Here is a 123,993-nt window from a genome sequence, read left to right on the forward strand (position 1 = left end):
CTCTGTATCTAATTTATTTAACTCAGGAAGGATATGTAGTAAAAGAGTATAAACCACACAGTTATACAGCTATGGGTTCAAATCCCAGCTCTGCTGCATGCCAATACATTGTAAGATTCATGAAGGTCAGAATGGCATCTGCAGCTGTATCCCGAGCCTAGCACATTGCCTGCCATATAGTAAATGCTCAATACAAATCAATGGGTAGATTCTGTGTGGTTCTGGGAAGCTTACTTGTTCCCACTGAACTTCACTTCTTCGTTTCTTTCTTTTTTTTTTTTTTTTTTTTTACTTTCATGCAAAATCTTTATTTGGAACATGTGTGTTACTGAGCAGGCCAGCCGCCATCCTGAAATAGCAAAGGTATTTACATTGTGCAGAGAAACATAACAGCTCCTTGAAGACATTCATCTGTGCTTGGCCGGTATTTTATCTGGTACTTTGCTCTGCTTCTCTCTTCCCTGTGCTCATTATTCTTCATGCACCCTCACCCCTTTTTACCTTAAGGCATCCTGTACCACCTGACCTGCGGGCAATGACCGAAGCCAACAATCAGCCACTACCAATTGTGTCTTTCTGGGACCCATTCTACCTGCCTTAGGTATTAATGGTGCCTAAAGAAAGAATAAACAGATGAAAGTTTCTGTGGTTAGCTGGCCGTGGTGGTGCACACCTGTAGTCCCAGCTACTTAGGAGGTTGAAGTGGGGACAGCACTTGAGCCCAGGAGCTCGAGGCTGCAGTCAGCCATGATCACACCACTGCACTCGAGCCTGGGCTATAGAGCCAGACTCTGTTTCAAGGGGAAAAAAGTTTCTTTGGTGTTGCCAAGCCTTGTCTTCACCAAATTTTAGAAGTTTTTTTTATTTAGTATTTCATTTTATTCTTCTACATATAAAATCAAATGGTCACTGGATTAGTAAATTTGAAAACTTTCTGTTTCTATTGACCATAATCTTAACTACTGTATCCTTGAAACATGGTATAAATTTTTGATTAAAAGTAATTCACTCTGATTTTTTAAAAAATCTACTTGTCAGCCAGGCATGGTGGCTCACACTTATAATCCCAGCACTTTGGGAGGCCGAGGTGGGTGGATCATGAGGTCAAGCGTTCAAGACCAGCCTGACCAACATAGTGAAACCCCATCTCTACCAAAATTACAAAAAATTAGCCGGGCGTGGTGGTGGGTGCCTGTAATCCCAGCTACTCAGGAGGCTAAGGCAGGATAATCGCTTGAACCTGAGAGGCAGAGGTTGCAGTGAGCCAAGATTGTGCCGCTGCACTCCAGCCCGGCCAATAGTGCAAGACTCTGTCTCAAAAAAAAAAAAAAAAAAAATCTACTTGTCAGGAGCTCATTGCTTTGCTAGTGTCCACTGCTCAGCCTGTCTGCATTTCTTGAAAGATTTCCATTCTGCTGCTCAACACAGGTTTTCCGCCTTCTTTAGAGACTGAGGTCCATCCTATGGTTTTCCTGATTCTGGAGAATGGCCTGCAGCCTCCCACTTAGGGCTTGACTGTGATCATCTAGTCCATTCCAGGGCTGGAAGGGACATCCCTTGTGGTCCACAAAGGAGACCCAGCAGTGCCTAAACTTTTGGAGGTCATGATGGAGATTTGGGTCCCAGTCCTCTGCAGTGTGCACAGCCCCTCATATCCTGGGAGATAATTACAGATGTGGGCAGCGAAGATGTGCAGGCTCACACGTCTGTTCTCCCAATGAAATGTAGCCACTTGCTGGGAACAGCTGAAGCAGGGACTCCAGGAGATGAACCAGGTGACCCTGTAGCACTGAGCCCGGTCCAGCCTGCCAAAGGAAATTAGGTACAGGAAGCACTGCTCTGCTTGGAAATCTTAATAGCAACTGAGATTATTCAAAGGCTGGTTGGGTAGGATGCCCTTGTGCTGGTCCAGAGGGACCCAGGTGTCATTGTTTTGGCACTCTACCTTGTAGCACAGGTAGGTATGGTGCTGCCCAGAGACTGAAGGGTCATTGGTAAAGTTGTAAGTGAATGTTCTTGGATCCACCAGGTGTCTGAGAATCTCCCCCAGCATGCTGGGCAGTAATGCGTAATTTGTATTCAGTTGCTTCCAAGGATCAAATAGCATTCTTTGGTTGTACACAAATTTGTCCCAACAGTGTTGAAATTCATCATAGTTCACGATCTTCATGCTGGCATGTGGACTGTTTTTTCTGACACCGTCTGTGAAGCTGCTCTTGGTAATCTGGTTCCCAGAAGTAGTAGAGGTGGCAACAAAGATGGTCAGGGTGACCTTGCCATCCTTGGCCAGGAACTCTGCCACATTCCCTGCATACTCTGGGCAGGGACTCCAGGAGACGTACCAGATGAGCAGGTAGTCCTGGTCACAATGCAGGCTCGAGTTGTAGAACCAAGCTACGAATCTCATCTCTGGGTGGTGTTCAGGCTTGGAATAGACCTGGCCTCCAAAGATCCTTGCATCCAAAGGGGGTTTTGAGGGGTCCTTCTTTGTTTTCATTTTGTAGCACAGCCAGGTGGTGTTCCAACCTGAGAGGATGGGTCTGTTTTCAAAGTTGTAGTAGAATGTGCCTGGGTACATCCACTCCATCAGGTTTCTGATCTGAGGCCTCATGCGCAGCCTTCTTGGCAGGCTTGCCCTGACCATGATCTTTGTCTGAAATTTGTCCCCTGTCCCTACCTCTAAGATGTTTCTGCTTAGCTTCTCTGACAGTGAGGGCTTGAATTTCAGCTGACCCAATATTTCTTCGTTTCTGAAGACAAGGTGGTTTTACCATTTAAGCTTCTGATAAGGATGAAATAGGTTGACCAATGTGGAGTTCTCTCTGGCTGCCTGTCACCATCTCTAAAATCCCATCACAAGTCAATCCTTCCCAGTAAGGCACTGGTGCCCAGGCAGTGGGCTAGGCATTGTAAACTGCCTGCCATCAACCAGGCTATCATCTGCCACCAGGCAAGGCTGAGAGCCTCCATTCCACCTCCCTGTATGTGCTCTTGCTCCACAACCACAGTCCCAACATCTGGAGGCAAACTGGAGACTTGTTCGTCATCCTGATGTTGCTCTGAAGGTGGAAAACGTCTGCATAGTGGAAACCAGGGCAAAGATACCCTGGATCTGCCTCTTTCTGTGTTAGGTGTCTGGGCCCCAGGTATTTGGCTGTGCGTTGGTGTCTTAGCGTCATCCAGTGTCCAGCACAGACCTTAATGCCCAGTTGACTATGATTTCTAAGTGAAGGGATAAACACAGGAAGTTTGTGGTCACAGTGGTACCAGCCAAAACCTTAACAGAACCCTGGTCCAGAAAAGAACTACAAAACAATACGAGGGGGAGGGAGGCATCTGGTTCCTTTATTTTCTGGCTGTAATAAATCAGACAACAGGGAAAAGAAAAGGCCAAGGGAGGTGGAAGCACTTAATGGAAACCTCCTTTGTCTGTGATTACTCTTTTTTTTTTTTTTTTCTGAGACAGGGTCTCACTCTGCTGCCCAGGCTGGAGTGCAGTAGTGCAATCTTGGCCCACTACAACCTACGCCTCCCAAGTTCAAGCGATTCTTGTGTCTCAGCCTCCCAAGTATCTGGGATTACAGGTATGTGCCACCATGCTCAGCTAAATTTTTTTTGTATTTTTAATAGAGACGGGGTTTCTCCATGTTGACCAGGCTGCCCTCAAACTCCTGGCCTCAAGAGATCTGCCTGTCTCAGCCTCCCAAAGTATGGGAATTGCAGGCTTGAGCCACCGCGCCCAGCCTGTGATTACTCTTAATGGCACAAGTAAAGAACTGTGGCTCCTCCACTTCTAAACTAAGTGACCTGCGACCTCAGTTTCCATGTTGGTGAAATGAGGAAAAATCCCATCCTCCCCAAGTTTCATTAAGATAGGAAAAAAATGTGAAAATGCTTTGGAAACGGTGTATTATAAAAGTGATTGTCATGAAACTCGATGATGATGACGGCAAAAATAATGTCAGCTTATGGTTATGTCTTCATTCATTCAAGCAGAAGTTATGAGCAGCTTTTCTGGGCTAAGCACTGCTGGGGATACAATAAGATGGCCAAAGTCCTTGCCATCTTGCTGTATCCAAGTAGGGGCCAGACTTAAGGCCACTAAATACACACATAATAACATGATTTCAGATGGCAGTAACTAATGTAAAGAAAACACTAATACAAAATAGGGATCTGATAGGCAGCGAGCAGGGATGGAGGCTACCTTAGCATGGCCTATCTGAGGAGATGGCATTTGGACTGAGACCAGAAGGAGGCAGACGAATCAGTCATGCAAAGGGAAGAGACAAGTGGGCCCAGGAACAGCAGGAATAGCAAGTGCAAGGGCCTGAGGTGGGACCAATCTTGGGTGTATTGTTGCTGTTGATCAGTTTGTTTAGTTTTGCTTGTGAGAGGCAGAAAGGATCACCTAGCTGGAAAGCAGCATGAGATGAACTTAGAGAAGGAGGCAGTAGCTGATCACATAGGGGTTTTGATGCCATAGTAAGGGCTCTGGATTACTGTATTCTGTGACAAAAGCTCACTCTGGCTGCTTCCTACAGTGTGGGTTGAGGGAGCAAAGACAGAAGTGGGGAGGCCAACAAGGAAGCCGATGCGTGTTCAGATGAAAAAGCCTGGCACCTGCTAAACGCTAAAGTGCAACAATCTCATTGAATCCTCACAGCAACCCTGAGAGCTGCAAACCTTTATCATGCGCTTTGTCATACAGAGGAGAAAACTGAGGCTTTGGAGGCATTGAATAGCTTGCCCAAGGTCATAGAGCCTAACTCTAACCCTGACCTTAGCTGACGTAAATAGCAGAGCTTGGATTCGAGCCCTCGCAGTCTGATTCCTGAGCCTACCTGACCCCGTGTCATAAACATCAAAGGCCCTTTGAGTCAGGTGGTGAGGCTGGGGAGGCCCCCAGGAGGGCTTAGTCCTTCCTGAGACTCTACCTCTTTGGATGCATGCTGCAGGAGCCACTGCCCTCTAAAATGCTCTCTTGAATCAGGGACAAACCCTCAGACCTGGTCTTGTCCTGCCACTAACTGTCCTGGGTACTAGTGGAGGTGGGAACTCATTTCTGCAGACCTCATGAATTATTTCATTTTTACAAAGACTTTTGCTGAGGCATAACTTACTGCAGTGAAGTGCGTTCATCTTTAATGTACAGAAAATTGGGTTTTTACAGATGAACCCCCACTCCCCACCCCTTACCCCATGTAACCACCATCTAGGTCAAGATAGGGAGCATCCCTCACTCATATTCAGGACAATCTTTAAGAGTAACATTTATGCCCCCAAAGAAAGCATGTCTGCCCTACAGCAGTTTTTGCCAAGATCTCCCGCCTCCCCTTCAGCCAGGATTCTGCTGGAAACTCCTCAGGGGAGCCCAGACCCTGGGCAGAAATTCTTTACAGCAGATTAGCACCAAAGTGCTTGTCAATAAACTAAGACGTGAAGCAGGGTGGCTTGGTGAATGCTCAGGTCTATGGGGTGATGGTGTTTTAAGAGTGACTCAGGTGAGCATTTTCACACACTTCTCATCTCCCAGCAGTCAGTGAGGCAGGTGGTCTCCGTCTTATTTGCAAAGAGGTCTCAGTTTCACCATCTGTGAAATGGGGGAACAGGAAGGGACAAACTTGAGGAAGTAGTCCTTTCCAAATGCAAAAACCCTAAGATTCTCAGGGTTATGAGAAAGTGACAAGCCCATTCAAATGCAATTTCCTCCTCTCAAGGAAAAAGCAATTCCTCAGACTCCCCGACTCCCACATCCTCAAAATTTGACATGGGAAAGAGAATATGTTCTTGTCCTCTTCTCTCCAGGGAAGGGTCTCTACAGAGGACATTTTCTATTTGCACATTTCTGGGGAAAACAGCAGGAGCTTTCAAGATAAACATACTGGGGTTTGAATCCCAGCTCTGTCACTTACCAGCTGTGTGGCATCGGGCAAAGTCACTTCACGTTTCCGAACCTCAATCTCTTCACCAGTGTATGGAGATAGCAATACCCCTACCATGGAATCCTTGTTGCAAGAACTCAATGAGACAATGAAACTGAAGAGCTTGCCCAAAACTTAGACAAGGCTGAATTAGTATTTGCTATTATTACTGCTGTTGCTGTTTCTGCATCTTTGAGCACAAGGGAAGTGTTGTATAGACCTGTGCTTCTTCCTCCCTCACCAACTCTCATCTTGCCCCCACCTGTCTATTGACTAGCTATCTAGAGCAGTAGCTGCCTGACTTGTCTGGGGGTATCCCCATATCCCAGGGGGAGAGAATTCTGGAAGATTCCCCAGGACAGAACTCAGGTGACCTCCAAAGTTAAACCCCAAGTCCAAGTGCTTGGCATTTCATCTGTATAAAGTCCCCACAGCACAACCTGCAATTGCAGCATTAATATGCCTGTTCCTCTTAGGTTAATATATGTATTATTTATAGGGCTTTATTATGTGTTCAGAGGGCTCCCCTGAGAAATATAATTGTGCATTGGGAGGTACATTTGAATAATATTTACAATTAATTTCAGACAATAAAGCAATGCACCGAGGCCTCTGTGTAGCAGAAATGGGCCCTGGGTTGGTTTCCCACTAACCACTCCCCTGAGAAAGCTTGGGTAGCTTTTAAATATCTTTCCAATAGTCCATTTCTCTCCAGCATCGCCTCTGTTTCCCCAGTCCAGATTCCACCATGGCTCATCTGAGGCTGCAGTAGCCTCCGGGCTTCCCACTCTGCCCGTCTCCAACCTGTCCTCCCCAGAGCAGCTAGGGGCAGATCTGAGCATGGCACTCCCCTGCACATGACTGCCGCATCTCAGGGTGAAGTTCTCCCCCACTGCCTGACCCTTCCACTCCACCCCCACCTGGTCTCGCTCATCCTACACCCTCCTTGCAGCCAGCCCCCGACCCCTGCCGCTTCCTGTCACTGTAAGCATTGCTCCCTCTTGCATCAATGCCGCTGCCCCTGCTGTCCCCTCCACCTGGAGCACCCTCCTCCTGCACCTCCTTACCACATCCGTGCCCACCCATCTTCCACGTGTCAGCTCAAGTATCCCCTCCCCAAGGAAGTTTCCTTAGTCTTTGGACAGGATCGGATCCCTCTGTAATGTGTGTGCAGGCCTGGCACCATGGCTCATGCCTGTAATCCCAGCACTTTGGACGCCTGAGGCAGGAGGATCACTTGAGCCCAGGAATTCAAGACCAGCCTGGGCAACACGGAGAAACCCTGTCTCTACAAAAAATAAAATAAAATAAAAAATACACAAATTAGCTGGGTGTGATGGCATGTGCTTGAGGTTCCAGCTACTCTGGAGGCTGAGACGGGAGGATCACCTGAGCCCAGGGAGGTCAACGCTAAAGTGATCGTGCCATAGCATTCCAGCCTGGGCAACAGAGAAAAACATTTCCTGGGGTTGTTTTCCATTGGGGGAAGTGTATAATTTTGATTATTGGCTGTCTCTCTCATAAGTCAATGAATGAGCTCAGGAGGACAGAGGCTGTGTACGTCTTGATCATCTCTCTGTGTATAGTGCCTACCACAGAATTAGCCAAAGAGTAGGTGTTAAATACATTTTAATGGAATGGATGAATGGGTGGATAGATAGATGGTTATGTAAGTGAATGGGTCAGTGGATGGATGGCTAGGCGAATGTTGAGATGAATGGCTGGGTGAGTGGATGTCGGAGTCAGTGGGTAAGTGGGTGGATGAGTGGATGTTGGGGTGGATGGGTGAGCTCATCTTGGGATAATGGGTGGGTGGATGGGTGAATGGATCTTGCGGTGAATGAGTGGGTGAATGGGTGGGTGGATGTGTGGGTGGATATTAAAGTGAATGGATGGTGGATGTGTGAGTGGATATTGGGGTGAATAGATGGGTGGATAGGTGGGTGGATCTTGGGGTGAATGAGTGGGTGAATGGGTGGGTGGATGCGTAGGTGAATCTTGGGGTGAATGGGAGGATGGGTAGATCTTGGAGTGAATGGGTGGGTGGATAGGTGAGTGGATGTTAGGGTGAATGGGTTGGTGAAAAGGCGAATGGATGAATGTGTCATAGGAGCATCTGTCCTTGGGCCACCTGATGCAGTGCCAAAGAGTATAGACCTGGCCATGAGGAGGCCTGGCTTTGTGTCCCTTGTCTGCTAGGGGTTACTATATTATCTTGGGTGAGTAACTACCTCTTTCACATCCTCAGTTGCTAGAAAAGTAAAATAAGTGAAAATAATTTTTTTCAAAACGCAAATTTCTTGGAGCTCAAAGGTTTGGGAATGGCAGGTTGGGGACTTCAGGGCTTCTCCTGCTGCCCACAACATAGCTCTGTGACTTTGCACTGGCCGCCTCAACTCTCTAAGCCTCAGCTGCTGTTCTGTGAAGTAAGTGGGGAAGGCAAAAGGGAGGTGATGGCAGGAACCTCCAGAACTGAGCCACACACTCTTGCTTCAGTCTCTTTATTCAAGAGAAACTTTGTCCTCAAAGGGAGGAAGTAAGCAGACCCCCTGCTGAAATATTTCACAGTAGAAATAGTAGATTCCTCTCTGGTCCTAAATACCACCCCCAGCAGCAATTTTCCAAACCCAGGATTTGGTAACCATGGGCCTAGGGCATCCCAGCCCCAGCAAGAGCATAACATGTTAGGGAGGAACGAGAGAGGGAGGCAGGGCAAGAGTTGAGGAATCACCCACCACTTCCATCCAAACCAAATACCACCTCGTTTTGCAGAGTCCTCAGGGGAAGCTCTCAAAACCTCAGTTCCCTCATCTGTGAAATGGGAGACATCTGGGCAAGATGAGTTTGAAGGTCCCTTATGGTTTTCATGATTGGATTCTATCTTCTCCCACCCATCCAGGCTCCCTATCCCACCAGAGCTGACTCTGGGGTCAAATTTGAGCCAATCCCCTCCCTTTGTCAGTGCCCAGTTTCCTCACCCCTTCTGAACCTTGCTGCCAGAATCTCTGTGCCTCTTCTCTGGAGAAGGACCCCGAGAACCTGCAGGGCTCTGTGTGCTCTGGGAATTATCTAAGGCTGGCAAAGGCATCCCGGTGCCTGAGGCCCTTCTTGTTCTTGCTCTTCCCTGCTCCCTGTCCTTGCTGGCTCAAGGGTCAGCTGGAGATGGTTCTGAAATCCAATTCCTCCTGCTCTTTGGACTTCCAGTCCTCTCCCCTTCTCTCTTCTTTCTTTCTTCCTCGTCCTCCTTTTCCTTCTTCTTCTCCCCACCCTCTCCTTCCAAGGACTGAAGAAGTTGGGCATTCAGGCAGCTGACCTGATTGAAAGCCCAGCTCCATACTCACTAGCTGTGCAACTCTGAACTAGTGAAGTCTGTTCTTGAAACAGAAACTCACTTTCTGCATCCCCCTCCCCCACCTTGCTATGATGGTCCCCTTCTGCCAGGGCCAATTTGAGGTTTCAGTGTTTGTACCTGAACCATCATAGGTGCTTCATGAATGCCAGATCCCTTTCCTTCATCATCATGCTCTGGGACCTTTCTGTCCCCTCTCCTGTCCCTCCCCTAACCTCAAACACCATCTTCTTTTCTTTTCCCTCTACCTCTTGGCCTCACAATCCCTCAGCTCCCCCACCCCACCCAGGAGGCAGGGCTAAGTAAGGCCCCATCACTGAGTCCTGGGCCCAGAGAGAAGGCTCTGGGCACTAAGTATGTTGGTTGCCTGTGCAGCAATGTAGGTGAGCACACTTTGCACACTGCAGGGATGATATATGCAGGACCCATGGAGATGCTCACATGAAGCTGTGGGGACAAGACTGTATGGGATGTTAAGTCTGCATTTAAATACTTCACAGGAACCTAAGTCAGAACAGGAAGACCCACAGAGTAGCCAGAAAGAGGGAGGCCAGATTCTAAGGAGGAAAACAGCCGGTTTGAATTGTGCTCCTGTTTATCAGCTTTTCCAATGACAACATGAATTCCTGGCTCCCCCATCCTGGCCTGGACTGCCAGAAGCCCAGGAAAAGCAGCATCCTACAAGCCAGGAAGGCCAAGTCGCTGATGACTGCTGCTGTGACCTGGGACAGGTCCCATCCCATCTTGTGCCTCAGTAAATGTGGGAAGAGGGGAGATGGGGGCCACTGAGCAATATTTAAAGCTCCCTTTTTTGCTCTCAAACCGTCTATATTCAAACTCTTTAAAGCATTCAGAGGCTCCAGCTTGCGGTCAATTCAGAGCTGCCTTGTCATAAGCATTAAGGCACAATAAGGGAAGGAACAGTTTGTCTCTTAATGAAGTGTGATTCCAAACAGCCCGTGGCCTCGGGAACTCGCCCAGCGCAGGGTAGACATTGCATCTGTTCGTTGCATCTTGTTGGAGAATCAGCTTAACAATGAAGGGACTTGGAAGAGAACAGAATGTGGACTCTTAGGAGCCAAAGGGCCTCAGGCCCACAAGGGACTGCCTCCTGCCAGCCTTCGCTCCCCATTGCCTTGATCTCTGGAGACACAGGAGGTGGGAGCCGTGGTAGGAGGCTGTTAATGGCTGTTAAGGGAGCTGGAAGCCAAGTGCATTTTCTCTGCCATGTTGCATCATTTTTGAAAACTATTTGCAAAGTTTCTTAAAGGCCATTAAGATGTTCATATTCATTTGCAGAAGAATCAATATTTACGGCAAAAATCTCCAAACTTTTTAGGTCCTTCCCGACTCTGCAGCCTCATTTGAGCCAGGCAAACTGAAGTTCAAATCCAAGCTCTGGCAGAGACTAGCTGGGTACCTTTGGGCAAGTTACTTAACCTCTCTAAGCCTCAGATTCCTCCTATGTAAAAGGGAAGTTATAATCATACCTAACTCAGGGTTGCTGTAATGATTAAATGAGAAAACATATGTAAAGTGCATAATATAAAAAGTGCTAAATAAATGTAGGCTATCAATATACTAGAATAATCTCCACAGATAAATTCCAAATAGAAGAACAGAGTTTCTGGAGCCAGACAGAGCCAGGATCAGATCTTAACTCTGCCACTGATTAGCTGTGTGATGTTGGGCAAGTTACTTTCCCCCTCTGGGCCTCAGCTATGTCATTTGTAAATGGGGCTATGACACTCTGTGGCCACAGGGACGTGTCAGTATTAGATGAGAAAAGCCATGCCAGGCACCTGTATCCAAGAGGTATTTGGTGTCTGCAGCTCAGAAACACAGTTCAAGGAGTCCAGCTCCAGATTCTGTCTCAAGTGACTGAGTCCTCAGACATACTCTTCTTCCCAGGGGACCCTCTGGAGTTGCTTCCCAAAGCTGCATTTTGGACCCGTCTCCAAAGGCATTGAGGAAATTAACCAGAATGAGAAGCCCCACCACCAGTGTTTTATTCTAAGCACCTCCAGCCAGAGCTGAGTGGATTAGGAAAGGCAGAAAAAAATCCCTGTGATGGGGTGAGGGCTGCTGGTGAAGATGCCTGCCACAACCCCACCCCCAGGTAAGAGGGGCAAGGTAAGATCAGGGGCTGGCACCACCCTGACCCCCCAAATAGCTCCAGCCTAAAGCACCATCAGCCTGCGATGTTCTAGGGTGAGCTGCTCCATGCCTGCATCCTTTGAAGATTCTTTTCTCCTTTCTCATTCCTTTGCCAAATCTCAAGTCCTTGTTGCATCCCTCACTTGTCTTGCTCTTGCAAAGAGCCCACAGGACCTCTCAGGACCAGTTCTCTGTCTTCCTAGCTGATCCGAAAGCCAAATTCATGGCCTATGGAGTTCATGGGCTGATATGTCACCTTCCTCTCCCAGATCACCTATGCATTTCCACATACTTTAACACAGAGCAGTGACTTTAAGGTAGGGTTTTCTGGCCAGCTACTGATAATAGATATACAAGGGCAAGTGTGATCTGCATCACACTGGGTTTGCTCTGACCCCCTCACTGCTTACACCAGGAATGGACCTTGAAGAGTGTCATTTCTGGGGCACACACAATAGGCAGCTTAATCCCACCGCCCTATGCCAATCCCAGTTCATGGCAATGCTTTTGAGAATTCTTCCTTTTTTGCTTTGAGTCAGTCAAGGCTGGCCTCCCAAGAAGCATAAATTGCTAGTCCAAGGCTGTGTGGAACACAGCATGTTCTGTCCACTAGGAGAAAGGGTTTCCAGGCCCTAGATTCCAGCATAAAACACTGTTCATCCCATGCAAAATGCAGTGGAAATTGGTGGATGCTAAAGAGGTTCTTGCCTTGATCTTCAGAAGACATATCCTTGGGTGTCCCTGGGTTGAGAGAGTCCATTGACGGGTTCCACAGTGAGGCTCAAAGCATGCTGGTCTCCCTCTCATTCACCGAAATCCTCTCATTCATTGATGACATCTTGGTAAAGCTTCTATGGCTGGCGTAGGAAGAGTGGCCTGTGTCTTCACTTAGAGCATTGACCAGGCGGGAGAAGAGGGCCACCTTGAACTTCTTGAAGTCCTGACCCATGAAAACGTACAGAATGGGGTTCATGCAGCTGTTGGCAATGGCGAGGGCAGTGGCCAGGGGCAAACCCAGGCTGAAGACAGAGCCAGGCATGGCAGTGTGGTGGAGCTCTAGGAGGTTGAGTGTGTGGTAGGGGCACCAGCAGAGGAAGAAGGTAATGATGATGGTCACAATAATCTTGAAGGGCTTCTTGGTCTTGGCCAGGTGGTTGCGCTGCAGTTTGCAGACGATGGTGAGGTAGCAAGCTGTGATGATGAGGACTGGGACCAGGAAGCCACAGAGGAAGCGGGTGACAGTCACCACCATGTGCCGGCTATACCCCACAGGGTCCATTTGGGAGTGAGCGGGCCACGAGGAAGACCCAAGTGTGGACAGGCTGAAGTTGTTGAAGCAGGATATTTTCCCATGCAGGTTGGCTGTGTCCCGGAAGACGAGAGATGGGGAACTCAAGAAGAAAGCCAGGACCCAGATGACCATGCAGGCCATGTAAGCCAGGCGAATGCTGCGGTGGTTCTGGGACCAGACAGGGAGGAGCACAGAGATGCAGCGGTCAAAGCTGATGATGGTCAGCAGGAAGACGCTGGTGAACATGTTGTGGATGAGAAGGAAGTTGCTGATCTTGCACATGGCTGTCCCAAAAACCCAGTGGTAGTCCATGGCGGCATAGGTGATATGGATCGGGAGGAAGACATTGAACAGGAAATCTGCCACTGCCAGGTTGAGGAACCAGACCGTGTTCACTGTCTTCTTCATCTTGAAGGTGGCAATGATGATTACCAGACCATTGCCCAGAATCCCGAGGAAGCAGACGATGCTGTAGATCACCACCAGGAAGATCCTGGTCACCCTGGCTTCCAAGGGGGATAACTCCTCCAAAACCACAATGGAGTCTAAATAATCAGGGTATTCATCACCGTAACTGATGGAAGTGTTGTAATCTTCATCCTCCATTCTCTGCAAGAGAAGACAGGGACCATTAGAGGAACCCTAGAGTTGGCTTTAAGAGGTTGACCAATACCAGCAAGACCAACAATGTTCTCCCTGACTCTGAGCAAGTCCAGTTTTGTGATTTAACCTTTCCTTCTTTGCTATTTTATTTATTGAACAAATGCCTCTCCAGTACCTTCTACATGCCAGGCACTATTGCATTCTACACTTTCTTAATCTTCACAACAACCCAATGAGGTCGGTAGGTTATGAGCCTCATCTTACAAATGAGGAAACCGAGTCACAGAGAGCTTATGTCACTTGCCTGAAGTCCTACAGCTAGGAAAAGGCAGACCTGTGATTCGAATCCAAGCTTCAGAGTCTATCCTTTTGACAACCACATTTTCTGTCTGCTTGGGGCCCTCTCTTCCTGTAGAGCCTAGTGGGGGAGACAATTGTTCATCAAAAAGTCCCTCAAATAATGGGAACATTGCAATAATGCTAAGTGCAATGAAGAAGAGGTACATGATGCTGTGAACTTGATTCCAACATGCTTCTAAAACCAAATGGACAGCCTTGTTATGATCCCCCTGTGCACCCAATCTGTCAGTGGTCACTGGTCCCCTTTGGAGTTCAGACCACAAGACTTCCTCACCATTCACCGTTATGTTATCTGCAGCTCTCCAATGTCAGTCCTCAGACAATCAGTCCCTGTACACAGCTAGAAACACCTGTAGGGAAGAAAAAAAAAAAGCAGCAATTGGATCCAGGTCTAAGAACCAGAGGGTTGAGTGGACCCAGCCAGAAATAAGATCTGTTGTTCTTATTCCCATTTTACAGAGAAGGAAGCAGAAGTTCAGAAAGGCTGTTACTCAGCCAAGGTTATGCAGCCAGGAAGGGATGGAGCCCCTTGAACCTAGGTCAACTGACTCTACCCAGGTCAAGTGCTGGACCCTTCATTCTAACCACTCCCCTCCCCCAGCACATCCCTAGCTGACAGCTGGAGTCGGGCATGAGTAAAGGAAGACACAGAGGAGGCACAAGGATGGCTCAATCCACTACCAGATCGGGACCCAACTCCATTTCCAGGGCAGGACCCAGAAAATACTGTTTTAGGCAGTGTGAGCACAGAGAAAACAGAAGAAGACCCACACAGAATACCTGCTATGTGCCAAGAACTTTTATTCTTTCTTGTTATTTAGTCTTCCTTGGGACTTTTCCAGGCAGGTGTTATTCCTTTTGTGTTAAGAAATAGGGAGACTGACGCTCAGAGAAAGAAGCATCATTCTTGCTGGATATTCTCTGGGCCCTATGGGAACCATGAATGAGACGCAGGCTCTGAGGCCACAGCAGTCTGGTGTGAAGACAGACACAAATATATCCACTGAGCCTCCGTTGTGCAGACAACTTAAGTGGCACTTTAAACAAGCCCCATAACAATCTTGCTGAGCATTTTTCCAATCTATGGAAGAACAAACATATTCTGAGGAGTTTACAAGTTTGCAAGATCTTGGAGGCAGTGAACACACGCAGGGTTCATACCTAACCCCGGACACTTACTAGCTGTGTGGCTTTGGGCAAGTGATTTCTCTTCCCTGAATCTCAGTTTTCTTATCAATAAATGGGAATTCTCACTTCGCAGAGTGGATATAAGAACTAGAGGCATCAGGAATGTGGAGCATTTAGCTTGGTATTGGCACATAGTAAGCCCTCAATAAATACTAGTGATTGCGTTATTGCCTAGAGGTGCACAGCTGATGAGCAGGATTTAAAACCAGGGCTCTGATACCCCAGAGCCCATGAACTTTTTTCTGCTGCTCAAGATCTCCCCATCTTGTCGAATGGTCTCCAAACCAGATATTTCAGCTTGGCGAGACTGCTAATCAATGCTTTATTATAAATAACTCCAACCTTCCTGCACATAAATTCATTACTGATCCTTATAGGCTTAAGGTTATATTTTATTACATAAAAGTCATCTTTTGCTTTTATTAAATAAAAGCCACTTGGAAAATTCCATTGAGGGCTTTGTACTCAAAGGGCTCACAATCAAAGCTTCGGTGTCATCCCACTCTATGCTGGGACAATATTTCAGAAGTGCCCACCAAGGGGTCCCCAAGGGTTTCCTATGGCACTGGAATGCAGAGAGAAGATGGGGACACTGGAGCTGGCCTCCCATGACTGGAGGAAACCTGACAGGTGTGCATGACGGTAGTGGGGAATGCACATTAAGCTCTTGTGTATGCCAGGGACCATGCTGAGCCCTCAGTCCAGATGGTCTCACTTTAAACCCATGAGGGGCTACAGCAGGGCTCAGAGAGATCACGACCCATGCCCAAGCATGCAGGCAGGGGCTGGAAGAGCTGGGATTTGAACCACATCTGCAAAGCGTGGGATCTTAACCGTCACTCCACACTGCCCCTGAGACCATGATCTGCTCAGATTGATGACCATCACCAACCTTCCTTTTGGAAGAAATTACCAAGTTGACATTCCCTGTGCCAGACTGTGCAGGCACCAGGGATGAGGACATGGCCTTACTAGGGTCCCTTCCCAAAAGGAGCTCACAGGTACAAGACAAAGAGACAATGTTGAGGCTGGGGCAAGACTAGAATGCCCCAGGAAGCCCAGAGGAGGGGCTGTTACCCAGCCTGGGAGTCTGAAGCTTCCTGGGGCCAATGGCATCTGAGTTGAGTTTTAAGGACAAGTATGAGTTAAGAAGGGGGAAGGCAGAGAAAGGAGGAAGGGCATGCCGGGCATCTCCCCATCTCTGACCTTCCCCTCCCTCATTGACAGTGGGCTGGGTGTGTGAGTCCTGAGAGGAGGTCGAGGAAGATCTGGGTCTCAGGACTGAGTGCTTCGCACAGCATCTGCAGAGATGCAGCCTGAAGCAGATGACATCATGTTGGGCTCTCTGGCTGGGCTGGGAGCAGCTTGGGGTCAGAGGCCATGTTTTTTCATCTTAGAGCTGGGGCCAGGCTGGGCTGGCACAGAATGGCGCTGACATCCTCCGGGCATGTCTCTCCTTCCACCCCTAACTCCTCATCCTTCCAGGAATTGAGTGGATTCGTGTTCCCTGTTGGTGCATCCCCCCCACCCCAAGACTCCTCTCTCTCTGGAAGCGTAAGGGAGGCACAAGTCACAGGTTTGCTTTGAGCCTCTGCTCTGTCCTAACACACATCCCTCCTATCCTGAGCACATTTCTGCTACCAAACCAAGTGGAAGAGCAGACTCTGGGGCCCAGCCAGACTGCCTGCATCCACATCCTGGATCTGCAGGAACTCTTCTGTGACCTTGGGCAAGTCAGTTACCTTCTTGGCAACTCAGTTGTCTTATCTATAAAATGGGTTTGGTAATAATAGCTCCTGCCTCATAAGAAGATGGTTGTGAGGATTAAGCACTTGGAACAGGTCCCCTTATGGGGTAAGCACTATATTGTTGTTATTGTCGTTGTTATTATTTCTCAGGCTTCCACTCTTAACTCCCTTCTAAAATGGTCTTTGCCTGGGAAGGTGGGATGAGGCTAGGAAGCCAGAGGACCAGTGAGTTCCTGCCCACTTGTCTCTCCAGCTGTGGGATGAAGGGCAGGTCAGAAAGGGACACAGAGGCCACGCACGGTGGCTCATGCCTGTAATCCCAGCACTTCAGGTGGCTGAGGTGGGAGGATCACTTGAGGCCAGGAGTTTGAGACCAGCCTGGGCAACGTGGTGAAACCCCGTCTCTACTAAAAATACAAAAATTAGCCAGGCATGGTGACACGTGCCTGTAATCCCAGCTACTCAGGAGGCTGAGGCAGGGGAATTGCTTGAACCCAGGAGCAGAGGTTGCAGTGAGCCGAGATCGTGCCACTGCACTCCAGCCTAGGCCACAGAGTGAGACTATCTCAAAAAAAAAAAAAAAAAAAGAGGGACACAGGTAAGGATTTTGCTTCTCTAAGCTCCAATGTCCTCACCTCTCAAGTGTGGGTAAGAACACCTCCCTCGTGTTGTTGGGAGAATCATGTGAAATGACAATGAAGCCTTTGCCAATTGTGAATTGTAAAGAGCTGTAAAATTCTAGTTACCCAAATTCCTTAAATCCTCCACAACCAGGAAGCTTATGAAAAAAATATGTGTCACTACATATACCACTGACCCTTGAACAATACAGGTTTTAACTATGTGGGTCCACTTATTTGCGAATTTTCTTCTGCCTCAGCCACCCCGAGACAGCAAAAGCAACCCCTCCTCTTCCTGTTCCTCAGCCTACTCAACTTGAAAACAATGAGGATGAAGACCTTTGTGGTGACCCACTTCCACTTAATAAATAGTAAATATATTCTCTCTTCCTTATGATTTTCTTAATAACATTTTCTTTTTCTCTAGCTTACTTGATTGTATGAGTACAGTATATAATACATATAACATAAAAATACATGTCAATTGGCTGCATATGTTATTAACAAGACTTCTGGTCAACAGGAGGCTGTCAGTAGTTAAGTTTTGGGGGAGTCAAAAGTTATATGTGGATTTTTGACTGTACAGTGAGTTGGCTCCCCTAACCCCTGACTTGTTCAAGGGTCCAGTGTACATAATATGTACATACATATAGTTAACGTTTGCTTGATCTCTCACTGTATGTGCTTTGCAAGACTCCATAATAGCTCTGTAAAAATAACTCCTATTTGCAGATGAGAAAACTGAGGTTCAGAGAGGTGAATACACTTGCCTGAGGCCACACAGCAGGGAGCTCTGACTCCAGAATCTGACTTCCAAGGATCCCAAGTGAAAAGGCTTTTAGGTTCCTCCTGTTTCCCTGAGGAATTATCAGCTCTCATCCCAACCACTCTGACCTCTCTAAGCCTCAACCTTCAATCCTGATAGCCCAAACCTTTGTCACATTCCTGGTCCTGCCACAGAGCTGCCTTCTCTGAGCCACCTTCATAGATTTCCCTTCATCTCCTCCTCAAGGCCTCTGCAGTCAGTTATGACATGAAAATCACACCTGCAATGCTGTGTAATTCCTAGTCAATGATGTTGCTCCCTGACTCCCTTGGGATACCCTTTATAAAGCTCTCTGCCCAGTGAGAAATACTCTGGAGGATTCAGGGTAAGGAACAATGTTGCTTCTCTTGAGGAACTGGGTTGCTTTCTCGTTCTTGATCATCCATGTTCTACAACTGATCACATTTCCCTTTTTGATATGACCACAAGGAAGCTCAGAGTCATGTTTGTTGGTCAAAGGCACAAAAACCTCTAGTCTGCAGGTTTCTGCACTGGTTTTGGTTGGTCCTTATGTCTACATCAAATTATACTTTATATTGGTTTTACTCCCTTGTAATAACTAATAATTGATTGGGTGCACATAAGAGTCCAAACACTGTATCAAGCAGTTTCATTGCATCAGCTCATGCATCTCCAACAACCTCCAGGAGTGGTACTGCTATCATTCCTATTGTAAAGGGAGGAAGTGATGCTAATGTCACAGAGTTCAGCCAGTGACAGATCCACATCTGGGTTCACTCAGACTGTGAGTCTTGCTCTTCACCACACTGCTTACTGGAAAGGAGAACACATTTACCGATGTCTGTTCACACCTTTCCTGATGCACCAGGCCGTCCAGCTCCACCCTAAGGGGACACCCTCCTTGTTGCTCCACTTTTCCTAGCCCCTCAGGGAATTTACCCTCCCAGTTTTCAGGACAATCTAGCTGAGGTCTGGGACACACACACGGGAGTTACTCACCAGAGACCACATCATTCATCAAAGCCCAGGGAGGCAGGCCAGCCTGACACCAGTCTGCCTCCCTTTCCACCCTCAGCTGCCTAGAGAACACAGGGGGAGCCCATTCTCCAGGCCCAGCACCAAGATTCTGCCTGAGACCCTGAACTCACACTGGATTTGGCCCCAGGGCAAAAGCCACCCCACTCTTCGCCCCCTGAGTCAGAATTCCCTAAGCCAGTCATACTGGGCCATTCCCTGGGACGGTCCCAGAATGGCTCCAGAAGGGAATGCCAGGGAGGAGATGGCAGCACAAGGCCCATGTGTGGGTGGCAGACCTGCTGTGTCACCTGAGCAGGTTGCTTCTCCTCTCAGGGCCTCAGATGTGCAATCTGCAAAATGAGGATGATAACAATACCCACCCCACATGCTGTGCGGGACTAGAATGAGCTAAAGTGACCGGAATTTGTTTTTGGAGTCAGGACTGGGCAGCAGACAGTCTTGAGAACACTTTCGGCTCTGGGGTGCCCTGCATATGCCTGCACCAGGTGCTCCTCCCAGCTCATCAGTCTTGGCAAGAATGTCAGAGAAAGACCCAGAAGGTCAAGGCCCCAGAGGTCTGAGAGCTGTGCTTTGTGGGAGAGGCATGAACTGGAACAACTGAAACTTTTCTTGACCAACACATTTGCTAGGTGGCAGTCTCTAAAAATCAAAATCACTTTTTTTTTCAGTGTAGGAGTTTCTACTCCCTTTTAAATTCCTTCTCTAAGCTCAACCTCATCCCTAGCAACCAGGTTCAGGCATCCTCTCTAGGAAGCATCCCCTCTCCTCCCTGTAGTAAGTGGAAGGATGCCCTCTACATTCCACCCCCCGCCCCCAATGGTGCATCCACTAGAACCTGTCAGTGTGACTTTGTTTGGGAAAAGGGTCTTTGCAGCTGAGACTAAGGTAAGGATCTCATGATGAGATCATCCTGGATTAGAGTGGGCCCCAGATTATAGTCACCGTATAAGAGGAAAAGCAGGGGGAAGATTTCACATGGACACAGAGCAGAAGGCCATGTGGGGATGCAGGCAGAGATGGGAGGGATGCTGCCCCAAGCCAAAGAACATCTGAAGCCACCAGAAGCTGGCAGAGTCGAGGAAGTATCCTCCCCTGGAGCCTTCAGAGGGAGCACGGCCCTTGACTTCAGAGTTCTGGCCTCTAGAACCATGAGTTAATAAATTCCTGTTGTTTTAAGCCACTCAGTTTGTGACAGTTTGTTATGGCAGCACTGAAAAACAAATACACGCCCCATTCTGGCTCCTACAGGGTCCTGCTCACCCTTGTGGGGCACATGGCATTTATGTGATTATTGCTGGCTTATGCATCTGATTAGATAACAAGTTATCTGAGGACAAGAATTGGGTGTTATTCAGCTCCATTTCCTCAGACTGGAGCAGAATCCAGGCACCAGACAGGTCCTCTGGATATTGGGCTTTGTTTGGTTTTGTTTTGTTTCTCTGACACTACAGACCAGGGCACCATGTGGCTTGAGCTTACTCACAGCATGGCAGCTTCAGGGGAGTGGGCTTGTTGCCTGGCAGCCCTGGGCTCCAGGAGCAGGTGCATCAGGGAACACGGCCTTTTACAACCTAACCTTGGGGGTTAGTGCTTAGAAATCACATAGGGGTCACTTCTGCCTTACTCCTTTTATAACTCTGTTTTGAAACAATTACAGACTCACAAGCAATTGCAAAAGTAGTACAGAGAAGTTCCATGTACCTATCACCTAATTTCCCCAATAGTAATACCTTATGTAACTCCAGGGCATTACCCAGAATATTGTTTGATGAATGAATGAATGAATGAATGAATGAATGAATGAATGCTTGTTTTTCTATCTCACTGGATCTGTCTGGATATTAGAAATAGTAGCAGTGACGTTGTTGATGCCATAGAACATAGAACAACACAACAAAGGGATTAAGGGCCCAGGATATTGCTTCCTATCCATCAGGGCCGGACTCTTGCTCCATGACCTGTGAGCTGTGTGACCCTGGGCACATTACTTAGCCCTCTCTACAGCCTCCATTTCAATATTGGTGCAATGGGGATAATCCAAGGACCCACCTCCTAGGGCTGTTGTGAGAATTGAATAAGCGGCATTGGTGAAGCATTTGCAGCACTGCCTAGCATAAGAAAGTTCACCATTAATCATTAATAAAGTACTTCCTTTGTGCTGGACAATGAGCCAAGGAGTTTATCCCATCTCACCCAATCTTTATGATCACCCTACAGGGTCGGGACACAATTATACGCATTTTCAGACAGGGAGGGACACGGAGGCTCAGGGGGATGAAATAAGCCCTATGAAGCACGTTGCATCACTGTACAGCAGAAAGCCAATGTTGTTATTGTTGTTAGTGGTGGCTCTGACCACAATCAGCATCCACCCAAGTCTTTTTTTTTTGAGACAAAGTCTCACTCTGTTGCCCAGGCTGGAGTGCAGTGGTGCGATCTCGGCTTACTGCAGCCTCTGCCTCTCGGGTTCAAGTGATTCTCCTGCCTCAGCCTCCCGAGTAGCTGGGACTACAGGCACATCCCACCGTGCCCAGCTAACTTTTTGTATTTTTTGTAGAGATGGAGTTTCACCATGTTAGCCAGGATGGTCTCAATCTCCTGACCTTATAGATCTGCCCACTTTGGCCTCCCAAAGTGCTGAGATAACAGGCATAAGCCACCATGTTTGGCCGCGTCCACCCAAGTTTTCTATCAGTACCTGGTTCTGACTCTCACTCTGTCCAGTTCCCCAGGCCTCTCCCTCCACTGCAGACCATGTCTTACCTGACAACGCCACCCAGGCCACCCACACAAAAAAAGCCCTACTATGTATCATGTGCTCATCCTCCACCAGCCCCCAGCTCAGTGCCTGGCACATAGTGGGCACATAATAAGCACATGCTTTACTATTGCTGACATCATAATTTATTAAGCACCTACTATGTGGCAGGAGCCAAGCCCATTAGAAATGTTGTCACAGACTTTTTCCAAAACAACCTTGCAAAGGGGGTGTATCCTTCCCCATTTTACAGACGAGGAGACTGAGGCTTTGGAAACATATAGAGCTTAATGCCCATGTTGTTGTTGTTGTGTTATTGTTATTAGTGTTGCTATTTGTGGCTCCACTCAATTGCTCATCTTGTGTTTGGGAATCCAACCTCCATCTCTCTGCTCTGAAACTTAGCTCATGCGGGAGCCCAGATCCCACCCTTATAATGGGCTACACACACATACACACACAGGCATGTGTGCTCACACAGACACACACATTCAAATGCACACACACACACTTCCTGCCTCCAATGGAGGAAGATATTTACAATCTCCAAACCCAAAAAGGATTGCTATCTAGCGTACTCAAGGAGCCCCTTCCTGCAAATCCAAAAAACAGCGACCCTGACAGGACAATGGGCAAATGATAGGAACACGCAATTGACAGGAGGGAAACCCCCAAACCCGGGCATATGACAAATTGAAGATCAAAGAAATGCACATGAAAACCACAACCAGATGACATTCTACACCTTCTAGACTGTGACAACAACTAGAAAGCTGGACGCTTCCCAGGTTGGCTGGGTGGGAGCACAGGCACCTCATGCCATGCTGCAGGTACCTGCGAACCCCCTGTGATGGCTCCTGAGTGAATATCCAGGCAGTGCCCCACCTCCCTGCAAGGAAACACACAGGGAGGTGTCCATGTGCATTGTTTTTGGATATGTCTTCTTTCCCCAGAAGCAAATTCTCAACTGACAATTCTGGCAAAAGTGATTTATTAAGGAAGCATTTCAGGAAAAACTGGTGAGGGAGTGAGGAAGTGGGAGGAGGCCAGGCAGGGGTGCAGCATCCCACAGAGTCCTACAGAGGGTGGCCTTGGCTCACACCCATCAAGGACCCTGGGAACAGTGCAGGTCACATTCCAGGAGTATTTGCATGCCTCCGCCCTGTCCTGGAGTGCGCATTCCCAGCCACTCCCAGCCTCTGAGATCAGGTCAACAAAGAGCCACAGGTGCTGGCTATCAGGACCCTAATTGTGCTGTGGTACATTGAGAACATGTCTGCAAAGCGGCAACACACGTTTTGCAAGAATCCAGCCAAATAGCAAGACGCACATTGGACACATTAGAATGGCTCCGTGGGAGAGAGTGTGGGAGGGGTCACAGGACTAGAAAATAGGGCTACTGGAAAATGAGCACAGTGAAGAAAGAAAATACAAGTGCAGGGATTCTGGGGGCCCCTGATGGAGAAGTGGAGGGATGGAGGGGTATAATTATGTCAACCCTCCCTCCTCTCCTGAGGTCCAGAAAACCCCAAAACAAACAAACAAACACTCCAATCCATGCCTGGGGCTCATGCTTGGGTGGTGCCCAGCTCAGAGTCTTGGTTACTGAATCCCTGACCAAGCCACAATGGCCAGGCAGGGGGCCAAACATGCAGCCCTCAGAGCTCCACCCGTTTTCCCCGTTAGGCGGGAATGAACTTGGACCAGCCAACGGAAGTAACAACGTCAGCCCAGCCAGGAGAGGCTGTGCAAAGAGTCCTGGGCCCTAGTCCTTCCTTGTCGAGCCCAGCCCCTGCTGGGGGTGGGATGGTCACCAGGCAGATGGTCGTGTCCTGCCCACACCCCCGCTGCCGGACCCTTGCTGGGAAAGGGACAGGGCCTCAAGGTCACATCTGGCTCCATCTGCCATGCAGAACAAAAGCCTCCAATGGACATTATTGGCTTAAGTTTTATTAAACAAATACATATACAGTCCTCACTACAGTCCAGCCACTGTTCTAAGCACTGCTACTCAAGAGAAAACAGGCACAGAGAAGGTAACTAACGTGTCCAAGGTCACACAGAGAGCTCAGGTAAGTAAGGTAGGTCCAATTCGCCATTCTGAAGGAATGCTCAGAGACAGGCTTCAAACCCAAACCCTGCTGAATTGACAAGTTCACTCTCTTTGTCCACTGCTTCGCCTCCTTGGAACATTCCAGAAAACTCTAGCTTTTGCCCCAGTGGAACCTCCCAAGGGCCCCCAAAAAATCAGTCTGGCAAGATTCAGGGTGTGCATTTTACAGACGGAGCAGGGCAAGGCTCCAGGTCCCCTGCAATTTTCTCCCCCAGGTCCCTCTGCCTCTGGTTAATAGCCTGAATGCAAAATGCCTCCAATCTCGGTTACAGGAGAAGCCCTTTGGAGGCGGGGATCATTCATTTATTCATCCATCCTCCAAGGACATGTGGAGCCTTCTGCACCCCAGTGCTGGTGTGGCTGCTGGGATGCAGCACACCGTGGATGAGAGCACACCTTTTCTCTCTGCAGCCTCCCCCTAACCCTGCAAGGTCACTGGTATCAGTCCCACTTTACCAACGAGGATGTCTGAAGCCGAGGCAGGGGAGCGAGTGGCTTGCCTCACACCTGCCTGGTTGGTTGATCGATGACAGTGTTAAGCAGGGATTGCAGGGCTGGAGGAGAGCAAGGTTGGGTGTTTACCCTCCAGCTCCTTCCCTGTAGGGTCTCCATGGGTCGAGTTGGCCACAGCTACACTCTCCAGGCACCAAGAACCACTGCTCCCTCTTGCCCCTCAGCCTAGGGACAGTGAGTTCTCCTTGCCATTACTAGGACTGGTATTCAAAACCCGAGTTCATATGGATCCAGGGCCTCACCTCCTCTGGCTGTTCCCCTGCTGGTGTGTGTCCTATGGGCTCAGTGTACAGCAGGGCCGGGGACCATCTGGGCAGCAGATATTTACTTTCTGCTTCCTTGATTAAACCCCTTTGCCCAATGGGTTCCTTACGTTGCAAAGCACTGGCTCCGTTTCTGCCCTGGTCTGTCTGTCCTTTGTCTCTTTCCCTGCTTCCACCTCTATCCTGTTCTTACTCTCCTCTGCCTCATATCTGACTTGTTCTTTCTGCCTCTCTCTCGCCCCCAGTCTCTGTGTTTGCCTCTCTTTGTTCCTGGCCCTCTCCGTCTCTTCCATCTCTCTGCAGTCTCCCTGACTTCTCGGTCTCCACCTCCTCCTCTTTCTCTTCCCATGTTGCCTCCATCTCCTGCATGCCGGTCATGGGTCAGCCCTCCCCCTCTGACAGGCTCGGCTGCCCCTCACCTGCAACATTCCTCACCTGTGCGCCTAGCCAGCCCAAGCTTCCAGTAGCCGCTCTGTCAATCTGCTGTCTCTTTCATCGCAGCCTACCACTAACCACTTCCTGAAAGCAGGCCACAGGCCAAATGCAGGGGCTTTATCAGGGCCTGTGGGCGTAACAGCCCATCAGGGAAACTGGAATCATTCCTTGCTCTGCAAATGACCATGTTTGGCCTGGCTCCTGTTCCCATCTTCTCCCCACATAACCCACCCTGACAGTCCAGCCAGATGGCTCAGACACCTCTCCTCCAATTCTGTCAGCCTCCAAAAGGAGCTGGGAGGCCCCTCGGAGGACCATCTCTTGTAGCAGGGAAACTAAGGCCTAGAGAGTGCATGACCCTCTCTAAATCATAGAGAAGAGGGACTTGGTCTCTCTTGTTTATGGTGTATCCCCAGAGCCTAGAACTGTGCCTGGGACTTCCATAACTTGTGCCTCAGTGTGATCCACACAGACTGTTGCATAGATTTGCAAATAGGGACTCAGAGAGGTGAAGTGACTAGTCCAGATTCACACAGCCTTTAAGCATCAGCTCAGGATTTGAACCAAGGACTTTTTGACCCCAAAGCATAAGATCACAGCCTCAACCAGCAGCTGAAATGTAATGAGGCGGGCCAGTCACCACTCTTGCCCTCAAAAATGTCTCTCCTGAGCAGCATACCAGCCTCCCCCAGGCCTGGACGACCGTAGGTGCTGATGTCTTTGCCTGCTGCCACTTTCTGGGCCAGTCCGTTCACCAGATCTCCTACCCTCCAGGGCAGAGAGAAGAGGCCTCTCATCTCCCAAGGATGGCTCCAGAGACACCTCCAGATCCCTGTATCCCCAGGCTCTGAGAGACTCGGGAACCTGGAAACCACACAGTGCCTGCAGATGTTCCAGCCACAGGCCTGGCTGCCAGCCCCAGGACAGAATTAGCTCCGTGTCAGGAGAGAATTTCCTCCCTGGTCCCACGCCCACATGTGGGAGCTCACACTGAGTCACTGCAGCAGAGCAGAGCGGCACGGGCTGCCTAACAGACTGTCCCATTTTCTTTAGGGTTTGGAAGGGGCCACGACGGAGCTTAGGACTCCATAAGAATGGGCAAAAACAAGGAGCTTATGCCCCTGAACCCAGACAACCCACCTGCTTAGAGGCCAGGAAAAGCAGCTGATGAGCACACGGACGCAGGGAGGACCCCCCCCCCCAAAATATTCACGCCACTGCCTGGCATCCTCCCATTAGAACACTACTCCTTGAACCTTAAAAGCGTTTCCTTCTTCCCCGGGGATCTCTGTCTCCAGATCCCTGTCTGTTCTGTGTCCTACAGGCTGACCTGCTTGAAAATCTCAATAGGCTGTTTGCCCTCTGACCTCTGGTTTGATCCACAACTGCAGGCGTGGAGCGTGCGGTTGGGTGCAAACCCTCCAGCTCCCTCCCTGTCAGGGGTGTGCGGGTTGGCCATAGCCACACTCCTTGGGTGCCTTAACTACTTCCTGCTCTAGCCCCTCAGTCTAGGAACAGTGAGTTGTCGCCTTCACTGGACCCAGAGTGTGGTAGGGATCCCTTGTACTGTCTAGCCTTTTGTCAGTCCTCCCCTAACTAAGTTCTCATTAATCACCTCATTTGAGTGGGTCGTCCATCTCCTGCTAACACTCTGACTCAGAAACCAGACTCTCCATGCTTTCCCCTCCCTCCCTACCCACACATCTATCAACAAGTTCTTCCCATTTTGTCTTCCCAACAACTCACAGCTGTGAACATCACCTCTGCTTACCTATGTGGCTACCAAGGGCTCCTAACTGGTTAGAAACCTATCTACCTAGTACACCGACCATTTTATTCCTAGTAGACAAATCTTTTCAAGAAGCAAACCACATCGTGTCACTCCTTGCTGAAAACCTCTTAGCACCTCCTTGTTCTTAGAATCAAGACCAATGCCTTACTATGGCCTGAGCAATCTAGACCCTGCCTACCTGAGGACTGAGCTGAGGCTCGACCCCAGACCCAGACCAAACTCCGACCACGTTCCATGAGAACACGCCCTTGCAAACTCAGCCTCATTATCTTATTGGACACCTAGCTGCCCTTGTAACCATCTCCCCAGCAGCCATTCCTAGCCACAGAAGGTCCCCAGCAAGAGCATTTGATGGACATCTGTCCTTCCAGGCCAGGAAGCCCCTGTAGCCCCCAATAATGGGTCCCGTGCACAAGCCCTAGGTATCTTCCCAGCCATCCAGCTTGTGCCTCTCCCCATAAACACTGCCCCAGCCCCTGGAGCTGGCCTGTAAACAAATTTTCTCCCCTGCGCATATCCCACTGGACTGGGAGGTCCAGCACCATATTTAGTTAATCCCCTGACGTCAGCCTTGGGTCCACTCATGTAAATAATCCCCAAGCTATGAACACATTGTAGCTAAAGGGTGGTTGGTGCTGGGGGTGTTTACAGCTTGCTCAGGATGTGGTCAAGAAGGCAGCTGGGGTGAGTGACTTTTGCCCATGCTGGGAGCCAGCCTGTGGCATGCACTTGGTGTGCTTTTCTGAGTGTGGGCTTGGAATCTCGACTCTGGGAGGTGGCAGAGGCCCCACATGCCTCCAGAAGCGCCCCCTGAGAAGTCGCTGTTCTGTTACAACCAGGTCAGCACAGCTCACCTTCTGCCCTTGCTTCTCTTCTCTGGCACCCTGAGATACCTGAAAAGTGGCAACTCAAGAAACTTCCCCAGCCAAAGGGTCCCAATCTGCCAGCGGGTGGGGAGAAGGGCGAGGAGGTGGAGAATCCAGACTCATCCACTCCAGAGCCCTTGTGTTTAAGTCCCATGCCTCTCTCCTTCCTTTCTGTTGTTCTGGTGGGCTGGATGAGGAAGCCATGGCTTCTGCCATTCCCAGCCTCAGCTAGGCCTCCCATCTCCCCAGCATCCCTACATCCTCTGCAAGAGGCTCTGCAAAGCATGTTTCACTTTATTCAAGTCCCTCAGTTGAAACCAAGCTATTGTCTGGCCTCAGTCGGGACAGGGCATTAACAACTAACAAGGAGGTGGCCCTGGCTGAGTGACCTGGACCCACTCGCCACACCTCCAAGTCTCTTTTTCCACTTCTGGGGCATGTGGACCAAACAAAATACCATGATGGTGAAGGAGAATAACTTCTGTGGCACACCTAGAAAAACAGCCAGTCCTTCGTCAGGTCACAAACAATGCCAATTGCCCATTATTCTCATTTCACAGATGAGAAAACTGAGATTCAGATTCAGTGAAGTAACCGAGTGAGCACACGGGTAGAATCAGGAGCTCCAGGCTGGGCTTCCAGCTTCTCCTCCCTTGGTTTTCCATGGAATCATGTCACATATCATCTGGATGTAGGTTTCAGTTCTAGCTCTAGCACTTCCTGGCTGTGTGACCTCATATAGGTTACTTACCTCTCTGAGCCTCAGGAGCCTCATCTGTAGCATCTGTCTCAAAGAGTTGTAAGGATTCCATGAAACAAGGCTGGTGAAGTGCTTGTCACCACACAGCCACTGCATTAATAGGGAGAGGGAATTTCTCTCACAGGGTGAAACTGAAATGTGTTTCTACTGCTCCCTCAGTGAAGTCCACTGTTTTAGGGTGCCAGGAGAATTTGTCAGGGCACAAGCCCCTTCCCAGCTCTCTCTTCTGCTCAGCCCCTGAGCACATCTGGTCCAGGGTAGCCCCGCCCAGACCTCTTGCTGGGCGCTCAACAGCCTGTTCCCTGCAGGCCACCTCCTTCTGAAGACTTCCCGCCCCCCCGCCTTGACTGTTCCCCTCCAGGGCTCCCGTCACTGTAGGAAGTGTGCTCAGCATGGGCCCAGGGAGCTGGGAATGAGGTTTGGCACCTCTTCTTGGGAGAGGTCAGAAAATAGAGGCTCTATTAGAGGGTGAGGACAGGCAAGGCAGGGGCCCCTCCAGACAGGCTGACTCAAATTCCTCAGGAGGCTGAGAAGCTTCCGACAAGACAATCTTGACGTTGGGCTCAGCTCTGAAGGCCAAAGATTCTTCCTTCCAATCCTCTAATCCTCCTGTTTCCCTTTCTCCATCCTTCCAAGAAATAGTCATTAAATACCTATTATGAGCCAGGCCTGGATCTGAGTACTGGGGTTGCAGCAGGGAACAAACCAGACACATCCCTGCCCTTGGAGTTGGGGGGGTAGTCGGGGGTGACAGATGCTAAACAGTCAAGTAAACAAATACATAATAAGAAAGGCAAACATATCTGGAGCCAGACTGCCTGGGTTTGAATCCCAGCTCTGCTGTGTGACCATGGGCAAGTCACCACACCTCTCTGTACCTCAGTTCCCTAATCTGGAAAATAGGAGTGATCATTGCTCCTCCTTTACAGAGTTGTTACAAGAATTAAATGTTGGTAATGGGTTTATGTCGGTAATGTTTTAGAAGCATGCCTGGTTCACTGGAAGCTCTATGTAAATGCTGAAAAAATACAGTGAATATAATAGCAGGCAGTGATTTGTGCTGTGAATAAAATATAAAGAGGGTCATCTTCTCAGAGAGGCTTCTTGGAGCACTCTCCCTAAAATAGAATTCCCCTCCCCCAGTATTTATGCCCTGTTCCACCTTTGAATGGAGACCTGAATACACTGAGAGGGAGACATGGGCTGGTGTTGTGGAAGAGCATGGTAGGCAGTGGGAACAGCAGATGCAAAGGCAGGAGGATCGCTTGAGCCCAGTAGCTTAGGGCTGCAGTGAGCTATGATTGTACCACTACACTCCGACCTGGGTGATGGGGTGAGACCTCCATCTCCAAAAAAAAAAAAAAAAAAAAAGCCAGTAGTGGGCAACGTCTAAGGGTCACACTCCTTGCCAAATGCTGTGGGAGTAAGATGGCCCAGTCATTGCCTTCATGTAGAGAGAGTAGGTGCAGGAACAGATCATGGCACAGTCTTTATTCTGAGATGTCACCTAAATTCTAGGCTTCCAGCAAACTGGTCATGCTGGGCTTGCATTACAGAACAGGGGTTATCCACAGTCCCCACCCCTCCCTATTGTCCCCTGGGGTAATAAGCCAGTTGCAATTTGCCATTGAGTTTGTCCAGGGTCTCTGCTGTGGCAGAAATAAGTGCAATCCAGTGAGAGAAAGAGGAACCAAGTCATTCTCACTTTCAGCTTTCATAGGAGAGCACATATGTCTTTGTGGACATGAAAAATGTTCATAAATGTGTCATTTGGGTCTCCTGCCTGGCCCTGTTGGTCACTGAATGTGTGGCCCTGGCTCTGCACAAAGTAAAGAGAAAGGGCTGGGGAAATCAGGGGATGCCTCCTGGAGGAGGTGGCATTTGAGCTGAGCCTTGGAGGATAGGAAGCCTTTGCCAGGTGGAGCAGCCGAAGGAAATGACATACCTGCAGAGGAACAGAGGCTTGATAAAGTGTGGATAGGGGCTGTGTGTGTGTGTGTGTGTGTGTGTGTGTGTGTGTGTGTGTGTGTGTTTTAGGGGAGGGGAGAAGGCAGGAGATGTGGCTAAGGAAAGAAGAGGTTTCAGATTGTAAGATCCCTGCAAGCCATCAACTTTATCCTATGGGCAACAGGGAGCCATGGATGGTTCCAAAAAGATTCCAGCTTCTAACCTGGGTAGCTGATGTGGGCGCTGTGTTGGAAGAGGAGAGGCTGGAGGCAGGAGAATAGCAAGAGGCTTGGTGAAGTGAGTACCCTTCTGCCAGTTCCAGGCCAACCCAGAAAGTGCAGTTTTTGGAAGCTCCAGGCATCAGGATGTCCCATCAGAGAGCCAGGAAGCCAAGCAATCTCTTTATTTTTCTTGAGGATTTTTCCTCAGCCCACAGGGACTGGTTTGCTTCCAGAGCCATTTCCATGGTAACCACCAATGCTCCAAGAAAGGTCTTGAGTGAGCGGAGGAGTGAGGACCAGAGATACTCAGATGGGTCTTCATGGGAAAAGCCAGGTCACAGAGAGGGGCCCATACTGTCCAGTCCTGGGGGCTGGGAGCCATCTTCCCCCGGAGTCCATGATGCCACAGATAAGCTATGGTTGCCATGGTAACACTGAGTCCCCCATCCCCAGGCCTCATGGATCTGGGGCCTTTCAGCAGGGGTGTAGGCAGAGACAGGAGGGAGGCAGTGCTGAGGGGCAGCCAGAACCTGCAGCTCACCAGGGAGGCACATCCCAGGACACGTGTGTGAGGCAGATAAGTTCGAAGACCACCCCCCCACCCCCCACCCAGGAGACGAGCAGGGTGCAGATGAAGGAGCAGTCAGCAGTCTCTGGGGTCTGGTGTTGGGGTTCTGGAAAAGCATCCCCCACTGCAAATTGATGCCAGATACACGCTGCTGCTATGCCTTCAATTCCACCATCAGGGTCCTGCTTTCAACTTTCCCCCAGTGAACTGAAGTCAATGTCGTGATGACGATGGAGAAGCAGAGGCCCACACACAAAGAGGAAGGAGGTTTTTGGCCAGTTATACAGCAAAATGGCATCAGCACTGGGGCTCAGATGCCAAAACCATTCCTACTATGTCAGATCCAGTTAGTGGTTGACATGAATGTGTGTATGTGTGCGTGTGAGATATTAACACTTAAAAGTGCTAGGGAGACTGGGCACGGTGGCTCATGCCTGTAATCCCAGCACTTTGGGAGGCTGAGGCGGGAGGGTCACTTATAGCCAGGAGTATAACACCAGCTTGGGCATCATAGAGAGACCCTGTCTCTAGGGGAAAAAATTTTAATTTAAAAATTTAGCCAAGGGTGGTGACACACACCTTGTAGTCCCAGCTACTCAGGAGGCTAAGGTGGGAGGATCGCTTGAGCCCAGGAAGTCGAGGCTGCAGTGAGCTACAATTGCACCACTGAGCTCCAGCCTGGGTGACAGAGTAAGACCTTGCCTCCTAAAAAGAAAAAAAGTGCCAGGGGAAGGATGCTAAGGGGAAAAGGCAGCACAGAGTGGGAGAGCTGGTGGAGGCAACAGGCAAGAGGAGGAAGGGTGGGCCACTGAACATGGGCATTAGCCTCCCTTCCCCTTGGACAACCCAAGTGAGGTCAGCGACCCCTGACCCAGGACAGGGCTGCAGGACTCATGGGAAGCCCCAGGCTGGGGGCACGGAGGGACTGATGGGGGGACCTCAGAGGCCAAGTCCTTCCAAACCAACCTGCTCCCTGTGCTTAAGGAGCCCAGTACCCCTGAGCATGGTTCAAAGCACCTGGGCCTCTGCTCTTGCAGGTCCCTCTGCCTGGGGTGTGTTTTTCACAAGCATCCCCTTGCTTCTCCCAGCCTCACGTGCACAAATCCAGGCAGAGCAAACAGCAAGGTGACAAGAGGAAAGAGACCCATCCTGTTACATGCCAGGCACCTAGCTGTGAGCTTGACACCCCCTCATCTCCTTGTGTCCTGACAATCCGTCTTCCCCCTGGCCTGAGGACATTACCCCCATTTCACAGATGTTGAAACTGAGGCTCTAAAAGGAACCAGATCAGGATCGCCAGCCAGTGCCTGGTGGAGCCAGGACTTGAACTCAGATCTGTGAGAACTCGAAGCATCTATGCCCTTATCACAGCACTTCCAAGCATCGTGGATGGGCTGACAGGTCCCTTTCACCACAAGACTGTGAAACGTGTCCAGGCAGCATTCCTTCCTCTCCCTACGACTTCCCTTACATCCTACCAGCCTGGCTTCTCCATGGGGAAGAGCCCTCACCCACTGCCTGTCACGGGGTCCTGGGGTGCAGCTCTGGGGTGAGAGGAACCAAAACTGAGAGTCTGGGGCTGATGGAATCCACCCCCTGCTTATTAGGCACTGACGGCATACTCAGTGCCTCCACTCACAACAAACCTTCAAGGTAGATATTTTCATTTCCATTTTTCAGATGTGGAAATCAAGCCATAGAGAAGCAAGGGCACTGGCCCAAGATCTCACAGCAGGAAGGGGCAGAGGAGAGATTTGAATCTGTACTGTCCTGACTCTGGAGTCCAGGTCTTCAGTGACGATCACCGTCCTTTATGTTCTGTGGCTTGCCTGCTGCACGCGGGGCCCTGTGATCTCATATCAGTTGTCCCTACCTGTGCATCTGTCCACATCTTGCACATTCACAATGCTACCTCATTGACTTGGGGTACTCAGAGACTCCAAATCACCCCCCTCTGCACAGTCTCCACAGGCTGGCCAGACTCCCAGGGCAGGGGGGCTGTAGAGGCCTGTCCAGCCACATGGAGCTTTGAAAAATCCCAGAGCCCTGAGCTGCCCCAGGGTCCTCCTGCCTAGGCTGCCAGCCCTGAGCACAGAGGCCTTGGAGTGCTCAGGCAGGCTCTGGCCCCTTGGAATTCCCTGGCTCCAGCCCAGGCAGCTGACAAATGGACTGGCACCACTGCCAGCAATCAGGACGGTGGAGTATGAGATCCCACCCTGTTCCCAGGCAAAGAGAAGGAGAGGCAGGCTGCCCTTCCTTTTGACCCCGTCACCAGGCTGTCACCTCTCCCAAGGCAAAGCCCAAGCCTTGACCTAGGAGGGGTCTTGCTGGAAAAATTGCCCCCCACCCTACCCCACCCCACCTTCCATGGAAAACAAAAAGCTGCTTGAAGACCGGAGGAAATTCTAGAATCCTAAAAGTCATTGCTGGAGAGGCTTTAGGATCAAGGGGTCTCGCATCCTCATCTTACAGGAAAAGGGAAGTGGCTCAGTGCAGCTGAGAGCTTAAGCCTCGCTCAGTTACAGCAAATCCACATGTGAATCATGTGAATCCCAGCTTGGCCCTTCCCATGCTATGTAATCTTGGGTTACTAAATCACAGACTCCTCGTCTGTAAAGGGGGTCAATGTAAAGATTTCATGAGATCATATATGTAGGGTGCATAGGGTGACCAGTTGTCCTGGTTTGCCAGAAACCAAGGGGTGTCCTGGGATGCAGAATGTAAAGTGCTCAAACTGGAATGTCCCGGCCAATCAGGACCCGCCAGTCACTCTATGAACATGAAGAGACTGGCTCAAACACACGTGCCCTTTGGCTGTTATGTTTAAAGAGAGCTATGTCTGGAGTCAGCTGTCAGTGAGTTTGAAACCCCCACCAGTAGAACTTCTAGAAAGACTTGTCAAGTCATTGGAAAGCTCTTCCTTTTTTTCACTGCACTGACGTTGAGCAACCTGCCACATTCATGTCAGTGTTGGTTTAGGCCCCTGGAGTCACACAGGACGAGCCAGCCACCTCCCTCCCCAGGCAGCAGCCACTTCCTCCCTTTAATCTCGGCCAGCACTTCCTCTGCATCATTCTTAACCCCTTGCCAGCCGACCCCCACCAGGCCAACCGAGCTGCTCTTCTGGGTTGGGGAGGGGTGCCACAATATGGTTTTTCTTGCAGGTTTGTCGATTTTTTATTTTTGTTCACTTACATATTGGTGTGATACAGCTGTGGATGGTGGGAGGTTCAAAAGAGGCTCACTTATACAGGGAACATAAATTAAAGTAAAAGAAGGAAGGGAAACATGTGTAGAGACAGAAAATGGAGCCACGGCTAAGGGTGAAATGCAGGGCATACAAAATGTCCTAGACGCTGACAGTGGATGGACCATATACTGGACCCCCAGCTTCCTGAAAGGGGGACCCAGTTATATGAGTCACATGCTCCTTGCTAAAAACTAAACCCACTCAAGGGAATGGCAAGGCCTCCTGATGCTAGAAGCAGAAGGACTGTCTCCAGAAGCCTGTGGAGAGAAGACATGGGGGATCTGATCATGGAACGGGGCCTCCAGTTCCCGAATGTTTTAAGGGAGGCTCCAAACACTCACTGACAGACAGCACTGCCCCAAACTGCAATTCAGTAAAAGCTGCTTTTCCTAGATGTGACTGTGAGTTTCAGTCTACACATCCAAGTGTATGCACTGCTGGTGTAATCCAAAGAATTTTCTAGAATATCTGAGAAGGGGCCTGAACTGTGGCCTTTAAGTCATTCTCCCTGATGTTTTTTCAGAACTGAAGCCTTGGTAGCAGTAGCAGTGATAAGTGGGACGCTACTCTTTCTTTTTTCCCCCTCCCTTTTTAAAATTTTATTATTTCAATTTTTGGAGATGAGGTCTTGCTATATTGCCCAAGCTGATCTTGAATTTCTGGCCTCAAGCTATCCTCCCACTTTGCTTCCCAAAGTGCTGGGCTTACCAGCATGTTCCATCATGCCCAGCCCGAGGGATATCATTCTCTATGGCCCAGGCTTGAACACAGCCTTTTTTTTTTTTTTTTTTTTTTTTTTGAGACTGAGTTTTGCTCTTGTTGCCCAGGCTGGAGTGCAATGGTGCAATCTCAGCTCACCGCAACGTCCACCTCCCAGGTTCAATCGATTCTCCTGCCTCAGCCTCCCAAGTAGCTGAGATTACAGGCATGCGCCACCATACCCGGCTGATTTTGTATTTTTAGTAGCAATGGGGTTTCTCCATGTTGGTCAGGCTGGTCTCAGGTGATCTACCCGCCTCAGCCTCCCAAAGTGCTGGCATTACAGGCGTGAGCCACTGCACCCAGCCTGAATACAGTCTTTCTCCTCACCAGCTGGGGGTGGGCCTGGGGCATCCTTTCACTCACCTATCTGTGAACATATTTTGTGAAACAGACAATCCTGACAAAGACACACTTGATACACAGGTGGAGTGACCCTCCATCCTGGCTTGCCCACGACAATCCCTGTTTATGCTTCTTGTCATGCTCCTTTCATTCTCAAAGTGCCCCAGTCTGGACAATAAATCCTACAGTTTCCCTACTCATAGATCACTCCCTCCTCTGGCCTACAAGCTCCTGTGTACAAGCCTTGCCCACCTACTTGTGCCAGGCCCTAAACTAAGCACATGTCCTGTGTCATTAAATTCCCATAAGGGTCCTTTGAGGCAGGTACCACCATGATCCCCATTTGCCTGATGAGAAAATGGAGGCTCAGAAAGGCTGCAGCTGCTGTTTCAGGAGGTAGCCATGTGCCAGGAACTTTCCAGGATTTAAACACCAGCTGGTTCTGCACAGATGGCTACTTTCACTACCTCTATTTTCCAGATGCAAAGACTGAGCCTTAGTTCACTGATAAAAGGGTGGCTTACCAAAGCCCCTATGGTTTCAGCCAGGAAAGGACCAGAGAATGTCCAAATTTCAGAGTCAGCTTCCTTCATTCCAGGCTCACGAGCTGTGGGTCCCTGGGCAAGTGACATGGCCTCTCTGAGCCTTGATTTATCTCATTGGTAAAATGAGGATGAATCCTGCTGCTTACTATTGGGTGAGTGAGGAGCAGACGCAGGACTGGCACTTGGACCCTGCGCCTCAGCCCAGCTCTTACAGCTCTAAGAGGAGGGGATGTGTTCCCCCCAGGAAGTTCACAATCCTCAGCAGAACCAGTGCATACTTCATGGAGTCACTGCAAGATGAAAATGCAGCCCCTTATTCAAAAATTACTGAGAATTCAGGATGGCAACTGCCAAGTGTTAAACCAAGTGCAGGCCTTCTGAGCCCTGTGTGGCTGCACTGGCCACCAGCCTGAGATGCTGGCCCTGCCCCTCAGCTCTAGGGAATTTGAGGGAAGAGCCCTCTTCACTTCAGGCCCCAGCAGGGCAGGGGCTTGGCGGGGTGGGTGATCTTAGGAGGAAGGAAGGAGCAGCACAGCCAAGAAAGAGCAGAGAGAACAGAGGATGACACCTCCTCAACATAGACAGAAAGAGAGGGAGAGGAGGGGCGGGGAGAGCAAAGCCAGCAGGAAGAGGAGAGACACACAGGGACTGGAAAAAGGCAGAGCGGCCAGGGCTAAGCTGCAAAGTGGCAGAAGAAAGACAAAGGCAGGGTGAAGAAAGTCCCCAGGAAGAGAGACCCAGAGGCAAGAGGAAAGGGACAAGGCTAAAAGGAGTCTTCTGCCAACCTCTGAGAAGGTTTAACAAGACCCCATGGAGCCACCTGGTGTGGGCAGGGAGGGGCCCCATGAATAGCTGTCCTCCTGGAGTGAGGGCCATTTGCTGTTGCATTTGCATACATTTAAAAGTACAGGAAAGGCAGTGCTGGGGATTTCCAAAATTCCCAAAGATCAGGGAGCTATGGGCAAGGTGTCAACCGCATAGCAGAAATGGGTGGGGCTTTTGCTTTGGGATGGAAAGCCACACGCACCGGTTGGAATCGCCAATGGGAGCTCAATCACAGCTCACTGCAGCCTCAACCTCCCTGGGCTCAAGTGATCCTCCCACTTCAGCCTCCTGAGTAGCTAGGACTACTACAGGCATACACCACCACACCCCACTAATTTTTTTTTTTTTTTTTTAAGAGATAAAGAATGGCATTTATTAATGATTAAGAATTTGATCTACCAGAATGATATTTTTTTTGTATTTTGTAGAGATGGGGTTTCGCCATGTTGGCCAGGCTGGTCTCCAACTCCCGGACTCAAGTGATCCACCCACCTCAGCTTTCCAAAGCGCTGGGATTACAGGCACGAGCCACTGCACCCAGCCTCAATGTCATTGGTTGATTTTAACAGGAAAAGGTGTGATTTAACACACAGCCTGTTTGGTGGCGGGCTGGAGGCAGTGTTTGGGAAGGTCCTGGCAGACACAAGATGAGCTAAAAGCCACCCAGGCAGTTCTCTTCATTGAGCATGGGTTTCAGTCATTATCTGCTCTAGAGGTTCTCTTCATCCATGGTTATTAGTGTCAAGGAGAGCCCACAAGAACGCATTGTTTTCCCTACAAACATTTCACCAAGAGCTCAAGGGTACTCTTGGAATGAGATGGCAGGTCCACTATGAGACATAGGTATTGACTACCCATGGCCTCAGGAGGCCACCAGGAGTGCATCACAGTCACGAGGATGATGTGGACACTGGAGGGAGGGGTGGGCTCTGTGTAAACCCCACAGGACTCGCTCAGCTGGTTCAAAGTGGGTCAAAGGTGGCCTCATTCTGACATCAAGGAAAGCCGCAGTCAGCTGGACAATAAATCCAGCTAGTTTGAAAACCCCAAATGTGCTTACGTCACAGTCAAGCAGAAAATAGGAATGAAAACCACGGGCCTTAGAGTTTTTTACAACACACATACTATTCACAATACTATTCACATAATAACACTGTTAGCCTAATGGCCATCCATCCACAATTCTAATAGGCTTTTTGAATTTAAATTGCTGACCAGGCATCACACCTCCATCTAACTGGTGATGTTCAAACCATCTAAAACTATAGAAAGATTAGAATGAAAAATCTTGCTCCTACCTGCCACCATCCATCCAGCATCCACTGTACCCACCTCCCTATGTTAGTTCCTCATGTCTCCTTCCAGAGTTTCTTTGGGGAAATACATTCTCTTTTCATTTCATTTCTCTCATTTTGCATAAACGGTAGTATACTAAACACACTATTTTGCAACTGGCCTTTCTTGCCTAACAATATCTCTTGGTGATGATTTCTTATTAGTATATTCATATGTACAAAGCATCTTATCCTTTTTGATAGCTGCATAGCATTCCATTGGTAGATTTGCCAGCATTTAATTAACTAGTCCCAGGGATGGACACTTGAGTTGCTTCCAGTTTCTTGCTGTTACAATGTTATAATAAATCATTGTGTGTGTTACAATGTTACAATTAACTACATATGTGCATATGTGTATCATTTTCCACATATTCTTAATAGAGTCTGGAGTCCTCAAGCCCTGGTCTTTCATAATGGGCAAATGGGCTTTAAGCACTCCCTTTGCGCTGACTGTGCTGTGTTTTGATCCACCAAGAATATCCTTCAGAGCCACTTAGACCTTCAGTCCCCACAGAACCTGGGCCATGTCTTTAGTACAAAGTCTGTCTCACGGGAAGTCAGAGAACTTTGGTTCTTATTCTAGCTGTACTGGCTGTTCCAACTCCCTGTCTTCAGTTTCCACATTTATCAAAGGGAAATGACAATTGTTTGCAGGGTCACTGTGGGGATCAGGGATCAGGAGAGAATTCTGTGGATATATGACAGTATCCACAGTGTGAGGGAGATTTCTGCCTGAGGCCTCCTCGTCACCCCAGAGGGCAGATCTGTACTCTGTGGGTTCCCAGAGAAGATGCCAGTCAGGCTGGAGGAGGGAGTCTCTGCAGAAAACAGAGCAGCCACCCGCCAATGGCAGGTTTCCAGTGTGCTCCCTGATCCCATAGCAGCCAGAGCCTAAGCCCACAAGGAGCCATGTTCTGGAGGTGCCTTTGGTGGCCCCAAGCAGCCCTGAGAACTGCCAAGTTGAAGCTGCTTTTATTCTGTTTTAAAATAAAATAGTGATCACATTCCCAAGGTGTGGAGACACCCCTCCCCTCCACGAATTAGTCTCAGCTTTCCCAGCCACTCAGCAAAGGATCCAAAGGAATTTTCCACCCATGGCTTATGCAGAGCAAATCCTGGTGCACAACAGGGTGTCCGCCTCACTTCCAGGCAAGAGTTCTCATCTCCCTCTTTGTAGCACTCACATCTTCCCAACTTGCCTCCCCTAGGGCCCCAAGGTGCTGACAAGGAGCCTTTGTCTCCCACTTCCCGGCCTCCATGCCCTTTGCCAAGAACCCTGGCCATGACGTCTCTGCTGATGCAGGTTTCCAAGGCTCATTTTGTAACCATAAGCAGAGATCTTTGAAACCGCTGCCTCGCTGAGCCATGAGAACCATCACTGTCAACCCTCAGGGTCCTCTCCATCCCTTACTTTGCCCCAGCCTCCCAACAACATTGAGGACCGCCCCTACCTCACAGGTGAGTAAACTGAAACTCAGAGAGGTCAAGCAACTTGCCCAAGATCACACAGCTAGAAAATGGAGGAGCTAGGACTTCAACCTAAAAGCCATCTTCAATGTGTGATGGTTAAGGGTATAGGTTCTGAAGACAGACCACCTGAGTTCAAAAGCCAGCTCTGTCATTTACTCCCGGTAAGACCTCTTTGTTGCTTAAATTCTTTCCTCAGTTTCCCAATCTGTAAAATGGAGCAATACATGCCTCACAAAGTACATACCTCATAAATAGTATATACCTTATGAAGTTAGTATTAGGATATAAGAGAAGGAATATAAACAGCTAGAACAATAATACCTGGCCCGTGGTAAGTTCTCAGTATATTATCCATTGTTATTATTGTTGTTGTTGTTGAGTATAATTATGAATCTTACCATTATATGACTTGGCCTCAGACATAAATGTGGCATGATTGTAAGGAAGTATGGTTTAAAAACAAAACAAAACAAAAACCTCCTCTCAGAATTTCTTTCACACTGAGGTATAAATATCTGATGACATATTACACATTTCTCATTCTTACATTCAATAAACCTTACTGAGCACATATTGCCTGCCAGGTGTCAGGCTGGGAGATAGAATACAAAGATATAGTTCCCACTCCCAAGAAACCCAAAGCCAAGTAAGAGCGACAGACAATGAGCAAATCACTACAGAGTAAGCCCAGGGCTGGGGGACCAGTCGGCATAGTATCAACTCCAGCTGCCAAGTCAGGGAAGGCTGCCTGGATACAGTGAAATTTGAAAGACAAGCAGGAGTTGGCCAGTGGGCACCCCAGGCTGAAGTAACTTCAGAGGCACAAAAGCATTGCACTTTCACATGATACAGCTGGAGAAGAAGGTTGTGAACTGAGTTGGGATTTAAAGCTGTGATGGTGGAAACTCAGGCACTGTGTGGAGTAAAGGTAGAGTTTCAGCCAGAACATATGGACCCCAGTGTCTCCCTAAAATCCCAAAGGGTTGGCATGACTAGGGGACGAAGCCCTGAGCTTCCCTCCCCAAGCCCTGGGAGGTATGCACCAGGTAAGGGGTGCTTTCTCCTGAGCTCCAGCAGGAGTTCCAACCCATTCCAGGGATCTGGGACTCAGATTTAACATCCCAGCCCTCAGACTGTGAATACCTCTCCCCTACATTTAGAAAGAGCCAAAAGTGCCAGTCCACCTCCCAAGCCCTTCATATAACATATACCTGATTACCCAAAAGCAAAGATTTCTCCTTCCTTCCCTCCTTCTTCCATCTTCCCCTCAGCCTCTTCCTCCTCCATGTCTCCTTCTGTGGACAGAATCACAGACACCTGTTCCACTTTGGCCTTCCTCTCCCCAGCTCCCACCCTCCAGGAACCTGAGCCAGCAGCTTAGGACAAACCAGGTCCTCAGGTCACACCCACATCCACACTGGCTCCACCCACCCTCCTGCTCATTCATTCCTTCTACAAGAGGAATAGAAACTGGACCCCAGAAACTCCAGCACAGCCATATTCAAAGAAACACAGTCCAGCAACCAAAAGTGCTTGTAAACCTTTGAAATCTTTACTGCCACTTCTCAAAGTGCAACAGGATGGTGTTGTAGTGGATGTTTTTGGTGCCCAGTCTGGGTCCTCTTCACTAGCAGGGTCCCCCATCTGCCAGCTGCAGGGAATATTAGATGCTAACAGCTCACAGCTGCCCTCTCCTCCTAAGAATTGCCCTCAGCAGAGCAGGAGCTGCCTCTCCCTGGCTGCCACAGGGCACAATGCTCACTCCATGGGTCCCCATGGGATCAGACTGAAGATAGTCTCACCTGAGGCCATATCCTCAATAACCCCTTCCCTCATTCCCCTTCTCCTGAGAGCACAGCTTGGACTGGAGGAGGCAAGTGAGGTACTTGCCTTGAGTGCAAACTTAGGGAGGAGGGTTGCCAAAAACCTCACTCATCCAAAAAATAATAATGTAATGCAACATTTTTTCAAAATCAAATTTACAGCTATGCAGGAGGCTAAGGCGGGCAGATCAATTGAGCCCAGGAGGTCAAGGCTGCAGTGAGCTATGATCATACCACTGTACTCCAGCCTGGGTGACAGAGTGAGACCCTGTCTCCAAAAAAATAATAATAAATAAATAATAAAAATTAATGCAAAATATTGCATGATGAGCAAAACATCAAAATAAAGATGGGATCCCATCCTGCACTTTCATGCATCTGTGTCACTCACCACCCCCTAACTCTGACTCTGCTGAGAGCACACCCTAACACAGAACATGCACCCAAATCCCTGTCTCAGGCTCTGCTTCAGGGAAACCTGATCTGAGACAGGGATCCAGATCAGAACCCACTGCAGGGGTTCTTAGAATGTACTTTGACTCATTCCTCTCCTCTGTATTCCCTGATGCCCTTCCCCAGCTCATCCCCACACAGCCCTCTTCCAGCCAAGGTTCTCTCTCTGCTCACTGCCCTGACTGAACTGGGAATTGAGCACATATGGTGATACAGTTTGAATATCTGTCCCCTCCAAATCTCATGTTGAAATCTGATCTCCAGTGTTGGAGGTAGGGCCTAAGGGCAGTGTCTGGGTCATAGGGGTGGATCCCTCCTGACTGTATTGGTGCTATCCTCCAAGTAATGAGTGAGTTGTCTATTAGTTCCCACAAGAATTGATTGTTTAAAAGGAAGAGGTTGAGGGGAAGGTCGAAGAAGGGAGGGGAGAAAGGATAAATCTTTGCTTTTAGGTAATCAGGCATATGTTACATGAGGGGCTTGGGAGGTGGGCTGGCACTTTTGGCTCTTTCTAAATGTGGAGGGAGAAGTGGTCACAGTCTGAGGGCTAGGATGTTAAATCTGAGTCCCAGATCCCTGGAACGGGTTGGAACTCCTGCTGGAGCTCAGGAGAAAGCACCCCTTACCTGGCGCATACCTCCCAGGGCTTGGGGAGGGAAGCTCAGGGCTTTGTCCCCTAGTCATGCCAACCCTTTGGGATTTTAGGGAGACACTGGGGTCCATATGTTCTGGCTGAAACTCTACCTTTACTCCACACAGTGCCTGAGTTTCCACCATCACAGCTTTAAATCCCAACTCAGTTCACAACCTTCTTCTCCAGCTGTATCATGTGAAAGTGCAATGCTTTTGTGCCTCTGAAGTTACTTCAGCCTGGGGTGCCCACTGGCCAACTCCTGCTTGTCCTTCAAATTTCACTTTGTCCGGGCAGCCTTCCCTGACTTGGCAGCTGGAGTTGATACTATGCCAACAGGTTCCCCTAGCACCCTGGGCTTACTCTATTAGTTCCCACAAGAACTGATGGTTTAAAAGAGCCTGGCACCTTCCTTTCCTCTCTCCCTCCTCTCCTCATGTGATGCTGCCTCCCCTTCCCCTTCCACCATGAATGGATGCTCCCTGAAGCCATCACCAGAAGCAGATGCTGGTTCCATGCTGCTTGTGCAGCCTGCAGAACCATGAGCAAAATAAACCTCTTTTCTTAGTAAATTACCCAGCCTTGGGTATTCTTTTATAGCAACACAAAATGGACTAAGACACATGATAATCATTTCATCCAGTTGCCACAGCTGGGCACCTACTATGTGCCAGGTGCATTCTCCCCCTGCAATCCAGCCTTGGATCTAGCAGCAGATACCTTTCCCTCCACACCTCATTCTCTCAAATTCCCCCTTCAGCCAGACAGTGCCCACCTGAATCCCCCACTGAGCTCAAAGAAGCCCAAGAGACCAGCTTAGTTCAGTCAACTTCACGCCTTGGGATTTCATGAACTGGTTACATTTCCCACAAATTTTTGAGACTGTCATAGAGTTGCCACCTTTCTACATTTGCCAAGTAAGGACACTGAAAAACTAAAACCATCCTTTACCATCACCACCACTTCAGAAAAGAAACAACACATTAATACCCACGAAAATAGGTGAGACATAGACTCATCTTTTTCAGTTGAAAATGTTTCACTTTATGAAAAGCTTACTCTGCTATCTGTGATTTTCCCTTTTTTATTTTATTTATGTATTTATGTATTTATGTATTTATTTATTTATTTAGGCTTATCTGCAGACTGGTAAAAATGTGGACACAGATAGGCTCCAGTGGGCTGGGGTTGTCAACCCTTCCGTTTGACATTGGGGGAAACTAAGACCCAAAGGACAGCTTGCCTTCCCCATTCAAACCCTAGCCCTCGAATGTTTCCCTGAGGGAACCTGAGGAATGAACAAGGTGCAGTGGAGACAGGAAGGCTGAGTTTTAGTCCTGACTCTGCTCCAAATGTTCCGTGAACCTGCACAAGTTTCTGCCCCTCTCTGAACCACGAGGCTGCAAATCTTCAGATGACACTGAGCTGGAAGTTGCCATCTGGTCCAACGTGTAGGACTTGGGGTGCAGTCCCTGCCTGAGCTCACAAACAAGCTTGGCTGGAGAAACAGGTCTGGATGCCAGTCCTCTTTCTCTGATATCCAATCTAGCGCCTCAGTTTCCTCTTCTGGAAATGAGTTCTTTGATCATTGCCAACTCCAGACTGCCACACAGTGGCACAGGGGCCAAGGGAAGAGAACTGGCAACAGCTAAGCCACCTGGAGGAAGAGGCTGGCCCCACAGCCAAGGACCTCTGATAAGAGGCACACAGGACTACTTCCAGCTCCAGAGAGACCAGGGGCCTACAGTCCAGGCCTGGCAGATCCCCTCCCTGTCAGAGACCCAGCCAAGGCCAGAGGTCTAGGGCTCCAGCAGGGAGACCCCAGAGTTTACATCTCTGGGCAAAACCAGGCATTTATCTGTCCCCAATGGAAAGGTACTTGGGGTCCCTGGTGACGACTGGGTTCTTGGTGGTCTCTTTTTTCTGGGAGCTGGATGTGATCACACTTGTTGTAGAACAAGCACATCTCAGCTGTCCAGGAAATGTGGCCTGGCTGCCCAGACACAGATGTAGGGGGGCAGATAGGAACAGGGCTCACCAAAGGGGCATCTTTTCAAGTGTTGTAGTGAAGGCTGCCTGGATTCAAGCCCTGGCTCTGCCGCTTACCAGCTGTGTGACCTTGGGCAAGTCGCTTAACCTCCCTGTGTCCCTATTCCCTCCAATATACAATGGAGAGGTGAGGGGAAGAGGATCCTATCATATGGGAGCACTCCCCTCAGACCTGAAAATCCATGAGTTCTCTACTCCAAGTTTCTCCAAACAAGCCACGCAGACAGGAAGCCAGAGCACAGACGAGGCGCCTCTCCCTGGAGCTGACCCAAAGACTTCTGAGGGGCTCCATTTTCATCTTTAAATGCATGGGCCTATTACGGCGCTGAATGCAAAGTTCCCAAGCTATTTTTTTAAAGCATGTGCCCTCAAAATAATTGTATGCAGTTTAAAAATAAAACACATGGCCTTGAAATAATTTTAGTAAGGGTTTGGTTTTCCCTAAGGGAAAGAGATCCTATTCCCTCGGGGCTGAGGGTGCACCCTTCTGCTGTTGGGCTCACTTGTTCATTTCCTTGCAAGTGTTTACTGAGCACCCACAATGTGCTGGGTGCAGAGGTGGTGGGTGGCCTGAGCACACTTCCTCCCACAGCCTCCAGTCTGACCACAGCCAGGTCCCAGAGGGAAGAAACCAGCAAGAACCCTGTCAATACCCAGGGCCTTGAGAACCCTCCCACCGGGAATAAGTGCTTGGTTTTGCCCAAAGTTGCTGCACTCAATCTCTGGAAGACCACAGCTGGTTCACAGCACTTGCTACAGAAGAAAGAGGGCGAGAGGAAAAGGAGGAGGGAGAGGGAGACGGGGCAGCAGAGACAGGGCAGCAGAGTCCGGGCAGTGGGAGGTGCACTGGGAGGACAGGGATCAGGCAGCCTGAAGTTGCCCCCAGCATTTCCAGAGGGCTCCCAGACACCACCACCCCTCAGGGAGCCAGAAGACACCCAGACAAGCCTTATGAGTCGTTCTGGAAACTTGTCCTGGGGACCTGCCTTGGACTGTGGCTTCTTTCATTTCACCCCTGTCCACTCTCAATCACCTGAGAGGATGAAGATCAGAGCCACAGAGCTTCTTACTAAATCCACATCGTGGCTGGGGATATGGGTAGCTGGTAACAAAATAGCTCAGGCTGCACACTCACTAAGCGCAGCCCTGTGTAGACTCCTGGCAGGTGCAAGGCAACTTGCACCCCTACTGTTATCAGCCCAATTCCAACTTCCCCAATGGGTAAATAGCTGGCTGTGGCAAATACCAAAAATATTTAAATAGCTGGCTGTTGCAAATTCCAAAAGCAAGAAAAGAAATAAAGCATACCCTCCCACAGATCCATCTCCCCCTGCCCCACCCAGACAACCCTATGAGGCAACATCATCCTTACACCCATTTTACAGTTGAGGAAACTGAGGCAATCAAGCAAGGAAGTCAAGGAATTTGAAGCCAAGCCACCAAATTCCAGAGGCTTTGACCGTCTTGCCATCCTGCCTCTCTAAACACACCTGGATAAAATGCACTTCTACCCACACCAGCGCAGCCACCAACACCACATCCTCTCCCAGTTCTCACTTCCACTCCCTGAACAAGGAGGAGAGGAAAGTGAGTTGAAAGACAGTTTTACCAGTTCCGCAGAGAGTGGCAAGAACCCCAGGCTCCTCATCCAGGGCACAGGACATGTTGGGGTAACCAGTCCTACCCCCAGGCTCTGTCAGAAATGCTGGCGGGTGGGCGCGCAGTGTAGACATGAGTGCGCCAAGATTGGGACACTCACCTCCGTGACCTCCCAGGCCTGCCCTATTTCTCTGCACTCTGCTAACATGCAGCTTTGTCATTTTTTTTTAAGGTAACCCAATTCTGGCCATTCTGTCTACAAGAAAAGGGAGGAACAGAGAGGCCCCAATGGAGGTGCGAGCTAAGTTGGAACTACAAACTTCTATGAAATTGACTCAGTAGTTTTCTTTCCCCAGGTCCTTGCAGCAGAGGAGGCTGTGGCTTGCTTGTCTCTGAGAAGATCCCCAACCAAAAGCTTCCCCTTCCCTGTGTTTATGTCTGCAGCACTGGAATGTCCCCAACCCTGAGCACTGTCTGCTGGCTTAAGGCATCCTGCTCCCAAACCTTCCACTCCAGCAAGCTATCATCAGTTGCAAACACCTCAGTGTGAGTGAGTTTATTGCTTTGGTTTCCAACTGGCCATCTGGATGAGAACAGGCTTCTGAAGCAATGGGCCATGACACTGATGAGTCAAGCCATGGAAGATGAAGAGACAGTCCCATCATAAAGGCCATAATCGGTATAGAAAGGGTCTGCAGCAAAGGAAAGGCAGAAAGGCCTGGAAATCACAGGGGAGGATTCATGGACTCTGGAGAAGGGGACTGGGAGAACAGGGTCAGCCTGGGCGACGTGGCCTTGGGCACTCAGCTGATGTCTTTGAGCTTCAGTCTCTGAACCTCGTCATGCACAGGGGAAAGCTGGCTGCTAAGGGGCTGGGGGCTAGAGCAGAGGAGATGATTGCAGAATTCAATCACATTTCAGAAAGTATTTCCCAAGGACCTTGCATGCACCCTGCCTTATTTTAAGTGCAAGGAAGTCTTCAGCATGCTTCTTTTACAAGGGATCTACTAAGCACTGGTTCCACTGCTATGTGATTTTCCATGGATTCGCTGATTTAATCCTCACCACAAAACTCATGGCAGATCCTGTCATCAACTCTAATTTATAAGTGAAAAAACTGAGGCTGAGAGAGAGAGAGAGAGAATGATCCAGGATCACCCAGCTGGTAATCAAGGGACTCAGGATTTGAACTCAGGTCTAACTCCAAACATGGAACTGTAACATGATAGAACCCAACAAAGAGCAAAGAGCTACAGCTGCTAGAGGGTGGCTGCCTTTCAAAGACAGAGAGGAAGGTTGGCTAAGAAAGATGTCCTGAGGCCAGGCACAGTGGCTCATGCCTATAACTCCTTCACTTTTGGAGGCCAAGGCAGGAGGATCACTTGAAGCCAGGAGTTTGAGACCAGCCTGGGCAACATGGTGAGACCCTGCCTCTATAAAACATTTTAAAAATTAGCTGGGCATGATGGCACATGCCTATAGTCCTAGCTAACTTGGGAGGCTGAAGTGGGAGGATGGCTTGAGCTCAGGAGTTCAAGGCTACAGTGAGTCATGATTGCACCGCTGCACTCCAGCCTGGGCAACAGAGTGAGACCCTATCTCTTAAAAGAGAGAAAGAGATGTTGTGAATTCGAGAATGAAGGAGTGAGTGAACACAGATCATCTCTCTGGGCCTCCGTTTCCCTGGCTATAAAATAGGACTGTTTTTCCCACTGCCCACACATCTGATGAGTGTCTGTGAAGCCAGCAGATAGGTACTTGGCTTATAAACAGCCTGTTGTGATCAGCCAAGCAGCCAAGAGGTAGGACTGGTCCCAGAGGACAATCTTGGAGGCGGGAAGCAGGACTGGGCAGCAGCCCTGCCTGAACTCCACGGGTGAAGGCTACCTGTCCCTTCAGGTGGTGGAACCAACACAAAAGGCTCTTGGAAGGAAGAACGAGGAGGTGCAGTGGGCTTCCTGGGCCCCAGGAAAATGTGAAACACCAGACGGGGTGGGACGGGGCTGAGAAAGTGTGGATCAGAGGCCAGCCTTCCAGGACACAGAGGATGTTCAGGGTCCCAGCCTGACAATCTCCTCCCAGGAGACCTGTCAGAAACCCTGTGATGGGGAAGGGAGGGTGTCTCCCCACCAGCTGGCCTCACAGGCTGCTCACAGCAGTTCTCTCCCCTCCCCAGAGTCGTGTTTATGATTTCCTGATTTCCTTCACATCTGAGGCTTTTTATGGGGGGAGAGGGAAAAACAGTAAAAGAAAGGCCTGTTTAGGCCAGACAGGGCCAGCTTCCCCCGGGAAAAGTGAGGCCAGCAAGTCAAGGTCTCCACCCAGTCCCTACCATGTCTTTTGGCCAAGGCAGGAAGTCGTAAGGGAAAAGCTTGGAACGAAACTATGGCTTTGGCATTGCCTACAACCGGCATTTCTTAGCCTTTCATGGTTCAAGAATGCTGATCTCCCGCGTCCCTTCCCCACCAGGCCAGCCCCCTGACACCAAGGCCATGTTTTATTTTTTAGCCCCAACTCCGGGCCACACGTGATTTCGTTTAAGCCCCACAACACTTCAGTGAGGAAAGCCCTTTTATGATCCTCTTCGTAAAGTTGAGGAAACTGAGGCTCAGAGCAGTTAAGCAACTCTTCTGAGGCCTCCCAGCCAGCACGCGGCTGAAATGGGTTTCAAAAGAGGTCTGGAGAAAGCGGAGCAGCTGCCTCTATCTACCCAGTGGCCATCCCTTCTGACTCAAGGGAAGCCCTTTTTCTTCATGACCTAAATCCCTGACAGCTGAAGAGGCCCCCTGTGAGTTGAGTCTGTCATAAAAGAGACTGAAAATTGCCTGCACTCCCTGAAGACCTGTTCTTGACGTCAGTCAGCCGTATCTCCCCATAGCTAGGAGGCCGGGGGGCCCTTTAATGCCCAGCCTGGGTTAGTCTGGCTGCCGCAGCTGGTGGCCGAGTCTGCCTCTCTCCAGTAAAGACATCACCAAACGGCCTTGGACAACCCAAAGGTGCCATCTTAAGTCAACTCTCCTTTAGGATTAAACTGAAAGGAAATACCTCATTTCCTCCCAGCCTTTATGCCTAGGTCCATCAGCAAGTCCTGGGAGTGGTGGGAGGGGGACCCACCATTCAATCAAGAAAGCCAGCAGTGGAGAGAAAGATTCTCTTCTCCAAGCTGGTTTATGGGCCAGACAACCCATGAGATAAAGCCACAAACCAGCATGCCCACTAGAATTTCAAACTTAATTAGCTTCGGGTTGTCTGGAATCTTCCATTGTCCAAATGTTCAAATTTAATCAACTGAGTTTGGAGAGGGCAAGGGTTGGAGGTAGCAGGATGCTGTTCCCATTAAATAAAGCACATTGGACTACCTGGAAAATTGGGTGGGGCCTTCAAGGCCCTGAGGAGCATTCCGACCCCCTCCTGCCATCCCTGCTTCCTGCCCACCATGCCAGACTCCCTGCACTCATCAAGTCTCTGGATCTGTGTTCATGCAGCTCTCCCTGCCTAAAATCTCTCTTATGTCTAGCCAACTGCTCCTATAAGCAACTGAAGGCCAATTCACCCTTTGAACACAGCTCGAATATGTGCTTCCTTCTCGAAGCACTATTTCCTGGCTTCCCCAGTGAAAGCTACTCCACTTCACTCCTGCAGTACTTTGCACACTAAATGTATCAAGCAGACATAAATGGGAGGGTATTTAACAATAAGCACTTGGTAAAAATGGCCCAGTAGTCACTTACTGTTCTGAATGGATGATGAATGGAATCATCATGGGTGACTGTGACCTGTGAGCAAAATTTTCCCCAAGCACCCAACATTAAAGCCAACCTTCTGGCCAGATGGGCCTCCACTCTGTCTGTTTACTCACCTGTCTCCCACTCAACGGGAGCTCCCTGTATCCCATGCTCCTAGCACACAGTTAGTGCTCAGTAAATGCTTGTGAAGTGAACGGAGGCTCCTTTAAACAAATCCTTTTTGAGTTTCAGTTTTCCCATCTGAAAAATGGGAATGTAGACTAACTTAGGGTGACAAATGATTATCTCAGATGGCCACTGTCATTCGTTGTTTTAAGATGAAGATTGTCTTTAAAGATAGACTCTAACATCCCACCCTGCCCCAATACTCACATGTCACGCCTCCCATCAAGAAGTGGACTCTATTTCTCCTCCCCTTGAATCTGCACTGGCATGGTGAGTTGCTGTGACCAACAGAAAGCCAACAGAAAGTGGTAGAAGTGATGCTGTGTTAGTCCCAACCTAGATCTCTAGATGCCATCAGCTTCTGCTATCATTGTTGCAGAGCCCTGAGCCTCCTGGTAGAAAAATCCAAGCAGTTCTGCTGGAGAGATGGGCTACATAGAGAGAGAGAGAGAGAGAAAGAGAGCACACAAGTTCCGGGATGTGAGATCATCTTATATATCCCAGCCCCAGTCATGCTCCCGGCTGAATGCAGCCCATGAGTAATGCAGCCAACACTATGTGGAGCAGAGATGTACTGTCCCTGCAGAACTCTGCTAAGTTGCATAATTATAAATGAATAAGTCAGTTCAAGCCACTAAATTTGGGGGTGTTTGATCCACAAAGATAAATGACAAAGACGTCTGGGCTCAACTAGAGGAAAAGTCATGACTGATGTGTGATGTCTGCCACAGCACGTGGTGAGGGGTGTGGACTCCCATCCCTGGACTAGATCATGTCAAGGTCAGTGCCAATTCAATTCAATGCCAATTCATGATTCTTCTGGGACCTTCTAGAAATGCAAGTTCCAGATTCAGAGGGAATCCATCCACCATCAGAGAGAACCCCAACAGGGATCCAGTGGGGACCCTGGAAGGATTAAATGAACCAATGAGGTAGCCCCTCTTGGGGCATATAAACAGTGACTTGGAAAGAAAGTAGAGCAGTTGGTAGCAGGACTGGGAGCAGAAAGAGGTGGACATAGGAGACACTGAGCCCCACTGATAGTAGAACAGCTGAATGGGGGCTGCAGGCTCCTGCAGCCTAGGGGACAAAGATAATCCAGCCCTCAGGCCTTCCAGGTCAAACACAAGCCTGGCTGGGCAGCTGGCACCTTCTCCCCTCCTAGTTAGCATCCACATCCTCAAAAACGAACCTCCTTTCTTATAGGGGGGAAGAGAAGGAGCCCTCATGCTCCTTGCAGCCCATGAGCCAGACAAGCATGTCTCCCTAGCATGGGGCAGAGACAGAAAGGTTCTCATAACTAGAAATCACCACTACCTGGGATGGAGAGACTCAAGCTGTAAAGTTAAACTCCTGAGGGATCATTCATTCATGTTGAGCCTCCTACCAGGTGCCAGACACTTAACTCTTGCTATCTCCTTCCATCCTAACAACTACCCTATGTACAACATGCCGCCATCCCCATTTCACAGATGGGAGAACCCCCTCACTCAGAGTCAGCAGGTTCATAAGTGCAGGGACTTGAACGCAATCTAAATGATGCCAAAGCCTGGTTCCTGGGTCAGTCCTGATAATCACTGAATACTCCCTGGTAAAGCCTCACTGCTTGCTAACACTTGCATCCACTCTAATTGGTCAATACTCTGCTGAACCAACTGTCAATAGATGGCCACCTGAACTCCCAATATCTAAATTCGAAATTCAAGAAACAATCAGATGCAGACCAATATCACTGTTAGACAGAATAACAGATCCCCAAAGATGTCCACATACTAATCCCCAGAACCTGTAAATATGTCATCCTACATGGCAAAAGACACTTTGCAGATGTCATTAGGAATCTTGAGATGGTGGGATTACGCTGGATTACCCAGGTGAGCTCAGGGTCTTTAAAAATGAGACAGAGAGGCAGGAGAGTCAAAGTGATTTGATGTGACAAGGACTCAACCTGTGGTTGCTGGCTTTGAAGGCTGGGGAAGGGGACCATGAGTCAAGGAATGTGGCAGCCTCTAGAAGCTGGAAAAGGAGGGCAAACAGATTCTCCCCTAGGGCCTCCAGAAGAGATGCAATCTTTGATTTTAGCCCAGTGAAACCCATTTGGGACTTCTGACCTCCAGAACTAATAAGATAATAAGTTTGTGTTGTTTAAAGCCACTCGGTTTATGGTTATTGTTACAGCAGTAACAGGAAACATATACACTTGCTACCTGAATTCTTACTTCATATAACACTCAGGAATTCATAGATTCTGATAACTGTTCAAACCAATTCAGGTAACAAAGGATGGGCATTTGAGTGTCCCCTGCCCTTATTTCCCACCCCAAGTCATTTACTGAGCACCTACTCCAGGCCAAAGAACATGGCAGACACTCTCTCAACAACCCTGGACAGGAGGAAACTGAGGCCTAAAGAGGTTATATGTATGTGACTTGCACGTGCTCACAAAAACAATAGGTGGCCGGGTGCAGTGGCTCATGCCTGCAATCCTAGCACTTTGGGAGGCCAAGGCAGGTGAATCACTCGAGTCCAGGAGTTCGAGACCAGCTTGGGCAATGTGGTGAGACCCTGTGTGATGGTTAATACTCAGTGTCAACTTGATTGGATTAAAATATAATAAGTATTAATTCTGCGTGTGTCTGTGTGGGTGTTGCCAAAAGAGATTAACATTTGAGTCAGTGGGCTGGGGAAGGCAGATCCACCCTTAATCCGGTGGGTACAATCTAATTAGCTTCCAGAGACTATAAAGCAGGCAGAAAAACCTGAAAAGAAGAGACAGGCCTAGCCTCCCAGCCTACATCTTTCTCCCATGTGGATGCTTCTTGCCCTCGAACATCAGATTCCAAGTTCTCCAGTTTTGGTACTCAGACTGATTCTCCTTGCAGATGGCCTACTGTGGGACCTTGTGATCATGTGAATTAATACTTAATAAGCTCCCCTTTATATATGTAGAGAGAGAACCGTAAGAGAACCCTCTAAGAGAACCCTGACTAATACATCCTGTTTCTACAAAAAATACAAAAACTAGCCAGGCATGGTAATGCATGCCTATAGTCCCACCTCCTCAGGAGGTAGGAGGATTACTTAAGCCCAGGAGGTCAAGGCTGCAAGTGAGCTGTGATCATGTCACTACACTCCAGCCTGGGTGACAGAATGAGATTTTGTCTCAAAAAATAAAAATAAAAAATAAATCAATAGGTATCAAACCCAGGATTAGAACTCACATCTGCCTGACCACAGGGCCTGCCCTCTTCTCACTACACCACACCCTCTCCCCATTGACTTCCTGTTTCTCTGACCCCTGATTTCCAGGAGGAAAAACCAAGTGTGCTCACTGTTGTTTTTGTACCCATCTCCCCACCCACCCACCTCCTTGCACAAGAGCTACCCTCAGCAGGAACCCAGGGCTGGAATCTGAGGACCCACGTCCTATACCCCAAGAAAGCAGAACCGATTCCGACATTCTGCCTGGATAGCAGCTGACCTCCCTGCTGAGTCAGCCACTGGTACTTCCAACATTGCCAGAGACTGTCTATGGTGGAGACAGTGAGGCCCAGGGCGCTCTCCACCAGCAGAGCCCAAGACCTCTCCTTGGGGCCAGACACGGAGACAAGAGACTGGCCCAAATGACATTTTCCAGCCTGGGAACCCAAGATCACAAGGCACCAGATACGCAGATGTGCAAAGGCCAATTTCAAAGCTCACTGTCCCAAAAATAAAAATAGAAATGCCTTCATTGAACTGACCATGTGCTGTACTCAGTGCTTGATGGATATGGACTCATTTAATCTCACCATAACCCTGACAGGCAGGCACTCATAGCATGCGCACCTTATGAATGAGGAAGCTGAGGGGCTCAGGAGGTTAAAGTTCAGAGCTGGGATCTCAACTCTGGAGCACTTGGATCTGGGATCTATCATCACCACAGTGTGCTACCAGCCAACGTCACCCAGACATCAACATTTCTTTCTTTGATAGCACCATGTAGAATTACTGCCTCTTGATTCCATCTGACAGTGCAAGGATTTCTACTTTTTCTCAATCATACCTGTGTCCATTGCTGCAAAAATCTAGAGGTTCTAAAAAGGAATAACTGGTTTCCTGCTATCGCCTGAAACCAGCATGTCCTGAGTCCAGCAGCAGCTCAAAGTGGCTGCCAATAACAGGGGCTCCTCACTGCATCTCAGTCCTGGCCTACGGCCGCCTCCTCAGCAGGGGGTATGGAAAAAGTGCTGGGCTGGAAGCCAGGTGTTTCAAGTCCTAATCTGGCCAAATGATTTTGGGAATGTCACGTAACCAATCAGGGCCTCACTTTCCTCATCTCTCAAATGGGTTCCACAAGGATAGGAATCCTGTCTTTCCATCGTTCTTGCCCTGTGGAGAGCCAGATGTGTAGTAGATGCTAATAAATGTTTGTTGAGTGAATTAATAAAAGTATATGTTACAAGTTTGTCTCTCCTCCCCTGAGGGCCTCAAAGACAGGAAGCAGGTCTGATTCATCTCATTTTCTCACAGTGCTGCAGCTGTTACTCCCACATGCATTTATTCACACAGGAAATTGCTCCCAGGCACCCACTATATGGCCAGCCCAGTTGAAGCCTCAGTGTCTTCCAGGACCACACAACACCCTCATGCACTGTCCCTTCTCTTTTACACAGCCAGTGGCTGTAATACTTGGTCACACTGTACTTCTGCACCCCAGGACCTAGGACAACCACCCAGCTGCCTTACAGTCAGCAACCTTGGCCCATTCTGGGGAGTTTGAGCATGATTCCTGAGCTTCCACTTCCCTCATGCCCAGCCCTGGGGGAGCCCAGCCCAAGGAAAATCCCGACTGTAACCACACCATGTACACGTACGTGCACACCAACATTCAAATGTGCAGTGGGGCCCTAGGACAGGAATAAGATGTTTTTCATTCAAATCCCATTCTTTTGCTATGAGCTGTGTGACCTTAGGCAAGTCCCTTTACCTCTCTGAGCCTCATTTTATTCACCTATAAAATGGGGATGATAGTCCTGAGGCCTTTCCATGTAGGCTTGTAGGGAGATTCAAGTAGATAATGGATATAAATACCTTTGGCTTAATAACCCTCAACATGCTCTATCAAATCATTATTCTTATTTCCTTTTTCCAGGGGGAAAAGAGAATGGCAGTTGCCTATGTTTCAGAAAAATCCATGTTAGGGGCCTGGAGTCTGGAAATTTACTTAGTATATTTGATGGCAATTACCTTGAGGATAGGTGATACTGTGAGTCCAACACCACCATGTTAACTAACATTGACTAATGAAAATGTAAACTTAGAATCGAAGAATGGAAGCAACCCAAGAGTTAACCATATTTGTGACAGAGACAGGTAGCTGTCCACAAAAATTCATTCTCCCCGTCCACAATACACGATTGTGGCTGGGAAAGAGCTGCTCTTTGCCAAGAACCTCATATCCTTGTAACTCCATGTCCTGGCCTCCTTTGCAACTAGACTGGCCACATGACAGTTCTCATGTGAGTGGAAGTGATGTCTGCTGCTTCCAGGCCAAAGCAGATAAGCAAATATGCCACCTCCATACTTTCTTTTGTCTTCTGCACCTGGCTGCAGACAATGAGGATATCCGAGGAGACAGTGGGACCACCAGATGAGTCACTGAAGTACCATGAAGAAGAGGACCACCCTCCATTTAGAAATACTTGCCTTATAATAAAGCTCTGTTTTGCTTCAGCCCTTATGCCTTTGGGGACCTATTTGTTACTGCAGCTACTACCCTAGCTGATATACCATTCGACCTCCTTATTTACAGATGAAATTATTGTGGCCAGAGAGTAAGAGTGCCTTGCCAAGGTCACACAGTAAGCTCAACAAATATCTAGAACTTTGGTCTCTTAACTCCTTGGAGTAGAGGAGTTGCAGTTTCCTGCCTGCCCCATGGAGCTACAAAGATTCTTAGAGGCCCTTCAGCAACAAGAGTGAGAGTTAGTGGCAGCCTGGAGTCTTCCACCTCTGTTTCAATGAGAATAACACCACCTTCATCTGTTTTCAAATTACACTTCCCCATAAGACTTTCATTTGTGGAAAGGATTCTGCAACTGAAAATAATTTCAAAGCCCCCATGCTGGGGGATAGCTAACACAATCTGACTTTCGGTGGTACTATAAGACAAAGTTTCGCTTCTTCTCTGCCAAACCTTCTGGCCTCAACTGCTGACACAGAACATGTGGATTCACAGAAGTACATGAATATTTGCTTAGAAAGGAAAAAAGAAACTTCATTGTGCAGCAAAGAACCCAAGACCCCAGTGTGAACAAAGGGCAAAAAGGAAAGACTTTTAAGCACTCTAGGTTGGTAGTTCTCAAGTTTTGGGGTGCATCCGAATAACCTGGGGTGCTGGTTCAACATGCAGACACGGAAGCCTCATCCACAGAGATTCTGATTTCCAAACTGAAGCTTTAAGAAACACTCGCAATTGGCCGGGTGCGGTGGCTCACGCCTGAAATCCCAGCACTTTCAGAGGCTGAGGTGGGTGGATCATAAGCTATAAACATTAGCTATTGTTCTGATGATCATTTCTATTCCACTGTGCCTGTCTATACCTGTGACACTCATCTGAGCCAAATGGAAATTATTATTGATTTCTTTAATGGATTATTACTGCTCTTATTCCCACTGATGTACAAGAAAACCAAAAGCTTATTTCATTCTCAGGAGGTCAGGAGATCGAGACCATCCTGGCTAATACGGTGAAACCCCGTCTCTACTAAAAATACAAAAAATTAGCCTGGCGGGGTGGCGGGTGCTTGTAGTCACAGCTACTTGGGAGGCTGAGGCAGGAGAATGGCATGAACCTGGGAGGCAGAGCTTGTAGTGAGCCAAGATTGTGCCACTGTACTCCAGCCTGGGCAACAGAGCGAGACTCCGTCTCCAGAAAAAAAAAAAAAAGAAACACTCGCAATTATTCTAATGAAGGTGGTCTAGAGACTACACTTTGAGAAGCTCTGAGTCTACTTCACAGCCTCGCAACTGGCGGTCATGACTGCACCCGTGTGGTGTAGCTCAAAGAGAATGAAATAAGCTTTTGGTTTTCTTGTACATCAGTGGGAATAAGAGCATTAATAATCCACTAAAGAAATCAATAATAATTTCCATTTGGCTCAGATGAGTGTCACAGGTATAGACAGGCACAGTGGAATAGAAATGATCATCAGAACAATAGCTAATGTTTATAGAGACCTTATTTTACAACAAATTCTCTGCTTACAGCTTTACATGTATGATCTCATTTACTCTTTAGAATAATCTTATGAGGCAGTTACTGATCATATTCCCATTTTATAGATGAGGAAACTCAGGCACAAAGATAAGGAATAACTGATTCCATGTCACTCAGTTGGCAGGTGACAGACCAATTCAAGCCCACCCCGAGTGATAATAATACCAAATAATATCATCTTTATTTACAGATGATATTATTGTGGCCAGAGAGTGGGAGTACCTTGCCTAAGACCAAGGTGCCCCTTCTTGCACAATGTTCTATTCCCTCTTGTGGGGAGGTCTAGCATCAGAACTGTCCAGGCTTCAGCTTCCTAATCACTAAAATGGGCATGTTAACAGTGCCTTCATCATATGGCCATGGTGAGGATTCGATAAAATCATCTCGAGAAAGTGGTTTGCAAACTGAGAGGAGTTATTAGGTAAATATCTAAGAGATGGGACTTCAGTCCAGCTTCCCCCACCCCATTTTACAGATGGTGAAACTGACACCTGGTTACTTTATTTATTCAATGAACAATGACCCTAATACATGCTGGTTCTTGTGCAGGGGACTGAGGATGCAGAAAAAAAGTAATATCCCAGATCTGGCCTCTAGGAGCCTCCCGGCCAGAAGGAGAGACAGACAAGATGACTGGTCATTAGAACGCGGTGTGGTAGGAGCCGTGATAAGGGAGGGACAGGCCCTGGGAGAGCCTAGCAGGCAAGCCCTGACCCAGTGCAGGTGGGGGACTTCTCAGAAAAAGTCAAGCCGGAGAAGGGCATGACTTGCCCAAAGTTAAGGTTATCTATTCTCTGAAGTTTTGGGGGAGTCCAAAGAAGGCCCCTGTGCATCAAGAGATAACTCTCCTGTGGACCTCCCAAGTGTCTGACACATCATCATTTGAGTGTCACTGGTTTAGGTTAAAGAAAAGGCCAAGCTGCCTCCTCCTGCACCAGAGGCCTGAATGACCCAGTCACACTCACCTCAGCAGCCAAGGCATTTAGAGGAATCTTTCCTTCAAACCAGTTTGGAAGGGGCAGGAGATACAGCAAGAACCACAGAGAAGATTGGTCTTGAGAAGGAGGTAGGGGATGCAAAAGGGAAGTTGAGGGCTTTCCCTAATAGAAAAAGAAAGACGTTCAGGTGTGTGACCTCAGACCAGTGATCTGGCATCTCTGAACCACACAGGTCCGAGTGATTGGGCTTATATCAAGTAATAGTTCCCTGATATTGCAATGTGTTGTTTGTTTATAATTTTGCCAAAGCTGGCTTGCCCATTTAAAATGGGCTATTCTGAAGACAGAGGAGGGAGTGGAATATTTTCAACAGAGAGTGCCGGCAAAGGGTTTGTGTCCTTCATATACAAAGAACTCTTAGATATCAATAAGAAAAAGATAAACATGTCCCCAGAGGAGAAAAAAATGGGAACAGACTTGAACAGGAGAGTCAGACTAGAAATGTGAAAAATAAGTTTATAAAAGAGAATCAACACTAACAAATAAATGAAATGCCTATTGAAGCATCTAGATATTATTCTCGACTTCACATCAGGGAAAGTTTAAGGGGTGGGTAGCAACAAGGTGGGTTTAGGATGTGAGAATACTGTGCCCTGGTATAACATCATAGAGAGGTCAAGCTGTCACGGCCTTCCAGGATACAGTGTGACCAAAAGCTCAGAAGTCTTAAAAACAGGCAAACCTTAAATCTAGCAATTTCTAAAAGGTATTCATAAGACACACACACAAAGATGTCATACTAAATAAAGTGTTCATTACAGCACTGTTCTAATAGAAAAAAAAAGAAGAAGCAAATCTATTATGGAAAAGTCAAATAATCTTAAGATAGCCTTTCTATGCAGCCATGAAAAATGTATATTGGAAGAATATAGGTGATATGGAAGAAAGTTCACAATCTGTGGTTAAGCAGGTTACCAAACTAGATGTGGAAATCCACATTCATATATTTAGTTGTGTGTCCTTGCTATTTCTTTAAACAATGAACATGCATTACTTTTGACATCTGAAGATAATAACAAAACTCTTCCTTTTGACAAATATGAAATTATAAAAAGAAACAAACTTTTCTCTCTGTTAGTATTCATTCCCCTTCCCTGGCCCCCCTCAGAAGACACCCAAGGCAAGTGTGTGATGATACCTTCCCTCTGGTCTCTGCCCGGAAGGTCTTCCTGAGGCTTCCCTGCGACTGTAGGCCACTCGAGGCTGTTGGGGAGACTTGCACACCCTGGCTTCTTTCTGCCAATCACAGGCTCCTCTGGCTGTGGCTGTTTGCCCAGAAAGCAGTTCATTCATTTGTTCATTCAAGATCCCCCTCTGAACCCCCAGAGCGCCGCAGCTGGAACACCCCCATCACCCGGAGGCTTCCCAGGGAGCCTGCTCTGTCCTGAGCTCCCTGCTGGCCGCCGGGGCTGCTTCCCTGAATGGGACTGGGACAGAACTCAGCCAGAGAAACAGCTGGAGGGAGGAGAGCAGGAGGGAGGGGCAGGAAACTGGGCTGACCGAGGGCGGGGGCGGCTAGCTGCGTGGAGAGGGGGCTGCGAGGGGAGGGTACCCCTACCAGCCGGGGACTGGGCTCGTGGGTGGCGGCGGGGGCCCGCTGGGGACGACCCGCCCCTCTGGCAGCCTCTTGCAGCCGGGGAGCCGTGCCCACTGAGCGCAAACAGGGAGCACATGCGAGCCCCCGGCTGCTGGGGGAAGTGCAAGCGCCTCTGCTCCCGGTGAGGGGCTCAAGCTCCACACTGACCAAGAGATTGGCTGCCTCTCACCCTGGGCCTTTGCAACGCTGTTCCTCCCACCTGGATGCTATTCCTGCCCTAATTCGTGGCCCGATGGTCTCCTACTGCCTCTTCAGGTCTCAGGTTGAAGGTCACCTCCCGGGGAAGCCTTCCCCAACCCTCAGGGGCTGCTGTGCCCCTCACGGCCACCCCATCACCTCACTGATGCAGTGCTGTCCTTGCCTGTTAAAATGTCTCTCTCCTTGCACCGAGAACTCCTTACACCAGCAACTCCGTAGGGAAAGAACTGTATTCTGTTCCCTGCCCTATCCAGGCACTAAGTGCCTGGTTATCAGCTGTGTGGTCACCATCATTAGTGGAATAATCAAAACAACTGACAGCCAGGCAGCGTGCTAGGCGACACGTACTTACTCTTCACGGCAACCCTAGATAACAGGAATTATTACTACCCCAGTCTTACCAATAAGGAAACTGGGGTACAGAGAGATTAAGTCACTTGCCCAAGACCACACCGCCAGCAGCTGACAGAGCTGGGATTCCAACTATGTTGTCTGGCTCAGAGACCCACCCTTGGCCTCCAGACTGAAGAAATAACAGAAGTGCCCATGTGGGCCTCTGTGCCAAGTGCTTCCATGGAGTAAGCTGTGTGAACCACCACCCACATCGGGGGGGCATCACTTGCCCATTCTACACAAGAGGATGCTAGGGCCACAGAGCAGAAGTCATTTTGCCCAAGGCACCCAGCTCATGCTGACCGAGCCATGGCTGGATCCGCGTCTGTCTGATTCCAAAGCCAAGACTGCCTACGACTGCCTAAAATAATATTTTTAGAAAGGAAAAGAAAAGGGAAGGGCAGGGGAGGGGAAGAGAGGGGACGGGAGGAGAAGAAAGAAAGGAAGAAAAGGGAGGGCAGGAAGGAAGGTAATGGGGAGGAGGGGAAGGTGAAGGGAGAGGGAGACGGGGAGGGAGGGAGAGAAGGAGAGAAACCTGTGTTTGGGGCCTCAAAGTCTTGGGCAGGTGGAGGACTATATCCTCATCGTCTGATCAGTCTTAGAACCCCACCGACCTCTCTCCACCATCCTCAATCCTTTAATTCAGTGAGCTTTACACTTAGAAACCATCTAATTTCATTCTTCCATTTCACAGATAACTTGAAGCCCAGAGAGATTAAGTCTCTTGCCTGAAGTCACACAGGTCTCTACAGTCAGAAGTCAGGCCCAGTCTACCCAACTCTCTTCTTTGCTCTCTTCTTCTTTGGGCTTATCTAGGGATCAAAATATCTTATCCAAACACTTACCGTACAGATGAGAACACTGAACCCAGATGAGGCAAGGGAGTCACCCAAGGTCACCCAGAAGTTAGTAATTGTTTTAGTCCGTTCTCACACTGCTGTGAAGAAATACCCAAGACTGGGTAATTTACAAAGAAAAAAGGTTTAATTGACTCACAGTTTTGCATGGCAGGGGAGGCCTCAGGAAACTTACAATCATGGTGGAAGGTACCTCTTCACAGGGTGGCAGGAGAGACAATGAGAGCCAAGCAAAGGGGGAAGCCTTTTATAAAACCATCAGATTTCATGAGAATTCACTCACTATCATGAGAACAGGATGGGGGAAAACCACCCCCATGTTCAATTACCTCCCAGCTGGTCTCTGCCATGACTCGTGGGGATTATGGAATTCCAATTCAAGATGAGATTTGAGTCGGGACACAAAGCCAAATCATGTCATTCCCCAAGTTCTCCTGGTAAAAGGAGAGAATATTTCCATAACGTGGCAGGGATCTTGTATATCACCATCTAATAGAGACCAGAGATTCCTAAAGTCTAGTTTCCAGACCAGCCCCAGCAGCCTCACACGGAAGTTTGTTAGAAACACAAACCCTTGGGCCTCACTTCAGACCTAGGCAATCAGAGACTCCAGGAAGCCATCTGGGTTTTAAGAAGCCCTCCAGGGGATTCTGATGCTTGCTCAAGTTTGAGATCCACTGATACAGGCATTTCAATTAGGAATCCATTGAAATGGGTCCTGGAACAAGTCACCTTGCTAATGCACAGAACAGTGGCTAAGAACAGAGGCTTTGATAGCAGACAGACCTGGTTTGAATTCCTGTCTCTGTCACTGTAAGCTGTGTGACTTGGGCAAGGCCTTTCACCTTTGGAGTCTCAGTTTCCTCATCTGCTGTGGACAGTGGAAGAGGAAGAGGAAAGGGGAGGAGGGAGAGGAAAAGAGGAGGAGGGAAAAAGGAGAGGAGGAGGAGGAGGAGGAAAAAGGAGGGGCCAAGTGGAGGAGAGGGGAGGCGGAGGAGGAGGAGGGAAAGGGAGGAGGGATATGAAAAGAGGAGGAGGAGGGAAGAGAAAGAAAGGGGAGGAGGAGAGGGCGGTGGAGGAGGAGATGAGGAGGATGGAGTAAGGAGGAGGAGGGAAAGGGAGGAAGAAGATGAAAAGAGGAGGAGGAAGGAGGAAGAGAGGAGGAGGAGGGAAGAGGAGGGGTCGAGGAGAGGGGAGAGGGAGGAGGAGAAGAGGGGGAGGGGGTAAGAAGGAGGAGGGAAAGGGAGGAGGGAGATGAAAAGAGGAAAAAGAGGGAAGAGGAGAGGAGGAGGAGGGAAGAGGAAGGAAGGGGAGGAGGGGGGTCAGAAGGAGGAAGGGGGAAAGAGAAGAGGGGGAGGAAGGGGAGATAAAGGAGAGGGGAGGAGAAGAAGGAGTGGGGGAGAGGAGGGAGAGTGGGAGAGAGAAGAAGGAGGCCAGAAGGCAGCCTTCAAGGAAGATCAAGCACACGGGGACTATGGAAGAGGAGCTGGGTAAATCCAGCCTGGGGATGGACTCCTGGACATGCCTCTTCCTCCCTGGAGGTGGCTGTGGCTGTGGCATGCCTCCCTCTGCCTCTGGCCTCCCAGCCAACCCTAGGCTTGGGTCTCATCAGCTAGGAGCCACAACTGGCAGAGCAACGACACTGGTCCCCCAGCCAGCTGGGCCCCTGGGTGGCTGGCAGAGGAGGTGGGAACCCACAGCCCCACTGGGACAGTGAGGAAGGCATGGGGCTGCCTGGCTTATGACTCTCCACCTGGTGGCTGTGGGACAATCTGAAGCCATGGGCCTTTGGCCATCCCTTTTGAACAGGGCTGAACAGTTTGGCTTTTCTTTCTTGGAGCAAAAAGTGTTTGTTGTTGGTTGTGGGGGGTTTTATGCTTTTGTTTTAAACAGGATTTTGAAATCTAAGGGCTGACCTGGGGATACTGGGACTTGAGAGAGAAGCAGTCTCCTCCAGGACCCTCAGAGAAACCTCTGTACACCCCTGGCAGCTCCACATAGAATCAGGATGGAGGATCAAGCTTCCTTTTGAGGTCCAGCTCTGGTTGACTGGTTCTTGATTCCTGGAGCTCTGTGTTAAAGGGAATCTGAGGCCACATCCTGGCCTGGCTGGAAGGAACTCAGTGATCCGTGAGCAATGCCTGCCCTGGACCTGGATTGGGAGGAGGGTTGCGTTTCTCATCCCACGCTGTCCTCCAACTAAACTCTGTCCCATTGGCGCGGGGTGGACTGGTTCAGCAGGGACTGGTTCCACCCCTACCACTCTCTCTCCCGGTACTGGCTGTGCCTAGTGTAATGGAGCTTATATCTCATTCCCAAGCCACTGGGTAGCTCCTTCTGACAGATCTTTAGTGTTCACAGATTCCTAACACTCTACTTAAAGCTGAACGGTTTCCCCAGCCTCCCTGATCATCAGTGGCTAAACTAGGCTCACCAGAGAGGCTCCCAACCAAAGGAGGCCTTCAAAGATGCTTCCTGCCACATGAAGGATCCTCTCTAAGTCCAAACTCTGCCTACTTTGGACTTTCTTTAAGGCATAGACAGGCCACATGGGAATGAGAGCTCCTCTATTTCAGCCAAAGATGGGCTGTGTGACCTTGGGCGACTCATGTACCTTCTCTGGTTCATTCAGTGCTCAATAGATGCTTACTGGACCCCATCTCTGTGGCAGGCACAGGCTGGTGAACAAGACAGCCATGCCCTATGCTCAGGAAGCTGGCCTGCTGGAGAATTCATTTTATTTATTTATTTACTTTTTTAAAAAATTCTTTTGAGACGGAGTCTCCCTCAATCTGTTGCCCAAGCTGGAGTGCAGTAGCAAGATCTGGGCTCACTGCAAGCTCAGCCTCCTGGGTTCAAGTGATTCTCTCACCTCAGCCTCCCAAGTAGCTGGGACTATAGGCATGCACCATCACACCTGGTAAGTTTTGTATTTTTAGTAGAGATGGGGTTTCACCGTGTTGGCCAGGCTGGTCTCGAACTCCTGACCTCAAGTGATCCTTCCGCCTTGGCCTCCCAAAGTACTGGGACACAGACGTAAGCCACCGCGCCCAGTTAAACTCCCCATTTTAAATGAGATATGATGCTTTCTAAGAACCCCTTAATTACCAGGAAAGATTCTCAGGCAGGCTAGGCATGGTGGCTCACGCCTATAATCCCAGCATATAGGGAGGCTGAGGCAGGACAATTGCTTGAGGCCAGGAGTTCAAGACCAGCCTGGCCAACATTGTGAAACCCTGTCTCTACTAAAAAAGATATTAGCGAAGCATGGCAGCACATTCCTGTAATCCCAGCTTTTTGGGAGGCTGAGGCAGGAGAATTGCTTGAACCCAGGAGGTGGAGGTTGCAGTGAGACAAGATGGCACCACTGCACTCCAACCTGGGCCACCACACAAGACTCTGTCTTAAAAATAAAAATAAAAATAAAAGATTCTCAGGCAATTAACACGTCCTGAAGACGCAAGCAGCCTTTAAAGGAGCAGAGGGCAAAATAGGCTGGAAGTCTGTGACAGGCGGAATAATGGTCCCCCAAGATACCCAAATCCCAATCCCCAGAACCCGAGAATATGTTACCTATGTTACCTTAGGTGGTAAAAGGGAAAGGATTTTGCAGATGTGATTAAATTACAGATCTTGAGATGGGGAGATTAGCCTGGATCATCCAGGAAAGCCCAGTGTCCTATTAAGAGTCCTATTAAGAGTAAAGCACTACTAGATCAGGGCAGGGAGAAGGCAGTGGGGTGATGAAGGAAGCAGAGATTTACTGATGTGACCACAAGCCAAGGAGTGTGGGCAGCCTGCAGACACCAGAAGAGGCAAAGAACAGATTCTCCCCTGCAGCCTCCAAGAGCAACCAGCCCTACGAAAACTTTGATTTTAGCCCATGAGGCTTATTTTGGACTTCTGAGCTCCAGAACTGTAGGGATACAAATCTGTATTATTTTAAGCCACTAAGTTTGTGGTGATTTATTATAGCAGCAGTAGAAATCGAATACAAGAGCTGTTTCAAAGAAGACCGGAACACTGGGCTTGGGGGCAGGCAGATCTGGGTTTGAGTCTCTGCTCCACTTGCTAGCTGTGTGGGCTTGTGCAATTTCCTAACCTCCCTGAATCTAATAGAGTCCCTACCTCAGAAGGTTGGTGGGAAAATTAGAGTTGATACACATAACATGCTTAGAAAACAGTCTAGCACAACTGTTATGTAGTAAATATTGGATTTCCACCCCCTTCTATTGAGCATTAAAAAGGCCACATACCTTGTGCAGGAGGTGGGTTTTATGAGGGGGAAAAAGGCCACATTCCCAAATGCAGGCCCTCAATTGTGTCTTGGGACATGCAGAACTGGCCATCCTGACGGTCTATTTTGTTCTGTGTCACTCTACTGCTCAACAACATTCCATGGCTCCCTATTACAGTGTCTTGATTCTGGTCTATCAAAATCCCCCATAACCTGGCTCTCGCCAAACTCATCTCCCAAGATGGAGAAAAACTAAAGGGATGGCACAGCTGGAAAGAAACCTAGGGGGAGCAGGACCTTCAGAGGTCAGCTGAAATGTCACTTTCTCCCAACCTCTCATGGTACCCTGACCTCCACCGCAGCACCATCCTCAACCGTAATGCCATGATGATGTGTGCAATGTATATTTCCTCCCTCCACACCTAAAGCTCCAGGGGAACAGGGACTGGGGACAGGGACTGGGGCCAGGGACGAAGAAGCTGCTCAATATATGTATATGTTAAATGAATGAATAAATGGATGGCCAAAGTCAGCAACCAATCAGACCAGCTGGGCCAAGGACCCAGGGAAGCCTTCCTGAAGGCTGAGTTCTAGTTCTTAACCACAGAGAGGACTGCAGAGTTACCAAGACAGGAAAGTTGAGCATTGAGCTGTCACCAGACACGTGCTATGCCCCCAGACGAATATTTTATTGGAAACAGGATTCATGTCTGTGCAGTGTGTTTGAGGAACTGTGAGAGTTACTTCTGTCCTATAGACCAGGCTCAGAGAAGGAGGGGGAAGGAGGAGGGAGTTTCTTGAGGACTTGGAGACTGAGGTGGAAAGACAGACAATTGTGAAGTTGAGGTTTTGGAACTGAGAAAGAGAAACAGAAGGAAAAAACTGGCAGCCTAGTCTATTCTGTCCATTAGATGAGCATCCAGGCCCCTGGACTTTTGTCCAAGCTGGAAAGGGTTAACAGCACTGAAGGGTTGACGGCCCTCAGTGAGGATAGGGAGTCAGGAGGCCCCACCTCTAAGGCCAGCAGAGGGGTTTTCCCTGATGGGGGTGGGCAAGGCCCACTGCTCCCTGGTGAGCCCTGGGGACCCCACCTACCCAGCCCCTTCTGAAAAAGGCAGTTTTCCACTCTGGGGGTGGTGGGACCACCCTGGACGCCTGGGAGGGGTCGGAGGGCTGGGCAGGTTTGTTCTAGAGCATTTTTCCTGGACCCCAGACTGGGATGGGAGGAGCTCGGAGCTGATGAGACCTGTGGCTGTTCCCCAACACTCAGGTGATGTCCAACTGCACATAGCTTCGTTCTGGGAAAGCTTCCATTTCTGGGGGGTGAGAGACATGCAGTGGGGAGAGACATGGGGAATGGAGGCCCAGAAAAGGTTAGTGACTGTCCAAAGCCACACAGCAAGTCCTGAGCAGCTGATCTAATCTCCCAACTCCCAGAGAACTCCACCAGCCCCCATTTCACACACACAGACACAGGGGCTTCTAGTGGCCTCACCTCTGGCCATCCCCCTAGCCGCATGGCCTACCTCTTCCCCTCCTACTCTGAACCTATCATGCAATTTAAAGACTCCACACCTTTGTTAGAACGGCCCCTTTGGCCAGAAATACCCTCTCACTATCATGTGTCCAGCCACCCAGTAACCTCCTGGTCATCTTTCAAAATCTAGCTCAGCTGTCCTCTCCTCCAGGCAGCCTTCCAAGATTATTTCTTCTCTTCCCATCTACCTGGGAACATTGATCATCCTTCTGCCAAGCAGATCTGTACTTGGCCAACACATTCATGCTTTCTCAAATCACACTGCTTTTTCACTTCCCCATGTGCGCATCTGTCTCTGCCCCCTGGACTGCCACCGCCCACCAGGTCTTTCCCCCAACATTGGGAATTGCAATTCAACATGAGATTTGAGTGGGACACAGAGCCAAACCATATCAAAATCCTTAGACCCAAGTCCTGGGGCATCTCCACAGCCACCAGTCTCTGGCTTTCTTTTTAAAGGACCCCTTTTTTCCCAGAAGAATCCATATGGAGCCCCAAAATACAAGGCATACAGAAATGGACTTGCTTAGTTAAGGAAGATGGGGACAGTGGAGCCACCTCTTTCGACATGCTGGGTCCCCTGGGGTCGTCCCAGGCTTCATCTGAGCACAGCTCAAAGTCTCCCAATTAATCCAACACCCCCCCTCTTCCCACCACTACCTGGGGTGTGGGGAGGACTTTTCATTTTTACGTAATTTCAAACTTACGAAAAAGTGGTAAGAATAGTACAAGAAACTCCATTACAGGGAGTTTATATTTATTAAAGTATATAAAATAATATTTTATTTATTAAAGTATTTTAAATATTTTATGTAGTAGAATATTTTAAATAAATATTTTATTTAATAAACTATTTTAAATTTATACTTATTAAACTATTTTAAATTTATATTCATTTATTAAAATATAAATAATTGGCAACTGAGGGTAAATATAAACTTAAGAACTTCTTAAGTTTATATTTACCAATTTACCAAATTATTTATATTTTGTAAATGTATATTTTGTAAATATATATTTATAACTATATATATTTTGTAAAAATATATTTATAACTGTATATATATTTTGTAAAAATATATTTATAACTGTACATATATTTTGTAAATACAAATAATATGGTAAGTTTATATTTATTTATAAATATAAATTATTTATATTTACCAAATATAAACAATTTGCCAATTATTTGTATTCTATCCCATCGATTTCACAATTATATCCTCTTTCTCCTTCCTCTTTCTCCCTCTCTGTCTCCAACTTTCTACATATTTTATCCCGAAACACTCCCATTTTGCATATGGGTAAACTGAGGCCCCAGGAATTGCTTGGTGCTCCTGACCCTGGCCCTGCCCCCATGGCCCCACACTTGGGGCCCAGAACCTGGAGCCCACCAGCTTGTTAAGGGCCTGCAGAGACATTTGAAACCTGTAATCATAAGCGAGTTGGCCCCAGAACATCAAAAGGAAACTGCGACATCAAAATTAATAAACGTCTGGTTCGATGTCTGCAATACATGAGTGAATCAGCTGCACCTCCATGGCCCTCCTGTCGTTGGAAATAGAAGAGCACAAGTCACGAGAACACGATGAATAATTTATTTTTCATAAAAGCCCAGATTGTATGAACTATTTTAAAACCTTTCCAGATATTTTTATAAGAAACACGCATTTTGAGGTTCACCGTGATGTGGGGTGGGGCCCCCAAATGTCAGAGATCCCAGAGCCTTCAAAGGCTTTAAAACAAGCTCTCCTTGCCTCACATCTTGATCCTCACTTGAATCGGGCATAAGATGGAGGTTTTTCCATGTATTTTTACAACGAGGCTGTATGTACCTTTTTATGTGGGTCATAAAAAAAAATAAAAAATTTTCAAAAACACGGAGCAACACGAGGAATTCGTCATAGCAACAGGGCTGCCTTTCCTATTTTTGAAAAGTAAGCTTCCCCCTCCTCCTCTTAGTACAGAAAGTTTATTTTCCTGTGGGAGCCTCTGACTCAGGACTCGGGCTGCTGCCACTGCAGAGAGATGGGAGAAGTGGGGGCGCTGGCCCTGGGCCTGGGTGGGTGAGGCCCAGGGACTGAGTTTATTTGCTCAGGGGTCCCAGGCCTCAGATCCCTCTACTGGCATCTGCGCTAGGAACCTGACGCCCGGGGAATTCTGGTCACCACCTGGGCCTCCTGTTCTGCTCATCCACGCACCCCACCACCCAGGCCAGCCTCCTTAGAAAGCCCTCACCTTATAGTGGCACAGCTAGGAGAGTTGTACCAGTTCTGTAAATATTAAAATATTTCCTGATCAGTTAGTTAAACCCCAGCTACACAGGATCATCTCCTAGGACCAACCCATGATCCAGGAAATAAAGGGGTATCGCTTGTTAGCCAGGAGCCCAGGATCCTCATGTAGGGCTACATTGTTATTAGTCAGGGCCCAAGCCCTATCAGATGATAAATGGGATATTATTGTAGCCTGTGTGGGCTTCAAAATAGCAACTGGGGGAGGTAGAGGGCACAGTGTATGTTTGAATCCTGCCCTCATACTTGCCAGCTGTGTAACCTAAGGCAAGTGGCTTAACCTCTCTGTGCTTCAGTTCCCTGATGGGCGTAATAATATTAATAGCAGGTTGTGGTGGGGATGATTTGTGTTAATCAGTATGCCTTCATCCATTTGGGCTTCTGTAACAAAATATCATTACTGGGTTGCTTATAAACAACAAACATTTATTGCTCACAGTTCTAGAGGCTGGGAAGTCTGAGGTCAAGACACTGGCAGATTCAGGGTCTGGTGAGGGCCCTTCCTCATAGCCATCTTTTCACTGTAACTTCATGTCAGAGTTGGGGAGGTCCTCTCTGGGGTCTCTTGTAAGGGCACTAACCCTAATCAAGACAACACAATCACCTCCCAAAAGTCCTCACCTCCTAATACCCTCACCTTGGGGATAAGGATTTTAACATATGAATTTTTGGAGGGACACACAACATTCAGACATTAGCACTGTAGGAGGCACTTAGCATAGTTCTCAGAACACAGAAGACTCTCGAGAAATGTTCTCATTATGTATTATTAGTTGATACTTATAATAATTTAATAACAATATCATTATGTCTCTAACCTCCCATCCTTCATAATACTTTTTGTGACCATTTCTTAGGACCAAAGCAATGAAATCAGAATCTCTGCTCCATCAGTTACTAGCGGCGTGGCCTTGGGCAAGTTATGAAACCTCTCTGAAACTGATTCATCTTCTGTGAAATGGGGATAATACCATAAACACATAGCTCAGCTCCTGGCTCATGGTGAGTGTTCATTCCTAAAAACTATTATAATATTATCAGGGGTAGGAAAACTATAGCCCAAGAGCCAGATTTGGCCCACTGCCTGTTCTTGTAAGGGAAATTTTATTGGAACCCACAACCATGCCCATTCATTTATGCATTGTCTGTGGCCATTTCCATACTGCAATGGTGGGCTGAGAAGTTGCAACAACAGACTGTATGGTTCACAAAAACCTCAAATATTTACTCTCTGGTCCTTTAAGAAAAAGTTTGCTAACACTTGATTTTGATTATCGTAAGCTTCTTTAATAGCAATAATTGCAGTACATACCACATTTCAGCTCCCTCAGTGGACTACACAAGGTAAGGTTTGCTTTCTAGGGACTACCAGTGACCCATGATTGTCCTGCAATGATTCAAACCCCTCCTCAAATTGTTCACCATAGTGTATGGGGAAAGAGTCCAGAGCTTTTCAAAGGAGGCTGTGACCGATGAGAAGCCCATAATCACAGGAACATAAGCATCTCAGGAGCTGGCCCATGCTGAAATCAACACCTGCCTCCATTTTCCCAGGCTTACCTGTTCTCGGACAGTCCCACTCCAAGACACCCAGGGTTCATAAAAAAGGTTTTATTTTGTGCTCCTTTAGTGCCTGTTCTGCAGCAGCTGGCTGCCTCCTGGTCCATACATTTCCACATTCCTTTTGTGTGATGTTGAGGAGAGAGAAAGGAAATGGAAGCCCCAAGAAGTTACCTAACATTCAGCAAAAGAAACCTGTGAATCACTCATGCCAAAAAGATGTCACTCACCCCAGAAATCATTCGCCCCAGAAAGATTCCTATATCTGCTCAGATGCACTCCTTCAGGATGCAGGTGAGAGAATCTGCTCTTTCTCCTTGGTTTAATAGGATTTGGGTTGTGTGATGTAGAAAACACCACAAAATGTCATCATAGACCTTCCAGATGTTGAAGGTGTTTGTGGCCACACTCGTTGGTTTTGTTGCACGCCCACAGATGTCCCCTCTTGGTTTCCACCAGTCGAGGTGTATTTGCTCCTAAACCCTTAATTGGGCCCTGATGTCATCTAAAAGGCCAGGCTGGACTCAGTAACCTGCAACACCCATCTTCATCAGAGGTTCCCAATGCTGGTGTGATCCAGGCATGCTGACACCACGAGGCCCCCACTGTCTGCATGCCTCTCTTCCGCTCATCTCATCCTTGATTCTTCCTGGCCCACTGTTTTTGTTTTTTATTTCTTTGTTTCTATTTATTTATTTATTTTGCTTTTTTAAAAAATCAAATTCATTTTTTTAGAGACGGGGTCTGGCCATGTTGCCCAGGCTGGTCTCAAACTCCTGGTCTCAAGTGATCCTTCCACTTCAGCCTCCCAAAGCACTGGGATGGCAGGCATGAGCCACTGTGCCCAGCCCTGGCACACCGCTGATGAGAGCCAGAGCTCAGATGATCTCATGAGATCCATCAACTATTTCTGAGAGAGCCTAGGTCAGGTGTGAACAGGAGTCAGTCCCCAGATTGCAGGCTTCATGAGGGCAGGGAGCATGCCTGTAGAGCTGCCTGCTGAAGCTGCAGCACCCCAAATATCCCATGCATAGAGGCTAGGCACCCATGTTCAAATACCAAAGTCCACAAATCCTGATCTTTGATTAGGAATCAAACTTCAAGGTGTTGTATAATAATAATGACACAAATAAGACACCATATTTTTTGTTCATTTATTGGAATATAACAATTATTCCGAACCTGGAATTCTTTGTATGACCTTCAAGAAGACTCCCTAATAAATCTATTGATCATCTTCAAGGAGGCCATAAACACATAAAATTATGCACGTATGTCTGTGTGGGCACAAGCTTTTCTGGGGAGGAGGTGAGGTCCAAAATTTTCATCAGATTCTCAAAAGAATCCCAGAACCTCTAGTGGTTATAAGCATAAAACCACAAGTCTGATTCATATTCATGTACCTAATGCCTGGCACTGTGGCTGGCACATGACAGGTGCTCACAGAATGTTTGCTGAATGAATGAATGAATCAACTGACGACAGCTGAAAGCAGCAATCTGCCTGATAGGAGATTTCCTGGATGGTCAAACCTCACTAATCTGGAATTTCAAGGCAACTTGAATGAACTCTTGTCAGAATATCTTTGGTCACTAGGAAGAAAAAGAGATAAACTAATGGTGCAAACAAGAATGAGTGGTGACTGATGCTGAAGGGTGCCTACTCGTCAGCAAGCAAGTGTTTGCAGAATTGCCATTTAGTGCCCTGTTTGTTGAAGCAGGCTCCCCAAGGAACTTTATGAAGTTTGGAGAGAATGTGATGAAATCAGAACCCTTATACTCTGCTAGAGGGAATGTAAAATTGTGCAGCCACCTTGAAAAACAGTATGGTAGTTCCTTACAAAAACCAAAGAGTTACCTTATGACCCAGCAATTCCATTCCTGAGGAAAATTAAACTATATATCCACATAAAACCTTGTACACCAATGTTCACAGCAGCATCATTCATAATAGCCAAAAAGTAGAAACAACCCAAATATCTATCAACTAATGAAAGGATAAACAAAATGTGCTATATGCACATAATGGAATTTATTCCAACATAATAGGACTGAAGTACTGATCCTTGCTACAACATGGATGAACCTTGAAAATATTACATTAAATGAAGGAAGCCAGACACAAAAGCCCACATGTTGCATGATTCCATTTATATGAAATGTCAGGAACAGGCAAGTTTATAGAGACAGAAAGTAGATCAGTGGTTGCCTTGGACTGTGGGAGGGAGATTGGAGAGAAATGGGGAGTGGCTGCAATGCATACAGGTTTTTTTCTTCTTCTTCTTTAGAGACAGGGTCTTGCTCTGTCACCCAGGCCGGAGTGCAGTGGTGCTATCTTGGCTCACAGCAACCTCTGCCTCCTGGATTCAAGTGATTCTCCTGTCTCAGCCTCCTGAGTAGCTGGGATTACAGGCATGCACCAACACGCCCAGTTAATTTTTTATGGATTTCTAGTAGAGCTAGAGTTTCACCATGTGGGCTAGGCTGGTCTCAAACTCCTGACCTCAAGTGATCCACCCACCTTGGTCTCTCAAAGTGCTGGGATTACAGGTGTGAGCCACTGTGCCCAGTCGCATACAGGGTTTCATTTGGGGGTTTTTTGAGGCAAAGAAATGTTCTAAAGTTGATTGTGGTAGTGGTTGCACAACTGTGTGAACATACTAAAAACCATTGAAATGTACACTTTAAATGGATGAATTGTATACCATGTGAATTATATATAAATAAAACTATTATGTATTATCATTTAATATGTTATATAATTTAATGTTATATAGAAGTATATGTATGTTAAAAATATAAGTATATAATATATGTTAAGTATATAATATTACATTGTATAATTACATCGTACATATTAAGTACATGGTGCCTGGTGATTGTGTTAGTCCATTTTGTGTTGCTATAAAGGAATACCTGAGGCTGGGTAATATATAAAGAATAGAGGTTTATTTGGCTCATGGTTCTGCAGGCTGTACAGGAAGCAAGTTACAGCATCTGCCCAGCTTCTGGTAAGGCCTCAGGAAGCTTTTGGTCATGGCAGAAAGGAAGGGGAGCTAGTATGTCACACAGCAAGAGAAGAAGTGAGAGAGAAGGGAGAGATGCCACACTCTTTTAAACAACCAGCTCTCACATGAACTAATAGTGAGAATTCACTTTTTCCCCCAAGGACAGCATTAAGCCATTCATGAGGGATCTGCTTCCATGACCCAAACACCTCCCTCTAGGTCTCACCTCCAACACTGGAAGTCACACTTCAACATGAGATTTGGAGGGGACAAACATCCAAACCATATCAGTTAGAGAGAGAGAGAGAGAAATACTCATCCTACCTACCCACCAAATGAATGAATGCATAGCTCTGCAGGTCTCTGGTGAAGCCCAAGACACAAATGCATTTTTCAGTGAAGCCTCATAATTTCTTTTACAAAATTCGGGCACGTTCTGCCTTCTATTTCAAAATGTGGCCATGTTAATTTTAATATAAAAAGTAATTTTTTGCTCCAAATTCATGAATAAAATTTGTGCTCTAAGAAAAAAGAAAAATAAAGCATGTATAAAGCTCGTGTGTGTGTGCGTGTGTGTGCGTGTGTCTGTGTGTGTCTGTGTGTGTGTGTGTGTGTATGCAGAAAAAAATGACTGGAAGGAAATGTGCGAAGATATTAGCAGTGGTTATCTCTATCTGGGTAGTGGGATTACAATTGGTTTTTTCTTCTTCTTCTTCTTGACACTTTTTTCCTTTCCCATAGTCTTAATGAACGTTTCATAATATTAAAGAATAAACATTGTTTGATTCAACAGTTGAGGTCCCAGAAGGAAACATCAGGCAATGTTCTTATGGAGACCACTTTGCACAGCCCTTACTGTGATGCACACACCCTGACCTCATGCCCCAGGCATCACATCTGAGCCCTATGTGGGACGTGTGTGCACCCAAGGAAGCTTCCAGCATTCCCTGCTTTCTGCAGGTGCTGGTAGAGAAAGTGGATTTATTCCCAGAGAGGAGATAAAGCCAAAGCCTTTGCAATATTCTGAAGAAAAAAAAAAGCAAATGGTCATTATATGACAACAGCTAGAGGAGCCACATAAGGGCTGGGCATGACATGGGGGATAGAGCTCCGGACTGGACATTAAAAGGCATGGGTTCAAGCCTCTGATTTGCTTCCAACCAGCTGATGACTGTAGTCAAGTCACTTCCTCTCTCCATGCCTCAGATTTCCCCTCTATAAAACAAGGGAATTGGGTCCTTCTGATGGTTTACGATTCTGTGGATTTACATCTGCTGTCCTTGTTTCCACCATTCATGTAAAAAAGAGTAGGGAGCCCCTCATATTGACTGCCCAGCACAGCCCTTGTTCCCCAGGAATCTCAAGAACCATTCTACCCCAAAAGGCAGTCTCTAAATTGACACATGCCTCTTTTCCACCCACCTAATTGGAGAAGACATTCTTAAGAAGGCAGCATGAGCAGACAGTATTCCCCACCCTTTGTACCCCCAAACTTCCTCAAATGTGATGATATGTATTGAGCATGGACTAAGTGCCAGGCCCTAGTGCTATTCAGTGAATAAGACAGACACTGCCCTGCTCACTCAGAGCTCACAGGATCCACAATGACCACCAATTAAGGACCACCTGCCTTGTGAGAGGGGGATTCACATGCAACAACTTCTTACAGGCCTTACATCAACCCCATGCGGCTGATACTACCATTCACATTTTACAGTATAGAAAAGGTAGCCTTAAAGAAGTAAAGTGCTTTGTGCCAGATCAGGGAGCGAACGTGGTAAGGCCAGGGTTCTGACCCTGATCAGTTACACTTCAAAGGCACCTGTGATTTGTCGGTGGTTCTTAACTTCACAGTCCAGGTGGAACAAAGGACTTCAAAATGAGGTGGGTCTTGAAGTCTCCATCTGATCTCCACCCTTTTGATCTGGCTATAAAAAATAACTGGAGAAAAGCAAAATAAATTGCAATAAACTTGATGCCAAAACATAAAACTTGCTATTGATTTTATAAGAGCAAGCTATGAGCTCAGACAAATCAATTTGTATTATAAAACAATAGCCTATAACATAGACAAGACACTAAATAAATATTGAATCACAATGTGAGAAAGTTGCTTTTTCAATTCTTTTTCCATCCTTCTAATTATACCAGGGAAAGTCTCAATTTGGTGCTACCAGGTCTTTAACACCTTCTTCAACATTTGCCAATCTCCCTTTATAACAAAGAAAGAGCAGGCCTCAAGCTCAAAGCCTTGGGCAGGCAACAGTATCAACCAAACATTAATAACCGTGTTTTATTTTGATTGTTTATGTAGGGGTGGTATTTTATGGCCACTTTCTATTTGAGGAAATTGATATTGGTTTTCTATTTACTGTGGTCATATAAATTTCCCTTTTGAGCTACATTTACTGATATTTTTAATGAGTACATTCACTGACATTTTTAATGAGTAGATTTAAAGGACAATATTAAATTCATGACACCATAGAAATGGTATACAAGCAGCGCAAAAATAAAAAAGGTGGCACTGGGATGGCTGAAGCTTGAGGAATGCTGTCCCGTGAAATTAAAAATAACCCAGCCATGTAATTATATTGTCCTGAAGGTAGATTGCAAGTTACCTAAATAGCACAGATCCACTACAGCCCGTCACTATTAAAGCAGATTTTTGAAGGCTTACATAGCAGTTACTTTAGCAACAGAGGTATAACTGAATCATATTCGAGCCACAAGACATATGTGCCTGAAAGTCTAATTATTGGAAAATTATGGGCCTCAGAAATACAGCTATGCCTCACTGCATGCTGCAGGGCTGGCTGAGTAGCTCATGGTAATTGGATAAACCACATCTACATAGAGGTTGTGTGGAAAGGAAGAACCCTTCCCCCAACACCCTCAACAAGCTCAATGATTCATTCATTCATTCACTCATTCAGTCATTCATTGCAAATTTTACTAGGTCCCTGCTAGATACACTGGAATACCATGAAGGGCTACAAAGGCCTGAAAACTGCCCCTAGCAAGTTTCCAGTCCAGGGTGGGGTCCCCGACTTCAACCCAGCCTTCCATGCCTGAGTGTCTAACTGCCAACTAGGCTCTGAAAAGAGCCCCATTCTTTGAACACATTTAACAAAGGAACCTGCCTACCTGGGGGTGGGTGGTCAGGGGAGGCTTCCTGGAGGAAGTGAGCATCAGGTTGAGATCTGAAGAAAGAATAGGAATGAACGAGGGAAAGTGGGAGAGGAGAAGGATGCAAAAGGGCAGGTGCTTCCGTGTGTGGGTGTGGCTTCGCATCCCATGAGCAGCCCACAAGGTGAGCATCTCACCCTGGGAGTGTGACTCTTGGATTCCAAGATATGCATTTCATATGTCTTGACCCCTAAATGCAATCCAGTAATGGTATCTGTTCTTCAGTAAGAAAACAGCTATCTGATCCCAACACTGAGGAAAAATGTAGGGATGCTAAGTGGGTTTCCACATCGCCCCCACCCCCATGGGATTTTAAAGAAGGATTGTGACCACTCAGAACTTTCATCAGATGCATCAACATTTTAAAAATATATAAAAACAGTTGTTCTTGACCCTGGCTGTACTTTTGACTCCCTAGGGAGCTTTCAAAATCTCCAAGCCCAAGTCACACCCAAACCAAGTTAGTTAGAATCTCTTGGGGTGGAGTCCAGGGGTCAGTAATGTATAAAGCTCCCCAGGGAATCCAATGTGCAGCCAAGGCTGAGAACCACATAAGGAACCTGACCTCTATGGTGGATGCAAATCTACAAAGACACACTGAGCACTTACTATGTGACAGGCACTGGGCTGGGGGTGGAGTGGAGATTCGTGAGAATTGGATCCCACTGTGATTTAACAATAGTGTGGAAGACTGCACCCACTTTCAAAGTATGCACTAGAACCAAGATAAAGATGAAAATTGCTCTGGTCACACCAATTGCCTGGGGAGTTCAGTGCAGATTCTGTGTCAGTAGGTCTGGGTTGGAGTCCAAGAGTCTGCATTCCTAGCAAGCTTCCCCTGGATACCTGAGATGCTGCTGGACTGAGAACCACACCTGGGTGGCAAGATTCTAAAGGAAATCTCTCAGATCCAGGCTACTTTTCCCCACCATGTCTCCACCACTCTGACAAGGCTGAGCATTGTCTGGAGATGATTTTTTCTTAAGTTTAGGAAAAGAAGGAAATGCACCCTCGCAGCCTGCCAGGTGTGGGCTTGTATCCCCATGTCAGCTCCCAGCACACACCTTCAGATTCAGAGCAAGAGGCATAGCTCAAGAAGAAAGAGAAGGGCTGGGGAGGGGGGTGCTGGGTCGGAGGTTTTCAAAAATAGCAAACTGTCTGTGCCCAGCAGCCCCCGCTGCCTAACGAGTCCCCCATCTGGGGCCAGAACAAAGGCAAGGAAATTCAAGAAGCATAGAGATCAAAACCGCCTCTGAGGCTCTCCCACAGTCAGTCTTCGTTTCTAATTAATCATCCCATTCTTGGCAAATCAATTGTGCGTGTTTTAAAATCCGTACACCAAGGGCAAGCGATGGGGTGGGAGTTGAAAGCAAGAGGGCTTTGGAGCTGAGCTCAGGGCCATGAATTCTTGCAGGAGTAGCTGAACAGCAGGAGGGAACAGTGGAGTCAGCCGTGACCCATTCAGCAGAACCAGAAAAGAATAGATCAGGGGACACAAATGCGTGTGACCAGGCAGGTTATGGGAACTGGTGGACTGGACAGGGGTTCGTTGAAGGAGCGATGGGAGCAATGGTGGACCAGTCAGGGACTGGTCCACCTGACCCCAAAGGGTGGCTACTCAGTGCCAGCCCCTCCTTGCCAAGCAGAAATGCATGCCTGGCTTTGCTGGATCTCCCTTTTTTTATCTGAAAATATCTGAAAGTAAGATTCTTTTAAATATGAAATATCCTGAGTTATAGAAGTTGTCTCAAACGGTTTGGAAACACCATGCCATCCATCAGAATATATTGGAGAACCACATATGGAGTGCACGCCGCCAATGTGTAACCTCTGAAATAGAGACTGGAGGAATTACCTGGAAAATGAAAAGTTATTTCCAATTAATTTAAGCCCAAACCCATCAGATTCTCCGGGAGTCCTCAGATGAAAGAATGAAAGAGAATGTATATTCACATCATGCCTACTGGCAGCAGACACTGCATCCACCTCTCCAGTTGCTTATCCATTCAAACAAGGCTAACTGAGCAGCTACTATTTGTCAGGCCCTTTGCCATATGTGCTGTCAACAGGTCGTCCCTGGGAGCAATGAACATAGATGTCCACAAGATCATTTCAGATAGTGGTAAGTACTCAAAGGTGCATAAAACGGGGTCATTGGCCAGGTACGGTGGCTCATGCCTGTAACCCCAGCACTTTGGGAGGCTGAGGCAGAAGGATCACTTGAGGTCAGAAGTTCGAGACCAGCCTGGCCAACATGGTGAAGCCCCATCTTTACTAAAAATACAAAAATTATCCAGGCGTGGTGGTGCACACCTGTAGTCTCAGCTACTCAGGAGGCTGAGGTGGGAGGATTGCTTGAGCCCCAGAGGTGGAGGCTGCAGTGAGCCATGATCACGCCACTGCACTCCAGCCTGGGCAACAAGCAAGACTCCATCTCAAAAAAAAAAAAAAAAAAGCTGGGGGTGTGATGATGGCAGTCAGGAAGCAGCTGTGTGAGCCGGCAGGGTGGGCTCCCTGAATCTGAAGGATGCAATTATCAGCCATCAAAATCTCAGGATGGACTGTATCAGCCAGAGGAAATTGCCAAGGCAAACACCCTGAGGTAGATTTGGGCTTGAATTATTTTCATTCATTATCAAGATAAATGTATGAGGCATTGTTGTGCCCATTGATCAGATGAGGACACTGAGGCCAGACTTGCTCCCAAGATCACATGGCTAGTGAGTAGTAGAAAGCCAGTTACTGATCCCCTGTCTTGGACCAGTAATGTCACTAAAATGGGTGACCAACTTGGGGGTCATTTTCCCACCTTTGCACGGCTAAGGGTTCTTCCCTAAATCAAAGGAGCCAGCAGAAGAGGCTGCAGTCTGTTACCCCAGAACATTCTCTATGGTGGGGTTCCTCATGGTCCCCAGGCCAGCAGCTGTCCCTGTATTTGGAGCATCCAGGGCACTCATCTTTCTCATTGACATCCACACATACAACACCACATTAAGACTTCAAGACCTCCTCCCTGGGGACCGTGGGAAGCCCCTGAGGTTTTGGTGGAAGTATCTGCTGAGATCAGGGCATCCGACCAGCAACTGGGCTTGACCCACATGTGTAGGACAAATGAGTCATCATAGTGGCTCATTATGCTTTCTAATACCTTTCAAGCTGTTCCTCCCAGGTTTATGCTTCTCAGCCTGGAGCTCACTTCCCTGGAATTCCCCAGTGGCTTGCTACATCCTTGTGGAACCTCTTTCTTCAATGTCTATTTGACTCAGGAATTATGGAGTGGAAACCCATCATTTTTCCCCAAAACAAGCACAGGTACTTTTGTGTCCAGATTTTGCCACCTAATGCTGTCTAGCAAAGCACCTAAGATTCTGTGGCTTAAAACCATAATACTTCATTCTCACTCACATATTTGTGAGCTGGGGGGTGATCAGCTAACCTGGATGGGCTTGGCCAAGCTTGGCTATTAGCCATTGATTGGATCCCAGTCTGCTCCAGGTGCCATTCACTCTCCCTGGACAAGTCAGCTAGCCAGGGCATGTACTTTTCAAGGTGATGGGAGAAATTCAAGAGGGGTGAGAGTAAGCCCATGAAGACTTTTAAAGCCCAGCTGAGGAACTGGCACATCATCATTTCTGCCCACATTCCATTGGCCAAGCAAGTCACAAGGCCACACCCCATAGATGTGTAGAAGAAAGCGAATAATCACAGTGGTCCATTATATCTTCCAATACTTTTCAAACCCTTCCTCCCAGCTTAATGCTTCTCATAAAACTGACCCCCTGTCATGACCCCATGTCACTAAAGTGAATGACTAATTTGGCATCATTGTCCTATCTTTGCCTGGCCAAGGTTTCTTCCCTAGATTGGGGGAGCCAGCAGGCGAGGCTGCAGTCTGTTACCCCATATATTCTCTATAGAGTTCCTCATAGCCCCCAGGCCCAACACCAATGGGGTGGAGTAGACTTACCCTCTAGTGAAGGCATTGCAAAGACACATGACAAAGGAATCAACACCTGCATGGGGACAGAAAGGATGCTGCATTGGCAGAGGGAGAAATCTGGCTGGGACATAGCCTCAGTGGAGGCTTCTGTTAACCCCACAGAGAATGCTGGAGCTGAGATGATCCTACAGAGCCAGGAAGAGGGGGGACAAGATACCAGACCTTACTACTCCTGCACTGTAATCAATGTGGGCTGTTCCCCGAAGGGACATGGCTTTGAGCAAGTTAAGCAACAGTGATTTCTACATCAGAGGGGACTCCTGCAGAGGCTGATAGTTGCAGCATCCCCAGCTGCTGGGACAATAGGTTTTCAGTCCTACATCCACTTCACAAGTCCACCCTGACATTTGTGGGGCCGGGGCCAAGAGGATAAATGGAGGTCCACATAGCATATGTCTAAATGCTTAAAATTATCAATCAAGCTTGCTAACGTTAAACAGAAAATGTTCTATCCTCCTACTTTGACAAACAGACCTTTCCCAACAACTTGGAAGCCCAGGTTCTAATGAGGAACTCAGATTTCTCAGTGCTCCATGCTGGAAGACAGCAGAGAGAAAGCTGGTCACCCATCTATTTCCCACTCCTCTTAATTTCCCACCCCAGCTTCATCCCACACTAAGAAGGGCCTTGCCCCCACAGATGAACACACACACCCCAGTGCTCAGATCCAAAATCTGTCACTCTTTAGCCATCTTTGGCCTGAGTGCACTGCTCTTGGGAGAAAAGGTCCAGGAAAAAAAGGTCCAGGGAAGAAGCACCTGCAAGCCCCTTGGGCAGGGACTTCTTAGCTCCCAGGTACTCAGGACATGCACTAGAAGGAGGAGGAAGTGAGCTCTGGATAACCACTTTCCTGGGGAAGGGCAAGGCCAGAGCAGTATCAGAGCAGGCCTCTGTCTTCCATTGCCCAGGGAAGCCCCTCTTGCCTAAGACCAATTGCAAGGCTGGTCTAGAAGACAAGCAAGTCTTCCTCTTAGGAAGATCGAGCTCACTGGAAAGGCAGCAGAGCAAGGTGGTTAAGAACACAACTCCTGTGGAACCAGAGAGCCTGAGTTTCATCCAGGCTCCATCACTTACTAGCTGTGTGATCTTGGCCTTTGTTTCCACATTGGTAAAATGGGAGTCATAAAGCTCATAGGGCTGTCGTGGGGGTTAAGGGACATCACACATCTAAAGGCCTTAGACCTGGTGCCTAGTAAGCATTACGTAAATGTTTGATGAATAAAACTACCTCCCGGAGCATAACTTTAACGTGATATTCTAGTAAAAGAGCCTTCTTTCTCATAAGGGGTGGGGAAGAGGAAGAGTGAGATGGTGAAAGTGACAGAAAATCCCATCCTGCCACACGAGTGAATTGCTTAACTTCCCCATACCCCAGACATCCAGCAAAATCCATACCCTTCAAGGACGGGCCATGGATGGCCATGGCACCATGTAGCCACCCCCAACAAGGGCAGAACAGCCCACTCCCTGCAGTTCATGGGGTCTGGTCTCTCCGACAAGAGCCACAAAAGTAAAACGTGGCTCAAACTGATTTGGAAAAACCGTGGAAGAGACCTGACACGGTCAAGCTTGTTCCAGAGGAGGAGCTGGGAGAGTGTGTGTATGCATGTGTGTGTGCACGTGGTGTGTGTGTGGAGTGTGGGGGGGCATGTGTGTAGTATGTGTGTAGTGCGTGTGTAGTGTGTGTATGTGGCATGTGTGTAGTGTGTGTATGTGGTGTGTGTGTGGCGTGTGTGGGGTGTGTGTGTGCATGTGTGGCATGTGTGTGGCATGTGTGTGGTTTGTATGTGATGTGTGTGTGGTGTGTGGGGGGCGTGTGTGGCGTGTGTGTGTGGCATGTGTGTGGTGTGTATGTGTGGTGTGTGTGGTGTGCGTGCGTGCATGTGTGTGGTGTGGTGGGTGTGGTGTGATGTGTGTGAGGTGTGTGTGGTGTGATGTGTGTGTGTGAGATGTGTGGTGTGTATGATGTGTGGGAGGGTTTGGTGTGTGTGTACGTGTGTGTGGTGTGCCTGTGGTGTGTGTGCATGTGCATGTGTGTGGTATGGTGTGTGTGTCATGTGTGGTGTGTTTGTATGTGGTGTGTGCATGTGATGTGTGTGAGGGGTGTGAGTGTTGTGTTCGTGTGTACGGGTGTATGGTGTGTGTGTGGTGCGTGTGTGTGGTGTGGTGTGTGTGGTTTGTGTGGTGTATGTGTGTGGTGCATGTGGTATGGGTGTGTGTGTGTGCATGTGTGTGATGTGTGTGGTGTGGTGCATGTGTCGTGTGTGATGTGTGTGTGAGTGTATGTGTGGTGTGTGTTTGTGATGTGTGGGGGGTGTGGTGTGGTGTGTGTGAGTGTATGTGTGGTGTGTGTATATGTGGGGAGGGTGTGGTGTATGTGTGTAAGTGTGTGGTGTGTGTGTGGTGTGTGTGTGGTGTGTGCAGTGTGTGTGAGTGTGGTGTGTGTGTGATGTGGGGGAGTGTGTGTGTTTGTACGTGTGTGATGTGTATGTGAGTGTATGTGTGGTGTGTGTTTGTGATGTGTGGGAGGTGTGGTGTGTGTGTTTGTGTGTGCATGTGTGGTGTGTGTGGTGTGTGTGCAAGTGTGTGTGGTGTGTGTGTGAATGTGTGGTGTGTGTGTGATGTGTGGGGGGTGTGGTGTGTATGTGTGGGGGGTGTGTGCAGTGTGTGTGTGAGTGTGGTGTGTGTGTGAGTGTATGTGTGGTGTGTGTGTATGTGTGGGGGGTGTGGTGTATGTGTGTACATGTGTGGTGTGAGTGTGTGTGGTGTGTGTGTGGTGTGTGTGTGTGGTGTGTGTGGTGTGTGCAGTGTGCGTGAGTGTGGTGTGTGTGTGATGTGGGGGAGTGTGTGTGTTTGTGTGTACGTGTGCGGTGTGTGTGTGGTGTATGTGTGTGATGTGTGTGTGTGGTGTGGTGTGCATGTGTGTGTATATTAAAGAGAGAGAGAACACAATCCTGGAGAGATGCTCAGAAGGTACCGCCAGGAAAATGGAGTTCATGGCAGAGACCCCCTAGACAGAACAGATGGAATCAGAAGCTCAAGGAGTCATTTTCATGAAAAATCTGGGGGCACTCTGGGTTCAAGCAGTTCTTCTCTGGGGCCCAGCTGACAAAGGCAAGCCTGAATGAGAAGGAAGTCCCTCCACCCCATTCCAATATGGGCTATGGAAAGCAGACAGGAGTAGAATTACCCAGGGCCCAGGAGGGAAGCACTGTCCTTCAAGAAGACCCTGGCAACTGGGTCCTTCTGGAGAGGCCTCCCTCACGTGGCCAGGGACTTCCTCTGGGAGCTTGATGCAGAACGTGGATGGACAACTTCTGGAACACAAGGAGGTGCCCCTGGAGACCCACTGAAATCACTGGCGGAGATACTGAGGAAAAAGTGAGGTCTCACAAGTAAGGACTGAAAGCCATGTCATTTGGACACTTCTGTTCCTGCAGCCCCATTTGTATAAGGCCAGGGACATTTGCTGCAGTTACATTTTCATAGCAACAATACTTACTGAGCACATACTATGTGCTGACACTGTGCCAAGGGCTTTACTTATATTAACCTATTTAATTCTCACAACAACCCTATAAGATAGGCACTGCTGGTACCCACCTTACAGATGAGGAAACAGACCCAGTTAAGTGACTTACCCAAGATCACACAGCTAGTATGTGATGGAACTGGGATTCAGACCTGGACTGTCTGGCTCTAGAAGGCAATCTCTTAACTGTACACAGTCCTACCTCTCTTAACTCCCACAGTGCCTTGCATGGAGCTTAGCCCATAGAGGTGCTCAGGGAATGTCTGTTACATTGAAGCAAAGTCTCCATGAATTGAATCTGTTGGAATCGGGTGCTGTCATTCCCACCGATTTTGTGTTCTTGTTTTGGGCCATGGTTTCTGCTAAGGCAGGGCCTTTGTCCAGGTAATGTCCTCATCACTGTGTTTAGCAAGTGCTAAGTCCCCCAGGCACCATCTGCAAACAAGGAGCCTTGTCCTCCCTTCCACTTCCTCCCCTGTCTCTGCAGCCTCTTACTTCTTATATATCTCCCTACCTTCCTCCAGCTCATGGGCTCATGGCTCCCTCCTGGGCTACAACTAAATCTTCCGGGCCTATTTCAGATGCATCCCTACGAACCTCTCTTAGCAATAGAGCCTTCAGAGTAACTTCTCTCACTGCAGAGTTCACCTGAATGGGGAGGAGGTGGTTATCTGGCCAAAGCTAAGCATTGGGGGTGCTGGTTTAAACTTTCTTCTTTTCTTGGGGCTTTTAAAGCCCTTACAAGAAAATTCCCACTGCCTGAGATGCTGAGCTTCCACCTGTGGGAATCCTGATCCCCTATCCACTGTTCATTACCATGTGAGAAATACACAAAACAGGGCTGAGCTGTGCAGCAGTGAGGCTGCCATTCCTGAAATTGGCCATTGAGCCCCAAAGGAAGCCTTTACAACACACAATTCTAGTTTCTGATCTGCTGATAAACATTCATCCATTCAGAAAATATTCATGGCATCTGTGATGCTGTAAGCACTGAGGTGGGTGGCAGAGAGGCAGCACAAAACCAAACACACCTTGTGAAATTTACAGCTAGGAGGTCAAGTGCCCTTTCTGAACCTCAGGAGTTTTGTTCTGTAAAGTGGGGGTGCTCATAAAGACGTAAGATCCCCTCAACAGTCTTTTTTTTTTTTTTTTTTTTGAGATGAAGTCTTGCTCAGTCGCCAGGCTGGAGTGCAGTGAGTGGCACGATCTCAGCTCACTGCAACCTCCGCCTTCCAGGTTCAAGCGATTCTCCTGCCTCAGCCTCTTGAGTAGCTGGGACTACAGGCACGCACCAACACGCCCAGCTAATTTTTGTATTTTTAGTAGAGACTGGGTTTCACCATGCTGGCCAGGATGGTCTTCATTTCCTGACCTCGTGATCTGCCCGCCTTTGCCTCCCAAAGTGCTGGGATTATAAGCATGAGCCACCACGCCCTGCCAAAGGTCTTTTTCTTACACTGTGCAACTAATCCCCAACTCTATGAAAAAGGAGCAATGGAGGGAGAGCTAGGATGCAGCCTCTGGTTGAATTCCCCATGATTAGGTCATTTCCCACTCTGGGCCTCAGTTTCTTCATTGGTAAAACAAGAGGCTGGACTGCATGGTTTCAGAGAACTCATCTTACTCTAACAGCCTGTGACTCTTCAATTCCAAGATTCTGATTCTAGCATGAGAATACCTTCTGAGTCCAGGAACGGACGTCTTGTCATTCTGAAAGCAAGTCTTCTCCACACAGGATGCTCACATCATCACCTTCTCGAAAAGGAGCAGAAAGGGAACTGCTTCTCACCGACTTGAGTGTGAAGGTGTGTGGAGACCCTCCCAGGAGCTGCTCTCTGCAGATCTCCCCAAGTCACTAAATTTATCTTCCCCATCATGCTCTTAATCTCTGAAAATTAATGGCATGACCATCAGCTGCCTGAAGAACATAGCTGACCCATTGCCAATAAATCAAAAACTCTCAGTGATGCTTCTGAATAAATGATACCCACTTGGATCATCAGGCAGGCTGGCTGGAGATGTTTAATGTACCCTGGGAGATACCTAAACCCATGCCGTGCTTGGGTGGGGAGGTAGGGAGCTTGGAAAAGAAAGCAAGAGGTGAGAAAAGCTGAGAAGGCAGGGGGCTTGGTAAGGAGAGCAAGAGGTCCCCAGAGTCATCCCTGGGTATTTGCAGATTCAAACCCAAAAGAGCTCTCCCAGTCAGGCATGGCTCTGCCTTGCCTGAAAGGAAAATATTTCCCAGAGGGAGAGGAAAAGATGTCCCAGACATCATTTAATGGTGTCTCAAAAGATCTTGAAAACCTGTAGAGGGGCTGGGCATGGATCCCAGCACTTTGGGAGGCTAAGGCTGGAGGATCACTTGAGCTCAAGACTTCGAGTGCAGCCTGGACAACATAACAAGACCCCTGTCTCTACAAAAAAATAATAATAATAATTAATTACCTGGGCCTGGTTGCTGGTGTGTGTAGTCCTAGATTCTCCAGAGGCTAAGGCAGGAGGATCACTTGAGCCCAGGAGTTTGAGGCTGCAGTGAGCTATGATTTCACCACTGCACTCTAGCCTGGGCAACAAAGTGAGACCCTATCTCTAAAAAATAAATAAATAAAAAATAAAAACCTATAAAGGGTTAAGGAAAGAGATGTCAACTCAGAAACCTCAATGACAATCCTAACTTTTCTAAAAATTTTGTTTGGCCAGTTTCTCCATCTACAAAGGGGGGACTCCACTAAACAAAGATGTGTCCTTCCCTTGGCCTTGCATGCATGGTTCGGTGATAAGCACCGACTAGCCCTATTTTACACAAATATAATAGGAAACAGATGCTCAGGAACGTGAAGCAACCTGTCCAAGGTCTTTCAGCAAAGGCAAGGCATGAGCCCAGTGCTGTGCCTTGTCTCCTGCAGACAGAAGTGGTGGGAACCCTGTGTCTTATTTGGCCGCTTTTTCACTATTGGGGACTGGAGCCCACAAGGAAGTCCCAGGCTATGCACCCCACCCAGGGCCTCTGAGGTTTGGGTTGCAACAGATTGATGTGACTCACACAGTCTTCCTACGCATACCCCCAGCTCTGTGTTTCCTCCCACGTGGCAACTCTGAGAAACTGGCAGATGGGCAGCTCCGGCCATGGCTGGAAGATCCTTTGGAGTCAGTTCCAATGGATGCCGTGTGCAAGGACATCCCATGCCCTGCCAGGAGCTGTTTGAAAGTTCCAACCAAACTTGGATCATGGGAAGCAAGCTCTGCTTGGAAATGGGTAAGGAAATGCAGTCAGGGCTACTTATGCTCAGCCCCTTACCAACATGCAGCCCTCTCTGGGAGCATCTTAGCACATCAGGCATCCAACAGTTCTGCCTCAGAACTCAGTGGTCCTACATCCCAGGGAGATATGTGGAAGCTCGCCTCTGTGCCATCACTGCATTCTGCCAACTGGAAACTCCAGGTCCAGGGCCCAGAGTCTGCTGCACATTTCCCCCATACTCACAAGAACATAACCATCAACCTCTAGAGCTGAGAAGGTGATCCAACGTGATGGTTTTTAAACTTAAGACATCAAAGCCTTTCTTTAAATAAAATCTTACTCAAAATCCCAACAAGCAAAACAGATGAAAGGGAGAAAGTGGAAATGAGAATCCCAGTCCCATCCTACCTGACTTCCTCCTTCCTTCCAAAGCAGCCCCAGGGACCTTCCACAGAACTCTGGGGCCCCAGGGAACCCAGTTTGCAAACCACTACTCTAGTCAGATAGAGAAACAGGCCCAGAAGGGAAAATGTCTGGCAAGGAGGTGATGCAAAGGTGAGGCCCCTTCCCAGGGGGTGCTGAAAACCTGAGCAGGAGAGAGGCAGCCCTTTACCTGGGCCAAGTCAGAGTCTGATTGTGAGTATTTGCCTAACACCAACACACTTCGGTTGATTTGTTGGTTAGTTAGTTTGTGGGTTGGTTGGATAATGTATTAGTTGCTCAGTGAATGGTTGAGTAGTTGATTGTCTGGTCCATCGGTTCATTGATTATTTGGCTGATTGGTTGGTTAGCTGGTTATTCAGTTAGTTGAATGGTTAGTTTTCTAGTTAGATGGTCAGTCCATTGATTGGCCGGCTAGCTGGTTAGTTAGATGTTTAGTTAGTTCATTGGCTGTCTCTTTAACTGTCTGGCTGGACAAATGAGTGAGTTAGTGGTTGCATATGTAATGCATTGGAGAAGGCTCCCAGACGTAAGGGGCACATAGGAAGAAAGAGGCATCAAGCAAATGGCCTGAGACAAGGAGGGAGAAGTGGGGTTCACTCAGGGATTTCAGTAAAAGTGAAGGTTTAAAAAAAGTATTAGTTTGTATTGCCAGAGCCTGTTTGTCAACTTCTTGAACAGGGAAGTGAACAGGTAAACCAATGAATATGAGTGTCCTATATAAACTGTAAAATCCAGTATGCACGTCACGAGTCTCCCTCTCTCCCTCCAAGTTTCCAGCCCCTCCTGTTTTCTCTTCTTCCACTGCTTCCCCCAAACAACCTGTTCTTCAATCCTTTACCCACCTAGGAATGTCAGTGATGGATAACAGCTCTCTCTTACCTCTCCGTCCCTCTTTCTCTCTCTCCCCCCACCACCCCTCACATCCCCCCAACACATACACAGAGATATAGCATTAATGGGAGTATTTTAGCCATCCTAGAGCAGATGGAGCCATTTGAAGAAAAGAGTTCTTCTAAGACTCAATAATTAAATTCTATGAGCAGCATGTCTGAGCTAAAGAAAATGGCATAGTTTTATATAACCCTTAAGCATTCTTCTGCACAAAGTATTGGTATAATCTCCATGTCAAAGATGAGAAGCCTGAGACTGAAAGAGGGACAATGATCAAAATTCAAACACAGAGAGTTTGGGGCAGGGCAGGGGAGCAGTGTTCAGACTTGAAACCCAATCCATGATTGTCTCCCAATCCAGGCATCACATTCTCTCACAACCCTGGAATCACTAAAATGTTTGAACCACACTGGGTCCTCCCCAGCTTGCTGTTCTCCAACCCCATGGTCCCTTCTAGCTTCCCTTGGGTTCTGGGCACCAGCTCCAGTGCCAGTGCTGATGGGAAGCTCCGAGCATCACCCACCAACAGACCAGAACCAGAGTGGGCTGCCACATGCCACACAGCAACCACACAGCAAGATGAGCCCAGTGGGGCCACTGCTTAGAGCCCTGCCTAATGAGCTCTGAACTCAGTTCTGATGCCACAATCAATTAATGTGAAAACTCCCAGATGCGGTCACTCCATGCATTTGTTTGCAAGATTAATGGCAAATACAAAATTGCTTCTTCACCTTGGGATAGTCAGGGAAATCTGGAGAACACTCATGCAACAGCCCCATAAATATTCCCTGAGGCCACTCCTGCCTTTTGCCACATCCATTGTTATCAGAATGTAGGATCCCAGTGTTTTTCTGCTCATACTTTGCAAGGCCAAGGGACATGCCAGGGAATGGGCATGATTGTATAATTGAGAGGAATTTCAGGGCCCCTTCTCCCTCCTGGGAGCAAAGGGCAAATGGAGAGGGCCTCCATTTGCCCTTCCCAGGGGTATGGGAAGAAAAGATGCTTCCAGGAGGACAACAAATGGCTCCCTCTCCTGTATTTTTGCTTCAGAAACCAGCTTTAAAGATTGAATACAGGCTGGGTGCGGTGGCTCATGTCTTTAATCCCAGTGCTTTGGGAGACCGAGGCAGGAGGAATACTTGAACCCATGGAGCTCGAGACCAGACTGGGCAATATAGTGAGCCCTCATCTCTATTTTAATAAAAAGTAAAAATAAAAATTCAAAAGTTGAATATAATAATAATAATAATGGTACATTAACTTACCCATATTCTGAGCTCACTAGGAGCCAGGGACTTGACATTGTCTTACTTCATCGTGGCCACAGCCCTATCTATGAGCATGAAACAGTTATTATCTCCATTTCACAGATGAAAAAGACCAAGGAATGAGGTCATACAATGATTTAGTTGGGGAGCCTGGACTTGAGCCAGGGCCTTCTGACACCAGAGTACCAGAGCCTGAGCCCTTCACCACAGTCCATGGAATTCAGGCTCCACACATCTTGCTCATCTTTCCCTGTGGGTCTTCACAAGGCGGGGTTCCCTGGTCAGGACTAAATGAGAAAAGTCAGCTCCTGGGGACTTCCAGGACTGGACTCTGAAGTATCACCCGCATTTAATCCCCCACTTCTGTTGGAGCCCCCATCTCTGCTGCCCGGTAGTTGAGAGCTCAGGTCCTAGGGTCAGACAGGAGGTTCCAGCCTCAACCCCTCTACTTTCCAGCACTGTGGCCTTGGACTTTCCCTGAGTCTGTTTCTCCGCTATAAAAAAAGGTTTGTTGTAAGGTGTGTTTTGTTCTTGTGTTTTGCTAGGTAATAAATGCTCAGGATAAAAAAAATTCCAAATGAGGCTGGGTGCAGTGGCTCATGCCTGTAATCCTGGCAGTTTGGGAGTCCAAGGCGGGCGGATCACCTGAGGCCAGGAGTTCGAGACCAGCCTGAGCAACATGGTGAAACCCTGTCTCTACTAAAAATACAAAAATTAGCTGGGCATGGTGGCGTGCACCTGCATTCCCAGCTACTCAGGAGGCTGAGGCACGAGAATCACTTGAACCCAGGAGGCGGAGGTTGCAGTGAGCCAAGATTGTGCCACTGCACTCCAGCCTGGGCCAAAGAGCGAGACTCTGTCTCAAAAAAAAGAAAAAAAATTCCAAACGAACAAAAGATGAAAATCTTTCTTCCACCGTTGTCTCCCTGTCCCCTCTACCTCCCAAGATCTCCCCAGCTGTGACCACCACTACCAGTTTCTTACACATTCTTCAACAGCAGCCCTGCCAGGCAGCAATGATGGAGACATTCCATATCTGCATTCTCCAAAACACTGTCTGTAGAGTACTTGAAATGTGGCTAATGTGATGAACTGAATTCTTAATTGTATTGAATTTTAACGAATTTACATTTAAAGAGCCACCTGTGGCTAGTGGCTACAATATTGAAAGGTCGGTGCAGGTATAGTAACCCTTATGATAACTAACATCTATGGAGCCATAGATGTGCCACTATATGGCAGGCCCTGCTCCAAGCATTTCCCACATATTAACTCCTAGGTCTCATAAGAAGCCTATGATATAGATATTATTTCCACTGTTTTCTCTCTGGAGAAAATGAAGGGTGGCAAGGCTAAGTTCTCGTGAGTTCACACTACCAGGATGTGGAGGAGCTTTGATCTGAGCCCAGGCTGTCTGATACAGAGCCTGGGATCTTAGCCACTGTAACGCAGAGGCTGTTCTAAGATAAATAAGCAGGCTAAATGAGAATGTGTACAGTAAGCTTGGCACCGTGCCTGGCACAGAACAGGTCCTTGGTAGCTTACCCTCCACCCACCCCTTTAATCAGCTCTGTCTCCTTTCTGGTCCCTGTTTAAGCCCTACTTCTCCCCACCACTGAGCCCTTGCATAAGCTGTGCCCCCTTTCCAGAATATCACTCTTAATCTTTCCACTTAGTCAAATCCTCCCTATCCATCAGGCACCAAGGATGGGAAAAAGTGCTTGAAGCATGAGTCGGCCTGGGCAAGGAATGAAGGAGCAGGGAGTATGAAGGAACTGGTTGCCAGAACTCAGACAGAATTGTGCAACAGAATCTGTGGCCTTCTGGAGGGGGATGCAGCCAAGCCACAGCCCAGCAGGGCAGTGAAAAGACAGACATCAGTAGGGTGTGGACTGCACAATGGGGAGCAGTAAGAAAGGAGGTAGGTAGGAGAAGCTAGATGGGTCATGGGGGCCTTGACCACCAAATATTAGTGTAGTGTAGATCTGATTTAATAAGTGGTAGGGGGCTGGTGTTGATGTATTCATCCATTTAGCTAATATTTATTAGGCACCTGCTGTGTGTACCTGGCCCTGTGCTAGGCACTTGGGATACAATGGTAAACCAAAACCAAAGTTCCTATACTTAGAGGGTAATTATATTACAGTTATATAGGAGCCATGATGGGCATGCTATGATGGAGCAGAGAGAGGGAGGAAGATGTATAACCTCCACTGTGGAGGGAAGATCATGCCCAAGATGATCTCTGAGGATGAGTAGGAGGTAATCAAGTTGGTGGGAATGTGAAAATAGTGCAAAGGGGGAGTATTCCAGAGAGAGGAAATAGAATATACAAAAAAACCCAAAGAGAGTAGAGAAATAAGCATATTTGGAGAATTTAATATAGCACAGTGTTGCTAGAGAGTGGGATGTGGTTGATAAGGTTGAAGATGTAAGCCTGGGCCAGACCTCACAGGACCTGGCAAAGAGTTGTGACTATCCTGAGGGCAATGGGGAGCTATTGAGAGTTCTAAAGCAGGAGCAACACGGTTAGATTTGTGTTCTAGAATATCTCCCTGGCTTTCACAGTGGAAGTGAGTTGTAGAGGGGCAACAGGAAGCAAATCAGTTAGGAGGCTATTGCTGCAGTCCAGGAGACATAATGATGGCCTGGCATAAGGCAGTAGCTTTGAGGATGGAGAAGAAAGCAAGAGAGATTCCAGAAAAGTTAAAATTGACAGAACTTGAGGACCCTATGGGGGATGAAAAAAAGGATGGAGGTGCTGGAAGCAAAGTCACCATCATCTTTCAAGTTTGCTTAGGACTAAGAGGCTGAGAATTTGCACCTGCATTTCCACTCCTGAGCCCCAGGAGGTGGTATTGGGTAGTACAGATACTGACTGGCTCCTCTCCCCCAATGCCCACTACCCAGATTCTGGGACCCTTCGATTTACTCATCCTGCCATCCAACAGAACTCCTGTCTGCTTCTCATTTTCCAGAATGTTTTCAGCAAACATTCATTGAGCGACCATCCTAAGCCAAACTCTAAGTTATGAACCACAGCTATAGAAGTAACCAAGTGACCAGACAGAGCCTCTGCCCCCAAGGACATTTCTAATTCTTTCTCTCTCAGTCAAATTAATGTCTTTTATTCCCACTCCTCAAAATAACACATCACATAGCTATAAATGCATGGATTGGGACATGCAAAGTTCTGAAGGAAGGACATTCCTGGTAGAGGGAACAGCAAGTGCAAAGAACCAGGGCTTGCAATTTTTGGTGTGTCTGAGAAATAGCAAGAAGACCAGAGTGGCTGGAGCAAAGTGAGTAAAAAGTTGAGTACTAGGAAGTGACATCAGAGAGGAAATGGGCCAGATCATGTAAGATTTTGTGTGCTGTATTGATTACCTGCTGCTGCATAACAAATTACTACAAATTACAAATTAGTAGTAACTACAAATTAGTAGCTTAAAAAAACATGTATTTATTATCACACAGTTTCTATGGGCCAGGAATCCAGGTATGCTTTAGCAGGTCCTCATGCCTCAGGGTCTCTCCCAAGGCTGCAATCAAGTTGTCAGCTGGAGCTGAGGTCTCATCTGAAAGCTCAGCTGGGGTAGGACTGCTTCCAAGCTGGCTCTGGTTGTTGGCAGAATTCAGTTCCTCAAGGGCTGTCAGATTGAGGTCCTCAGTTCCTTACTGATTGTTGACCAGAGGTTGCCCTTAATTCCCTGACATGTGGACCTCACCAACACAGCTCTTCATCCAAGCATGCAAACTAAGAAAGCAATAGAGAGAGCCTACCAGAAAGACAGCCCTTAGAATTGTATATAGTATAATCATGGAAGTAATATCCCACCATCTTGGTTAGAAGTGAGTCACAGTTCCTGCCCATACCAAATGGAAGAGGATTACACAAGATGTGAATGCAGAAACTGGGGATCAGGGGGACCGCTTTGGAGTTTGTCCATCACATGACTATGCCAAAGACAAATTGGGCTTTCTGGCATACCTCCTCACAATATTACCTCTTCTGAGTAAGAGAATGTGTAGGGGCAACAGTTAGGTTCTTTGCCTTCATCCTATTAACAAGACTCCACAAGTACTTCCTTTGTACACAAATCTATCCAATACCCCAGGAAGAAAGTAAAACAAGTACCATGATCCCATTTTACAGATGGCAAGGCAGAGGCTGAGGCTGAGGTTAAGGTGATTTGCCCAAGGCCACTTTACCTGTTAGCAGATGAGCATGTGGGCCCAAGTCTGGATTTCTTTCTTCTTTGTCTAGCTATTCCCATTCAGGGCACTGAAGTCCATAAATTCCATCTGCCACAGCAGGTCTTGCCAGCAGAGGCATCCGGGAGTCCCTGGCAGTGGCTCAAAGGACTGTCTTCCTGCTGTGGAGGGAGGGGATCCTTTGGCTTGGCACTCCTCCTGCAATTTTCCACCTGGTGGGTTTTAATCTTTCAGATAACAGATACCTAAGCATCCCACCACCCTGGGGAAAGCAAAAGCTCAAAGTAACTTGGGAAGGAGAAGGGGACACAAGAATATGCCCTGTGTCTGAGCACAAAGGAACAGTTGTCATGGTCAGGCATCCAAGTGACTAAGAAACAGAGCATCCTACACAGAATCTTGGGGGAGAAAAAAAAGACAGAGGCTGCCCCTAGATCCAGCCTGGCAGCCAAGTCTTCAGTACCCACTGGGGAGGGAGGGTGGCTCATCTAGGCACCTGAGAAGGACTCCCTGCCAACTTGCTTCCCACTGGGTCTGGGCCTGTTTGTCTTCATATCCACACCTCACCCTTCCCTGGCCCAGCTCTGTATCTCAGGGGGCCTGATCCTGTGGGCTGAATTTCCCAGGCTCCTTGGTCAACTGGGTTCTCTCTGGGTTCCACCAATGGAAGGCCCAGACAGGAGATACGAGGGTGGAGAAAAGGGAGAGCCAGAATATTTCTCCCTTTCCTTCTCTGATTTGGGTAGTGTCTTAGTCTATTTTGTGCTGTTTTAACAGAATACCACTTAGTCTATTTTGTGCTGTTATAACAGAATCCTGTTTTGTGCTGTTATACCAGAATATAATATAATTTTGTGCTGTTATACAGACTCAGTCACGTATAATAAAGAGAAAATTATTTCTCACAGTTCTGGAGCCTGAGAAGTCCAAGACCAAGGTATTAGCATCTGATGAGGACCTACTTGCCAAGTCATAACATGGTGAAGGGCAAAGGGAGTGGAAGGTGGGGACTGAAGCTGCCCTTTTATAATGAACCAACTCCAGCAATGACAGCATTAATCAGTTCCCACCTCTTAATATTGTTATGATTAAGTTTCAACACAAGTTTGAGAGAAGAAAAATGTTTAAACCATAACAGGCAGTGTGTCTGACAGTGTTGGATTCCTTTTGGCATCAATTTCCCCTGGACAAGCCCACTCTAATTCCAACTTCTGCCAGGTGACACTAGCCCCAAGACACCAGTAACACCACCCCTCCTTGCATTCTTCTAGCCCTAAGGGATGTAGGAGCTTCATGCTCTTGCCAATCCCTGGAGTGTCTCCTATCTTAGATCGGGCTATCCTCAAAGCAGATCCTGAAACACACAAGGGTGCATTGAATTTATTTGGAAGGTAATCCTGGGAGGCACAAATAAGGGGGAGGGGAAGTGAGATAGGGAAAGGATAACAGCTGATAAAGGATGCGTTAAGGATGGGTTACTACTGTGGGCAACTGGGACTAAATCCCACAGGCGCCCTTCTAAGAATCATTGTGAAACACACTCCAGAATCAACCCCCTGGAGGAAGAGGAAGCTGCATTGTTTATCTACTAAATTCCATTCGCATGACTGAGGATGGTCCCTGGGGTGTTAACTCCTTCACACCCCCAGACTAGCCAGTAAGTACATGAAAAAATGCTCAACAGCATTGGTCATATTAATAACAAACCACAATGAGATAACACTTCATACCTTTAAAATGGCCAAAATTAAAAGGACTGATAATACCAAGTGTTGACAAAGATGGGGGACAAGTGAAACTCACACATCCTTGGTGGCAATGTAAAATGTGGCAATCACTTTGGGAAAATATCTAGCTGTTTCTTATAAAACAAATAAGCACTGACTCTAAGATGCAACTATCTCCCTCCTGAGTGTTTACCCAAGACAAATAAAAACACATATTACCACGAATACTTGTACACAAATGTTCATAACAGCTTTACTCATCATAGACAAAGATAAGTTAACTTGAGCAAGACAAGGATACCCACTCTCACCACTCCTATTCAACAAAGTACTGGAAGTCCTTGACCAAGCAATCAGGCAAGAGAAAGAAATGAAAGGCATCAAAATAGGAAAAGAAGTCAAATTATCTCTCTTTGTGGATAACATGACTCTATACATAGAAAAGCCTAAAGACTCTGCCAAAAGGCTCCTAGAACTGATAAGCAACTTCAGCAAAATTTCAGGATGCAAAATCAATTTACAAAAATAAGTAGCATTTCTATACATCTATAACGTTCAAGCTGAGAGCCAAATCAAGAATGCAATGCCATTTACAATAGACACACACAAAAAAATACCTAGGAGTATACCTAACCAAGGAGATGAAAGATCTCTACAAGGAAAACTACAAAACACTGCTGAAAGAAATCAGAGATGATACAAACAAATGGAAAATCATTCCATGCTCATGGATTAGAATAATCAATATAGTTAAAATGGCTATACTGCCCAAAGCAACCTAAAAATTCAATGCTATTCCTATCAAGCTACCAGTGTTATTTTTTACAGAACTAGAAAAAAAAGCTATTCTAAAGTTCATATGGAACTGAAGAAAAAGAACCCAAATAGCCAAAGCAATCCTAAACAAAAAGAACAAAGCTGGAGGCATCACATTACTCAACTTCAAACTATACTGTAAGTTATACAGTAACCAAAACCACAAGGTATTGGTACAAAAACAGACAGATAGACCGATGCAGCTGAATAGAGAACCCAGAAACAAAGCCACATATCTGTAGTCATCTAATCTTCTATAAATCAACAAAAATAACAATGGGGAAAATGGTGCTGGGATAGCTGGCTTGACATATGCAGGAGAATAAAACTGGACCCCCATCTTTCACCATGTACAAAAATTAACTCAAGATGGATTAAAGATTTAAATGTCAGCCTTCAAACTATAAGAACCCTAAAAGAAAACCAAGAAAGCACGATTTTGGACATTAACCTTGGCAAAGAATTTATGACTAAGATCTCAAAAGCAATCGCAACAAAAACAAAAAATGATAAGTGGGACCTAATTAAACTAAAAAGCTTCTGCACAGCAAAAGAAACTAAAATCTACAGAATGGGAGAAAATATTTACAAACTATGCACCCAACAAAGGCCTGGTATCCAGAATCTATAAGAAACTTAAACAAATCAACAAGCAAAAAACAAAGAACCTCATTTTTAAAATGGGCAAAAGACATGAACAAATACTTCTTAAAAGAAGACATGCAAGTGGCCAACAAGCATATGAAAAAAATGCCCAACATCACTAATCATCAGAGAAATACAAATCAAGACCACAATGAGATACCTTCTCACACCAGCCAGAATGGCTGTTATTAAAAAATCAAGAAACAGGTGCTGGCAAGGCTACAGAGAAAAGAGAATGCTTACACACTGTTGGTGGGAATGAATATTAGTTCAGCCACTGTGGAAAGCAGTTTGGAGATTTCTCAAAGAGCTTAGAACTACCATTCGACCCAACAATCCCATTACTGGGTATATACCCAGAGGAAAATAAATCATTCTACCAAGAAGACACATGCATGCCTATGTTTATTGCAGCACTATTCACAATAGGAAAGACATGGAATTAACCTAGGTGCCCAACCACAGTGGGTTGAATAAGGAAAATGTGGTGCATATACTCTATGGAATACTACACAGCCATTAAAGAGAACAAAATCATGTTCTTTGCAGCAACATGGATGCAGCTGGAGGCCACTATCTTAAGCAAATTAATGAAGGAACAGAAAACCACATTATTACTCAAGTAGGAGCTAAACGATGGGTACTCATGGATGTAAAGATGGCAACAATAGACACTGGGGACTACCAGTGGTGGGAGTGAGGGAAGGGAGCAAGGGATGAAAAACAAACTGTTGAGTACTATGCTCAGTATCTGGGTGACAGGATCGACTGTATCCAAACCTCAGCATCATACAATATACCTAGGTAATAAACCTGCACATGTACTCCCTGAATCTAAAATAAAAGTGGAAACTTTTTTTTAAAAGAAATTGTGGTCTATTCCTGTAACAGAATGCTAGTCAACAATAAAAATGAAAAATTAGTGATACATGCAACAACATGGATGGATCTAAAAAAAAATGCCAGAGAAAGAAGCCAAAGACAAACTATGATTCCATTTACATAAAATTTCAAAGGCCAGGCTTGGTGGTTCATGCCTGTAAGTCTAACACTTTGGAAGGCTGAGGCAGGAGGATCACTTGAGGCCAGGAGTTCAAGAACAGCCTGGGCAACATAGTGAAACCTCGACTCTACAAAAAAAAACAAACAAAAACAAACAAACAAACAAAAAATTAGCTGGGTGTGGTGGTATGCTAGCTATTAGGGAAGCTGAGGTGGGAGGATCACTTGAGCCCAGGAATTTGAGGTTACAGTAAGATATGATTGCACGAGAGCAATCTGGGCATTACAGCCTAGGTGACAGAGTAAGATCTTATCTCTAAAAAATATAAATAAAAATTAAAAAATAAAACTCCAGGCCGGGTGTGGTGGCTCACGCCTGTAATCTCAGCGCTTTGGAAGGCCAAGGCTACTGGATCACCTGAGATCAGGAGTTCAAGACCAGCCTGGCCAACATGGTAAAACCCCATCTCTACCAAAAAATACCAAAAAATTAGCTGGGCATGGTGGCACATGCCTGTAGTCCCAGCTACTTGGGAGGCTGAGGCAGAAGAATCACTTGAACCCGGGAGGCAGAGGTTGCAGTGAGCCGAGATCCCACCACTACACTCCAGCCTCGGTGACAGAGTGAGACTCCATCTCAAAAAAATAATAAATAAAATAAAATAAAACTCCAGAGTAGAAAAAACTAATCTATGATGATAGACGTCAGGATAGGTGTTGTCTAGGAGTAAAGATGGTAGTGGCTAAAAAGTGACATAAGGCTACCTTATAAAGATGCCTTCTAGAGGGATAGGAATGTTTTGGATCTTTATCTGAGTGGTAGTTACACCACATTCCCAAATGTAAAAATTCACCAAGCAGTAAATTTAAAATGTTATGCCTTTTATGTAAATTGCACCTTAATTTTTTAAAAGCAAAAACATGAAGTCAAATGAATGAACAGCTCTATTCTTAAAAGTCCTGCTACAAGCCCTCAACCAGTTGCCAAGGATGACTCTACAGTTGGGTACCTCCAGCCTCATTAGGGCAGAAGGCAAGAGAGAGCTGGGGCTAGGCCAAGCCTCTGGAGCTGCCAGTGTAGAGAAAACACTTGCTCCCACCAGTGAGTTATGATTAAGAATTTTCTTTCTGGCCTCCAAGTGTTTTACTGGCTCATCCATCAATCTGTCAGGGCGGCCATCAAGACGAGAGCAGCAGAAAACTAACAGCTCACACCCAAACAGCCTGAATAATTCAACACCCACCACAGCCTCCGGACATCAGGATCATGAAGCTAATTTTTTATTTATTTATCAGGCTCTGCAGTTTATTTCTCCATGGCCCTTGAGGCTCAGAGAGTAGGTGTGGCACATCCATAGGCCAAGAGGGGACAGACTAAACTTATAAAGGCTGGGGTATCCCATCCTGATATTTGAGGCAGAGCAAGGGAGAATGGACACCCAAACCAGTGGATGCTCTGAACAGGGAGGAGAAAAAGCAGATATAAAAGTCACAAGACATAGGTGTAAGACCCTGGGGTCAACTACTCGTTGTTTATATGGTCTTGAGCAAGTCTTTTGCTTCTCTGAGCCTAAGTTTCCCTGTTCCAAGATGTGCATGCTGACATGATACTTACCTAGTGCTTACTATGTGCCAGCTTCCATTTAAATAACTTACATACATTAACTCATGTAATACTCAGATGACACTGTGTGGTAGTTATGACATCATTCCCATTGTACAGATGAAGCAACTGAAGCCAAGAGCTCAACCAACTGAACAAAAGCACCTATGTCATGCGGTGAGAATTCAGGAGTTAGAATTTACAAACCTCCAGACATCATGCCTGGTACACAGTAGATGCTCAATAAAACATAGCCAATGCTGTTGTCATTGTTAAAATATCTTTCAGCGTCATTGTTGCATTCAAGTATAACAACAAATACGTGCGGTTGATGAGCATTGTATAACTGTAGGATGGGTAAACTGAGGCAGAGAAAAGGGAAATGGCTTGCCTAAGGCCATACACATTTACACTGAAGACTTTGCTCTTTTCTAAGATCCACCTTGGTTCCTTTATGGAATTTTTGAGACCAAGTCCCAAGTTTGACAGACCAGACCCCAGCACTCAGGCTTTGATTCTGAAAGACCTGGATCCAAATCCTGCCTCTACTACTCCCCAGTTGTGTGAGTAGAACAGGGTCCTTTTTATTACCCTCCCTGTCTGAGAAATAAGATGAAAGAATCAGGCACACAAGAATCATGAGCAGAATTGGATGAGAGGGAGCAAGAGACCACAAGAGACCAGGGTTTGCCCTCAGCCCTGCCACTTACTCCCTGTAGGACCTTGGACAAACTGACTTCTGCTTAGTTTTCTCATCTGCAAAATGGGGATTATAATTCCATAAGATAATGTTAGAAATCTTGGGTTTGTCCAAAACCAAACCCAAGAATAAGGAGGACCTGAAAGTGTATATTTCTAACAAATTCCCAGGCAATGTTGATGCCACCGGCTTGGGGACCACACTTGGAGAATAATAAATCTATAGGAAAGACAGGTGGGATGGAGTTCAAATCAAAGCTCTGCCATTTCTTTGCTGTGTGACCTTGGGAGAGCTACTTGGCCTCTCTGAGATCCAGTTTTTCTCTTAAAATGCAGCAAATGTCTACTTCACAGAGTTGCTAAGATCAGAGATAATAGAAAAAGTACCTGATACTTAACAGGCTCTCGACAGAGGGCAGCTCTAGGTGACAGTCTCTTGAGGTGCATGAAAATAAGGTTTTCAATGAAGACCACCACCAACAGAATAGCCTCCTTGAATTTGTTTTTCTGATGGGTAGACAAGAGAGAGAAGTTTCACAAAACGTAGTTCCATGAAGTCAGCAGCAAAAGACTGGGGCTGGGGAGCTCAGAGGAAATGCTCAGTGACACATTAGGCAGAAAGGATGCCCAGATTTGTCTGTGCACACGAAACAGCGCTAACCTAAAGAATCAATTAGCTCCCTACCAGACAAGCTGTCTCACCCCAAGCACCCAGAGAGGGCCTGCCTGCCCCAGCCACCCTGAGCACCACGGGAACAAATCTTCAAAGTCATTTTCTTTCTACTTCCGATGTGATTAAGAGACAAGCTGCCTCAACTAGGGGACAACTCCATTAACAACGCTCAGATGGCAAAATGTCATTGGCCAAGATGTCCTGGGAGGAACATTGTTCACGGGGGGAGGGAGACAGATGCACTTGCAGGTACAATGTGACCGTTGGCAAATCTGGGCTCTGGGCCTCGGTGTCCTCTTTGTACAAAAGAGAGGAATTAGATTAGCTGACTTTTAAGAACCTTCCAGCTTCAATATTGTATGATTCTATATACAACAGTCTTGAGTGGGGTCAGAAACAGGGATCTGAACGGGATTAAGAAAGTCAGGGGCTTGGAGTGTGGCCTGCTTCAGCACCACAGACAGCTCCGAGCCTCTGGGCATCCCAAGAAAAAAGCCTGAATCTGTGTGAAGGCAGATGTGTGTATGAGTGACGTTGACATTATAGTTTAAGTCAAGGGTCCTCAATCACAGCACTATTGGCATTTGGGGCCAGATAACTCTGGAATTTTTCCCGTGTATTGCAGAATGTTTATAAGCACCCATCCCACACCACCCTCAAGTCATGACAATCAAAATCATCTCCCAGACATTGCCAGACATCCCCAATGAGTGGGAACAAAATCACCTCCACTTGAGAACCAGCAATCTAAGTAAACAGCTCTCCCTGCAGTGCACAGGTGGGATCACCCTCATTGCCCCAGTCCTGAGTCTGTCCTTCTAGACTTAAAGAATCCAGGAACCTAAATCTCTGTATTTGTTTCTTCTGGTGAGCAGCAGTAAACAGGTTTAAAAAAAAGGTAAACAAGTTTTTAAAAGAATTACAGACTGCAGTAAGTGCTGTAGAAAAGATCAACAGGAGAATATGATTAAAAAGATAATATGAGAACACATGTCACCTTAAATAAGGTGGTTGAGAAGGGCCTCCCTGAGGAGGTGACAATTGAACTGACACCTGAAGGTTGAGAAGGGACTACTTGTAGGAAAATGTGGGGACATTCATTTCAGGCAGAAGAGACAAAAAGTTCCAAAGCTCTGATGTTGGAGAGAGTTGATTATGTTTGAGGAAAAGCAAGGAGGTCAGTGTGGCCTCCTGTAGAGTGAGAGAGGGAAGAACAGCAGAGATGAGGCAGGAGAAGAGCAAACAGGTTGTGTTTTAAACTAAATCCTTGGGGAACACTTCAGGTGCTAGTGGAAGCCTCCCCTCCTGGGTCCTCAAGACCCACAGCAAAAGCCTTAGGCCTCCTTCACTGTAAGAAGCCACCAAGGCTGCAGACCAAGCCCACACTTTCAGCTAAAGTTGAGGTCAGTGTTGTACAGGCTGCTCAGAAAACTAAGTTTTTCTACAGCTTACGAAAGTTCCCCCTATTTCTAACCAAAGGTCAAGATCAAGAAGATGCAGCACATTTTGCAGCATCCAGGGAACAGGGTCTGCCCTTCCTTAAACACATGTCTTACCCTAGATCCCATGGTGTTATTAAGCTTTTGAGAGCATCTTGTGACTTAGTAAGATGGCATGGTGTGGGGCAGAAGAGAGAAAATAGCAATTTCCAGGGGATTTATGACCATATAATTTAGTTTTCCTGCCTGAATCATTGTCTCTTCTCTCTTCCCCCAAGCGTCCTTCAAAAGTCAATGACTTCAACACTTTGCAAACCTGTCCTGGTCCCAAGGGGAAGCTCAGAGCACCTCTGTCATTCCTGTTTATTGAATGCAGCATTAGGGGGCAGTGAGGTCTTGTGAGAAGTTCCCAAAGCCCCCATATTAAAAAGCAATTCTAGGCACCTGGCTGCTTCTAAATGTACATCTTTATTCATCTCTACCTTAAAAAAAAATGTTTCTATAGGGGAAAGTCAACAGCTTGATTCCCACAAAATTTCAATAAAGAGATGGACACCACTTCAGACCTTGACAAGGACAGTGGAAATTGAATTCCAGGAAAGATAATTATAATAGTAGCACTTACACACAGGAATTCTAGAATCAAACAGAACTGAGTTCAGACACCAGATCCTCTACTTATTTGGGAAGCCCTAGGAAATTGATTGTACCTTTCTGAGCTCAAGCTCCCTCATTTGTAAAATTGAAATCATAATACCAATAACTTCATAGGGTTCTGGAGGAGAAGGGAACTACCTAAGATTCTGATAGAAGGTAAGCTTCATGAGAGCAGGTCCTGAGATTGTGTTATCATTGTAAGCATATGTGTCCCTTCTATAAATATTGGTTGAGTTCATAATCTTATGAGTGAGTGCATGTGTGAATAAATAATGAACCAGAGGAAAGGGGATGCTTGTTATGTAGTGGCAGAGAGTTTAGCCATACTGTCACCTGTAGTAAAATGGAAATTAAATAATATGTCTAGTCTACTTGGTTATCTAAACAAGGGGATTTCCAGGCAGAATGTTGAAGATGACACCTGGTTCTTCTTCCTGCTTATAGTAAAATGCAAGAGGCAAGAGATAACCTGAAGGAATGACTGATAAACAAAAAGAAGCCAGGGCTTGCTGGTTTTGAAAAATTGCTTGTCTCTAGATGGCAAGTGATGCCAAAATTAAGAAATATATCTGGGCAAAGGTTGAATCCAGGACACTGTCAGGAAATACAGTATAAAGTTGAAGATGTGACTGTAAAATTCATTATTAATGCCTCATAAAGACCTAAGATAACCAATCAGTCAAACCATGCAACTTTTAATAAGCAAGGCTATTGCGCCTCCACTGCCTTGGGATTCTCAGCAGAAGTTCGAGGTAGAGAAAAGTTTATGCCAATGAGATTCATGAATGTGGCTTTTTTTTCTAATGGAATGAGCCCCCAGTAAGATTCACAAAAGACCCACAAAATTTTTAAGAGAAATGTATTGGCAGAAACACAGCCCACTTGTATTGAAAGAAGCAAACTGCACAAATTAAAAAGAGGACTTTAGACCCACCCCCACCACATCTACAGAAAAAAGTAAGCTAAAAATACAGCTCATCTTCATGCAGGCTACCTTCATGGAGAAGAAATGATGACTGGGTGATAAAACCAAGAGTTCAAAAGGTGAAGCCAAGAGCCATGGAGATTTAGTCTTAGGCCTTGAGTCTTGTTGAGTAATAAACAGCTAGATTATCTGCACATAAGCAGACAAAATTTGCCTAGATATGACTGCTTAACTCAAAAATTTTAAATCAATAAAATTCATCTTTTAAGGTGAGTTTCTTGAATTAGAAAAGAAAGTCATTGAAGCCATGGAGGGAACATTTGTGGCAAAGCGTCAGCCATCCGGAACTCCTCCCTCCTCACTGTTAATCCATGAGGTGTTAAGATCATGCATGGCTAAAGGAATCCCAGTGAACAGACCTGGCCAATCTGAGTCCTGCATTCCTCTGGTCAGGGTGTTTGTCAGGGGTGGGGACATATGGCTCCATCTGTCAATGAGATGGCAAGAGGTTTTACAGAGACTTCTGGGACAGGGTCAAATTCTCCTTCCCACTGGCCTCAGTACTGAAAAGGCACAGGAGTAGGAGCCACCATTAAGATTACTCAAGCACAGAGGAAGAACAGAAGGGGAAAAAGGCTTCACAGTGGAGGTAACATGAGCTGGGTCTTGATGACTAATTTAGTAGGCAAACAAAGTAGGGGAGAAGAGAACTCCACGAAGAGGGAAGAGTATGAACAAGGGCTAGGAGGATTCAGACAGCATAGAGTGTTTCATGGAAATAGAACATCTTGGCTGAAGAGAAAGGAGCATGTGGAGGTAGGATGAGAGATGAGACTAGAGCAGGCTGCAGGCCTAATTATGAAAAGCCTTGTAAGCCATGTAGGTGACTTTGGAATTGAGGGCTCTGGGAAGGGCATAGTCAGATTTTATCTTTTGTTTTTGTTTTTGTTTTTGTTTTTTGTTTTGTTTTGTTTTTTGTTTTAGAAAGATCACTCTGGCTACTCCCTGGTGGAATGACTAGAGGAGTCTTGTATAGTCTAGATTCATTTTTAACAGCCTTCAAGACCACAGACTATGAGGGCCAGAACTTTGTGGGTGGGGCCCCGAGGACAGGTCCTTGAGACCGAAAATCTGGGAATGCAACTTGTTTGAATTGAAGTTTTCAGTGGCCTCATCACATACAGCCTCTTGGCATCTGATTTAGTTTAGGTTCTCCAAGAAGCAGACCCTGAGACAGATTTGGGCACAGTTATTTATCTGGGAAGTGACCCTAAGAAGCACTGGTAGGAAAGTGGGGAAATAAGATAGGGAAGGATAGAAGCCAATAGATAGGGCATTGATGAGCAGGGCATGGGTGATTGGGGCTCAATCCCACTGGGCACTTCTGGGAGACAGTGTAGAATATGCTCAGAGTGGTCTCACTTGGAAGGTGAGGGAACTAGGGTATTTTTCCACCAACTAACCATCCTTGCTTGGTTTGAAGGGCTGTGTGTCCCCAGCATTTCTGGCCAGCCCCATTGCAGACTGAGTATGCATATGGCTGAAGAATGCCTTCAGACAGGAAGACTCAGGTGCTGGCCACAGAAGTCTGTGAGCATGTTCAGGATCCATGAATGCTGGAGGGCTGCAGGTGGGACACCAACAGCATTTGCTACAGGAGGCATGAATGATTCTTGACAATGAAGGAAGGAAAAGAAAAGGAAAGGAGGGAGAGCAAACAAGAGGTAGAACAGAAGAATGTAAACAGGAAAGAAAAGAAAGAGAAAGGAAGGAAAAAGGACTATTTACTGAGCACTTACTATTTACCAGGCATTATAACAAAAGTCTTCATTTATCTTATTTAAATTTCACTGTGCTGTGAGGAGAAACTGATTGTCCTGTTTTCCAGATAAGATATAAAGGCTTGGATAGGCTGAAATAAATGACAAACAGATCTGGAGTTAAAACTCATGACCCCAAATTCTGAAAAAATTATCATTATCCTTCTCACTCTTTGGTGTGATGTGGGGTTGACACATCTGGAAATGCACGCCCCAGGCTGCAGTCCCCTAGTCACATGACACTCGGCTGGTGGTAGCAGGTGTGCTCTGTCAGACCTGTTGACCCTGCAAGAATAATTTATGCCTGAGGTTTGTGCTTATTTGAAAAAAACTGGCTGATGGATGGTGCTAAATGAAGACCATCTGCAGATGTGAATTATTTAAAGGCAGGAGCATTATTGGGGTGCAGGGAAACCCACTGGGGCCCAAGCAAGGGGCCTAGATCCACTCTCTTGTGACCCATCACATCCCAATCGGAGAGTGGAAATACTCTTGGGGGAATAGATTTGAAATCTCCCAGAAGCAGCCTTGCCCCACCCCTGCCTCCCACACAGTCCCCCAGCTTCTCCATCATGATTACTCACAGATGACCTGGATGAAATCATCTCATAAGTGAGTTACTGCGGAGAGAAGTGATGCCACTGACAAGATATGTGAGCTTGGGCAGGGGCAGGTCACATTACCTCTTCAAGCCTCAGTTTCCTCATCTGTAAAATAGGCATGATAATATGGTTTGGATCTGTGTTCCCACCCAAATCTCACGTCGAATTGTAATTCCCAGGGTTGGAGGTGGGGCCTGGTGGGAGGTGGTTGGATCATGGGGGTAGAGTTCTCACGAATGGTTTAGTGCTGTCCTCGAGATAGAGTTCTCAGGAGATCTGGTTGTTGAAAAGTGCATAGCACCTCCCCCCACTTGCTCTTCCTCCTGCTCCCACCACGTAAGATGCCAGCTCCTACTCTGCCTTCTGCCATGATTGGAAGCCCCCTGAGGCCTCTCCAGAAGCAGATGCTGCCATGCTTCCTGTACATCCTACGGAATTGTGAGCCAATTAAACCTTTTTTCTTTATAAATTACCCAGTCTTAGGTATTTATTCATAGCAATGCAAGAATGGACCAATACAAGGGATTATATTAGGGATCTCCAGAGAAGCAGGACCAATGGTGGAGAGAGAGGGAGAGAGAGAGGGAGGGAGAGAGAGAGGGAGGGAGAGAGAGAGAGAGAGGGAGGGAGGGAGGGGGGAGAGAGAGAGGGAGAGAGAGAGAGAGAGGGAGAGAGAGAGAGAGAGGGAGGGAGAGAGAGAAATTGGTTCACATGATTATGGAGGCTTAGCGGTCCTACAATCTGCAATCTGCAAGTTGGAAACCCAGAAAATTTGGCAATGTAGTTCAGCCCAAGTCCAAAGTCCTGAAAACCAGAAACACCAATGGTGTAAGTCTCAGTCTGAGGGCAGAAAGAAACTGATGTCCCAGCTCAAGCAGTCAGGCAGAGAGCAAATTCAACCTTCCTTGGCTTTTGTGTTCTAGTCAGGCCCTCCATGGGTTGGCTCATGCCCACCCACCTCGGGAAGGGCAACGTGCTTTATTCAGTTCAGCTATTTAAACACTAATCTCTTCCAGAAACATCCTCACAGGCACACCCAGAAATAATGTTTAACCAGATTATCAGCATCTTTTAGTCCAGCCAAATTGACACATAAAATTAACCTTCTCAGGGATCATTAGGACTTAACTGAAAAATCCATGAGTCAATACATGAGTTACAGACCCTCTGGTGCCCACCCACATCCCCTTGCCCTCACCACTTCAGGACACATTGGCCCCATTCTCTGTTGTCAGCACCTGAGGGCTTTCTCAGGTCCAAGGCTGGCCTGAAGTGCTGGGGCATCGGTGCCTCCTGGCAACATCCTCAATGACCAAATACCGAAGCTCCCCAACTCCTCAGGTAGGATAACTCTGAAGCATGTTTTCCACACAGTTTCCCAGAGCCTCCCAGTGGGACTGGGCTCCAGCCACCCGCAGTGATGACTGGTTTAATAATGGATGCGTTTTACGCTCCTTCCCTTCCTTGTCTCACTTCCCTGTTCCCCTTCTGTTTCCTTCATTTCCCATATAAACTTATTGCACTCAAATCCTTGTCTCCAGCTTTGCTTCCAGGGAAACCCAAGCTAAGATATCACTTCAGTTGCTGTTGTTGTTTTATGAGGTTTAGAATCCTGGGGAATAGACACATATTCTGTGTGGGTCCAGAAGTCAGAGCCAGCATTAACCTGGAGCTTCAGGGAGGCAGATTCAGCCTCTACAGAAGAAAAGCCCCTCTTCACTCCCCCTAGGCAAGATCACACAAAGGAATAACTGTTGTAAGCAATGCCCATGTGGTGCTGATGCTGTTACACAACTGAGACTCCTGCAGGGCTCAGGGCCTGAGACCCCTAGGCTCACCTGACTCCATGATCTACCATGATCACTGAGCCTGCACTGGCAGCTCTCACTAGACCTGCCCTGGCTCCATTGTGAGTCATCACCCTACATGGGGCCCAGCCTGGCTATGGATGGTGCTGGCCCCTCATTAAAGTACCTGATGGGGAGAGAGGAAGAAGAGCAGATGACGGAAGGATAGCTGCTAGGTAGTAGGAGGACATTACAGTGAAACTCCAGGGGAACTAAGGGACACTAGTCACCAGCTTGGAGGGCAGCCCAGAAGAATGCTGGCTGGGCATGGAAATTTGTGCCAAGACTGGTCAAGCACTCCCTAATCCTCCTCTTCCACCACCAACATCACCACCACCACCATCATCACAATCATTATCATGATCACTACCACCACCATCACCATCACCATTATCACCACTACCAACACTATCATGATCATCACTATCACCATCATTATCACCCCATCATCATTGTCATTACAGCCATCACCACCATCATCAGCACTATCCCCACTATCACCATCAACAGCATCACTATTATCACCACCACCATAGTCACAACCATTATCACCACCACCATTATCACCATTACCACCACAATCATTATCACTACCACCATCACCATCGCCATTATTATAATCCCCATCATCATTATCATTGCAACTATCACCACCATCATCACCACTATCCCCACTATTACAGTCATCATCATCATCACTATTATCACCATCACCATTATTATCACAACCATCATCATTATCATCACCACCATTATCACCATTACTACCATTATCATCACCATCGCAATCACCACAATGACCACCATCATCACCATCATCCTCATCATCACCACCACCATCATCATCATGGCAGTATTACTCATTTTTATGAGCTTGACACTGTAAATGAAGTATCTCTACCCTGCCTCTAAGGACTGTTATTTACTCTCATTTTACCAAGGAGGAAACTGAGGGTCATACAAGTAAAAGATCATTCCTAAAGTCATCACAATCACAAAATACAATCAAAATACCTGGTTTGAGGTGGGTTCAAACCAGATCCAGCTGGTGTCAAAATCCATGATCTTTCAAACACCTTCCACATTCATCCATTCATTCAAAAAAACACTTCAATCTGTTGAGCACCTACTATGTGTTGGTCACTCTATTGTATTATGCCCAATCCTCTGAATAGCCCTGAAAAGTTACCCAGAAGATTGAGGCTCAGAGGGGTAAAGAGACGTCCAAAGCCACACAGCTGGTGAGTGCCAGAAGTAGATTCAAACCCAGGTCTGTATGGCTTTAAAGCCTGAACTTTTGCAACTTCATGGTCTTTCATTCACTCATTCATCCTTCATTAATGAATGAATTAATTAGGCAAATATCCATTTTACAATCACTTTTTGCTAGCTGCCTGGACACATCTTCTGGGGGCCTCCTTTGTGGTAGGGTTTTGGGGCAACAAGCAAGGGCACACAGAGCTCAAACAGAAGTTTGGGGAGGCATATGCTCAAAAAGACCAGAGAAAGTGCTCTGTGAATTGAAAGATCACTTCTAGCTGGGGAAATCAAGGCAGGCTTCCTGGAGGAGGAGGGTGTCTGGGCTTGGCCCTGAAGAGTGAAGAGGCATTTCCCACAATGAAATAAGAGAAAAGCATTCTAGGCAAAAGGACCAGCACAAGAAAAAATATGGGGCTGGGAAGTTGGTGGGGGATGGTACAAACAAGGAGTGGACTGGTTAGGCTGGAGGGTGGGGCAAATACAAGAATAAAAATGGAGGCTGGACAAGGGGTCGGGAAGGTTCATGGGGGCTGGGGGCCAATTGTGCAGGGTGTTCGATGTCAGCCCGAAGGAGCCTGGGACTTCATTTCACTGGCAAAAAGCAGCCATTGAGGGCTGTTAAGATTAGGAACATGAGAGCAGTTGGGGTTTCTGACTCCCCGCAGTGCACAGAGGGCAGACTCCAGCAGGGAGACCTATTATAGAAATCTTTGTAGGAGGCTGCTACAATAGTCCACGTGAGACGGGGCTCAGACTGGGACAATGAGTTGGGAAAGGGCAGCTATAAGTGGAGAAGCTTCCTAAGCTGCAATGTGCCTGCACCAAGGGGCTGATGACCTCCACCACCAGGTTGCATGGCCTCCCAGCTTGATATGCACAGAGGAGAGGAGGTGGGGCTGGTTCTGTGAGTTTCTAAAACTAGAAGGTCCTTGCACTGGTGCATTCCATTTTTGTGAGCTTCCATTTCCTCAACTATAAAATGAGAATGGTAACATCCACCTTAGCTTTCCACTTTTATTATTGTTATTATCATCATCATCATCATCATCATATTATCAGGAACCACTGGTATCATACAATCTGAAACACTCATTTTTTAGATTATGTTACAAACATTTATTGAGCACCTACTGTGTGCCAGGAACTGAGGATATAATGAGTAAATAAGCATCAGTTCCTGACCTTGCAAAGTTAAACGTCTAGGAGAAAGGCCAGAGCATTTGACAAATGATGTGTGATCCAGTGAGGGGACATCGGGAAAGATTCTCAAAAATGAATTGACTTGAACCAAGCAAAGAGGGAGATGGTGTTCCTGGCAAAGGGAACAGCATGTGCAAAAGCCTGGAGGTGCCAGTGGTGACAAAGCTTAGTCAAGAAAGTTAAAGATATCCCTTTTGCCTAAATCATAAGGTGAAAGGCACTGAGGCAGAGATGGAGAGAGGGCAAGAACTAAGGTTGGAAAGGTCAGGAGGGGCCAGATCACAAAGGGCCTTGTAGATCTTTATCAGAGGTCTGGGATTTATCCACGGCAATAGGGAGCCATAGAGGGCTATAAACAGAAGAGAGACAGATTGCTCTCTGGGAAGATCAGCCTGGCTGCAGGGTAGAGCACAGGTTGCTGGGGGGTAATAGTGGAAACAGAATGATGAGTAGAAGGTGAACTGAAAGTGGCAAAGCCTTGCAGGGTTTGAGAATGTTTTGGAGGATCTCTTCTTCAACAGCCAGTTGGGGGGAAAGTAATTAAACTCATGGCCATCACTGTTTTTATAAACTAAAGCCCAAGCAATGGGAAGGCCAGTATTGGGCACTCTGACCATATGACCATTTTCTTGTACCCCATCACTACCCTATGGCTCTGTCTGGAGTAGACAGAGAGGACAGGCTGACCTGGGTCACCCAACTCCCTCCAACCACGTGGCCGGGAAATAATTGCATTTCTTAGCTCCCAAAGGCAGCCAACCCAGACGAAGGGGACCCAGAGTCAACAGCGGTGCCTGGAGGTGCTCCTGAGTTAATTGGGAGCACGCAGGATGCGCCATTTCTCTGCTTTCTGCTTTCATCTTGATGGATCTAATTAGACTAGCAGTGACCATACTAAATGGACTGACCCCAGCAGACTGAGGCCATGGCCAGATATCCCGGGACGCAGGCACAGAGCAGTCTCTGCAGAGATAACTGTCTTTCTAAAAAGAGAGTGGCGGGGGAGGGGGAGAAGTGCAGCTGGGGCTTACTGGACACATGTAACCTGGAGAAGTCAGAGTTCCATGGTCACAACAATGGAGTCATGTCAGGGTACACCAAGATGCATTAGGTATTTCTGGAGCTTCCACTTACTGTGTAAGTGAGTGTGTTGGGTGCTGGGACACAGCTGTGGATGAGACAGACTTGGCCCTACCCTCCCAGAGATGACAGTCTGGCGGGGAGACAGCTATAGTCAAATGGTCACACTTCAGAGGAAATAATAATCGTAGCACAGCAGCAAAGGAGAGGACCCAGGGCTGCAAGAAGCAGTCTGTATTAGTCTGTTTTCACATGGCTATAAAGAATACCTGACACTGGGTAATTTATAAAGGAAGAGGTTTAATTGACTAACAGTTCAACATGGCTGGGGAGGCCTCAGGAAACTTAACAATCACGGCAGAAGGCGAAGGGGAAGCAAAGCAGGTCTTACATGGCAGTAGGAGGAGAAGGCAAAGGAAGCCACACACTTTTAAACCATCAGATCTCGTGAGAACTCCCTCATTATCACGGGAACAGCATGGGGGAACCACCCCCATGATCCAATCACCTCCTACCAGGTCCCTTCCTCGACATGTAGGGATGACAATTTGAGACGAGATTTGGGTGGGAACACAGAGCCAAATCATATCAGAGTCCTAAGAACTGTCGCTGACTGAGCTCTTAGCCCACATGTGTATTAACGTGTAATTGTTCATTACAACAACCCCAAGAGGCAGGTTTTATTATTCTCAGCCCCATTTTGCAGAGGAGGAAGCTGATGCCCAGAGAGGGGAAGTAACTTTTCCAAGGCTGCCCAGCTGGGAAGTGGCAGCACTGGGATTTGAAGCAGGTGTTCCAGCTCCACAATCTAGGGGTCAAACCAGGAGAGGGCTGCGCAAAGGCCCTGGGAAGGGAAGGGGCCTGAATAGGGAAGAAACCACCAGCAGGTGGGAGAGCAAGAGGGCAGAGTCAGAGGGGCTGGGGTGCAGGCAGGGCCAGCCCACACAGTCACATCCGGGACACACGTCTTTATTTTGAGGGCAGTGTGGAACCACAAAAAGATTTTAAGCAGGGGAGGGATGTCATCAGCTTTGATTCTTAAACCCCTTTACCCCAACCCTGGCCCCCAAGCAGAGGCAGCAGGTCAGGAACAGAACATACATTTGACAGATGAGGAGCTTGAGGCCAAAGAAATGGGGTGCCTCAACATCCAGCTGAGTCAGGCAGAAATGGGGCATGATAGCAGCTCTCCCTCTGGCATCCCTCACCCCAGGATTCTCCAGAGAGAAGAGGCTAGGGAGACTTGAGGAGGTCCACTAGCTGGGTGACCTTGGGCAAGCCCCTTGACCCTCTCTGTGCTCCCACTTCCCTTTCTGTAAAATGGGGACATAGGGTGACTATCAAAGACTGTTTTAGCTCTGACCTGCCAAGGTCACGTGGCTTCTTTCTTTCCCTTTCTGTTCTTCCTTCCATCTAATTCTATATAAAGCACCTACTGAGTGCCAGGCACTGCACCTGTACCAACCCCACCGTGAGAAGAAGATCATGGACCATGTTGGGGTTATTTCATGTCCCTACATTGTGCCCCTGACAAAGGAGGTACCCAGCACCTGCCAAGTTCACCCAGGACTCCCACCTCACACCACCCTCATGCCACCCGCTCCAACAGCTGTGGCCGCAGCAGGCCTTCCATTTCCACACACAATCATTTTCCCTCTGATGAAAACAGATGGAGAAACTTGGAAGGAAACACAGCCCAGGTCCTGCCCCGGAGCTCATGGCTCTGGGATGGGAAGAGGGCCAGAGCTCATTCCAACACCAGCTGCCTCAAGCAGCTCCAGCCTCTGAGGCCAGCTTCCCTGGAGACTTCAAGTGCCTTCTCTGCAGACCTGGGGGAGCTCAGATTGCACTTCCTTTAGCTCCAGTCTCTCCAGGCCTGGCTTCTCCTTCTGCTCACACAGCCCCAACTCCCTTGGCAGGCGCCCGGTGCAGCCTCCATGCATCTCTCTCTCCAAGGACTTCAAGGCCCCCTGGCCCACCCCCACAAACCTCCACCCACCCCTAGATGCAGGAGCGCAAGAACGTCCACTTCCATAGCAGCCCCAGCTTAGAACAAACACTGCTCACAGAGCGATCTAAGGTGGACACTTATAAACAATTATAAAAAGTTTTAAAATGAACAGACTTTTCAACCCAACATTTTTTTCCTAGAAATTTATTTTACAGAAATATTTGCCCAAGTATGTAGTCATGTACTTATCTATAATTTAAAAATCCAAGAAGCTCTGAAAATTGAATGTGTTTCCATCCTAAGTTTGGAGCCAACACTTACTTGGCACAAAACCCTCCCTGAAGAAACGTGAGGCTATTTATAGTCTTTATTTATGCCACTTAGTGGGAATATTTATGTGTTGCACTGAAGAATTTATCCATGTGTTTGATTATAGGATGCTGCTCTAAGCCCCCTCCAATCTCTGGTTTTATTACATAGTATATGATATATATACCTTAAAACCCATCTAAAATCTATAAACACTGAATCCCAAAACACAGGTGGCTCCAGGTGGTTGGATAAGGGATTGTGGACCTGTACTAGCAAATAGTGGCGATTACCTAGAAGTCCACCCATCAGGAACTAGTTAACAAACTAGGACCCACCCATACAATGGGGTTGCATTATCAATACCAAAGGGTCACTGCCAACACTCTGAGGCAGATTCTGTCATCATGCCAATTGTACAGATGAGAACACTGAAGCCGAGAAGTCACTTTCCCAAGAAAGATTATGCTAATATAGAAAGAATAAGGTAGTGCTGCTTCTGCACAGTAAAAGAAACTACCATCAGAATGAACAGGCAACCTACAGAATGGGAGAAAATTTTTACAATCTACCCATCTGACAAAGGGCTAATATCCAGAATCTACAAAGCACTTAAACAAATTTACAAGAAAAAAATCAAACAACCCCATCAAAAAGTGGGCAAAGTATATGAATAGACACTTCTCAAAAGAAGACATTTATGCAGCCAACAGACACATGAAAAAATGTTCATCGTCACGGCCATCAGAGAAATGCAAATCAAAACCACAATGAGATACCATCTCACACCAGTTAGAATGGCGATCATTAAAAAGTCAGGAAACAACAGGTGCTAGAGAGGATGTGGAGAAATAGGAACACTTTTACACTGTTGGCGAGACTGTAAACTAGTTCAACCATTGTGGAAGACAGTGTGGCAATTCCTCAAGGATCTAGAACTAGAAATACCATTTGACCCAGCCATCCTATTACTGGACATATACCAAAAGGATTATAAATCATGCTGCTATAAAGACACATGCACACATATGTTAATTGCGGCACTATTCACAATAGCAAAGACTTGGAACCAATCCAAATGTCCATCAATGATAGACTGGATTAAGAAAATGTGGCACATATACACCATGGAATACTATACAGCCATAAAAAAGGATGAGTTCATGTCCTTTGTAGGGACATGGATGAAGCTAGAAATCATTCTGAGCAAACTATCGCAAGGACAGAAAACCAAACACCGCATGTTCTCACTCATAGGTGGGAACTGAACAATGAGAACACTTGGACACAGGAAGGGGAACATCACACACGGGGGCCTGTTGTGGGGTGGGAGAAGGGGGGAGGGATAGCATTAGGAGATATACCTAATGTAAATGACGAGTTAACGGGTGCAGCACACCAACATGGCACATGTATACATATGTAACAAACCTGCACGTTGTGCACATTTACCCTAGAACTTAAAGTATAATAAATAAATAAATAAATATATAAATATATAAATATATATATATATAAATATAAAAATATATATATATATATATATATAAAAGGAGACAGTGAGGCTGGAGCATCGTGAGGGAGAGGGAGAGGGTGTGGAGCGGGAGTCAGAGTGACCAAGAACAACAGCTAGGTGGCTACAGCTGGCTCTTGTGAGCCACTGTGATTGGGTTATTTACTGCTCATTATAAAGGACCATCACTGAGCTTTAGAAAAGTGTTAAAGATGTAGTCACACCAACTGAGCCTTTCTCCATTAGCAACCAGAGAAAAAGTAAATACCATTCTCACACACCTCACTGTCGTTTGATTTCTCATTGCCGTGTGTGATGATCAGTTATATGCCTCACCTTGGCTAGGCTATAGACCACACTAATCAATCAAACACTCATTTACAGCGTGCTGTAAAGGTAGTTGTTTTGTTTTTCACCTTTCTCTATCTTTATTCACATACAAAATAAAAAGGCTCTGGAGGTAATTTCTTTCTTCATTTATTAGTAAACTCTTTCTTATTTGTTTGTTGCTCTGAATTAAATCCTAGTGGAGCCTTGGGTTAGCCTTTGCTTTGAGAAATGACTCTCTCTCTCATTCCAAGTAGTTTGAGGAGTCTGTTAGTCTAGACACTCTCCCCTTCCTTGGTTACAGGGTGGCAGTTGTCCCAAACTAGGCTGATCACTCTGAAGGTATTTTGTAGACATCACTGATGTTTATAATCAGTTGACATTAAGTAAGGGAGATTACCCTACACAATCTGGGTGGGATTCAAAGGCCTTAAGAGGAGAACTGAAGTTTCCAGGAAGAAGAAATTCCACCCATAGACTGCAGATCCAGGTCCTCCTCAAGAGTTACAGCCCTCCTGATGGCTGCAGGATGGATTTCAGATTTGCCCAGCCAGCCCCACACTCACGTAAGCCTTAGAATAAATACATCTCTTCATATACACCCCCCACTGGTTCTGTTCCTCTGGTTGAAACCTGACTGATATTCTATGTAACCTAACATTTCCTTCTGTATCCTCCACTCCACCAGCTGTGGGATTATTTTGCCCTGTTTGAAATGCTTAGAGGGGTGGGTGGCCATCCTAAAGTTATATGTGACTGCCTTTGAGTGGGCACTCTGTGCTGGACCATGTGCCAAGGACTATCTCACAGTCCTGACAATCACCCTGTGTGGGTGATTAGTCCCACTTGACAATAGAGAAGCTGAGCCTCAGAGAGGTTAAGCAACTTTCCCAAGGACGCACAGACATGTATGATGACCCCATTATGCCTGACTCCAACACATGGCTCCTAACCACCATTCCATCAGAAATATCTCCCTGAGACAGAACAAGGAGGACAACGAAAGGGGGCTTGACTGTCCCTCCAACCAAGTGGCCTGGGGACAAGTTGAGAACAAGGCAGTTGACCAGGACTTGTATTTCAAGGCAGGGACAATAGCCACCTTCATCAGCTAGTTTTGTCTCCTGCCTGTCCTACCCGTGTATCTCCAAAGAGGACCAGCTGGTGTCCACGTGTCCAGACTCCTGAAACTGACCCCTCTCCTTACACAGTCAGCAGCAAAACAACTGAATTGGCAACGCACCAGCCTCCAGATGGATTAACCAAGGGCCAGGAGTCCTTGTATGGGAGAGAGAATGCTGGATGAGGACTCAGGACACCTGGCTTCTAGCCTGATTCCACCATGACAGAGCCACATGACCTTGGGCACATGACTGAACCCCTCGGAGGCCAAGACTTAAGGAAAGCAAGAATTAAGCACTTACACACTAAGTCCTAAGCTTCTCCCACCTCTATTTCATAGAACTGGGCTGGGAGGTCACATGGCTTTGCTCTCATCACACAGCCAGTTAATTGGCAAAGCTGAAATGAAAACCTAAATCCACCTGACTTCAGAGCCCAAGGTTCCAGGAGGGCCCCTTTGCAATTCCATGGGCCCCAGAGGAGTTTCCAAGCAGCAGGAATTCTGGGCATATGGGAGCTAACCTGGTTCATTGCCCTCTGAGTGGAGGATTTATCTATCTCATTGCAGCTACAGAACGGCCCACAGTTGGAGCATTCCTAAACAAGAAAGCACAGCAGCCTCTGATTGATGAGATGCATGGAACCATGCCAGGCAAGGCAATCAACTGGCTGAAATTTGCATATTAATGAAACCTCATAAATAATGCAGAGGATGACAAACAGAGTTGAGGCTTGCCACCAGGCAGCAAGCACCAGCCCTCTAAACAGAGGGTCTCAAACCTGAGTGAGCATCAGAGTCTCCTGCAGGGATTGTTATAACACAGATGGCTGGGCTCCACCCCCAGGGTGTCCATTTAGGAGGTCTGGGGTGATGTCCAAGAAGTAGCCTTTCCAACCAGCTCCCAGGTGGTATTAACACTGATGCCAGCCCAGGGACCACATTTTAAGAACCGCTTTTCTAACTCACTGCTGCCTGCTCCTTCCCTCCCTCCCCACGGGAAAGGCCATTGACCACCATGGGTGCCAGGTGGAATCCTGGGTTTGCTGCCCACCAGCTGAGTGACTCCCAGCAAGTTCCCTAAGCTATTTGATCCTTAGTCTTTTTGTCGTAAAATGGGGCAACAGCACCTATCTCAAGGGGTTACTTGAGGATCAAATGAGAGGATGCTCCAAAAGCTCTGGCCTGGTGCCTGGAGTGTAATAAGAATCCAGGAAAATGACCGTTTTTACAAAGGAAATGTCCAGCCACTATGGAGAATCTAAGTCCTTTTTAACGAGCATAGTATTGTTTTAAGATTTCTTCTGAGATAATTTCAGACTTAACAATTACAAAAATACTACATAGAACAAAAGACCCAGATTCCCCAAATGTTAATATTTTCCCACATTAGCTTAATCATGCTGTCTCTCTCTAAATATATTTAAAGAGCTTTATTTCTATATTCATATACTGTATTTAGAAATACATAACCACATGCATGTATACATAACTATATGCATAGGTAGAATATTCATTTGCTGTTGCTGCTGTAAACACATTACCACAAATGTAGTGGCTTAAAACAACGTAAATGTATTGCTCACACCTGCATGTCAGCCCAGTAAAACTGATTTTGGACTTCTGGCTTCCAAAACTGCAAGAGAATAAATGTGTGGGGGTTTTTTTGCTTTTGTTATTGTCTTCATTTTTCTTTTGTAGAGACAAGGTCTCGCTGTGTTGACCAGGCTGATTTCAAACTCCTGGCCTCAAGCGAGCCTCCCTCCTTAGCCTCCCAAAGTACTGGGATTGTAGGCATGAGCCACTGCACCTGGCCAAATGTGTGTTGTTTCAAGCAAATCTGTGATCATTTGTTGTAGCAGCCATGTGACACTAATGGAGTAATTGGTAAGTATTTGGTTTTGAAATATTTTGATTCTATCCTCTCTTGTTCCTCATTGAAATTTTACCCTATTTACTATTATATTTATTGTTGTTATTATTGTTATTCTTGCTAACATATATTGAGCAATTCTTACGTTCCAGGAGCTAAGTACTAAGTGCACATTATCTAATTTCATGATCACCATAATCCTGTGGGGATGATATTCTCTGTATCCTTTTCATAGATTAAGAAACAGATGCTCAGTGAGGGAGAATCCTGCCCAGTGTCACGCTGCTCGTAAAGGGTACAGCTGGGATTTGAACCTAAGTAGTCTGGTTGCAGAATGTACTCTCTGAACCCCTTCACATACTCTCTCTCATCCTCAGAAGTGATCTTATCCCCTCACTAGAGAGATGAGGAAACTGTCCCCTGGGAGGAGGAGTGACACTCTTCAGTCTTCCCAGCCATGTCTCCCGCCTCCATCCCCAGCCACCTCTCCACCACACCTGAATAAGCTCAGTTATATTGTCCTCCCCTGGTACCTGGCATCCAAGTGGGAAAACCCAGGTCTCTCTCCTCGCAAACCAAGTAATCGTCCATGTCATTTCACTGGAGAGAAGTGGAATTTGTCACAAAATACAATGATAACAAGTTGCCAAGGACTTGAAGTTCCTGCAGACTAAATCTCAGGGTCAAGCAAAGCAAAGCACATGGGAGTCTGGGGGCACTGCCTGGGGATGCTCTCATTCTCTGCAGTTTTTGTGCGTGGGCTGCCTTCTCACAGTGTTGTCAGCTCAGCCAGGGCAGCAACAGCTTCCATGCATCTAACACAGCCCTGAGGAGGTAGTAAATACTCACTGAGGTCAGTGCCATGATGCTGGTATTTACTGAGCCAGTGCTGTCCTGGGTGCTGGAGGTACAAATGTGACTAGCACAGACATTGCATCTGTCCCCCTGAAGCCCCTGGGCTAAAGGGGACATTCATCTACTGACAACCTCGCCTTGATCACTCCATTTAGACAGTGATTGCGCCTGTGATTGGCATATTGGAGGGTGGAGTATGTCACTGTTTCATGAGATTTAAAGGTCCTTTTATGGTGGAATACAACACAACACTGAGAGATGAAAGGCAGAACTCCATGTTACTTACATCTGCAAATAAGAGAAAAGGCTGCCATGCAGGGCCATGTAGGGGCTGCTCAGACTAACCAGAGTAACAGAGTGACAGCCAGCTGGGGTTGGAAGGGGTAGCCTATATATTACAAGAGGGATCAGGGGTGCAGCTAATCTGTGAATCAGCTAATTTGAAGAATTCGCAGCTCAGGAGCATAGGAGCTGTTTCTAGTTGTCTGGTATGTGGCCCTGATGTAGGCATGCACATAGTTTACCTCGCACATAGTGTGAGAGCTTGATAAGAGAAGTAGCTGGGGTGTAAACTTCATCTACTGCTTAAGAAGAAGAACTGACCGGCCTAAAGCCAAGGCCTCAAAACTAGGTCAAGGCAGCATTAAAAAAAAAAAAAAAACAAACAAACCTGCATTACAGTCATGTCCTCTCTGAGCCTCATCTGTAAAATGGGACAATAACATCTACCAAACAGGATTGAGTGAGGGTTAGAGAAAGGCAAGCAAAGTGCCTGCACACAGTAAGTTCATGAGGGGAGATATCCCTTATGCCAGCACTTAGGCAAAAAAATAAAATAAAATAAAAAAATCATAGCTCAAAAGTAGCTCTTGGAAATGCCTGAGAAAGGTGCATATCCATTCCCACAAAACCACACAGCAAGCTTTCCACCAGTGTTGAAGCAGGCTGATATTTACCTCAAGGAGCAGCAGAGGTAGGGGTTGACTTGCATTCATGCTACATTCTGGAAGAAAGGTGAGATGCTCAGCATGAGAAGAACATAGAGCCTGAAGGAACAGCCATGTTTGATGTCTATCTCTTGCTCCATGGAGTATTTACCCTGTGGGTGGATCTCTCTGTCTCTCCTCTCCTCTCTTTACCTCTCCTCTCCCTTTCCCTCCCCTCCTCCCCTCCCCTCCCCTCTCTCCCTTTCTCTCTCTCTCTCTCTCTCCACCACCCCTGGCCTTTTTTCGTTCTTCTGTTCTTCCTCTGTCGTCTCCCTAATCCACATCATAATGGACATTTGTCTTCCAGACATCTAAGCATCATTCCAGTTTGAAGAAATATCAAGATCCATGGGAGACAAAGACATTCCTCCCACTACAAGCCAGGCACAGACAAGCCAGACAAGCCAGGCACAGTGGCTCACGCCTGTGATCCTAGCACTCTGGGAGACCGAGGCAGGTGGATCACATGAGGTCAGGAGTTCGACACCAGCCTGGCCATCATGGTGAAACATCATCTTTCCTAAAAATACAAAAATTAGCCGGGCATGGTGATGTGCGCCTGTAATCCCAGCTACTCGGGAGGCTGAAGCACAAGAATTGCTTGAGATCATACCATTGCACTCCAGTCTGGGCAACAGAGCAAGACTCTGTCTCAAAAAAAAAAAAAAACTTAAAGACGGTTCCCCTCCGCCCTGCATACACCCAGAGCATGGTCCATCATTTGGCCCTACCCTGGCTTTGAATCTTGAGAGAGTGGCACAACTATTCCAAGAGATATTATTCTTGCTTTAAGATCGTGTCCCACAGTAACCTTGGGGCAAGTGTTCATCCACTCTTTGTGTGTCCCACAACTCCCTCCCCTCCATCCCAGTGCTATCCGTGGTGCTGGATCTGGCATCCAATGTGTCTTGGAGCTCTCTAGGGTGAGGATCAATTTCAGCTTTCTCCAGCTGCTCCTGACTCTTTCCCCAGCTGCCAAAATACCATCCAGGTGCCTGTTTCCTACCCCCTGAGATGTCATTCACTCTAAAAAAAATCCCTGGAAGTGTATTTGTCTGCCAACATCCACAATCAGTTCTGACCCTTACCCAAACAACCACATCTTTTTTCAAGCTCTAGTTCATTCAATTTACAATGAGTGGGACAAGGACTGAGATTAAACAACTGGTTCTACCCATTAATAGCTGTTGTGCCCTGGAATAAGGCATTTATCTTCTCTTGGCCTGGAGTTGGAGCAGATATTCTCTAATCTTGTTCCCAGCCAGCCTCACATCCATCTTCTCCATAGATGCTACTGAAATATCAATCCAGATGACCTGTAAATAGAGTTCTGTTGAGCACAGAAACTTAGAATCAGGCTGGAGAAAGGAGATAACATGTCTTCTGACATATATTTTATACCTTTTAAACATTCCTTTGACTGATGGATTGGCCTACTACATAGGATACTGAAAACAATAAACTCTCTTTAGAGTTGACAATTAGGATGTGGAAATCAAAGGAAGGGGATGATCATTTAGAATACAAAAGTCTCACCTGTAATCCCAGCACTTTGGGAGGCCGAGGCGGGCGGATCACGAGGTCAGGAGATAGAGACCATCCTGGCCAACACGTTGAAACCCCGTCTCTACTAAAAAAAAATACAAAAAATTAGCCGGGCGTGGTGGCGGGCGCCTGTAGTCCCAGCTACTCGGGAGGCTGAGGCAGGAGAATGGCATGAACCCAGGAGGTGGAGCTTGCAGTGAGCTGAGATCGTACCACTGCACTCCAGCCTGGGCGACAGAGTGAGACTCTGTCTCAAAAAAAAAAAAAAAAAAAAAAAAAATACAAAAGTCTTCTTGACTTGGATGGCAAGAGTCATGTTAGAATTCCTTGAAATTATGAAAATCTGATTTAATTTTCAAGTTCAATTAATACTTAATATTTAATTTATATGGTGAGAAAGTCACTTGCATCAACTAAAAAACAAAGTAGATCTCCAACTCAAGGGTTTCAAGCTGTTTCAATCCTAAGGCTTTCAGGATTGATAACATCTCATGCCAGA

At 47.2% G+C, this 123,993-nt stretch overlaps 1 protein-coding gene and 1 long non-coding RNA gene across 7 annotated transcripts; both read right to left on the minus strand.

The window, feature by feature from the left end:
• Positions 1–9,850: 9,850 nt before the first annotated feature.
• Positions 9,851–59,980, minus strand: CMKLR1 (chemerin chemokine-like receptor 1). Of its 4 annotated transcripts, XM_024257544.3 has the most exons (4): positions 59,696–59,980; positions 50,506–50,729; positions 13,959–14,034; positions 9,851–13,330 (listed from the first exon to the last, which is right to left on the minus strand). In XM_024257544.3, exons 3-4 carry the CDS (start codon positions 13,959–13,961, stop codon positions 12,212–12,214), a joined length of 1,122 nt encoding a protein of 373 aa, XP_024113312.1. In that variant the 5' UTR covers positions 13,962–14,034; positions 50,506–50,729; positions 59,696–59,980; the 3' UTR covers positions 9,851–12,211. The 4 variants fall into 4 exon arrangements, 3 of the variants coding, with proteins under 3 accessions (XP_024113312.1, XP_024113311.1, XP_054383579.1); XM_024257543.3 differs by lacking the exon at positions 50,506–50,729; XM_054527604.1 differs by lacking the exons at positions 50,506–50,729; positions 59,696–59,980 and adding an exon at positions 14,465–14,630 and having other exon boundaries at positions 11,271–13,330.
• A 34,266-nt stretch (positions 59,981–94,246) lies between these two features.
• Positions 94,247–123,575, minus strand: LOC129049216 (uncharacterized). Of its 3 annotated transcripts, none has more exons than XR_008512129.2 (8): positions 123,486–123,575; positions 123,124–123,265; positions 121,920–121,966; positions 107,611–107,733; positions 107,006–107,311; positions 101,900–102,019; positions 95,018–95,181; positions 94,247–94,584 (listed from the first exon to the last, which is right to left on the minus strand). It is a non-coding gene; the product is annotated as an uncharacterized LOC129049216 (long non-coding RNA). The 3 variants fall into 3 exon arrangements; XR_008512128.2 differs by having other exon boundaries at positions 94,248–94,584; positions 95,018–95,218; XR_008512127.2 differs by having other exon boundaries at positions 94,248–94,584; positions 95,018–95,232.
• Between the last annotated feature and the right edge of the window lie 418 nt (positions 123,576–123,993).

The sequence above is a fragment of the Pongo abelii genome, chromosome 10 (genome assembly GCF_028885655.2).
Source record: "Pongo abelii isolate AG06213 chromosome 10, NHGRI_mPonAbe1-v2.0_pri, whole genome shotgun sequence".
NCBI classification, from domain to species: domain Eukaryota; kingdom Metazoa; phylum Chordata; class Mammalia; order Primates; family Hominidae; genus Pongo; species Pongo abelii.